General features: G+C 37.7%; 3 protein-coding genes and 2 pseudogenes across 5 annotated transcripts; all 5 read left to right on the top strand.

Annotated features, from left to right (window-relative positions):
- The first annotated feature begins 15,474 nt into the window (after nt 1-15,474).
- Nucleotides 15,475-31,273, top strand: LOC111909392 (protein ROH1). Of its 3 annotated transcripts, none has more exons than XM_042902537.1 (11): nt 15,475-15,618; nt 15,780-16,268; nt 17,349-18,450; nt 18,549-18,617; nt 18,756-18,980; nt 19,095-19,838; nt 19,945-20,533; nt 20,624-20,721; nt 21,127-21,258; nt 28,952-29,041; nt 30,061-31,273. In XM_042902537.1, the coding sequence occupies exons 2-11, from the start codon at nt 15,820-15,822 to the stop codon at nt 31,114-31,116; spliced, it is 4,554 nt and encodes a 1,517-aa protein (XP_042758471.1). In that variant the 5' UTR covers nt 15,475-15,618; nt 15,780-15,819; the 3' UTR covers nt 31,117-31,273. The 3 variants fall into 3 exon arrangements, with proteins under 3 accessions (XP_042758471.1, XP_023760973.1, XP_042758472.1); XM_023905205.2 differs by having other exon boundaries at nt 30,013-31,273; XM_042902538.2 differs by lacking the exons at nt 15,475-15,618; nt 15,780-16,268; nt 17,349-18,450; ... (4 more) ...; nt 20,624-20,721; nt 21,127-21,258 and adding an exon at nt 27,132-27,261 and having other exon boundaries at nt 30,013-31,273.
- A 30,279-nt stretch (nt 31,274-61,552) lies between these two features.
- LOC128128706 (DNA-directed RNA polymerase subunit beta-like) lies at nt 61,553-64,194 on the top strand (annotated as a pseudogene).
- A 5-nt stretch (nt 64,195-64,199) lies between these two features.
- On the top strand, nt 64,200-94,085 carry LOC128127859 (DNA-directed RNA polymerase subunit beta'-like; annotated as a pseudogene).
- An 8,370-nt stretch (nt 94,086-102,455) lies between these two features.
- LOC111909382 (uncharacterized) lies at nt 102,456-117,410 on the top strand. The gene is made up of 10 exons (XM_042902533.2): nt 102,456-103,028; nt 104,172-105,272; nt 106,770-106,844; nt 107,047-107,271; nt 107,381-108,124; nt 108,231-108,819; nt 108,911-109,008; nt 109,283-109,414; nt 115,985-116,884; nt 117,028-117,410. The coding sequence occupies exons 2-10, from the start codon at nt 105,117-105,119 to the stop codon at nt 117,055-117,057; spliced, it is 2,949 nt and encodes a 982-aa protein (XP_042758467.1). The 5' UTR covers nt 102,456-103,028; nt 104,172-105,116; the 3' UTR covers nt 117,058-117,410.
- LOC122194473 (disease resistance protein RUN1) lies at nt 102,579-105,061 on the top strand. Its single transcript, XM_042897216.1, has 4 exons — nt 102,579-103,028; nt 103,146-103,222; nt 104,172-104,958; nt 105,044-105,061. Exons 1-4 carry the CDS (start codon nt 102,579-102,581, stop codon nt 105,059-105,061), a joined length of 1,332 nt encoding a protein of 443 aa, XP_042753150.1.
- Nucleotides 117,411-144,179: the final 26,769 nt, after the last annotated feature.

The following is a 144,179-nucleotide window of genomic DNA, read 5'->3' as shown; positions in this document are numbered from 1 at the left end:
AGAGAGAAAATTTTAAATTTTCAGTGTAAATCTGATCAGAGTGTAGGGTGGATGTGATGGTTCATCTTGGGAGATGTTCGAGGATATCATCAGTGTATCGGGTCTTTCCACCGGCGGGTGTTGGGACTAGTTCAGTATGTGTATGTGATGGCAAGAGGGAACTTGTAAGAGTTGATCTGAGAGAGAGAACGGACCTCTCAGTCGGTCCGGAATGGGCAAAGTGGGCTTTGGATCGGGGATCCGGTGGTTCAGGGTTTCCTAACCCTTATGGGTGGCGTGATCGAGAGTTGGAGCAGAGTGCATCTTGGGTAATTTCCGATTTCAGAAAGTGATGAGCAGTTCAGAGTTCGTACTTTAGTTGGCAAAGCAGACTCAGCAGGTTAAAGAGAGTTAGTGATTGTCTAGAGTTAACAGGAAAGTTATGCAGGCAGACGCCGTTGCGAGTATGTGATTCAGGTCAGCGGCTTCGTATTTCGGTCGGGTGTTTCGATTTAGGATGAGGGGTAAATGGGGGGCCCCGGTATATTGGGACTTTTCGTGAAGGTGCGAAGGTAGGAAGGGTGGCCTACCGTTTGGAGCTGTCAACGGGATTGGATCGGATCCATGACACTTGTATGTGTCGCAATTGAAGGGGTGTGTAGCGGATGAGTCAGCAGTGGTTTTACTAGAGAACGGTGAGGTGAATGCGAGCCTGTGTTATGTTGAGAGGCCAGTGGCCGTCGGAGATCGGAAGATCAAGGTTCTGAGGAACAAGGAGGTACCTCTGGTATTGGGTTCAGTAGCGGCCTCGGAAGAGATCGGAAGTGCCTAGGGAAGCCGAAACGTGTGATGCGGGAGCAGCATCCAGAATTATTTTCAGAGCGAGACTTCGAGGGCGAAGTCTAATTCTAGTGGGGGAGAATTGTAACAGCCCAAAATCTTAAGTATTGCTAAATTGCATTTTAGGGTGTTTTAAAAGGGGGGGACTCGGCGAGTTGGAGCCGGACTCGCCGAGTAGGGTCGCAGATTTGATCGAGGGTTCGCGACTGGACTCGACGAGTCCAGGTATGGACTCGGCGAGTCGACGCTGTTCAGTGGAAAACCCTAGCCGTTCGGTTTGGGAAGTATTTAAGGGATCTTATGCCTCCATTGTTCGCCTTTTGGCCGACTGAGAAGGGTCCTAAATCGGTTGTGGGCATCCAGAACAAGGATTGAAGATCATTGGTGATTTGAGGAAGTTATTGTCCATGAAGGAGAAGGTTTGGCTAATGGGACAGCAAGGGAATCACGTTTTGAGGCTTGGGGACACTGAGGGTGCATGATTCAGGTAATCTTTCGGATTATTTCCTGTTATGTGAATGTGTGCATGGAATTAGGGTTTATGAAACCCATTTGGGGATTTGGTGGATTATTATGTTGTTATACATAAGTTTATACCCAAGTAATAGGATGATTAAAGGTCCAGGAAGTCCCATATGTATATATATATATTTCGGAATCATGCGAATTACAGGAGGCAGTGATTGACTGCATGGCGAGGACTCGCCGAGTCCAATGATCAGACTCGGCGAGTAGCTTGAAGATTCACTAAGACTCGCCGAGTTGTTCTTCAGACTCGGCGAGTAGCTTGAAGACTTACTGGAACTCGTCGAGTCGTTCTTCAGACTCGGCGAGTGGTGTCAGGATGCCTATACTCGTCGAGTTACCCTTTGTACTCGACGAGTCCGGTCAGGATTGACCGTTGACCTATATATATATCTTAGAGGGGTCAGTTGTCTTGTTGATAAGATCATTAACTAGGGCTGTGGTATTATAGGGAGCCTGCGGACTAGTGGATTGTGTGCGAGTAGCTCGAAGAGGTTATAGCCTGCATACTACGAGGTGAGTCTTCTCACTATACCTCACCCGGAAGGGTTTGATTGTGTGACCGGAAGGTCAAGTATGTTGTGTGTTATGGTCATATGCTATGCATGGAAAGTTAGTTGCTACGCGTGATGTACATGCTTATATATGGGCCGGAAGGCAATGTATTATGTGACAGAAAGGGCAGGTATGATATATGATATATGTGCTTTATGTGTTAGAGTATTTGTATTATGTGCTATGTATGTGTACGGGCCGGAAGGCATTTATCTTATGGGCCGGAAGGCGATATATATTGTGGACCGAAAGGTCCGGGCCGGAAGGCAAAGTTATGTGGATCGAAAGATCCGGGCCGGAAGGCAATGTTATGTGGATCGAAAGATCCGGGCCGGAAGGCAAAGTTATGTGGATCGAAAGATCCGGGCCGGAAGGCAATGTTATGTGGACCGAAAGGTCCGGGCCGGATGGCGTATGTGCGTAAGGTATATTGGGGAACTCACTAAGCTTCGTGCTTACGTTGTTTATGTTACGTTGTTTCAGGTTCTTACAGTAACGCGGGATGGCAACGGTTCGATTGTACACACCGAAGAAAGAGTTGAGTTTTGGAGGATCCTGGTCTTCTTTTATAACGAAAATGAAACTACGTTTTGTAATTTGAATGTGAATAAGATTTTAAACAAGTGTTTTTAATATTAAATTGATTAATTAAATGAAAATTTTATTTTTTTGAAATCTGGGTGTTACACTACAACTCGGGAGAGGGATGCCGTAACCCTAATTGAAGAATATTTGAAGGTAAGTGAATGACGATTCAATAATTTCCACCACGAAAAATGAAAAAGAAATTTAAGTTTTAAATCTATGAAAACTCCTAGATCCTTTGAGATTCATTGAACTTTCAATGGCATGTTTAAATCTCGATATGCCCCTCTTGTTTGTGACTGGGATGCCGAGGATCACAAAGCGGGTGTGCAAACTTACAAGGTTTCCTCACATGTTACAGTCACCAATTCGATGTGCCGGTAAACCACACACGCTCCACCGAACTATGACAAACATTGAGTCACCCTTTGCTACCTTTGCTCAAACCCATTTAGTGTGCCGGTTAACCACACACGCTCCACTAACGTCTTCGCAAGGGCACAAAGTGTAATTTCATGGAATTGCATCAATTCACTTTTGGCTAAGTAACTAAGATTGGGAATTTTATGAAAACATTTAGTTACTTTAATAATTCATTATACTTATAATGGAAGGTTTCATCCTATCCTACCCATTCGGCTAACGACCCTCCACTAGTCAAGAGTGCGGTGGGTAAGAGTGGATACCCATTCAATCGCCATTTTATAGGCAATTTCCTTAAACACCCCTTATAGACCAGCTTCGTGAATGAGGCCTACTAACGGTAAGACTGAATTTTAGTTATACATATATATAATGTTAGACTTTTAATGTTATATATATAGTATAGGGTGTATTTTACACTTTTAAAATATTAGGTGGTTCAATTTAACAATTATACTTTTAATTCATTTAAATTGTAAACCTAAACTTTTATGGATTTATTAAACCTCTTTAATTAAACACCTTAATTAGTTAATAAAACCATAATGGTGTGATTTGAACTTTTACAAAACTATACTAGAGTTTTAGAATTTAACATTCCTAATTAAACTTTTAATCAACTTTTAAATTCCAAAACTTGAGGGCAAGTTTTGAAACCTTTTTCAAAACATTAGGGTTTCAACTATTTAAATTTCAAAACAACAAAACTTTTGGGGTTCAAATTTAAACTATAAAACCTAAAGGGCCAAATATGAAGCTTTTCATAACAACAAGGATCAAATAACAAATAATTCAAATTAACATTTAATCACATAATTATCCATATTTGATGATTTCTTGCAAAATAATTTATCAATTTACTTAAAATAATTAATCAATTATCTTATAAGGAAACAATTATCTTATTAATTGATAAATATCTTCAATTAGATTAAAAATATAGTCAAATATATCATATAATCGGATTAATATTAATCTAACATGATAAAGTAATTATCCCAAAGCAAAAACAGCAAGAAATCCCGAGATAAGCACTATCTGACGAGTTGACTCGTCGAGTCAAGCCTGGACTCGTCGAGTCACCTTGGACTCGGCGAGTTCAGCTATGGACTCGGCGAGTCCAGCCCCCAAAACACCAAAAAATGAATTTTCAAACATGTTAAGCATCAATACAATAGAAACCAGTCTAGGCTCTGATACCACTGATGGGTTTTGGTCATAAGACATCCTATGTGCTCATACAAACCCTAATGCTTGGATCTAGGTTTCTCTATTGTACAACTTTGAATCCAAGACTATAAACCCTAATTCTAGCATATGGAAATCAGAATTCACATGTAAATAGGTTTAATAACATATCTTGATTGTTATATAGCAATAACAATCTAATTCCTCCTTGAATTGACCTTGGAAAGCTGAGAGTCACAAGTGTCACTCCTCTAATGGCTTACAAACACCATAAGCAAGTGGAGAAGGTATAAAGAGAGAGGAGGGAGGTTAGAATTCGTCTCTAAGACTTCTTGGGAAGGTATCCACGAATTCATGACCCTAGGGGTGTTTATATAGGTGTAGAGATAGGGTTTCAGTCATTATCCTTATCTAGTTGCTTATCCACCAAGCAACCAATAAGATAATCCTTGAATCCTTATCATACTCGAATTCTAAGGGATTTACTCCTCAAATTCGTTCACCATATATATAAGATAATCCTTAGCTTATTTTGTAACTATCACATAATTACAATTCAGCCCCTCTAGTTTAATTAATTACACTTGATCACAAAATTAATTCTTAATTAATTATTGACCAATATTAATTAAACAAATATGATTTCTCCTTTAATATATTATTCTTATAACATATTAATAAATCATAATAACCTCTCTCTCTTTATTTATTTCTCCATTCAAGTTGCTTTGGTGAAGGCAACCCAAAAGGACCATGCACCATCGGGTCAAGTACATACAAAAATAGTTATGGACTTAGACACTAATCCAACACTAACTTCCCCTCCATCAACTCTAGTATACCCTCCTTGATCGAACCAAAGATCACGGGAGTCTGCTCAAGAATGATACAGGTCACCTCTGAGGTGAAGAACTCCATAGTCTGCTCACCTACATGCTCGGCCCCCGAGCCTGATCCTGATCCCTCGCTAGCTCCTGAATTGCCACCTGCTGGTCTAGGGCGTAAAACCATCATTCTAAAAACACATTACGATAAACGTCAGAACCACTGATATACCTTGAGGGATCACTACTACTACAGGCTTTCCGGTCTTGTCTCAGCCTTCCTCGATTCAAGTATGGATCCTATGTTTCCAGTAGTATGGGCCCCTACTACCTTCCATATCTATCCGTACCTTCCTCAAGGACCGCCTCGACTCCACCAAGCCACTATCACTGCTGCTGATCTCTGCTACTCTCATCCTAGGCTTGCCCTAGGGAAATCTTTGACTCTACCAAAACCAGTCCTCAGCTGCTAAAGGCCTCCTTGTAATGCCAATTAATCATCATCTAAATACCATCACATGTGACGAGGCTCGGATAATCCTTCGAGTAAAAGAATCGTCCCTACAACAGTTAGACTCAAACAAGAGCTGGGCAGTAGGGCCAAATCCAACACTCTGAGATTATTCAACCCTGATCACATGTGATGTGACGTATTCACCTAATGGGTAACTCCCATTACTCGGAGTCCCACAAAGCACAAAGCAAGCAACATTCGGACACAGGAACTACTCAAGAAATTCTATCCTCATAACGAGAAACTGTACTAGCATACAATGCTAAGCTCATATTATCAGGCATAACTTAACAGGCTATCCTACTGCTGTCTACTCAATACTAGCATGCAATTCTCAAAATGCTGGAACACATATAGCAGGCACATAAGGCATCTTCCTAGATCCTTAGTCCTATTATAGCATGCTGTTCTACTGAAACTAAAACACATAATCATAACATAAACTTGTATGGGTAATTTGGGAGTAGTTACTTGAGCTCGGCTGATCGCATGCACCACACTCTTTTCTCGTTTTCAAAACTTTTTTCTTTTTAAGTCTTTTCCTCAAAAATTCTTTTGAAAACATTTTTCTTTCGAAAATCTTTTTACTTTTTCCTTAGTTTTAGTTCAGTCACACCTGTAAGTGTGCCCGAATCCCTCAAACTAAGGCTTTGATACCAACTTGAAACGACCCAATAGACGACCCAAAAATTTTTGTTTTATTATTACCAAAAATTCGCAACATTAAACGTCATATATAATAAAACCATGGCACGAGTAACTCAAAGTCATAATAACAGTATTCAACACAAGACTGTATCAATCATATCAAAATATCAGAGTAAATTCCTAGGCTAAAGCTGTGGTGTATGCCATGCCATCATCCCGAGCTCTTCCCCTTACTAGCAGAAATACCTGAAACCAAAACTGAAACTGTAAGCACAAAGCTTAGTGAGCTCCCCCAAACTACCACATACCGTACAATAACATATAAAGCACATACTAGGCCTTGCCCACTGCATCAGACCAAAGTCCGGGAACTGCGTCGGACCGAAGTTTGGAAACTGACCTTGCCCTCTGCATCGGACCGGAGTCCGAAAACTGCATCAGACTGAAGTCCGGAACTAATTGGGACCTCGTCCTCTGCATCGGACAAAAGTCCGGAACTAGCTGCATCGGACCAAAGTCCGGAATTGACTGTATCGGACCGAAGTCCGGAACTAAGTGCATCGGATCGAAGTCCGGAACTAACTGCATCGGACCGAAGTCCGGAACTGAGTGAACATAACATAGCATAACATAACAACTAACATAAACACCTATACTATACACTGCATCGGACCGAAGCCCGGAACACATAACACATAGACATGCTTGAATCACAAAGACACCAAGCACCCTGAACTACTGCATCGGACCAAAGTCCGGAACTAACTGCAAACTAAACGGGCCGACATTGTGACCGTAGACCCGTTCCTACTGGAAGGAAACTCACCTCGTAAGTTGGATGCTGAAAAGCTACTCGGGAACTGTCTGCTGCTGCTCCGGTATCTCCCCGGCTACAATTCCCATAAATATACTCTATCAAATACTGATAACTAAACTGAGGGGGAAATGACTATTTAACTCCCGGTCGAAGTCAACTTCCAGTTGACCGGACTCGCCGAGTTGGGCTACCAACTCACCGAGTCCCTTTCATCCGTTCTAGTCCTCTACTCGCTTCTACTCGTCGAGTTTGGCGAAGACTCAACGAGTTCTTCTTCGATACATAAATCGAGTCTAACTTCATCCGACTCACCGAGTTGTATGAACAACTCGTCGAGTCTGAAGAACAACTCGCCGAGTTCCAAGCATGCTATTACTATACATTTGATTCTAATTGATTTCAGTGCTTCCAAAAACATAGATCTAGGCTCTTAGGGTTGGTTTTACACATAAAGTTTCCAACTTTACGTGCATGCATGAAGAAATGAGGCTAGAACATTAAAATAAGCTAAGAATGGGGTCTTAGGGTTTGGAACTCGACCTTGGGTGCATAAAGGCAGCAACTTTGTGCTCCTACAGCTTACATATACTCAGATCTATGCTCCATTTCCTTATAGGAGTCTCAATCTCGAGTTTGGATCCAAAAAGTCCCAAAAAGGAGCACATCTAAGCATACAAGACTACCAAATGGAAATAACAAGCAAGGTATAAGCTTTAGTACCAAAATGTGAGGCTGATGATCAAGAGAATCTGGATCTTCTTCTTCTCCTTTGGTTCCTTCCTTCTTTCTTTCTCTTCCAAAACCTCCAAACTAGCACAAACACACTTAAGCTCAACAATGGGGGCTAGGGTTTACAGGGGAGATGCTCTAAATGTACTGGAGGCTGGGGTGGGAGGCTATAATGACGTTTATATAGGGTATAACCCTTGAAATTAGGGCTTCCTCCAGTCAGGCAGACTCACCGAGTCCCTTCATATGGACTCGCCGAGTAGCCAACTTAAAATGCGTGAACATCCCGTCCCTACTCGACGAGTTGGGCTATTGACTTGTCGCGTATCCCTTAAGAAAATGAAAATTAGTTGATTTAAATCACATACCAAAAGTGGGGCGTTACAACCTTGTTTTGTGAGCCTCATTCATTATCACGTCCCAAAACCCACCGAACCTTGGTGTTCAGATTCGATCCATAAGATAATAAGCTCCGCCTTCTTTGGCCTTCATATTCTTTTCCATTCCGCGTAATGACTCATTAGTGACATTTTCTGGCTTCAAGGCTTCCTGATGGGCCTCTTTGATTTGTGAAGATAAATATGAATGGACGGTCATTGTCAGTGTCTTTACTCGGCGACTCGAGTACTCTTTTCGACTTAAGGCATCAGCTACTACATTCACTTTGTCTGGGTGGTACTTGATTTTGCACTCGTAGTCATTTAGCAATTTGACCCATCTTCGTTGTCTCATGTTCAATTCCTTTTGATTTAGGATATGCTGGAGGCTCTTGTGATTTGTGAAAATGGTGCACTTTGTACCATATAGGTAGTGCCTCTAAATCTTTAAAGCGAAGACCACAACTCCCAGGTCGAGGTCGTGGGTGGTGTAGTTTACTTCATGGGTGTTTAGTTGTCTTGAGGCATAAGCTATCACCTTTCCTCGTTGCATAAGCACACAACCTAACCCTTGATTAGAAGCATTGTAGTATACTATGAAGTCCTCCGTTCCTTCGGGCAAGGATAGTACTGGAGGGCTTGTTTTAGGGCTTGGAAGGCAACTTCTTGTTTGTCATTCGAATGGAAAGGCGCACCCTTCTGAGTGAGAGCGGTGAGAGGCTTGGCGATTTTGGAGAAATTTTGGATGAACCTTCGGTAATAACCGGCGAGGCCTAAAAATTGACGGATTTCGGTTGGGGTTCTTGGGGTTGCCCAGATCTCAATAGCTTTGATCTTTGTAGGTTACACATGTATTCCCTCTTCACTGACTACGTGACCCAAAAATTCCACTCTACAAATCCAAAACTCTCATTTTAAGAATTTTGCGTAAAGCTTTTCTGCTCTCAATGTTCCTAAAATATGTCATAGATGTTGGTCGTGCTCTTCCTTGTTCTTAGAGTAAACGAGTATATCATCGATGAAAACAATCATGAAGTTATCAAGAAATGGCCGACAAACTCTGTTCATTAGATCTATAAAGGCTTCTGGCGTGTTCGTGAGACCGAAAGGCATGACTACGAACTCGAAGTGTCCGTAACGGGTTCGAAAAGCAGTCTTTGGGATATCCTCCTCTCGGACTCTTAGTTGATGGTATTCGGACCTTAGATCTGTCTTGGAAAAGTAATTGCCTCCTTGGAGTTGATTGAATAGATCATCGATTTGGGGAAGTAGGTATCAATTCTTGACGGTGAGCTTATTCAATTCATGATAATTTAAGCACATTCTGAAAGACCCGTCTTTCTTCTTGAGAAACAGAACCGGAGCTCCCCAAGGTGAGAAACTCAGCCTAATGAATCCTTTGTCGAGAAGCTCACTTAGCTGACTAGACAACTCTGGAATCTCGGCAGGAGCTAATCTGTAAGGTGATTTGGTGATTGGGGTGGCTCCGGGTACAAGATCGATTCGGAACTCGACCTGGCGCTCGGGAGGTATTCCAGGAAAATCCTCAGGAAATACGTCAAGAAAGTCACGTACTTCAGGAATGTCGTTGATGCTTTTCTCCTCCTTCGTTTTATCCACGACATGAGCAAGAAAGGCGTGATTCTGTTTATATAGCCACTTTTGTGCTTGGATGCAAGAAATGAGTCGGAGGTTTGAGCCAGGTTTATCGCCATAAACTATTTGGGTTTCATTATTGGGTAGGTGAAGGTGAATGACCTTCTCATGACACATAATCTCAGCATGATGTTGGCTTAACCAATCCATGCCAACAATCATATCAAAGCTCCAAATATTAACAGACATCAAACTGATTGGGAAGGAGAGATTATTTAACGTTAGTGTGCACCCTACGTAGACATCATTGGTTGATTCTGTTTTACCGTTGGCTATCTCGACCATATAAGTTTTATTCAATTTGTGAGGATTTTGATTGAGTAAGTGTTTGAATTTGTTGCTTATGAAGCTTTGTTTAGCGCCACTATCAAATAAAACGGAAGCATAAGAGTTGTTGAGGGGAAACATACCAGTCACCACTGTTAGATCTTGCACTGCTTCTCCTTGCCCCATGGTTAAGACCCTTCCTGCGTTCTGATTGTTGTTCTTGGGAGAATTGCGTTTAAAATGGTCGGTTTCCCTGCATCAGTAGCATGCGCGGATGGCTCCATCGTTGTTGTCATTGGGCTACTTGTTTTGTTGTGGGGGCATCTTGCAATACCGGACAGTGTGTCCCTTTCGATTGTAGTTGGTGCATTGGAAGTCCTTGCATGCCCCGTAGTGGTGATAGTTACACTTGTTACACTTGGGATTGGATCCCGCGTATGATTTTGTTGGCGCTGTTGTGGTTGAGGCTGGGGCGGCTGGGGCTGGAGCGGTAGCAGAATGGACTGCTACTGTCTGCTATTTCTTGGATGGACCTGCATTCCGACATCCTTTTTGCTTGTTCCCCCAGTTCTTCTTGCTTCCTCCTTCCTGTTTGCTCTCTCCCTCAGTTGTGTTGGTACTTTTCTTATCACTGTAATCATAAACTTTCTTGGCCAGTCGTTTTGCACTGTCGTAGGTCTCGGGTTTTGAGGCAATTATGTTACCCTGAATGGGAGACGTCAACCCCCAGATGAATCGCTCAACCTTATTTCCTTCGGATGTAATCATACCAGGACATAGGAGGGATAACTCGTTAAACCTTGAAATGTACGCGTCAATGTTCGAATTCTGCACCGTAAGGTTCCACAATTCTTGCTCGAGCTTTTGTACCTCCCCTTGGGGACAGTACTCTGCGATTAACATTTCTTTGAGTTCTTCCCAGGACATGGCGTTTGCAATGGTGAATGTCATGGCCTCAATGTGACCATTCCACCATGACAATGCTTGATCAATGAAGGTGCATGCAGCGAATTTGACCTTACTCCCTTTCGGACATTCGCATATTTCGAACACTGATTCAATCTCCTCGATCCATCGTTTCAAGGCTATAACTCCTCCAGTCCCATTGAAAGTATGGGGTCTTGCATTGGAAGAGTCTTTGTAGGTACAAGCCCTCATAGGCCCTTGATTTATGCCTTGGTGGGAGCTTCCTGTCCCTTGACCATTACCACCATTCTTTCTATTTTGGATGTGGGCTAACGCTGCTGTTACTACTGCCGAAACTGCCGCTTGAAAAGCTGCAGAGTTCATTTCCGGTGGGGGCGGCGGTGGTGGTGATGTGTTGTTGTTCTTTTGGATTGGTCTCCTCGGCATCTTTCTGTCATGGATCAGAAGGACAATGAGTATCCAATGCATTTCGTTTCACGATTTCTTGATTATAGAATAGTATCAGTGAAATCTTAAGAATAATGTGGAGAATTATTATTCAAATAAGATAAAATACTTACAAAAAGAAATCTAGAAATTTTCTTTGAAGGAGATGAGACTTGAAGCTTTAATAAGTGGAGAGCACCCTTAGGAGTCTTCTGGAAGTGAAAATGAGAAGTGGAACTTGGGGAGGAAGGTTCATGTATCTAAATGGGGAGGATAAGGGGTGACTTGTCATTTGCATGGAGGGCTGGTGGATAAACATTATTTTCTATGGGTAATGTGTGTTTTACTAGATTTGCATAGGAAATGAGGGATTTACATCACATCATAAAGTTAAACCCCTTTATCTTCTTAGAATCTCTTTAAAAATCTTGGGCATTATTTTATATAAATATGTTTAAAATAATGAATTTTTGGCATAAAAGAGGGGTATAAGGGGTTTAGGATATGAAAAATACGAGATTGGAGGAATTCCTGATGTCAAATGCCTTAAAATGAATAAAAAGTTCGAAATAATCAAAAATCCGGAGTGGAGTCCGGAGCCTGCGAGGGTCCGAAGTCAGATTCCTCTTTCTGGAGCCAGTCTCAAAGATTTCGTAGTCAGTTACCTATTTCTGGAGTGCTCTTCTCGGATTCCGAAGTCCATGCGAAGTCCAGAGTGCAACCATCAGTCTGGACCGGAGGCGCGAGGTCCGCTTACCAATTCCGAAGCGGGGCAAGGCGAGGTCTTCTGGAGCGAGGTTCCGAATCAATTGAAGGCTCCGAAATGGGTAGCCCGGATGAGAGGCTTATTCCGGAGCGAGATTGTCCGGTGCAAGGGGGTTCTGAGATTTTCGAGCCCTCTTGGTTCCTTAGAAGGCATTCCAGACTAAGAGGATACCGGACCAGGAGGGTTCCGGCCAAGAGGTTCAGGACCAAGAGGAGTCCGGAACAAGAGGATTCCGGACCAAAAGGGTCGTTTTGGGTTTTCGCTTTCGATTTTGGGCTGTTTTCGACTGAGGAAGGTACATAGAGAGATTTGGGAGAGATTTCACATACTTGGAGAGATTTGGTAGAGATTTAATATTCTTAAAGATGATGGGTTTTGGTCATAAGACATCCTATGTGCTCATACAAACCCTAATGCTTGGATCTAGGTTTCTCTATTGTACATGCAAGTTATCCAAGACTATAAACCCTAATTCTAGCATTCAAATAATCATATTAACATGAGAATGGGTTTATAATGTTACCTTGATTGTTATGTAGCAATAACAATCCCAATTCCTCCTTGAATTGACTTTGGAAGGCTTAGAGTCACAAGTGTCACTCCTCTAATGGTTCACAAACACCATAAGCAAGAGGATGAAGAGGAGAGAGGATGGAGGCTACTAAAACTCGTGTGAAACCCTAGCAAGAAGCTTGTCCACGTTTTTGGTCCTTAAGGGATCTATATATAGTGAGACAATTAGGGTTATCTAACAAGGAAACCCTAATTTGGATGCTTAAGCCCTAAGCAACCCATGAAGCCCTTTCCTTAAAGCCTTGGACGATTTCATATGGGCTTCCCCATATAATTCGTCCACCTTATAATAAAAGGCAATCCGTGGCCCAAATTGCAATTATCTTATAATTACAATTCTAGTCCCTTAAGTTTAATTAATCTCTTTTAGTCACAAAACTAATTACCAATTAATTATTGACTAATATTAATTAAACAATATGATTTCTCCTTTAATATATTATTCTCATAATATATTAATAAATCATATTTAATCCTTTCTCTCCATAATTCATCCTATCAAGTTGCTTTGGTGAAGGTAACCCAAAAGGACCATGCACCATCGGGTCAAGTACATACCAAAATAGTTATGGACTTAGACACTAATCCAACAAAAGAGATTTAGGAGAGATTTCACATACTTAGAGAGATTTGGGAGATATTTGATATTCTTGGAGAGATTTCGGAGAGACTTGGGAGAGAGAGAGATACAGTGGGAGAGATTGAGAGAAACTTTGCCATGTTCCTTTATTAATGTTTTTCTTCGTAGTTCAAAGACCGTAGACTTAGTTACATCCCATTTTGAGTGCTATACACCCCCGGAGGGCACTTAATAGTATTTTATAGAGCTGATACTTCCCTCAATCAGATTAGAGTTTTAAATTTTGAACATTTGAAACTTTCAAGTGTTACTTTGCATTAGCATTTATAGTTGTACATTAGTAAACATAAAGTAATCCCTAACATATAAAAACTAGTTGAGTTGACCATATTGACTTGTTGACATTGACTTGACTTTGACTTGACCAGAAGCTTGCTGGTTGTCACAAATATCAAGAACTTATAATCTTAAAATTTTAAAGTACTTGAAGAGCTTGGTAAACATAATAATGATGGTGACCGTAAAGCTAAAGAAATTCACATCTTAAAGTCATTAATGTCGATTGATTTTTTGTTTAAATAACTCTAAGAAAGGAATTCAAGAAATTAGGGATGTAGGACGGGAACCAATTTTAGGGAATGTTACTTTGTTTTGTGATAAATGCGATGCTCAAATCGTGGATACGGAAGATGAATATTATAATGAAATCAGTTGTCAAAGAGGTTTGCAGGTTAGTACCATGTGATATTATCAACTTGATATTTTTATTTCATTTTATCATCAATATAGTAAAGATTCTTTCTTATTTTCAGGTTAACAACTAACATCACTATGACGTTGATGTATTTAAGGAGATGATTGATATGCAGCTTCAAGAGCTTAATAGTAATGACCCAAAATCCTCCATCAATGAGCTTAGTTTCCATTACACAAATATTTGCTTTTTTAAAATTATTTTGATTCTAAGTTATAAAAGGAAACAAATTAAACAAAAGGGTGTTAATTGATATTTAAAAGAATTAGTTGATAATTAAGAGCTATATAATTCAATTATTTAGTTTTCGAGAATAGTTATGACAAATAAAAACCATTAATGGTAAAAAAAAAGGTCCATGGCTTGAGTCTCCATTCTTGAAAGTATTAGAGAAGTGGTACTTTTGTATTTAGGTTTTAAAGTGTCAATTTGGCAAGTTTGAGAGACCAAACTAGAAAACCTGTGATTCCATGCATTTGATAGATTTGGTCGATTCCTCCATCTTTGTCATCGGTTATGTCCTATGCATTCTAAACCTAATTAAAATTGTCATTGGTCTTTGTTTTTTTTGGGTTACTATTGAGAGAGAGAGAGAGAGAGAGAGAGAGAGAGAGAGAGAGAGAGAGAGAGAGAGAGAGAGAGAGAGAGAGAGAGAGAGAGAGAGAGAGAGCAACAATATTGCTACGGAACAATAATTTTTTACCAAAACATTTTGCTACAAGAAATATAGCTACATAATTTCATTAGCAAATTCCATAACAACTTCCATAGTTACTTAGGTTTTGCTACAAAATTTCAACTTTTTGCCACGAATATTTTTTTGTGGCCAAATCGAAATTTTATTGTAGTAAAATTAAGTTCTTTATCATTTATTTTTATCTATTGTATTTAAATATTTTCTCAGATTCATTTAAATCTATGTTTTGCTAAAAATATACTATTTGGACATGTCAAAACGAATATACCACGGGACTATTTATGTAGTTTTCTTTTTATTTTATGTCATTATTAACCTTTTTATGCAGACTCTAACTTAGTTTGTTTGGTTTTGAGGGACTAAGAGGGTGTTTGGATAGGGAAAAAAATGACAGCTTATTGCTTATTGCTTATTTTCACCACAATAAGCTAATTTAAGTGTTTGGATAGAATGCTTAAAAAATTAGCTTATTGCGGTGGGAATAAGCTAAATAAGCTGATTTTAATAAGCAAGGGGGGTAATGCTTATTGCTTATTGCTTATTGCTTATTAGTCATTTTACTCATATAAACTGTTTTGTTTGCCAAACACTTCAAATGCTTATTGTTTATTGTTTATTCCCACCGCAATAAACTAATCCAAACACATTTTAAAAAAATGCTTATTCCCACCACAATAAGCAATAAGCAATAAGCTAATTAAGCTAAAAATGCATTTATCCAAACACCCTCTAAAATCAAAGGGACGTTTTGATCTAAAAGAAAATGTGGAATGCTATAAAGTATACAGAATATTGGCGACAAATGGAACTCATGAAGCTCTTTAGAGAAGGTTTGTAGAAGAGGAAGGGGCAAAGTGAAAGTTCTGCCTTTAGATAACATGCGACAGTATAGGATTTCTTTTTACTCTAGAGCCAGTCGTTTATACTCTCTCGGTCTCCTCTTCCCTTTCAAAACTCTCGAGTTCTATGTGAGTATATGTTGATTTAGATTTTATTCTGTAATCGTTACTTCCTTTTGTGATTGATGAGGGTCACTAAAGAAAAGACCTATGTTTTTTAAACGTTACTTCATTCTGTATTCTTTCGAAAATTTTCCATTGACTTCGTTTTCCAATTTCCATCCTTGCAGATTGAGTTCAATCGGTTCTAATACTTCTTCTAGTAGTATTATGGCTTCTCATGGTTCTAATAATGTTTTTCTAAGCTTTAGCGGCGAAGATACTCGTCATTCTTTTACAGATCATCTTTATTACGCACTAAGGAGAGCAGGAATTAGTACTTTTAGGGACGAAGAAGAAATCGAAAGAGGCGAAAAACTGATGCCGGAGATCAAGAGAATAATCAAAGAATCTAGGGCTTCGGTAGTTGTATTCTCAGAGAACTATGCAACTTCAACATGGTGTCTAGACGAGCTTGTCCTGATCCTAGAACAAAGAACGGAGTGCAATCACTTTGTTCTACCTGTTTTTTATCACGTCGATCCTTCGGATCTGAGGAAGCATACTAAAACATTCGCTATCGAAGTCAAAGCTTCTTCAAGGTGGACAGATCACAACGTGAACCTGTGGAAGAAAGCTCTCAAAGAGACTGCTGATTTGGCCGGCATGGTTTTGTCTGGGTATGCCTTTTTGTCCCTTCCTAATTCTAGATTTATTATATTTTAGCCGTCTAATACTTGGTGTATTATTTGCTAATAGACGTATCAATACTCTAACCTATGAATTGGTAAGAGATAGTAGTTGGAAAAGTAGGTGAATTAGTAATTAATTTGATAAAAAAAGGAATGAAAATGATGTATCATATATAGGTTTAAGACAATCTGATCTAGATCTCATCGTGTTCTTCTTTATTTATTTATTTCTTGTAAAAATTCCCCCAAAGTCCAGAACTATGATCCATGCTAATTTCTGATTTAGGTAGTTAAGATAAGACCATCTCCAACACTTCATTTTTTATACTTTAAAATAGAGTAAAATAAAGGGAGTAAATAATACTAGTATTTCATTTCTAATCTTATTCCATTTTTAATTGCAAAAAACATATTTTTAGTATATATATATATATATTTTTTTTTAAATTATAAAGATTGTCACAAAAGACCTTCAACTTATTAATTTTTCAAACACTTATTAAATTTTATATGAAGATGATAAATAAATGTTAGCTTTATATGTATGATTGATTAATGTCTTTTAAATTAAAGTTACCTCATTAAAACAAAGTAGAAATTGATGAACCTAAAATATGAGGTACTAGAACTGACAAGTGAAAGCTCAACTCCATTTTAAAGAAATAAATAATATAACTCCATATTTGGAGTACTACTATTCCTTTACTCCAAAATCAAAATGTTTCAAAATGGAGTGGGATTGAAGATGGTTTAACTCCAAAATAGAGGAAAAAGTGGAGTTTGGAGTAGGGTTGAAGATACTCTAAGGGAACAATTGTATTATCCCTTCACATAGAACAATGGGCCTCCAATATTTTTTTTATATTGATTAAATTGGTATTTAGTAATGTATTTTCTATTAAATTAAAAAATAAATTCTATAGCATTACAAATACTGTGACGCTTTATTAATTGAAATTTTTATCATTTTTGGGAAATTAACCTAAGTGGAAGTCAAATTTAGCTATACTAAAGTATCTCTAAATACCACTCCATTAATTTGACCCTTTTTTTTCCATGTTATTCCAGGTCTGAAGCAGAGTTTCTGAAGGAGATTGTTGACGTCATTTACAATAAACTGGATCGCAGAGAAGTTATTCTCCCACCCAATATAACAGGGATGGCCACTCGATATGACAAGATTAGTATGTGGTTAAATCAACCCAATGTTGAATTTTTAGCAATTTGTGGCATGGGTGGAAGTGGCAAGACAACACTGGCCAAATATATTTACGATTCAAATTGGAAAACATATGAAAACATGAGTTTTGTTGAAGGCATTGGCCACAAATGTGAAGTGCCCGATGGTTTGCGTATGTTACAAGAACAACTTCTCAAAGGTATTTTAGGAGGCAAGAAAAGGAAAATACCTAGTGTGTTTGAAGGTACATGGGAGATTAAGGAGGCCTTACAAACCAAAAGGTCGCTTATTGTTCTTGATGACATTACTGAAGAAAGTCAGTTAATTGCATTACTTGGAACTGGGATGATTAATGCACAAAGCAAGATTATCATAACAACAACGAGGGAAAACACAAATAATTGGTTTAAGTCCAAAAATTGGAGGTGTCGAGATTATAAAATGGAACTATTGAATGATGATGAATCGTTAGAGCTTTTAAGCCGTCATGCTTTTGGTTCCAAAGTCCCCATGGAAGGTTTCGAGGAGCTTGCAGTTCGAGCAATAAGATATTGTGAAGGAAATCCTTTGGCTCTTGAAGTATTGGCTTCTTCTCTATCCAATAACAATACCATTTTACATTGGAAAAGCCAATTGAATTTGCTGGAAAAAGAAATGGATTCTAGAATTCAAAATGTACTTATCATGAGCTATAAGTCATTGTCGTTTGACTTAGAAAAAGAGTTATTTTTGCATATTGCTTGTTTTTTTGTTGGCGTAGACATGGATTATGTTGTAAAGATATTGGAGCACGATTACAATGCATTGTCGGGGATCAAAAGCCTATCCAACAGATGCCTTCTTTCTGTTTCACCAAACAAGAAACTGATGATGCATCGATTGGTTCAAGAGATGGGGAAAAACATAGTTCGTCAAGAATCAAGATTCCCTATAGAACGTAGTAGAGTTTGGCTTAGTGGAGAATCTCATAAAATATTGACTAAGGGAGAGGTAAGATGCTTCTTATATGTATATAAGTTAATCCTACTTTTCTTTTCTTCACGCTCTTCTCATTTCAATTTTGCAACTTATTCATTTTTTCCTTTTAGGGTTCAAAATCAATGGAAGGTTTAGCACTTGACATGCAAATGCTAGATAAACAGATGTTTACTTTCAAGGTAATACAGAATCACTAGGAACTGAAGTACGTGCGTGCATACATTTTGTATATTTAAACACACACACACACACACAGATATTTAATCTACATCTGATAGTATGTTTACTATACATCTGTGTTCATAATGAATCTGCAGCCATCAAACCTCAAGACAGATGCACTTCAAAAGATGGATAGACTAAAATTGCTCAAACTAAACTTTGTGAAGCTCACGGGGACCTATGGGAACTTTTCAGAAGACTTAAGATGGCTCTGCTGGCTTGGATCCAATTTAAGAACCATACCCTCTGACTTATTCATGGGAAATTTGGTGGCTATAGATATGAGCTATAGCAAATTGGAAGTATTTGAACCACCTATGGTAGGGAACTCAGCATCCTTTTTTAGTGCATTATCGGTTTAGCTTCTCAGTCCTTAATTGTCTTTCTTTATGCAGACATTGATTGCTACATTAATCTTATTACTTTTGCAACAGGTTCTTCAGTCACTGCAGATTCTGAATCTTACACACTCACATGATCTATCTGAAATCCGCAACATGTCCATGATCCCTCATCTACAGACTTTGATTCTTTGGAATTGTCGCAGTCTGACTCGTGTAAGCAAAACCATTGGAGACCTGAAGAATCTTACACTACTGAATATGACAGGATGCAAAAATCTTTGCAAGAGTGTGAAAACAGATCTAGATCTAAAAGCTTCTACCTCTGGTGGAAAAGTTACAAAACAACCTACTTTTTCCTTCCCAAGTTCATTACACCGCTTATTCCTTAATGACTGCAATCTTTACTGTACTGATTCTTTTCCTCTGAGTTTCAGTGCTCAACAATGTATGGAGTACTTGAATTTAGGCTATAGTCTATTTGAGTTTCTGCCTTGTTATGACCATCTTAAAAATCTTCGGGTCCTAGATTTGACTTCATGCTCAATGCTTAAAAGGCTTCCATGTCTCCCAAGCACACTTGCAGAATTGTATATATACTATTGTAAATCACTGGAGGAAATAAATTTCCAATCACATCGATTCACATTGCAAGAATTTGGCTATGAAGGCTGTATTAGTTTATTAGAAATTGAAGGCTTTATCAAATTGGTGCCTATAACCAAACTTGAAGGAAATGATTTGGGACATATGAAGTGGCTAAAAGAATATCAAAATCATGAGGTGTGCTTGGTTGGTGATGACGAGCTCACCAAAGGCAGAAGTTCGTGTGTCCAGGTATGTTGATTCCGTCTCAAATACTTTCATGAAATTGAGCACACCAAACAAACCACCTATAAACTGATTATATGTGACTGAATTATTGTTCTTTTGCATGGGATAGATGTTGTATGAATTTGATATAATGAGCACATCTCTGCCAGACATGGAGGATCCAAACATGAAGTCTACATATGTATCGGAGTCATCATCTTTATCCTTTGACATGCCTCCTCCTCCCAAGAATAAAAGGCTCAAAGGAGTTGATGTAACTTTCAAATATACAATTTCAAGTGATGATGATTGGGTATGGTTCTGTAAAATCAATACAACCAATGGTGTTGATTTGATGTACAACCCCAAAGTCTTTGGCAAACCTGAATTGGGTGAAGTTGGTATATGGTTAAGCTATTGGCCAATTGGAAACACGTTGGACATTGGAGATAAAGTCAATGTTTCTATCGCTGTGATAAATGGATTGGAGGTTCATGAATGTGGTGTGAGCCTTGTTTATACTGATGATAAAGTAGCCGAGGAAAACTTGGAAAATAACATTGAATGGATAGAAGTTCTTGGAGGAGATTTGTCTGGATTTCAATTAAGCACACGAGCATACTATCTTTGTCGCCGTGATTTGTTTGAGTTAATGGAAGTTGGTAGACTGACTGCTGGTTGGTTTAGTATTTTAGTTGGTGATACCATTGAATGTACAGGTATGTCCCTCTTGTCAAGCTAATTATGGGCATTTGTATGAGATTTATGCTGCAAATAAAGAAAGTTTATCTTGTGACACAATGTTACAGAGGTTCGAGGATGGAGAAAGACAGGTCGACCTATGCAGTTGAATCCATCATTTACTGAGTTAAATTTTGTTAGATGCATCATGCATGGTCCTGAATCGGTAAATTTCGTCTATACTGTTTTATAATGTTTTTTTTATTTGGCAGAAACTCCTTGCTTGAATAATATGAATGAGCCTACTCTTGCATCCTACCTTTGTTAGTCGTTTTATCATAATAGTTGATTTTTACAATCCTCTACTGTTACAATAATATACCTATAGTTCAAACACAATTGATATACATCTCGAATCCCCATTCACATTGCTTTAATGATACTTTCAAATTTAATATCAATGGTTTTTCCTAGTCTTCGCCAAATATCACATGAGTTCACATAAGTGAAAAGATTAACCAAACCATTATAATCCGGATTAACCTTATGGCACGCAAGGCTAATTTGGTTATATGTAGTGTAATGATTGGGTTTTGCTAATTTCGCTCTCGTATTTCTGAATAACAAATAGGAGGAAATTTACAAGATTGCAGAGATGTCAAAATCATCAATCGTAGATAAAACTTCGGAGTTCACATCAAGCCTGCTTGGTGAGACCATGAAATCTTCCACGTCGTCTAAATTTGGAGAAACAACAATAAAGGTAATTGAGTATTACATGTAGCATTTAATATAAAAGAGTTCTAATTTTCCTTGTGTTGGAAATTAACTCACTCCGGTCAAATCAGGGTCGTTCGTAACCTAATTTAGGTCTAGGGAGGGAGAAAAAAAACAAAAAGCCCTTTGAAGATTAAACTTAATAAAAATTCACTAATTTTTTATATATATTTTTATATTTTATGATACAAAATTATTAATAATATATCATGATCAACACTAAGAAACAAATAAGACAAAACAACAACAGACTCAAGTAATTTTGTACCAAATGTCAACTAAAGTAAGTTCACAATTCCAAACAAGAAATTTGTTTTACATCATTTTAGATGGTTCCCTTTCACTAAATGTCTTCATCATATTTTGTTGATTGATATACACATTTAATAGGTCTTACAAAAAATGCATTCATATGCTACCTGTCAACCTCTACTACGAACATACTAAACATATAACTAAAAGTGTTTATGGAATAATCCTTGAATATTACTGAACTGGAAATCTCTTTCATAGGGATGGTACAACGGTAGAGATAATTTATAGCAATCATTATCTAAAATACATATTCAAATACATGGAAAAGATATATCTTCTCATAGTTTGTTGCAGTTGGAGCGGGAAAGGAGCAAACGCTAAAAATGGAATGAAACCTTTCAAAGAGTACTCACAAAAGACCCTTGGTTAAAATATATGCATATTGATACGTTGCTGGCAAGTGAAGAACACACATATGACCCACATGAACTTTTTCACAGACAAAATGAATATCAATTTTAACATGTTTGGTCCGTTGGTACTAAATAAGGTTTTCTGCCAATTAAAAACTAAGACACTGTCACGATACACTACCGTTACTTTGGTCATGGGTACATGAAGCTATAGTAGTAAACTTAAAGTAACAAGTCTCGGCTACAAAATTGGTCACGTCCTTTGTCCTCGGCGCTCGAGCGGAAAAAAGTATCTTTTTCGTTTCGATAACCATGACACAGATTGTCATCGAGATAGACACAATAATCGAAAGTGGATTGGCGCAAGTAGGAACCCCCCCCCCCCCCCCCCCCCCCCCCCCCCCCCGGGAATTCGCATCATAAAAGTAAGGTAGTGACATGCACTGATGAGACTGTGGTAGAGGGTATTGTCAAAAGGAGGGGACTGGTGCCACCATTAAGTTTGGATGAATGAGTGTGGAGCAGGCATTACACAAGGTCATGTTTTGCGCGTGGAAGAATGTCACGTGTGTATTGAACCTGGAAGAGGCTATAACCTATTTTAGAAAATCGAAGTCGTAGGTGGTGAGGATAATGTCATCGAGATTGAGGAGTAAATATGTTGTGCGTTTTTCATGACAGTAAACAAGAGCAATGTGTGGCAAACACTGGTGAGGTGAATCAATGGAACTATGCTTGGAGGCTTACTTTAGGCCATATAGGGACTTTCATGGACGAGAAACATGATGAGGAGCATTATGATCAACAAACCTAGTGTATTGGACATAATCTAGAGATGACTAAGCTTAGGACGGACCGAATGGTCTGGTTTGACGAAATGGCTAAAGGTGTCATAAAAATCAAATGGCTAGTCGCACTTTATAGCATTGGAGGCTTCCTTCACCTTGGAACTTGTAGTAGTAGTAGAACCACATACGCCGAATAATAGGGTGGTCCTTGGGTTGAGGAACAAGCTCCTATGTGTTATTTTCTTTTAATGCACTATATTTGTTTTTCATTGCAAGAGACCAATTGGAGTCTGATAATTCATCGATGTAGTTTTAGGGACAAGGAATTAGTTGGGGTGGTTGAATTGTGGAGATTATATGTCCATTATTTATCCCATTATGCAAGAGACCAAGTGGTTATGCCGGTGCGGGCACGAGTAGTCATGTGGTGACATAGGTGGTAATAGGATCCATTGGAGGTAGGTTGGTGTTAGTGGATACCTATTTATTTATGTATTATTCTTGTCGTATTATAGGTTCATTACTTAGCCCAATGTATTTTGTCTTTGGCCTAAAAGGGTTTGTATTGTATTTATATATTTGCTAAATAGAATCTTCTTCATGGGAAAATAACACTTAACATGGTATTAGGCTTCCCTAAACCCTAAAATAGTCAATCCTGCAACTCATTCTATTCTCCCTTATTTGTTCTTTCTATTCCGGTATTTTTTATCTACTCCCTTTCAATAATGACAGGATGTTCCTCATCAACATCACTTCATAAAGCTTATGGCATAACAAACATCAAAATTTATGTACCTCTTATTCTTGACCTTAATACACGCAAGTATGGTCCTTGGAGCGATTTATTCAAAGCCCACTGCATTGCTTACGATGTTCTTGATCACACCAATAACACTTAAGACTATCCCAACAAGACTCGTACCAATCCTAAAAGGGAGAAGCTTGACAACATGGTGAAGCTTTGGTTATTAGGGTCCATCTCACAAAACCTCGTCACTCCTCACTCCACTAATGCTAATGCTCGAAAATTTTGGCTTAATCTTCACGCCATTTTCTACCAAGATCAAGAATCCATAGCCACACAACTTGAAAAAGAACTCAAGAACATCTAAATGGGGGATCTATCGGTTCAAGCCTACTACGACAACATCAGACACCTAGCTGATCTTCTTGAACGCCTTGGAGAGAAAGTCAAAGACAGAAACCACATCAATTACTCCGCCAACAGTCTCTCAAGTAAATTTGAAAATGTGGGAAATATCTTACAACATACCAAGCCCTTACCTTCGTTTTTTGTGATGCGCTCCACCTTATCTGTGGAAGAAACTCAATTGGCTGCTCATACGGTTCCACATCTCTCTCACGACCATCACTCTTCTTCTCCATCTATACTTCACGCCGGAACTAACCCTCCCCACCGTGGAAAAAAATCAGAATCATGGGGGAGGAAGCAATCACTGCAAAAGGGGTAATCACCCTAATTATTGCCTTATCGGCACCAAGCACCTTGTACTTCTCCTCAACAACCTCTTCACTATGGCTGGTTCTTTTATCCCCCACCTGCTGCATAATTTTATCAACATTGAGTACCATACCTGCGATTCCCTCCCATTTGTAGATTCCTTCTTAGTGGATTCAGCCACCTACTTCACACATTTAACTAGGGAATAAGCCCATGGGCGTTGTTTGTGTTTTTCATGTCCCCTCATCCGCTCAGTATGCCGACATCTTTACAAAAGGCCTCCCAACACAACTTTTCAACAAATTTAAGACCAGTTTGAACATAGGAACATTTAGGTCCATTACTTAACCCATTGTATTGTGTATTTTGGCCAAAAGGGTTTGTATTGTATATATATCTTTGCTGAATGAAATGTTCTTCTTGGGAAAATAACACTTAACAGTTGGAACGTAGCGGGTTAGGCGAAGGTGGATGTGGTGTCTTATGCGGAGATGGGGAGCAGATGTTGGTTCGATTGAAGGGTGGGGTGGTTGTGATGGTTCGAGATTATGGAGAATGGAGACAAGGACAATATCGTCATCAAGGAAAGTGTAAAAGGTGGGGAGGGGTCAACATAAGGTAGGGATAGCTCGTCAGCGACGTCATAGCGAGATAGAATCACCTTGCCAATGGAAGGTTCATAGCAACGATAACGCTGAAAATTGGTAGGGTAGCCAAGGATGACATAACAAGTGAATCGAGCATGTAATTTATTGGTTGGGTAGTTGAAGTGTTGGTGTATCAAGAACAACCAAATACCTTGAAGTGGTCATAGGTGGGATGGTGAAAGTAAAGGTTAAAAGTAGTAGTACGAGAGTTAAGGTGTTTTATAGGGAGGATGTTGTATAGTTAGCAGGAAGTGTGAAGAGCCTCGACAAGTGGGAGCTATGGAGATTTGCATGATCTAGAAGAGAACATATGATATCATTAAGATGGTGTATCATGCGTTTGACTTTCCATTTTGTGGAGAAGTTTAAGGACATGAGAACCAGAATGTAAGGTCTTAGGTGGAAGAAGAAGTCTTGAAACTGGAGTTATCACTGCAGAAGTTACATTGGAAAGCTTTTATTTTATCTTTGAATTGGGTATTAATAAGTTGATGAAATTTGTAGAAATTGATGAATGTTTAAGATTTGAATTTGAATTAGTATACCCAAACATATTAGATATAATTATCGATAAGAACAATATAGTTCTTGTAACATGCTTTGCTTGTAATGGGAGATGCCCAAAGGTTACAATTAATGATGTCAAATGGTGCCAAACGTAAGGGAACTAGACTCATAAAATGGTAAACATTTATTATTTGCAAGTTGACAAGAATGACAAACAAAAAAATGTTTGTGTTCATTACATAAAATGAAAAGATGACTACGTAAAAAATCTAAAATTGAAGGTCCGATATGGTCAGCATGGTTGTGCCACATGTCATACGATGAAACAACTTAATTTACAGAAGGTTGAGAAGTGGGTGTTATAAACGGATAAAGATCACCTTCGCCATGATGTTGTGAAAGATCTTCATGTTCCTTCACAAACAAGCCATCTGGGTTCAAATCTAGAGAAACATTGTTGTCTATAGTGAAATTTTGAGCAGATAAAATATTTTGAAAAATGTTTGGGCTATAAAGGATGTTATTTAGAGAAAAGATTTGGGTGGGGGTTTTGTATAGGGCATTACTGAATCCTTTAATTGGTATAGACTTTCCATAGCCAACAATAATAAATTGTATATTAGTAAAGGACAATGGAGTATGGAGTGGACCAATAATTGTCTCTGAGTTCATAGTAGGATACAGATAGGGAGGTGGTGCCCACCAGGCCCATAGTGGATACGCAAGTGGTACTCCAACGACATTGATGTCACGTCCTCATCCTTAGTTGGTAGTGCGGCCTCCGCGAGAGGATCAACCTGGGAATTGCGTCTCCGACCATATCCATGTTGCCCCCATCGTGGTAAGATGGAGATCAGTCATCACGGTAAAGCGGTAGAGATCTACTGATGGTTGTGACAGTGAGGATGGAAGATGTTGCTCTAGTTGAACCATGCTTCTTGAATTGTCCTAATTCAGTGACTTTCGTTGAAAAATGAAACGACGATGTCATTCGGTGGGAAACATGCGGACTATTTGAAGAAGTCTCTGACTGACCGGATATCTGTAAATTGATTGGTGAGATTTTTGAGCTTTGATAGTATTCATCCAGGTATGTTTGAAAGCAATGACATATGATCCTTTATTGTTGAGGAAGATGACACGGATACATTTCCATGTGTTATAGGTAGTGGCAGGGGCAAGTTTAGAATGTAAAACCATGTGGTTCACTATTTAAGTGTAACCGATAAAAAATGAAAAAAAAATACTAGTTGTGGGTTTCGGTTGGTGGTGGTGGAGGTCGGCGCCGCCGTTGGCGATGGAAGAGGGTCGGGGCCCAACGTACGACATTGGGCGATTTCTTATTTGTGTTGATCAATGATTTATATTGGACTATTTTTTGTTGGATTATACCTTAAATGATTTGGGTATTTTGCCTTATAAAATGTGGGCTTTTGTAATCTTGATTTTTTTTGCAAAAAATATTATGGCAGTTCACTCCAAATTTTTAAGATAGGTCACCATTTATGTTTACCTAGTATCTCTTATAAAACTAAAATAAAAAGTTAGTTCAAGTGACCTACCTTCACTATGAATAGTCTCGCCCCTGGGTAATGGTGTCAGTGTCAAGGACCCGAACTAGAAGTTCATCCGACAATGTTCCTTAGATCCATTGAAGGACAACAGCGTCAATTTCTTCCTATGATCTGAAGGTAAGTTCGGTTTTGGCAGGTGTCGAGGTGCCATGTATATGAAGAAGAAGTGTGTACGCTTGTGCATGGATTTTGAAGAGTTTCACCAAAGATGAACTCGTTACCTTGTGCATCAAGAATACAAACTTTATTTTGCATGTTTGTAACCGGATGAAGATTCAACTGCTTCGTAGCAGCAGAGCAGGGGTGTCGTCACCAGGCATGGTGATAATGGTGGCTGGAGGTAGATCTATTATGGTAGAGGATGACAAAACTTAGGGTTTTTAGTGAAAGGGGTCTTACACCATAAAAGTGTTTACGGAATAATCCTTGAATATTATTGATACATGAAATCCCTTTATATAAGGATGATACAATGGTAAAGATAATCTACAACAATGATTATCTAAAATCCTCCCTAATAAATGAAGATCTTATTGCCACATGTCATCTTCTCATTTAATCTGCCACATGTAATTTTCTCATAATTTTTGATTTATTTGTTTTCCATATGTAATTTGCTTATTGGTTCCATTTTATTTTTAGTGAAAATCATTAATTTAATTAAATTCAATTCATTCTTAAAATAAATTATAATAAATTCCATCAAATTTATCAACATATTTGTTTTCCTTTTTTATTTTCATTATTTACATAACAATAACTTTTTTCAATTTGAATTTATTTTTACATAAATTTGTATTACTTTGTATTCATTTATATACTTATTCATCAAAGCTTTTTATATATATAAAATTATTACTTTTTAAATTGCCTAGGGTTTATAAGTTTATATTTTTTTTTAATAAACACGTGTAATACACGGGTCTCACACCTAGTACATATTCAAATGCATGGAAAGTATATCTAATCTAATAATAACTACCATAATACATAAATTTTATACTTGTTAACTCATGGACTAGCCAACTTTAAGCAAAATTTGTTGATTTTAGAAGAAACTCAAAACTAATCATCACTTGAAACTTGCATGCTTACCACATATTTCTACCTTCTTTTTTGCTTTTTAGATTTATTAGATTTTTGATAATTTCCTTTTTCATTCACAATGTAGCTGCACACGTACATGACAAATTTTGGGCTTCAGAAATAAGAAAATATGTTCTTTTTTCTTTTTTTTTTTTTTAATAAATTGGTTGCTACTACATAATGCCGGAAATTTTGGGATGCCTTGGAAGGATGGGCCCTACCTACCCACCGTCTGGATGCATGAATTTACACCAAAAACATGGCTAAAGCAAGCGGTGTCTGTTGATGACGAACTTGGTAGATAAAGTGATGAGTTCAATATTTCATCACATATATGTTCGGAGTTTTTCCTGGGTCCCAAACACGACCTAGGAAAGCTTCAACCCTTTTATTTTCCTTTTGAATATATGCCCAGAAAACCATGGAACATCACTTTGAATCTGATTTTCGTGTTAAACTTGTAAGTGGTCTATGCAAGACATTAATGGAGTTTTGACTATCCTTCTATGTTTCTGTTAATTATTCCATCCAATGCGTTTAATGTTGTGTCCATTTGTTTTACGAGCTGTTATAATTTAAACAAAGCTAATGTCCTTATGAGATGATGGATGACGATTGAACAAATAATTAATAATGCAATCATAATATTTTCTTTCACAGAATCCCACCAAACTTCACATCGCAATATTTTCCTGTCATTTGGGAAATGAATGTGACTTGCTAGATTTTTTTTGAATGGCATTTAACTTAAACCAGATCATTATGTTTTTCTCATTTTCTTACTTCTCCCTTCATTTTTGCATACATGCATGCCGGTACATTTGGTTATTTAATAAAAATGACAGAAAGTCAACAAACTTTCACTCTTCACCTTGTTTTCCCTTAACTTGATTGTTATCAATGCCGCATCTTGATTTTTCTACTGTTCTTGTGATTTTGTTAAGGAATTAAATGAGATGAAGAAGTCAACTTCAAGCACACATGGTGAGAAGTTGAGATCACTGGTTGCACATGGTGGTACCAGCGAGACTGAGGTAAGTTGATATTAAGCTTATTAGATGCACAAATAAAGGAGCATAAGCCAATTTCTCGGATTGAAGTTGGAATATAAAGTATCGCTCTTTCTAATCTAACACGAAAATCTTGGTAATTCGGGAGCTAATTTCTCGGATCGAAGTTGGAAACTGTATCTCTTCCAATGCTTTGTAAAAAACTAAGTACTTCAATGTTTGATGGGATACTAAAATTAAATCAATATAAGAGTAACGTTCCCTATATTCTACACTTGTCGTTAGAATTCAATGAATTAGCTGTCAAATTGAAATGCATTCTAAAAAACCGTATTTCCTAAGTGAATGAAGGCTTAAATGTAGGAATCTTTTCTTATTTATAACAATATTAGGTGTAAAACTCGTGTGTTTGATTAAAAAATAAATTAAATATTAAAGTGTAAACAATAAATATTTTTTAAAATAAAATTTTTCAACAAAAAATAAAGAAATGTATTAATTACAATTTAATATTATATTTATGACATTTAATACTTTACATATATAAATATATAAATATGATGTGGCTTTTTAGTTTTAAAATTTGAAAACCTAAGAATTGACATATGATATTATTTATTTCCAAAATATTACAAAATGACAAGTGTCAAAAACTAATAAGAGATTGACATGTGGCAAAATAGATCCTCATTTATTATAGTTGATTAAGTAGGTGGCATTTGTATAAATAATTGAAAAACACATATTAATGACAAGTGGAAAATAAATAAATGAAAAAACCGAGAAAAACCCATGTGTCAAAATAAAAGAGAAAATGAAATGTGGTAAAAAGATTCTTATTTATTTGGATAAGATTGTAGGTTGTGTATTTCAATTGTTTTTTTCTAAAATTGGATACACCAGTGGGCATCATTAGTCATCACTCATCCCAACCCATTCTTTCTTCATATTCACACTGATTATTCACTTTTTCACTCTTGAATTCTTCTTTCAAGATAATGGCGTCAACTGATTATCAAGGTTCATCGTCTCCACGTTTTCAGCCTTTAAGACTGAGTATGAAACGAGCTCCAGCGATTCATGAGGCCACCAGTCAGGAACAAGAAGAGGTTGAAGTGTTTCAAAGACATGTAACCCAAAGGTTTATCGATTTGTCTCAAATCGATTCTCATGAATTCCTTTCTCTTTCCTGGGTTTATAATCTCCTAGATGTTTTCCTATGTTGTGAAGAAGAATTCAAAGCCATATCATTCAACAACCAATCTTACATGACGTATAAGTTAGTTTTGGATTATTTCGAGAGGAGCGTCAAAGGATTAGATATTTGTAATGCAATTAGAGATGGAATTGAACAGATCCGACAATGGCATAAACAACTGGAGATCATTTCACATGCTTTGGGAAATCAACGATATCTTGGAGAAGGTCACTTCCGGCGAGCCAAAAAGGCGATAATCGAGTTAACAATTGGGATGCTTGACAATCAACAATCCAACTCCGCTCATAGAAACAGATCCTTTGGTAAAGATCCTCAAAATTATCAAAAATCCTTGAAGAAATTCAAATCATTCTCATGGAGTGTTTCAAGATCTTGGTCGGCTTCAAATCAACTTCAAGCAATTGGGAACAACATTGTTCCTCCCAAGGCTACCGACGTCATTCGTGTACCTGTAGCTGTAGCTGTTTACACAATGAGCAATGTATTGTTATTCGTGATGTGGGCTTTGGTAGCTGCAATCCCTTGTCAAGATCGTGGACTAGAATCCCATTTCAACATACCCAAGAATTTCAATTGGGGTTCTCCGATTACTGGTCTGCACGAGAGAATTTTGGAGGAATCGAAGAAGACAGGGAGGAGAAATGCTTGTGGATTGTTGAAGGAGATTGAAAGCATTGAGATTTCTACTCGTTTTATAAACGAATTGTGTGATTCGTTGCAGTTTCCATTGACGGAAGAACTGGAATTGGAGGTGAGAAAGAGGGTGGAGGAAGTGGATATGGTGTCTGAAGCTATTAAGAATGGTCTGGATCCATTGGAGAAGCAAGTGAGAGACGTTTTTCATCGAATTGTGAGCACTAGAACACAAGCACTCAATTGACGAATCTGTTAATTAAATTAAATCAGATATGTATAGACAATATAATTAGGATATGAATTGTATTTGGAGATCTTTGTACATGTTCATGTGTTTATCTTGTGTAGTTGCATCTAATTAACTATTTCTTCTTACGTTTAATGGTATGTTTTTAGTTTAATATGCCTTTAAGGAGGTTTGATTTTGATAAACAAACGGTTCTCATCTGACATTACGGTTTTATTTGTGTGTTATTTTGATACATATTAGGATTTGATTTTAATAATGATAAGGTTTCTGATTTGTTAACTTGTTGGTATTTGTATGCCTGGACTGAATGTTCTAGGAATAATCAATGAACCTACCTCTGTCACTTGGTGTAGATTTGTATGATGGCTCTGTATGTTTTGATAGAAAAAAAAAAAAAAAAAAAAATCTCCAATACCCAACAACCATGAAAAAATTTATTTTACTGTTAAGGATAGCCAAAGTAGTATATCTTTCAATGTCTATCGGGGTGAGAGAAGTAGGGGTAAAGACAATAATTGGTTGAGGAAATTTCAAGTTCCAGTCCCACTTGTGCCAAAGGGTAAGTCAAAGGTAAATATGTGGTCTTCGACATTGATGTTAATGGTATTGAAAATTACTCTGGTGAGGAATTAACCACTGGCCATAAAAAAGAAGACTTAGGATCAGAAATGAAAAGCGGAGGCTTTCAAACCAAGAGATCGAAAAATGTTGAAAGACGTTGAAGATTACAAACTTCATGACGAGGAGTACCAGAAGAAGATTCATGCACATAAGGTGTTGGAGAACTACATTTACTATGTTAAAGCCAAAATCAAAATCCACAAGGAAGACATGAAAAAAATTTGGAAAATGCGCTAAACAACACAAGCAAATATCTTGATGTAAGCAAGCTTGCTGATGTTGATACGTAAGAGAAAAGACTACGTGAGCTGGAAAGGGTATGTCTCAAATCATCGCCCAACTTGTGAAGTAGCATATTATGATTGAGGAATACGTTGCTGTGCCATGGCTTAGCCTGGATCTTGAATTCATGCTAGTATTAAGCTATGGGTTTTTTCTATTTTATGCGTGCATGTATAAGATGCATTTCTCCCTTTTTAAGTCTTTCCGAGTTTGTCCGGAATGAATTAACTAGCACAACAATTATGAGATGAGATTGAATGCTTAATTAGTTTTCATACATCCACAGTATCCACTGTATCGATTGAACTGAAAACCGACATGCCTACGGTCTGTTTGTTTTTTGAAAAATTGTTCAGTTTTTTTAAAAACAAATTCCGAAATAGAGTGTAATTTTTATTTTTAGTTTTCAATAAAAAAATTTAAAATTCCGTATATACCCCTTATTAAACATCAAAATATTATATTTGTACGACCTAATCTCTAAAGGGTTGTTGACGTAGAGGCACATCAAAGTTTCATGTTTTGTTTGAAATGACCATTTAACTTTTTTTGGACCTTTTGGACGATTAAACTCAAAAATTACCGGTTTAAAATACTATTTTTCTCAAATATAACAGGTTTCCTCGGTTACATTACTTATGTGTAGATAATTGACATCTCCACAAGGACTTTGACATTAACATAGTCAAATATATTGACTATATGCTCATCGGCGTATCAATTCACCAAAATCCCCCTCTCCATCAATATCTTCCCCACCAAGGCTTCCCGTTCAACCTTCAAGCCTCACCATCCTCTCGTCATAAACTATTGTAGTGTAATCATTCCCGGATCAAATCGTCGTAACTCCACCACTTCACTCAATCTCCACCATCGATCACCGTTCTCCCAAAAGTACAACAAATCTCCCAAAGAACTCATGTCATTGTTAGAACGTGGAAATTCGCCTTCAAAAGAGGATATCTGGAATTCAAGACACCGTGATCGAGTCGCAATTCAAATAATCAAAGAGCATGAGGCTGATTTCGATAATGGTAAGTTTAAGTGAAGAAGACTTTTGAAGAATCGAAAGTGGATTCAGAAGCTGACGGTAGAGGAATAGTTACACATGATGAGGCTTCAGAAATGGATGACAAAAGTGATGTACAGAATCTTACGAGGCTTCCCAAAATCATGATGGGAATTACAATCAACTTACAGATTCACCACCGTCTGATATGGAGGAGAAGGGTGTGGTTGTGGTGACGGTGAAGAACGTCGGTGGCAGTTGTGGCTCTATTCAAAGATGGATGGCATGTGTATTTGTAATGCTATTTTCCCTTGGAATTTTTGCATTCAATTGCCGGGGTTAAGATTAACGAATTCTAGTTCAAATATGATTTAAAAACGGCAAAAGAAAACGAAAAGGGGCCTTTAGATTTGAAAGCTACGAATGAGGTGTGGGTTAACATGAGACAGAGCTGTCAATTGGAGCATCCCAATGAGGTTCTTCCGGTCATCATATTCGTTGATGTCCTGCCCGTGGTAATAACAAGAAAGGAGGCAGTACTGTAATGAGTTTTCAAGATCCATTAGGTCTGAAATGATCCACGGGTAAAGAGAAGCACGAGGAAGAAGTTATGTCAATGTGGGGACGGGTCTAAAACCCATTGTTACTAGATGGAGAGGGAGAAGCACCATGAGTGACATTTCCGACAAGATTTGTGGAAACACAGTTTAGTGCTTTACAATTTCTTTCCTGGTGTTTATCGTATGAGAAGAGGAGTGTTTATCGTGTGGTAGAGGAGTGTGAACTAGTAGGTGAAGATTTCCATGAGAAACTAGTGGGAGATAATGGGTTTTCACTTTTATTTTGTAATAGTAGTTTAAAACCCGTGGAAACCACGGTTATAAAGTTAATTAAACTTTAATAGTGAGAGCTCAAAATTATTAATAAATTATTTTAAATAAATTATTAATTAAGATATATTTTTTAGTTATATAAACTTATAATCGTTAATTTAAATAAATATGTGAAATTATATCACCTTATAATTTGTATTAATTTTATTATAATGTTATTAATTTAATGTAATTAGAGTAAAAAATTTAAAATTTAAAATTTGAAATTGAGAATTAATAGGTTGACAAGTGACATGCATTAATTAGGAGACCTAATAGGGTGACACATGACAAAAAAAGAATAAAATATGCATTAATTAAGAGACCTAATAGGATGACACATGTCAAAAGAAGATTAAAACTATTCTTTTATTAGAATAGGGATTTTAATAGAAAATAGTTTAGAGCACATGGCCTAGGAAACCTAGAAAATTTGAGAAAAATGTTATTTTAAACAAGTAATTTATGAGTTTAATGGTCTAAAAGGTCAAAAAAAAAAAAAAGTTAAATGGTAATTTAAAATGAAACTTGAAACTTTGATGTGCCTTTATGTCAATAACCAATCTTTAAATATCATATATACCATTTATAAACTTTCAAAATATCATATTTACCCAAAAACAAAAGAAATAAGTACTTTCATAATCATTTTAAAAAAATTAAAATCATTATAAATATAAGAAAAATGTGAAATGATCGAAATAACCAAAGTTCTATTTTGTAGGAATACTTTCAATTGGACTTCACACATCATACACAGCCAGACCTCGGGAAGAACAACTCAGCCATTGTTGCCGTCCATGGTCGTTGCCGGATGTCCGGATGATAATCATCAGCAGCGATTTCTATGATAATTACATAGCAACGATTATTATAGGTTGCCTATTGCTTACCGACATTACGTTTTCTTCTTGGTAGCTTCAAATACTTAAAAGATTAAAGTGCACGGATTGAATGTTCAATTAATAAGAAAGAACATTATCATGCTTTAATACTGAATTGTATAATAAGAAACAAAGATACAGTTCTTCAACATGAAAAATAATAATATCATCCAACCATTTTGTCCAAAATCGATGGAAAAGGTTAGTACACTTCGTCGTGAAATTGAGTAGCTTTGAAATTTTCATGGTAAACCCATAAGAAGTCAGAAATGAGATACTTAACTAAAAGGTATTCATCATTACGTTCTCTTGTTAAGATTGAACAAAACAATATATAATGACCGACATTATATTAAAATTTATAATGGAAAGTAGATCACAGAATGTTATTTGTTTAGTTAATCAAGCTCTTTTGTTTTCTGTTGAGCCTTGTCGAATATGATTATGATCGTAAGACATTTTATAAAAAGCTATAATAGTAAAAGCTATATATATATATATATATATATATATATATATATATATATATATATATATATATATATATATATATATATATATATATATATATATATATATATATATATATATATGGGAAAAGTACAAAAAATACTAAGGACTCCACATTAAGTTTCGACTAAACATGTGCCTTAGTAAATACATAGGAAATTACAATAGAGACACTTCGACTCTTTACAAGATTTCGACCCTAACAATCTCCCCCTTTGTAAACGAGTCGAACTACTCAATTCGTGAGAATCTGAGCAGCGAAGTGCATCATTCTTCGAATCTCTGAGTACCAAGTTAACACCTTCTTTAACTCAGTCTTGTCTCCTTCATTATTCTTCGTATAATTGTTCATACGAACAATGAAGTTCGTATACTGAGTTGTCGTATACCTTTCCACTTCACGCACTTGAAACAAAAACCTTTTAGCTTTGCCATTTTTATCTTTTCCTGCAAAGACTAATCCAAAAGGTTTTAAGCAGATTTCTCCATCAGCATATTTCTTTAACTCAGCTTGAGTTTTCGACAACTCCATTGCAACCTTCACTTCTCTTCCCATTCCAGAAGCTAGCTCTTCATTAGTTAACGCTAGACAATCATAATAATTGTCTATGAAAATCTTGATGTCTGCTTGAACACATCTTTATCAGTTCCTTTGAGTTGAGAAGCTTCCATATCTTTAAGGATCAAAGCAACTTCAATCAAATCGTTCAGGTTCATCAAAGGAAAATCAGCAATGGAAAAATCACATCTTTGATTATTTGCATGAATGACATGATATCTGAAATTTTGAAGCATGCCTTCGAACAAAACAGCCTTCATTATGCTCACCACTTTCTTGATCTTAATCAATGACCAAAACTTATCTGGCTCCTTCCCAAGAAATGCCTGAAATCTGATCTTCAAGTAAATGAAGTCATCTTCGTTATCAAACTTTTCAACAATCTTGTACTGAGCCATGATGTAACATACACATTTTGAAATCGTGTTTTAAGTAAATAATATTATGAAATATTATGTGAATTTGAATGTTGAGTTTTAACAGATAGTTTTTACTAGAATTGAAGTAAAACTATGCTTAGAATCATTCAGAAAATATTGGAAGTCTTATGAGATTCCAATCAAATGTCAAATAGTGAAATTTAACAAAAATATAAAATTTGGAATAAGTAAAATTTTATTATTGAAAGTTGTAGATAATCTCGTTAGAAACATATAGGCAAAAACCTCGTCGAAATCTGAGTTATCACGAAGAAGTTATGACCAATAGAAGATCCGCGATAAAACCGGCACGGTGCCGAATGACATAAAAAGTGAGTTTTTGATAAACTACTTTTTAGCCTTAGTGATCTAAATGAAAGTCGTAGTATTCATTAAACCAAGAATTTTGATAAAAAGAACGCCAAAATCTGACTTCGTATGAGGAAGTTATGATTTTTCTAAGTTTCAGTTTAGTAGTAGACAGCCAAAAACTCGAATTTTTGATCGAGTGATTTTTAGTCGACACAACCTAAACGAGAGTCGAAGGTCTCGTCATTACTAGTACAACGGTAAAAAGGTCTGATGAAAACGGACGTCAGATGAAGAAGTTATGAATTTTAACAGATTTACTAGTCCCGGTCTGTTAAAAATAATAATATAAAAATAAAGTCAAAAATTTTACGATGAAATCTAAACAAAAGTTGTAGAGCATAATTTTCTTTATGCGTGCATATAAAGAACGTCAAAAACGGAGAATGAATGTGAGAGTTATGGATTTTACAAGATTGGACACAGTTTTCGAGAAATTTCGCATGAGTCATCCTTGGACACGTCACCCTCGCATGCGAGGCTTCCACGTGTCGGGCATGTGTTCGATGCTGATTGGACCATAGCTTTGCGTGTCATCTGCTGATTGGTCCGAAGTGCTGGCCGTTTCCCTTCCGAGCCTGACAATGACTGACCGTTTAGATTCTATAAATCATGCTACTAGGGTGAGTATCAACATAGATAGTTATATTAACCGGGATATAGTTGTTTTGAATCTGATATTTTGAAAACATACAACTATCGTAAACTTGTTAGCTTAATATTATACTAATGTAGACCCTGAATTATACTTGGGAGTTCTATATATATGTTATGTGCGATATAGTTCCAGAGTTATACTCAGAAGTTCTATATGTTTATTGATAAGTATGTTGTTATTGTTGGTTTTATGTTAAGATTAAACCTGGTATGTTATATGTTGCTATTGTTAGTTTTATGTCAAGATAAAACTTGTTATGCTATATATTGTTATTGTTGGTTTTATGTTAAGATAAATCCTGGTATGTTATATGTTGTTATTGTTAGTTTTATGTCAAGATAAAACTTGTTATGCTATATATTGTTATTTTTGGTTTTATGTTAAGATAAAACCAGGTTTTACCTCAAGTTATAGTTGTTGTACTGCCTAAAGTATTATGAACTTAGGAGTAATGTTTAAAAGCATGGTCTAGTAACTTAGGGTTTTAGACACGAATATGCTTTGTTTTTAGAGTTATAGGGAGCCGACATAGTCTACATGAGCTACGTCATTCATCAACTAAGATTGGGAATCTTAGTGGAAATCCTCTGACCTGTAACCGTTAATCCCGTGTGAGCGAGGAAGTTGTGTATGGATCTATGTGGGTTAACACCCCATCCGTGGTTGTTGGCTACAACCCAATCGGTTTTACGGTGGACTATAGATCTTTGCGGGTTGATGACCCCACCCGTGGTTGCTAGCTACAACCCAACGGTCTGCGGGTGACGAACTGTCCTATTGATTGATATGGACCCGACGTCGATGAAGTGTACAGGGGAAGTATTTACCTTGGTGGAATCCTTTATGGCACTAATGGCGGTTTTATTGTGGCACCAATGGAGGAACCATTGGTAGGATATCTTTTAATCAGAGGTTTGTATGTCTAGTAGCGGTTACAAACTCATGGTAGCACAACTTTAGAAGAATTATACTTTGTCGATATACAAGTATGAATGTTAAGTATAAGTTTCCCAAAGACTTATACTCTAAGTACAAGGAACTTGTAGGTATACTACTTGCTCATTAAGTAGACAATTATACCTAACACATTTACTCGTATAGAATTGAAATAGATTTATACGTAGCGGTTTTACTCGTATAGAATTGTAATAACATTTATACGTAGCAACCTTAGTTTGTATGTGATTACAATCATTTATTCATAATATGTGAAACTTATAGGTATATCATTTATTTAATAAGTAAACTATTATACCTAATATATATATATATATATATATATATATATATATATATATATATATATATATATATATATATATATATATATATATACTAAATGTTGGAGAGTAAAAACGATACTTTCAAAACTATACTTTTGAACTTGAGAAAAAGTGTTATTTTATACGGAGTCAAAACCTGTGAACTCACCAACTTTATGTTGACGTATTTTAAAATGCATGTGTCTTCAGGAAGTTGATAACTATGATACAAGAAATGACGTTACACTGCCCGGTGTTTCCGCCGTCGGCCGGGGTGTGACAGTTTTAGCTTCAAACCCCACTACCATCGACAGTGCCAAGCGATTGGCACAACGGTTCATCAATCACGGAGTCCGCACACCGACAACAACAACCCTTACTGTCCCAGAACCATCCAAAATCTCCGACAACAAACGGAAGTTTTGGGACAAGAAGAAAAACAATGCCATGAAGAACTTTGCCAAGAAGTAGCAGGCCGTGGCTGTTCATGCCGCGATAGCACCTACTGCCACTGCGCCGGTGAAGCAGTATGCAGGAAGCTTGCCAAAGTGCAACAAGTGCAGCTTCCACCACAATGGACCCTGCCAGGAAATTCAGTGTACCAACTGCAATAGGAAAGGGTACACGACCCGTTTTCTGTAAAGCTCTGGGAAGACCAATCACCCAGGTCTCTGGTGCTGGAGCAGGCCAGGCCTGCTACGGGTGTGGTGATGTGGGACACTTCAAAAGGAACTGCCGGAAGGCAGGGAATGTCGGCGGAGCGGGAAGGATTTTGGTGATAGTCCATGAAGAAGCGGTAGCTGACCCTATAGTGGTCACTGATACATTTCTCCTCGACAACTCTTATGCATGCATCCTATTTAATAGTGGAGCAGAGAGAAGTTTCGTGAACCAAAAATTTGCACACTTACTTAAACAAAAACCACGAGCACTTAAATAACCGTTCACCATAGAAATGGCTAACGGAAAGACTGAGAGCACTAGCTATATATACATAGGATATACCCTAACTTTAGATAGCCATTGATTTCCAATCGACCTCATGCATGTCTCAATTAAAAGTTTCGACGTCATTATCGGCATGGATTGGTTGAGTCTTCATCGTGCCGACATCATGTGTTATAAGAAGGCCGTTCATTTTAATCTACCGTCTAACGAAACCGTAGTTATCTATGGCGACAAACCAGGCACGAACCTTCGAATCATTTCATGTATACAAGCCCAGAAGTACTTACGAAAGGAATGCCATGCATTCCTCGCTCATGTAGGTGATATGAGCCAAGAGGCGAAAGAAATAAAGAACATCCCATAAGTATGCGACTTTCCCGACATTTTTCCCGAAGAACTACCAGGATTACCACCACAACGCCAAGTCGAGATCAGAATCGGCTTAGTTCCAGGAGCTACCCCAGTAGCCAAGTCACATTATCGACTAGCACCAGATGAGATGCAGGAACTATCCGGTCAACTGAATGAACTGCTCAACAAGGGCTTTATTAAACCAAGCTTCTCGCCCTAGGGAGCACTAGTCTTATTCATAAAGAAGAAAGAGGGATCGTTTCGTATGTGCATCGACTACCGAGAACTGAACGAACTGACCGTTAAGAACTGATACCCTCTACCGCGCATAGACGACTTGTTCGACCAACTGCAAGCGGCAAACAACTTTTCCAAGATTGACCTGAGATCCAGGTATCAACAGTTACGAGTTCTAGAGGAAGATGTTCCCAAAACAGGCTTCCGAACTCGTTATGGTCACTACGAGTTTGTAGTGATGCCTTTTGGTTTAACCAATGCGCCTGCAGTGTTCATGGACTTAATGAGCCGGGTGTGCCATCCTTACCTAGATCAGTTCATTATTCTATTCATCGATGACATACTTATCTACTCTCATAGTAAAGAGGAACATAATCAACACTTACGTCTGATCTTAGAAACCCTACGAGCAGAGAAGCTTTATGTGAAGTTCTCTAAGTGCGAATTTTGGATTCGAAGAGTCAAATTCTTGGGTCACGTGGTTAGTGAAGAGGGAATTCACGTGGATCCTTCCAAAATAAAGGCCATTGAGAACTGGTCAGCTCCAAAGACGCCTACAGAAATTCGTCAATTTCTTGGCCTCGCTGGCTATTATCGCAGGTTTATTCAGAACTTCTCTAGGATCGCAAAACTGCTTACTACATTGACCCAGAAAGGTGTGGCCTTTGACTAGGAAGAGAAACAGGAGAAGGTGTTCCAAACGCTGAAGCGAGCCTTATGCAGTGCACCGATATTATCCCTCCCAGAAGGGATAGAAGATTTCGTGGTATACTGCGATGGATCCAACCAAAGGCTTGGTTGTGTTCTTATGCAACGAGGAAAGGTCATCACCTATGCCTCAAGACAGCATAAGACGCACAAAGTCAACTACACCGCACATGATCTTTAGTTAGGCACAGTGGTATTTGCTCTGAACATCTGGAGACACTGCCTGTATGGTACAGAAAGCATTATCTTTACACACCACAAAAGCCTTCAACATATATTCGACCAGAAGGAGCTCAACATGAGAGAACGATGGTGGGTCGAGCTACTCAATGAATAAGAATGTGAAATTTTTTATCATCCCGGTAAAGCCAACGTAGTTGTTGACGCCCTAAGTCGGAAAGAATACTCTGGTCGTAGAGTCAAATCATTGACTATGACTATCCATTCACGTATGTCCACACAAATTAAGGATGCTTAGCTAGAAGCCTTGAAGCCCGAAAATATGACGGGTGAATCCCTTAGAGGGATGGATAAGAACATAGAAGTCAAGGGTGATAGAGCTTTGTACCTCATGAATCGAATCTGGACACCAAAGCTAGGTGGTTTCAGAGACGTGGTCATGACCGAAGCGCACAATACTCGATATTCTGTCCACCCAGGTTCAGATAAGTTGTATTTAGATCTCAAAAAGTTATACTGGTGGCCTAACATGAAAGCATAGATTTCTACCTTCGTAAGTAAGTGTCTTACTTGCGCCAAGGTTAAGGTCGAATACCAGAAACCCTCAGGGTTACTACAACAACCAGAAATACCTGAATGGAAGTGGCAGTGGATCACAATGGACTTCATTACCAAGTCGCCCAAAACAACGGGTTGTCTCGATATCATTTGGGTGATCGTAGACAAGTTAACCAAGTCCGCACACTTCCTGCCTATTAAAGAAACCGACAAGATGGAGAAACTAACAAGAACCTACATAAGGGAGATTATATGACTACATGGTGTTCCCATATCTATTATTTCTGATAGAGATAGTAGATCCACTTTAAGATTTTGGTAGTCGCTATAAAGTTCCTTGGGAACTAGGCTGGATATGAGCATAGCCTACCATCCGCAAACCTACGGGCAAAGTGAGAGGACTATTCAAACTCTGGAAGATATGTTGCGAGCCTGTGTGATAGACTTTGGAAAGGCATGGGATACTCATTTACCCGTTTTTGAGTTCTCCTACAATAACAGTTATGTAGGGTTTCAAAGCACTCCATGGATGATGGCAATGGGCCCCTTTGATGAATTCTAGGTTAAAATCCCAAGACTTGTCTTTTCCCTATAAATGGTCATGTATTATTCATAATTAGGGTTAAGAGTGTAGCAAAATGTAGCCGCCACGTGAGGTTTCTTATGTAGTGTTAGATTCTTTAGTCTATGCTGAAAATGTAATTTATTCCTCATATTGAATAAATCGAGTGATCATTCGACATAATCTTCATTATTTGTGTTTGTTCTTATTTTCCGCATCTTGTTCATCAAATCTCAATTAGGGTTTCATTCCCAACAAGTGGTATCAGAGCGGGTCTTTGAAGATCTATTGATTTTTGAAGTATCGGTTCTTGATTTGATGATTTTTTGCACAAGTTATTGAATATTTTTAGTGTTTTGGCGGTATGGAATCAAGATTTTTGTTCTATCTACTGTTCATGGAGGCTTATGTATTTATTTAATGTTCATCTACTATTCATTGGGGTAGTTCTCTTTTAATCCGATTCATTTTTCTATTCCTATTTATGATTGGATCTGTTTGTCAATTCAGTCCAATATCAATATCGATTCTATTGTCATGATCTAGCCCAAATATTTGGTCTTTCACTGTTCATAATCAATTTTTTTGTCCAACAAGTATCATGGTTTCCAGTTGCGTCTCTTTTGCCAGGTTTAGTTTATCATGTTCGATTCTTCCTTGGTTGTCAAAACTAACAATCGATGATTGTCTGCTGCTATTGTTTGTCGATGGTTGTATTACAATCCATTTTTGTTGGTTTTAAACCCCAGATCGTATTTATCCTCGTTTTTCATACAATTGATTTGAAGTCATTTTTTTAAACTCGATAATTCATGATGATTCCTGTATGAAATCGATCTTTGGAAAATAGATTGAGTGATTCTTGAATACAATCATTGAAGTTTCATGATGAACAGATGTCATTCGGTTGAACTGGATTGTATTTTTATTTGGAGAGTCAAACCAGAAAAATTCAAAATTGGGATTACGATCTTAATCGGATTCATGATCGGAAGTGTAATGCGATCGAATGAAATCGAAATTGGAACTTATCGGAATGATTTGAGCATATAACTCACTTTTACTGGTCAACCTTGGAAGTCAAAATCAATATGAATGAACTTACCTACGAATGGTCTAGGAATCAAGACTGGTATTTTGGGTTGCAGTTATCTCCTAACGAAAGTCAAAATTAAGACCGGTTTCTGACTCGACTGTGTGTTGTTGGTATATTCGATGCTTGTAATGCTCGCTTTCAGGGTCACACTGATTTGCATCGACATTGATTTGGGGCTTGACAACCTGCGAACAATTGGAATCTGGGCTCACTCTCGTTTTCTCCCACGAATTTTCGGAGTTTGGAATATTTAGGTTTGTGGTTGATATTGATTCGCATTGGAACTGTGGTCGATTGATTAGGAGCGAAAGGATTTGGAATTGATTTATGGCCTCGATCTAGCTTGGGTTCGTGTGATTATGCTTGGAACGAAAGAGGGAAGGACCGAAAGCGAACCTGTGCTCAAACCGAACATGGTTTTGGTTCAATGAACCTAGACTGAACTTGGTTTCGGTTGCTTGTACTTAGAACGAATGGTCGATTCGCATCTCACATCTCTCAAACGATCCTAGTACTTGGAATGAAAGTATGATTCGCGAGTATTAATTTGGGGGTCTTGCATTTGTTCTAGTCGCTGCATCCCTTTTATCAGGCGTCTAAATTGGGGAAGAAGATAAACATATTACACTTATGGTCCCTAAAACTTCGGTGATTTGACTCCTTTGGTCCCTATGCGTTTCATGCCTAGGCAGTTTTGGACCAATTCCAGATTTTGTTGCAAATAAAGGGGTTTATTGGTGCATGATTAGAATTTCATCCCCTGAGTTTCTGGAAAGTGATAATTTCAGCCCATTTTCGAAAAAGTTTACAATTTTAAGGGCTGGTGAACAGTTTTGAATTCTTTAATGCATATATTTTTTCGTGAACAGAAAATTATGGATTCCATCAAGTCTTGGCGGTTCGGAAAGTCGTTTTTTGCAATAACGTCAAATTTTCACGACTTTTTCGGATTTTATACTTCATTTTGTCGCGGGGGAGCTTAGTAAATTTTTATCCATTCAAGATCATTCTCATCACCATTTGAAGGCTTTATAATCATGTTTTTGATTATAAATCGGGGGAGAATTTGGTATGGCAATTTGAAATTGGATTTGTGACTTTTCAAAGTTGAAGATTTTTGATAAAGCTTGTGGTAGAATTATGAAGGTAGCTTTTACAGTGGAAGTTCTTCATCGAGCTCTGCTAAAGCTTTTACAGAGAAGTATCCTTTACAGTAGAAGTTCTTTATCGAGCTTTGCTAAGGACTTGTTATATCTCCGACTTCTAGTATTTTCTCGATCAAGTGGCATTACGAATCTTAAAGTTTGGGTTGTTACATGATATTGTTTGATGGCTTATATCATTAGCTTATTTGAAGATCGTTGTGACTTGGAGGGGGAGCTCTTCAAAGACAAGAAGTGATTCGGTTTCTTTGTTCTGAAATGGGTTTTTATGGCGGGTTTGGTTTTCATGAATATTTTTTGGGATTACATTCAAAAATGAAGTTTAAAGACATTACTTCAGTGCTTGATTTATATATCCCAGAGCCCGTGTTTGAAGACTATTGAAGAATCAAGATTCATGGATTGCTTCATCTATTCCTCGTTGCAAGATCTTTTTTTTTTGCTAGATGCTTGTTTTGGAAGTTAAAGCATTATCATCCATTCCATACTTTGAGGGGGAGATTGTAGGGTTTCAAAGCACTCCATGGATGATGACAATGGGCCCCTTTGATGAATTCTAGGTTAAAAGCCCAAGACTTGTCTTTTCCCTATAAATGGTCATGTATTATTCACAATTAGGGTTAAGAGTGAGGCAAAATGTAGCTGCTGTTGGGATTAAAACCCTAATTGTGATTTGATGAACAAGATGCGGAAAATAAGAACAAACACAATAATGAAGATTATGTCGAATGATCACTCGATTTATTGAAATGTGAGGAACAAATTACACTTAAGAAATAGTAATCTAACTCTACAAGAAACCTCACAATGTGGCGGCTACATTTTGCCTCTCTCTTAACCCTAATAATGAATAATACATGACTATTTATAGGGAAAAGACAAGTCTTGGGCTTTTAACCTAGAATTCATCAAAGGGGCCCATTGCCATCATCCATGGAGTGCTTTGAAACCTTACAATCTCCCCCTCAAAGTATGGAATGGATGACAATGCTTTAACTTCCAAAACAAGCATCTAGCAAATAAAAAGATCTGCAACGAGGAATATATGAAGCAATCCACGAATCTTGATTCTTCAATGGTCTTCAAACACGGGCTCTAGGATATATAAATCAAGCACTGAAGTAATGTCTTTAAACTTCATTTTCGAATGTAATCCCAAAGAATCTTCATGAAAACCAAACCCGCCATAAAACCCATCTCAGAACAAAGAAACTGAATCACTTCTTGTCTTTGAAGAGCTCCCCCTCCAAGTCACAACGATCTTCAAATAAGCTAATGATATAAGCCATCAAAAAATATCATGTAACAACCCAAACTTTAAGATTCGTAACGCCACTTGATCGAGAAAATACAAGAAGTCGGAGATATAACAAGTCCTTAGCAGAGCTCAATGAAGAACTCTTGCTGTAAAGGATACTTCTCTGTAAAAACCTTAGTAGAGCTCGATGAAGAACTTCTGTAAAAAAGCTACCTTCATAATTCTCCCACAAGCTTTATCAAAAATCTTCGACTTTGAAAAGTCACAAATCCAATTTCGAATGGCCATACCAAATTCTCCCCCGATTTATAATCAAAAACATGATTATAAAGCCTTCAAAAGGTCATGAGAATGATCTTGAATGGATAAAAATTTACTATGCTCCCCCGCGACAAAAAGATAAAAAAAAAATCCGGAAAAATCGTGAAAACTTGACGTTAAAAAAAATGACTTTCCGAACCGCCAAGACTTGATGGAATCTTTATTTTTCTGTTCACAAAAAAAAATATGAGCGTTAAAGAATCCAAAACTGTTCACCGGCCCTCAATGTAGTAACTTTTCTGAAAATTGGGCCGAAACTGTCACTTTCTGAAAGACAGGGGATGGAATGGTAATTCAGCATCAACAAACCCTTTTATATGTAACAAAATCTGCAAATGGTCCAGAACTGCCAAGGCATGAAAAGTATAGGGACCAGATCGTTAAATTCTTGAAGTGGCAGGGACCAAGTATGAAACATTAAGTCATCTTCCCCATTTATACAAACACAACGACTGGAACATGATTTCAAGCGAACGCGAGTCTGAGCCACTTTCGTTTCAAGCACAACCAACCGAACCAAGGTTCGTTTCAAGATCGCCATTGATTCACGCGAACATAACCGAACATTCGGTTCGTTTCTTATTCCAAATCAAGCTTCATCAGGCGAAACTCCTTTCGCTTTCGGTTCATCCTTCGTTCGCTCCAACCATTAACAACCGAACCCAGTTTCAAAAGCAAAACCGAGCATCCCGATTAGAATAAGGAGCGAAACCTTAGCCAAACCGAATCACAGGTTCGCTTTCGGTTCATCTCCTATTTCAGTCCCAGCATAAACACGCGAACCCAAGATCGAGGTTCGTTCCATGAGCTGCTAACGCGAATCTCCCCCCTTTCGTTCCAAGTGCTACCAACCGAACTCAAGTTCATTCCAGGTACATACCAAGTCCCATGATACAAAAGCGAACTCAAGATCCAATAGTTTAATTTTGACTTTCATTTGACTTAAGTTCTTCCCGATTGAGTCCCGATTTCATTCATAGGTTGTTGAAACGAATTTGAACACAAGTTCGCTGTGAGTCGCGAACAACAAACATTCGTAGGAAAGCTCACAATTTTAACCATGAATCCGATTCCAATGACAGATGAAAGATGCGCTTCCGATACCTGTACTTCAAATGCGATTACACCCTTCACAGATCAATAATTCCAATTTTGACCTTTTCAATTTTGACCATCAAGAACAACCAATTAAGATACCAGCGCTCCGACAGCCTATGTTCCGACTATCTTCATAGCATCGCACCAACTAACCTCGACCATTTAACTCAATTTTGACTTTTCTGTTTGACAATTCAAATTGAGATTCAACGCAGTGTATCATATGACTACAAAAATTGCATTCAACCAACACCAAGTCAATACACCACAGATCGATTTCATCTATGAATCATTAGTAATTTGAAGAAACAAATGAAATCGAGTCAATCAGTAAGAACCAAAAAAAAAGACGATGAATAAAGAATAAAGGAATAACGAATTCAAGATGCGTCTTTTCCAGATGGGTCGATTAAGCCAATCGATATTCAAACGCTTACAAACGATAGCATCGGTCAATCATCGATTTGTTAATTTTGACAGGCAAGGGAGAATCAAATTGAACACTGAATGAAGATGCAATTGGAGACTCGGATGCAATATTAAAGCCAAAGAAACTTGGATCGACACTAAGCGAATGGATCATGAACAGTGAATCGGCCAAGGGATTGGGCCAGATCAAGATAAAACACGAATGGATCCAAATGGGTCAAAACAAATGATTGAAATCAACTGATTTTTGGATTAAGCAATCACCAGATCTAAGATGAACAGAAGAACAAATAAAAAAAAATCAGATGAACAGTGATGAACAACATGAATTTCCATGAACAGTAGCTTGAACAAAATATTGATTCCATACCGCCAAAACACCAATAATCTTCAATATATGTAGAAAATTACCAAATCAAGAACCGATACTTCAAAAATCAATAGATTTTCAAAGACCCGCTCTGATACCACTTGTTGGGATTAAAACCCTAATTGTGATTTGATGAACAAGATGCGGAAAATAAGAACAAACACAATAATGAAGATTATGTCGAATGATCACTCGATTTATTAAAATGTGAGGAACAAATTACACTTAAGAAATAATAATCTAACTCTACAAGAAACCTCACAACGTGGCGGCTACAGTTTGCCTCTCTCTTAACCCTAATAATGAATAATACATGACTATTTATAGGGAAAAGACAAGTCTTGGGCTTTTAACCTAGAATTCATCAAAGGGGCCCATTGCCATCATCCATGGAGTGCTTTGAAACCCTACAGCTGCCACGTGAGGTTTCTTATGTAGTGTTAGATTCTTTAGTCTATGCTGAAAGTGTAATTTATTCCTCATATTGAATAAATCGAGTGATCATTCGACATAATCTTCATTATTTGTGTTTGTTCTTATTTTCCGCATCTTGTTCATTAGATCTCAATTAGGGTTTCATGCACTCCATGGATGATGGCAATGGGCCCCTTTGATGAATTCTAGGTTAAAAGCCCAAGACTTGTCTTTTCCATATAAATGGTGATGTATTATTCACAATTAGGGTTAAGAGTGAGGCAAAATGTAGCCGCCACGTGAGGTTTCTTATGTAGTGTTAGATTCTTTAGTCTATGCTGAAAGTGTAATTTAATCCTCATATTGAATAAATTGAGTGATCATTCGACATAATCTTCATTATTTGTGTTTGTTCTTATTTTCCGCATCTTGTTCATCAAATCTCAATTAGGGTTTCATTCCCAACAAGTTATCACACAAGCATAAAGACATCTCCATTTGAAGCCTTCTATGGCCGAAAGTGCAGATCCCCTCTGTGTTGGGCTGAGGTGGGTGATACGTAGTTACCTAAAGGATGAGTTCCTGACAGCACTTTCACAGGTCCGAAAAATCATTCGGGAAACAATAGAGAATATTGTTCAGATTCGTGAATGATTGAAAGCCTCTAGAGACCGACAAAAAATCTACGCTGACAAGAGAAGGAAACCTTTGGAACTTTAGGTTGGTGACCGTGTTCTATTGAAGGTCTCTCCCTGGAAGGGCTTGATACACTTTGGAAAGCATGGGAAGCTAAATCCAAGGTACATATGGCCTTTTGAGATTATCGCTAGAATCGGCCCTGTAGTTTACAAACTCAAACTACCTCAAGAACTTAGTAACGTACACCATACTTTCCACGTTTCGAACCTGCAAAAATGTCTATCTGATGAGACTCGTGTTATTCCAGTCGATGAAATCGAGGTAAATGAGATCCTCAACTTCGTGGAAAAACCAGTATAGATCATGGACTGTGAGGTCAAGCAAACGAAGAAAAGTTGTATCCCGATAGTGACGGTTCGTTGAAATGCAAAGTGGGGACCTGAATTCACTTGGGAGTTTGATGATCAAATGAAACCGAAATATCCTTATCTTTTCCCTTAGTTTATTTGTGTTTTCTTGAACTCTAATTTCGGGACGAAATTCCCTTTAACGGGGGGATGATGTGACAACCCGAAATTTCTATCTTGTAAAGTCAATCAATTCCATCAAAAGTCAGACTTGTTTCTGTTATCTATTAGCCTTGTTAAGGGTCTGTTTGAGAGTTCTAAGCCTAGTACACTCAAGTATTGTGTGTTAGGAAGTGTTAGCTTGAGTTCATTGAATTGCAATCGAGCCGGAAACATCATTCAAAAGGAGTTCACGGCCACATCTAGGTTCATGGCCGTGAACAACCCCCCATATATATAAGAAATTGGCTCATTTTCTTCACTTCTTCAACTCTAGCCGTGAACACACCCATTCTCTCTCAACTTTCTTCAACCGTGAACACTCTAAAGGCATCCAATAAGTAAATATCACATCCATCTTCTTGTTTTCCATTAGAAACACTTGATTCCCCATGAAACAAACTCTTATTTGCATGAATCTTCAAGAGTTCACGGCCGTGAACCCTTCATAGGGCAATGAACCCTTCTTAGATGCAAGTTTGGCCGTGAACCCTCCATCCATGGCTGTAAACCCTTCATGAGATCAAGGTTGGGCCGTGAACACATCATGTGTTCTATGGCCCGTGAACCATTCTAAGGTCGTGAACACTCCTTGTGTGGTTGTGAACACCCTTCAATCAATCATATGTGATTCTAACACTCCATTGAGAGTGTTTCCTAGTTCCTAAGGTTGTTTCCCTTACATGATTAGTTGTTATATAAACTAATTGTATACATATATGTGTCATTATATGCTTAATAGGATCTGTTTGTGCTCAAGACTTCACTTGGCAAACTTAGCATCCTATATCGATCTTTCATTCGAATCACTCACTACAGGTGAGTTCATACCCCTACAATTACACTTTTAAATGCTTTTAAAATGCTTTTAAGGGGGAATACAAGTAGAACACAATGAAATGTTGTTAACCATTTACATGTGAAAACAACATCCAAAAGCATTTCTTATACTCAAAAACTTGTTGAAAACTCTTTTAAGGCTTTTATAAACTTCTTTTATGTCAAATCATATTTGTCTATCTATTTATGTATAATTATGCTTTAACAGACTTAGGACTATTGCTAGATACCTTGACTCATGTTCCTTGTTTGGTTGTGGGCTTAGGGTAGGATCATTAGTCTGAATGTCGGTTAAATCATAGTTATACTTATTAAATACATATATGAATATTAAACCCATTTTTAAGGATTTTACTTAACTTAGTTGCTTGGTGAGTAATTGAGTCTTTTCTATACATCAGTAACAGTCAAACAATCATACTAGTAAACTATAATAGGTATAGTTTAGAGGATTACTACTTACTACTTTTAGAAGAGTGAAACTTACATGAGTCAGTTCGTACATGAGTCAGTTCAAATATACTATAACTAGAACGAGAAGGAACATACTATAACTAGAACAGGAAGGAACATACTATAACTGGAACACGAAGGAAGATACTATAACTAGAACAGAAGGAACATACATACTATAACAAGAACAAGATAACATTAATGTGAGGCACTACTTCATGGCATAGCAATATACTGCTGTGTCACGTTTTGTAACCAGAGTCTCTTGGAGGGAGAGCGTGAGTTTGTGTATAGATCTATACATGATTGACCATCCTACACCTTGCTGCTAGCTATAGGGGGGCCTGCAGGTCTACGGATGACAAATGTCATACCATTTCGACGTCTTTTGAGCGTCGTGTTTTATACTAGTCAATCATGCATGGTTGTAACCTCATCACCTTTTACCATAATTTAACTTATTGGTTTTAAGGTAGTTAGTACATCTGTAGTTACTTTATACAATACTACTGTACACTTTCATTTTCCCATTACATTCTGTAACACCGTAAAAATTTAAAACAATTTTTCGCAATTTCAAACACATTTTCCAAACACATTCATTAATAAAATGTCATAGTATCATATCTTTGTTTCACAAAACATCCGGAAATACATAAAATCCCATGTGTGTGTACGAATCAAGCCGGCGCCTTCCCGTGGTCATCAATGGTACCTGAAACACATAACACGTAACACGGTAAGCATAAGCTTAGTGAGTTCCCGAAAACACCACATACAACACATATTACCCACTCGAGGCTATAACTCTGTATGACCATCTGGTCAAAGTGTCTCAGTGGGACCCTCCAGTCCCATAACTCTATGGACCGTCTGGCCCTATCTCTGTGGACCTTCCGGTCCTAACTCTGTAAACTCTGAATCACATATAGCACAGAATCACATAGATAACACATAGCATACAATATACTCTGCCACATAACTCTAATTACCACTTTAGGTAAAGTATAGTGAGAAGACTCACCGCAGGCGTCTCAGTAAATCTCTGACTCAATAGAAATATTGCCTAGCCTCCGCCTATTCACATAAAGTAAATACTCTCATAAATATAACTCTCGAGACTAGACTCAACCTTCCATTGGCACCCTCAGAAGGGTAAAAGACTATTTTACCCCCCCTCTTGACACAAGGACTCCATTCTTGACCAAACCCTAAAAGTCAACAAAAGTCAACGGTCACACTTTGACCCTACTCCCCGAGTGCACTCTGGTGACTTGGCGAGTTTAGACATGTCCACTAACTCTTTGTCCTGCTTGGCACGCCGAGTCCCTCCCTATGCTCGACGAGTCATAGCAGGCATGAATCGCGGGGCCACCCCGACTCAACTCGCCGAGTCTCAAGAACAACTTGGCGAGTACCGCCTTGAACTTTAGTCCTCTAACCCCCTTTTGACTCACTGAGTCATCCCCTAACTTGGCAAGTCTACTCACTGAGTAATTTACGTGAAACCCTCACTCTACTCGCCGAGTCTTAAGAACAACTCGGCGAGTTCATGCCATGCACAAACTCTACTGACCTCTTGAGGTCAGATCTGTGTCCCTAAACCACAGATCTGGCCTCCCCAAGCATGAAAGTCACGTAAAGTCCAAATCTTGATGCTTATATATCAACAAGGCATCAAAAGGAGATTTAGTCCTAAAAATGGCAACCTAAGTCCAATAACCCCGAACTGATCCATAAAGCTCCAAGGGTTAAGGTCTCTGGACCTCTTTGAGTCCAGATCCAAGGCACAAACTCGAAGAGGGACCATTTGCTCCACATAATCACTCTCCAAAGGGGGTTAGAAAACCTTATCTCTAATGATCAGCACCAAAACTGAAGGAGGTTCGAATTATTACCTCAAAGTGAAGTCTCTGAACTCCGGAACTACTAGAATCGCACCTCCTCTTTGCTCTTGGTCACCTTCTTCTTGCTAAACCAAAGGTACAAGGATCAAAAGTGACTTCTTCTTCCTCTCAACGATTTGGCTCACTTAGGGTTCTCTCAAGGGACTGGTAGCCGCAATGGGAGGCTATAAGTGCCCTTAAATAGGCTTCAAACCCGGGGGATTAGGGTTTCATTAAACAGCATGGATTCGCCAAGTCCATGAATGGACTCGCCGAGTCCAGACGTGAACCCAGATGAACATCCGCGACCATACTCGGCGAGTCTTGGCTCCAACTCGCCGAGTTCCTCCACAAACTTCAAAATAATTAAATAAAATAATATACCCGGAAATATGAATGTTACAATTCTCCCCCACTAGAATCAGACTTCGCCCTCGAAGTCTCACTCTGGAAACAACTCCGGATGCTGCTCCCGCATCTCACGCTCCGGCTCCCAAGTAAGCTCTGACCCTTTCCGGTGCTGCCACTGGACCTGCACCAGAGGCACTTCCTTGTTCCTTAGAACCTTGATCTTTCGATCCCGAATCGCCACCGGTCTCTCAACGTAGTTCAGGCCCACATCCACCAGAATATCCTCTAACCGCACTACTGCCGACTCATCGGCTATACACTTTCGCAACTGCGACACGTGGAACGTGTCATGAATCTGATCCAGCTCTGCAGGTAGCTCCAACCGGTAGGCTACTCTGCCTACCCTCGCGATCACCCGAAAAGGAGCAATATATCAAGGCCCCAACTTGCCCCTCTTCCTGAATCGGATCACTCCTTTCCAAGGAGAGACCTTCAGGAGTACAAAGTCGTCGACCTGGAACTCGAGCTCGGACCGGCACCTGTCTGCATAAATCTTCTGACGACTCTGAGCGGTCAATAACCTCTGCCTGACCTTTTGTATCTGCTCAGTCGTCTGAAGCACGATCTCTATACTACCCATCACACGCTGCCCGACTTCTCGCCAGCAAATGGGGGTCCAACACCTTCTCCCATACAACAGCTCAAAGGGTGGCATACCAATGCTCGAATGATGGCTGTTGTTGTAGGAAAACTTTGCCAAGGGCAAATATGTGTCCCAACTCCCGCCGAAATCCAACACACATGCTCGGAGCATATCCTCGAGCGTCTGAATCGTCCGCTCACTCTGTCCGTCAGTCTGGGGGTGGTATGCGGTATTAAAATGCAGCCTAGTACCCAATTCCTCATGAAATTTCTTCCATAATCTGGAAGTGAAACGCACATCTCGATTTGAGACAATCGAGATCGGCACTCCATGCCGCGATACCACTTCCCTCACGTACATCTCTGCCAAATTCTCTGCGGAAGAGCCCTCACTGATAGAAAGGAAGTGGGCGCTCTTTGTCAACCTGTCCACAATCACCCAAATTACATCGACTTCCCTAGCAGTCCTTGGCAATTCGGTGATAAAATCCATGGTAATCTGTTCCCACTTCCACTCGGGAACCTCCAATGGCTCCAACTTACCATGCGGTCTCTGGTGCTCGGCCTTAACCCTACGACAGGTTAAGCACCTCTCAACAAACCACGCGACATCCCTCTTCATACAGGGCCACCAATACTCCTTCTTCAGGTCTAAATACATCTTAGTGGCCCCAGGATGGATCGAGAACTTCGACCGATGAGCCTATTCCATCAAAATGGTACGTGTCCTGCCCACAAATGGTACCCAGATTCGCCCCTGGAATATCATAACCCCCCGGCTATCATTAATGAACTCCGATACCAACCCGACAACTCGCTCTCTCTTCTGGTTTTCTGATCTCACAGCCTCAGCCTGGGCCCCACGAATGGTGTCCAACACCGGAGCCATCACGGTCAATCTCAAACAAACATCTCGCATCAGGGCGCTCTCCGCCCTTCGGCTCAGTGCATCGGCTACAACATTAGCCTTACCCGGGTGGTACAGGATCTCGCAGTCGTAATCTTTTACCACATCCAACCATCTCCTCTGGCGCATATTCAGGTTGGGCTGATCCATCAAGTACTTCAAGCTCTTGTGGTCCGTATATATGGTACACCGAACCCCATACAGATAGTGACGCCAGATCTTGAGGGCGAACACCACTGCCCCCAACTCTAGATCGTGGGTGGGATACCTCGACTCATGAGGCTTCAGCTGCCTCGATGCGTATGCTATCACATGCCCTCTCTGCATCAGCACTACTTCCAACCCCGAGTTCGACGCGTCACAATACACCACAAAGTCCTCCATTCCTTCCGGAAGGGCTAACACCGGGGCTTCACATAGTCTCTGGCGAAGTGTCTCGAAGGAGGCCTGCTGCTCTGGGCCCCTTGAAAAAGCAACACCCTTCCGGGTCAACCTGGTGAGTGGCACGATGATCTTGGAGAAATCCCTGATAAATCTCCGGTGATAGCCTGCCAGCCCTAAGAAACTCCTGATCTCGGTGGGTGACCTCGGCACCTCCCAACTCATCACTGCCTCAACCTTGGCCGGGTCGACCAATACCCCTTTCTGGTTAACGAGGTGCCCTAGGAACTGGGCCTCTCGCAACCAGAAATCACACTTGGAGAATTTGACAAAAAGCCTCTCCGTTCTCAGAACTCCGAGGATCTCCCTCAAATGCTTCTCATGCTGCTCTCTAGATCTCGAATACACCAAAATGACATCGATGAATACGATCACCGAACGATCCAACATCGGCTTGCACACTCTGTTCATGAGATCCAAGAACACTGTCGGTGCATTGGTGAGTCCGAAGGGCATCAGCACAAACTCGTAATGTCCATAACGAGTCCTGAACGTTGTCTTCTAGATGACCTCATCTCGCACCCTTACCTGATGATACCCAGACCTCAAATCGATCTTGGAGAACCAAGATGCTCCCTGCAACTGATCGAACAAATCGTCGATCCTCGGCAACGGGTAATGGTTCTTGACCGTCAGCTTGTTCAACTCCCGGTAATAAATGCACATCCGGTGTGAACCATCCTTTTTCTTGACAAAAAGGATAGGCGCTCCCCACGGCGAGCTGCTCGGCCGAATAAACCCCTTCCCCAACAAATCCTGAAGCTGCGAGGATAACTCCTGCATCTCTAGAGGTGCAAGGCGATAGGGCACTTTGGCGATAGGCGCGGCCCCCAGAACCAAATCGATACTGAACTCCACCTGCCTCACCGGAGGCACGCCCGGTAACTCCTCCGGAAATACGTCCGGGAACTCACGCACTATCGTAACCTCATCAACGGACCACAGTCTCTCTGAATCAACCCTCGTATCCATCACATACGCTATAAAGCCCCTACAGGCATGCTGTAGACACTGTCTCACCCTAGCGGCCGAACAAAATGCTGACCCAGAACGTGTACCCTCGTCGTACACCATAAGAACTCCCCCACTAGGGTCTCGTATGGTCACCAGCTGTCGCTCGCAGTCGATAACCGCTCCGAATCTGCTCAACCAGTCCATGCCCACGATGACACAGACATCCCCCATCGCAATAGGAACTAAATGAATCTGTAACTCAACACCGAAAATATCGAGTACACACCCTCGGATCACCTCTGTGGCATATACCGCCCTCTCGTCAGCTATGGAAACTCTCAGAGGTCGACTCAACGCCTCATGACTAACACTGATGTGCTGACTAAAAGCCAAAGATACAAAAGACCGACTCGCACCCGAGTCAAATAACACCAAGGCAGGTACAAAACTCACACGAAAAGTACCTACGCATAACATAATATAAGCACAATATCTCAACATCAAAATAAATACACGAAAGAATACATACCAGCCACGACATCGGGCGCTGCGCAGACCTCCTCCGCGGTCAACTGAAAGGCTCTCCCTCGTGCCTTCGGTGCCTCGGCCTTCACTGGCCAACTCTCAGTAGCTCTGATAGTAGCAAGGGCAGATCCCTGAGATGCTCCCTGTGCTGATCCCCACAGCTGCGGACACTCTACCTTCTGGTGTTCGGTCTGGTTGTAGTGAAAACATACTGCAAACCCCTTGGGGAAATCCTTGGCCATATGCCCCTCCTTGCCACATTTGTAGCAAGACCCTGCTCTGCACACCCCATCATGGCTTTTGCCGCACTTGCCACAAGTACGACCCTTCTGGCTCCCTAATCTCGAATTAGCGGGATTGGCCCGCTTGGCTACCGGTTGAGACTGAACCGGTCGTCGATCCCTCCCCTGAGACTCAGCCTCTTCCCTAGCCTGGGTCTCCAGCTCTATCTCCCTCTTCCGGGCATTTGCCTGAAGCTTGAAAAATGTCCAGTACGTCGAGTTCGCCACGAACTCTCGTATATCCCACCTCAAAATGCTCAGATATCGGCTCATACGTGCCTGCTCAGAGGACACGTGCTCTAGGCAGAACATCGCCTGCTCATGAAACATCCTCGTAATCACTATAACAGACTCAGTACCCTGCTTGAGGGTCAGAAACTCCTGGGCCAAAAGCTCCCTCTCCACCTGGGGAATGTACTCATCTCGGAACATAGCAGTGAACCTCTCCCAGGTCACTGCAGCAAGCTCAGCAGGTGTATAGTGTGCCGTCACAAACTTCCACCAATCCTTCGCTCACAAGCGAAGCTGGTTCAACGCGAATGCAATCTGTCGCTTTCGTCCACTCAGCCATCTCTCCCAATTTAAAAAGATAATTACTATGTTACATTACACATCAAGTAAGGATTAACGAAAGTATTTCTTTCACATTCTTTATCGTTATTATATAATTAGCAATTCCACTTAGATGCTCAAAAGATCCAAATAGAAAGATAAATAAAGAAGACCTTCTTGCTTTTATTTTGTTCGAAGTGCCTTTTGGGCCTGGCCCGGTCAATACCCAGTCGGGCCTTTTTTTGTTCCAACGAATTCCACATATTTATAGGTATAGGAAACATACTCTAAAAAAGATACCCAATTTGGTATCTGTGTAAGAATTTCCATTGTGGGGTTTACATATACTTATCGTTTTTGTTATAATGGAAATTGAAAGGATTAAGAATCAATTAAGTATGTTTTGTAGTTTCTTATGTCATTAGGCAACCCCAATTTTAGATTCAAATCCAAGAATCATTCAGGAATTCTCAGTCAACGAATAGTTAATGGTTCCCATTTGTCATAAATTTTGTGACATAAATTTTGGCTTTTTTGAATGAAAATATACATTTGATTTTTCAATAGAAAAGTGAGGGGAAGTTTTTCGACATTTTATGTTTTGAGATACTATACAATCAATCGAAGGGGTGGTCAAACAAAAGGGGAAAAGGTTTTCTTTTAGAATTTTTATAAATTTAGAAAAAAAGGATGAAATTAAAAAAGGGATGCAAGTACAATAAACTAAAGTTTAGTAATCCAACCCATAAAATTTTATCTTATTATGTATCGTTTTGGCGGCATGGCCGAGTGGTAAGGCAGGGGACTGCAAATCCTTTTTCCCCAGTTCAAATCCGGGTGCCGCCTCATCAACAAACGAATCAAAATTTATTATCTGCTGATATAAATCACCCAAAATTTACCCAACAGATAAGGCGATTGTTGATACTTGGTTGATTATAAACATCTGTTTTGGGGATTTTGTAAAAGATTGGAAATCTTTCAATCTAAAATTCAAATAAAGATTATATTATAATGGTCGAAGCAAGACTTCCCGATTCCCTTCTACTGCTAATGTCTACTGATTGGGTCTTGAATTTCATTGGCATAGCCGCCGGCGGCTAACTAGTTGTGGAAAGTCCTTTATGTAATTTACATATATAGACTCACGAGAATCTCTGAGTGTTCAGGCATTCAATCACTATTAGATTGAGATTGGATGGATAATTTACTTTTTTAAAGTGAAAAAAAAATTATTTTTTTTAACCCCTCGTCAAGAGTATAATATACTATCTCCCAACTGCTTCAGAGAGACAATCGGGAAAGGAAAGGGTACAGATTAGATCAAATAGGAAATAAAAGTATGTAATAGATAGCAATTGATCTATTTGTACTTTAAAGGGCAACAAAGAATGGGCCCTATTTTTTTTATTACTATATGTTCCATTAGTAACATTCCTTTGTAGCGTCATTGTATATTTTAGTTGTGTTTAGTCTTTCCTGGTTAGAAATCATATAGGAATTATTTAGAAATGGATTTATTTGATTGGTTCATCAATAGTGTTCGGCCAGAATCCCTTTTTGACTTTGGACCATGGATTCTACTATTATTAGTGAGCAATACAATAATGGAATATTTCTAGCATAAAGAAAAGGGACATAATTGACATGGATATAGTAAGTCTCGCTTGGGCTGCTTTAATGGTAGTCTTTACATTTTTCCTTTCACTCGTAGTATGGGGAAGAAGTGGACTTTAGAAGGACTACTAATTTAGTTTAGGAATGAAATGGTATCAATTGTTTTATAGATCGTTCTGCAACACATTTTTTATTTTTTATTTGAATTGAAATAATTTTCAAATCAAAATTTATTCATTTCGAAATTCCATTGGATTCTAGTGGAGAAATGTATTATATAACAGTAAAACAATTATTTCAGAAAGAGAGAGAATTGGGTCCTACGTTAATTCCATATATGGATTAATCACTACATATATCGAAGATAGAAGCTAATATAGTATACCTACTTTATTAGAAAGTAAAGTACAACTTTATACACTACTATAACACTAATAAAGAGTATGGTAATAAATTTCTTACCATACTCTCGGATCTCATAGAATATCGCTCATTATAGCCTGTTGATTTCATTTAAAACGCAAAAAAATAATTCTTTTGATTTGATTTCTTCAACTATTGATAAGAACTCAGAAGTCAAGTTTCATTTCAAGTAATTAATTATTTTGACTGACTGTTTTTACGTAAATGATAAGTAGAAAAGCAGTAGGAACTAAAATGAACAGTGCAGTAGCAATAAATGCAAGAATATTTACTTCCATAATCTCAATCTCATCGTTTTTTTTTATTTCACAATAACTCGGGATTTAATCCGATAGAGATGATAAATCTTTCACCTGTCAATTCAACGAATGCATTACCTATCGATGATCTTGAATCGGATCAATATCGTGAATAACAATATCTGAGCTATTAAATTAATTCGTCGTTGAGAATTGAATAGTATAACATACGAAGATCTTTTATCCATACCGAATCCAAGATTGGATTCCCGGACCAATAAAAAATTCCTTTATTTATCCTTCTTTTGTGTTCTTTCTTTTCTATAACCTACCTTAGGTCTTCCGTATAGAACCATCAAATGAAGTATCCTCGTCCGTTTCCATTTCCATTAACTACAAGACGCCAAAAAAAAATACAAGCGAAGTGGAAAAAGAGAGGAATTATGTTGTAAATTTGAATGACCCAATTTTATTTGGAAGACAAAGAAGTATGAGAAAGAGGAGTCGCGGGAGAAAAGATGGAATATTCTATCAACTTCACTATTTTAGTTATTTTCATTTTATTTTAGTTTAGTGTTTGTTCTTTCTTCGACATAATCCTGAAAAAAAGAGGGGAAACCCCTTCGGAATTAAATTATGATCTCTGTCCCTTCTTTCATTTCACATAAAATGGAGAGGTGAATTGATGTACTTATTGGATCCGTCGGGACTGACGGGGCTCGAACCCGCAACGTCTGCCTTGACAGGGCGGTGCTCTTGCCTATTGAACTACAATCCCAGGGAAATAAGAAGAGATCTAACAGAAAATTTGGCTTCTTTTTTATTCTCTCTTATCAGGTATTTCTTAAGAACAAGAGGGTTCTACCATTTGATAGTATATTGGCGAATTTTTGGGCCGAGCTAGATTTGGACCAGCGTAGACATATTGTCAATGAGTTATAGTCCGTCCCCATTAACCACTCGGGCATCGACCCAACGCCTAATTAGACATTCCATAATCAACTTCCTTTCGTCTACCAGGCGGACTTGACAAATACATTTCACTTTTGATAAAATCCTACTCCTATGGTCTTGGTATACCCCTAGAGGGACTTGAACCCTCGTTTTCTCCGTGAAAGAGAGAGGTTGTAACCACTGGACCATAGGGGCCTATGGCCACCTTTAGGAAATCAAAAAGCACTACACAATACAAATACAATAGGGAATAAGGCCTAAGGCCACCGTAACTTAAAAATAAATCATCCGAGGGACACCTTTAGAAGATGAATAGGATATGAATCAAACCGAAAAACTCGTTAACTTTTATGGGAGTTAATGGGAATCAAACTTTACCATTAAACTATACAATCTTTCAACTTTATTTCATTGTTTTTTCTTGTCTTTATCTCTCTCATTCAGAAAGAGTTTTGCATTGGATCCAAGATACGGTACCTCTAAATCAGCAGAGCAGGAGATGCAAAAAAAATGATTTACCAAAGTCTGATTCGGGAATTTTATTGAGCCCTAAATCATATCAAAGTCATATCAAATTATACATACATATATATATATATATATATATATATATATATATATATATATATATATAATATTGTCAACTGTCAATTGACGACAGGAGGGCAATAAAAAATAAAATAAGAGAAAAGACATTAGGTATATCCGCCGGGTTCATCAATACAACATTCCTTTAGTTTTCTGGTATTAAATATTCAAGTAGATTAGAATATCAATACCGTTTTACATTATAATATAAGAAACTGACTCAGTTTTTATATTATAAAAAAATCCCAAAGCATAGTAAGACTAAGCAGGAGAATTCTGTTTCTAGGACTGTTTTCTCAATTCCGTTCCATTATAATAGCATTTTCTTTTGACCCTATTTGTTTTTTATCATTCAGAAAAGACAAAAATAGTTCAGGATAGCAAACATTCTCTAGAATTTCTCTTATATTCAACCCCATAGGGTCAAAATAGCTATGGGGTTGAATATAAGAGAAATTCTAGAGAATGTTTGCTATCCTGAACTATTTTTGTCTTTTCTGAATGATAAAAAACAAATAGGGTCAAAAGAAAATGCTATTTTGGAGTTTTATCAACAATTTGCTTGTGTAGAGGGAGATCCGGTATTTTCTGAATCCTTATCTAAGGATTTACAAAAAAAATTCTTTCAACAAAGATGTGAATTGGGAGGGATTGGTCGACGAAATATGAATCGGAGACTGAACATTGATATACCCCAGAACAATACATTTTTGTTACCGCGAGATATATTGGCAGCCGCGGATCGTTTGATTCGAATCAAATTTGGAATGGGTACACTTGACGATATGAATCATTTGCAAAATAAACGTATTCGTTCTGTAGCAGATCTTTTACAAGAGCAATTTGGATTGGCCTTGGTTCATTTAGAAAATATGGCTCGAGGAAACATATATGTAGCACTTAAGCATAACTGGACACCAACTCCTCAGAACTTGGTAAATTCAACCCCATTAACAGATACTTATAAAGTTTTTTTCCGTTTACACCCATTATCTCAAGTTTTGGATCGAACTAATCCATTGACACAAGTAGTTCATGGGAGAAAATTGAGTTATTTGGGCCCGGGGGGATTGACTGCGCGAACTGCTACTTTTCCAATACGAGATATTCATCCTAGTCACTATGGGCATCTTTGCCCAATTGACACATCTGAAGGAATAAATGTTGGACTTATTGGATCCTTAGCAATTCATGCCAGGATTGGTCGTTGGGGGTCTCTAGAAAGTCTGTTTTATAAAATTCTGAGAGATCAAAAGGGGCACGGATACTTTATTTATCATCGGGCGGAGATGAATACTATATGGTAGCGGCAGGAAATTCTTTGGCCTTGAATCAGGGTATTCAGGAAGAACAAGTTGTTCCAGCTCGATATCGTCAAGAATTCCTGACTATTGCATGGGAACAGGTTCATCTTCGAAGTATTTTTTCCTTCCAATATTTTTCTATTGGAGCTTCCCTCATTCCGTTTATCGAGCATAATGATGTGAATCGGGCTTTAATGAGTTTTAACATGCAATGCCAAGCAGTCCCTCTTTATCAGTCCGAGAAGTGCATTGTTGGAATTGGATTGGAAGGCCATGCGGCTCTAGATTCAGGGGCTCTTGCTATAGCCGAACACGAGGGAGAGATTATTTATATCGATACTGACAAGATCCTTTTATCAGGTAATGAGGATACTCTAAGGATTCCATTAGTTATGTATCAATGTTCCAACAAAAATACTTGTATGCATCAAAAACCCCAGGTTTAGTGGGGTAAATGCATTAAGAAGGGACAAATTTTAGCGTATGGTGCTGCTACAGTTGGTGGCGAACGCATTTTGGGGAAAAACGTATTAGTAGCTTATATGCCATGGGAAGGTTACAATTTGGAAGATGCAGTACTCATTAGTGAGCGCTTGGTATATGAAGATATTTATACTTCTTTTCACATACGTAAATATGAAATTCAGATTAACCAAGGCTCCAAAAGGGTCACTAATGAAATACCGCATTTAGAAGTCCATTTACTCCGAAATTTAGACAAAAATGGAATTGTGATGCTGGGATCTTGGGTGGAAACAGGTGATATTTTAGTAGGTAAATTAACGCCCCAAATGGTGAAAGAATCATCGTATGCCCCCGAAGATAGATTGTTACGAACCATACTTGGCATGCAGGTATATACTTCAAAAGAAACTTGTCTAAAATTACCTATAGGAGGTAGGGGTCAGGTGATTGATGTGAGATGGGTCCAGAGTTCTAAAACAGATGAGATAGAGAAAACAGAAAGTATTCGTGTATATATTTTACAGAAACGTGAAATAAAAGTAGGCGATAAAGTAGCTGGAAGACATGGAAATAAGGGTATCATTTCAAAAATTTTGCCTAGACAAGATATGCCTTATTTGCAAGATGGAAGACCTATTGATATGGTCTTCAACCCATTAGGAGTACCTTCCCGAATGAATATAGGACAAATATTTGAATCTTCACTCGGGTTAGCTGGGGGTTTGCTAGACAGACATTATTGAATAGCGCCTTTTGATGAGAGATATGAACAAGAAGCTTCGAGAAAACTGTTGTTTTCTGAATTATATGAAGCCAGTAAGCAAACAGTGAATCCATGGATATTTGAACCCGAGTCTCCAGGAAAAAGCAGAATATTTGATGGAAGAACAGGGGATCCTTTTGAACAACCTGTTATAATAGGAAAGCCTTATATCTTGAAATTAATTCATCAAGTTGATGATAAAATCCATGGGCATTCCAGTGGGCGTTATTCACGTTTTACACAACAACCCCTTAAAGGAAGGGCCAAGAAAGGGGGACAACGGGTAGGAGAAATGGAGGTTTGGGCTTTAGAGGGGTTTGGCATTGCTTATATTTTACAAGAGATGCTTACTTATAAATCTGATCATATTAGAGCGCGCCAGGAAGTACTTGGTACTATAATCTTTGGAGGAAGAATACCGACTCCTAAAGATGCTCCAGAATCTTTTCGGTTGTTCGGTCGAGAACTACAATCTTTAGCTCTGGAACTGAATCATTTTATTGTATCTGAGAAGACTTTCCAGCTTAATAGGAAGGAAGCTTAATCGAAATCAAGCAGAAGTTTTCTTCTATGATCGATCGATATACACATCAACAACTCCGAATTGGATTAGTTTCTCCTCAACAAATAAGTACTTGGTCCAAAAAAATCATCCCTAATGGCGAAATAGTTGGAGAGGTGACAAAACCTTATACCTTTCATTACAAAACCAATAAACCAGAAGAAGATGGATTATTTTGTGAAAGAATTTTTGGGCCTATCAAAAGTGGAATTTGTGCTTGTGGAAATTATCGAGTAATCAGAGATGAAAAGGAAGACCCGCAATTTTGTGAACAATGCAGAGTCGAGTTTGTTGATTCTCGAATACGAAGATATCAAATGGGCTACATCCAACTCGCATACCTGGTAATGCATGTGTGGTATTTGAAACGTCTTCCTAGTTATATTGTCACTCTTTTAGATAAACCTCTTAACGAATTAGAAGATCTAGTATACTGCGGTGTGTGATTTGATCGAAATTCTGATTTTACAGATTCTATTGTGTATATTTGTGTTGCATCTTGGGCTGAGTATTTTGTATCCGGATTGGGCCTGTCCATCCGTGTCTATCTAGATTAGTTACGTAGTTATCTAGATTGATTGTTAGGGTTATAGTATATATATGCATGCATGTATGCATATATTAACAAGTTTTTTCATTACGTTGATTCTTGTAACCCTAAACGCCTCTACAGATTGAAGTTCTTTATCGAGCTCTTCTGAGGTGTTATTGCATTAATCATTCGACATATTCAGCGCAATACCTGTGTTCTTATTACGTTCTTATTTTGTATCTTGCTTAGAATCATACGATCCTAAAAGAACTTAGTTCTAACAATTGGTATCAGAGCAGGAGACTTTGTGATCAATACACATTCCTTCTGTATATGTAATTCTTTAGGGTTTCCGCTTTTATCCTATAAATAGAAGTCGTCGTCTTCATATCCACGATAACTCTATTTTTGATAAAACCCTAATCTCAAGTTTACTGGTTTGATTCTGAGCAGCTCACCATGTCTCAAGAAGATTCACATACAAACCCAATTAACATCTCAAACAGCATCGGATCAACAACCAGAGTACCCATACTCTATACTCAAGACTAAGAAGTATGGGCTCATCACTTTGAAGATTACGTGGTTGGATCGGAAGAAAATGGCTATCTCATCTGGGAAGCTGTCACTCTTGGACCGTTTGTACATTCGGAGACAAACACAACTGTTAAGACGCAAAAAGATTACAACAAGTTGGTGACGAATGTTCAAAAGATGCCACAGGATGAGAAGGACAAGATCTTGTGTAACGTAAAAGCCATGCGGATGATAAGATTCGCCCTGCAATCTGACACCTTTCGGCTTGTAGGTTCATGCACAACTGCTAAAGAGATCTGGGATAGGCTGAAGGAACTTTACTCAACTGATGAAGATCTGGAACATTCCATTCAAACTCTGTTACTATCAGAATTTGGAGTTTTCGAACAGAAACCTAAAGAGAAGCTTGTATAGACCTTTGATCTGTTCAATCATCTCTTAAGTAAGATGATCAAGCATGGGATAGAGAGGAAGCTGATCGAGCAGAAAGTAACGTTCATGAATGGGCTGAGACTAGAATGGATGGCTGTGGTTTCCACTATGAAGGCGCATGAACAGTTCAAATCATACTCGCTGGCGAAACTAGTAGGGATACTGAAGTCCCATGAAAGTGTTGTAACTAAGGAAGCGAAAGTGGTCTCTGGTATGGGATCGTTGGCTCTTGTTTCTAAAGGAAAAAGTACTGCTGAAAAAGAAGAAGAAGAGTCAGAGATGTCAGAGTGCGAGCTTACAAGTGAGGAATATGCCTTGATGATCACAAATCCAAAGAAATTTGCAAGGAGAAAATTTCCTGCCAACAAGAACCGAAACTGGCAGGGAAGTTACAGTTCTGAGAAGATGAAGGATGAACCAAAAGTCTCCTCTCAAAAGGATGAAGAGAAAAAGGAGAAGAAGCTTGCAGGAGACTCCGGATATGACTGCAACTATTGTCACGGCAAAAATCATTTTCACAAAGAAAGATGGCTGAGAAGAGAGAGGGTGAAGATGACGAAGCATATTATATGCGCAAATTAGAAGAAGTCAAAAAGAAAAAGGCGTCCAACAGCTCAATGAATGCCTTAATTGTATAGGAGAATGCTGAGGAAGATGAGTTCGGTGGCGTAGAAGTATGGTCAACCGACTCTGAAGACGAAGAGGTTAGAAGACCCACTCATGGAAAGGCGTATGTGGCAAAGAATGAAGGTTCGGGTGGAAAATGTTTTATCGTCTTTGCTGGTCCATCAACCGAAAGTGCAGATTCGGAGTCGAACCTGATAGAAAATAAGTGTTTTGCAGCCAAGCCAGTGAGTGAGAAGATCAACGACTGCGATCGATTGATCAAAAAGGTACATTCTATTCTTGAGTCTCTTAAAATTTCAAAAATTGATTATCAAGAAGAATTGAATGAATTAAACTCTAAATTCTCTAACCTAAGTAGTAGCCTCATGCAAACCCGCTTAGCAAATTCTAACCTAACTGACCAACTCGGCAGGGTGTCTTCAAAAAGTGAGGAGAGGAGAATCTGGATTGAGCTGAAGGAAGCAGAGTTAGTTAGGGCTAGGGATGAAAGTATTTATTTGAAAAGAGACAATTTAAAGTTATTAAAACAAAGAAATGTTTTTTGTTTGATTGCTAAGCGTCTTTATACTAATATTACTCAATTACATTTAAATTGTGAAATTGGTAAGAAAATTCATAAGATGATTTTGCCCTTTCTTGAATTTAAAGAAGATGAAGTTATAGCAGAATGTGAATCAGAAGTGTCCTCTGAAGAAACGTCAATGTCGTATAGGCTAGGTTAGGATAAGATAGAAACTTTCATCGATTCTAAGGAACCTAAAAGTATGTTAAAAGATATCTTAGATGAAAATGATAGGCTAAAGATTAAAACTGAAACTATACAAACATTCGACTTGTCAAATGCTAAAATTGTTAAGGATAATAAAATAAACTTAGATAATTCGTCTGAATTTGATGCGGAAAGCGAGATGAGTGAAATCTCAGTAGAAGATGAGGTTGATTGTTCTAAGTTTATGAAAAATGAAACCAAGAGTGAAAAACCTCTAATATCAGAAAATTCGGTTGAGTTTGCTCGTCTGTCAAAACAACAGAAACCAAAACTCAAGGAAAAAGCCATGGTTTATCAAAAGGTCAAGACCGTGCCAAATCAGTTTTATGCTATGACTGGAGTCACTCAAAGGCAGACGGCAGAATTAAGAACAATAGTTGACGAAGATAACGTATTAGGTTGCGAATACTATTTCTGGTCTGCTCCTATTGATAACGTAGACGAAACTGTGGGACTATCTGAGAAAACCACATGGAGAGTCAAGGGTAGATACATACCAGAACCCCTCAACAAACCCTCCAGTTTCGATATTCCAAGCACAAGTGGAACCAAAGATGTTCCTAAAGAACCGGTGGTTGAACCTGATGTTCCTATCAAGAGGGAAGAACCGAAAGTTCTGCTCAAGAGAGAGGAAGCACCGAAAGTAGTTCAAACTAAGTCACCTGCAACCCACCAGAAAGAGAAACCAAAGGCAAGCTTTAATGTTCACAAATCTTAGAAGGAGCTAGTTGAACAGAAACGCCTGAGAAATCAAAGATACGCCACGAATCTAAATGAACGTAAAAGGAATTGGAATTCTCAAAATCCCAACTATGAGATTCCCAGGAAAGAATCCATGGACAAGGGAAAGGAAAAGATGAAGGAAAACTTTAGTCCAAATTCCTATTATTCCAAATCCAAGAACCGAAAGTCTAGTCTCGGTCCTGAACCCACTTTCGGTCCTCGACCCAAATTCGGTCCTAAAACCAGATTCGATTCCAATCCTAGTTATGGATCCTCCAAGTCCCAAGATAAAACAAATTCTTTAAAGGACATCAAAGGAAAAGGAAAGCTAGTATCAGATTATGAGAAGGAAGATAAGAAATCCTCTACTAAACCTAGGAATCAAACGAAAAACACAAAACCATCAAAAGCAACACCAAATGATACACTAAAATTTAAAGAAGATAAATCAAAAATCAAGGTGTATACCATTAAAAGAAAATATCAAACAACTCTAATTAAACGAACTTATTTGGTTGATGCTTCTATTGTAATTCCTTTCTCTGTGAAAAACTCACCAGGATCCAAGATACTTTGGGTTCCTAAATCTGCTTGAATTTGCAGGTAATCAGTGACGAGTAGTTTGACGAAGAATGGTATATAGACACTGGCTGCTCGCGTCACATGACAGGAAGGAAGGAGGAGCTAAGGGAGTTTCGGTCCCTGAAAGATGGTAGGTCTGTGAAGTTTGGAAACAATTCCGTTGGAACAATCAAAGGATACGGCATGATAACTAATGGAGATTTCTCAATCAGAAAGGTAGCTTATGTAGAGGGATTTCAGCACAATCTCTTCAGTGTATCGCAATTAGTTGTGGGCACAGGTTTGAAGGTATCATTCGATGATGAGGGGTCTGAGATAATTGAAAAACAATCCAAGAAGGTTCTGTTGAAATCTGCGCGGAAGGGTGAGATGTACCCTTTAAATATTAATCCAATACGAGGGACACCAGCTATTTTTCTTCTGTCAAAGGCTAACACTGATGAAAGCTGGTTATGGCATCGACGTCTATCACACCTAAATTTCAAAGATATCAACAAATTGGTGATTGGGGATCATGTTCGAGGCCTTCCTCTTCTCAAGTTCGATAAGGAACATTTATGCACAGCATGTGAGATGGGTAAGCAAAGCCAAAAAAGCCACCCAACACGCATCAATACTAAGATAGTGGGAGCACTTGAACTGTTACACATTGATTTGTGTGGACCTTCTGCTATAGAGAGTATCGGTGGAAGTAAGTACATTCTTGTTATTGTAGATGACTTTTCCCGTTTCACTTGGGTTTTCTTTCTTAAACAGAAATCAGATGCAACTCCCAAGCTGAAGGTGTTCATCAAGCAAGTGGAAGTGCAATTAAGGAAGATAGTCAGAAACATCAGAAGTGACAATGGACTAGAATTCAAGAACAAGGACTTTGAAGACTTTCTGGCTGATAAGGGGATAACTCACAATTTTTCGGCCCCCTATACACCACAGCAGAATGGGATTGTTGAAAGACGAAACCGTTCTCTATTTGAAGCAGCCAGAACCATGCTCAGTTACGCTTCTCTACCTTTATACTTCTGGGCTAATGCCATTGCTGCTGCTTGTTATACTCAGAATCGGTCTTTGCTCAACAAGAGATTCTCCATAACTCCTTATGAGATCTTAAATAATAGGAAACCGAACGTCAAATTTTTCCATATTTTCGGTTCACGATGTTTTATTTTTAACTCTAAAGAGAACCGAAATAAGTTTGATGTTAAAGCTGATGAAGGCATATTTCTAGGTTACTCTCTGTCATCAAAAGCATATAGGGTGTTGAATAAGAGTTCCAGAAAAATTGAAGAAACTTATTTGGTCACATTTGATGACAATTATATGAAGAAGGTTCAAAGGACTGGCAATGCTTCAGGAGACATATTCCCAGAATCTGGACAGGTCTCGGTTCCAATATCCAACCTGTTTGAGGAATACATTCAGTTGTTCGATGAACCAGAAAAAGCAATTCATTCGGAGGCAACAACAGCAGACAACAAAGTAGATAATCTGAAGAAGGTCATAGACGAAGCCACTAAAGAGATGGAAAGTGAACCACTAAGTCCTAAGTCATCCAACGGCTCACCAAGTAAAGCTTCAACGTTCCAGGGGGAGAGCTCAACCACTCCAAAGACAACTGAAGTTTCTGTCGAGGGGGAGAATCCAAGTTCATCCCCAACATCTAAAAGTACAAAAAATAATGATACAACTAATCCAAAAATCACAAGTGAAAATCCAATCGAGGGGGAGACACCCACTTCAACAAGCAATAAAAACTCTGATGCTGACAGGGACTTCACTTCGCCAGTCGAGGGGGAGAAGGAAAGAGTAAGTGATAGTTCTACTGACAAAGGTGAAGGTGATCCGTCAGATGTTGAAATAGAAGTAGAAGCTGAATTGAATCCAGAATATGATCCAAGCTATCCTCCATTAGTAAAATGGACAAAGGACCATCCCAAAGAGCAAATTATTGGTGAAACTTCCGAAAGTGTTCTTACTCGGTCTCAACTGAAGGCGAAACAAACTGCATTATTCTCTAAAATGGAATTTTGTATGTTTAATTCGTTTATCTCCAAGATAGAGCCAAAAACTGTAAATGCTGCACTTGATCATTCTGATTGGGTTCAAGCAATGCAGGATGAGCTCAATGAGTGCGAACGCAACAAAGTTTGGAGGTTGATTCGCACACCGAAAGATGCCTATGTTGTCGGCCTGAAATGGGTGTTTAGAAATAAGCTAGACACGGAGGGGAATGTCATTCGTAACAAGGCTCGGTTGGTAGTAAAAGGTTATTATCAAGAAGAGGGGATAGATTATGAAGAAACCTTTGCTCCAGTAGCAAGGTTGGAATCTGTTAGGATCTTTCTTGCATATGCAGCCCACAAGAACTTCGAAGTTTTCCAAATGGATGTCAAATGCGCTTTCTTGAATGGAGAATTAGAAGAAACCGTCTATGTTGAACAACCGCCTGGTTTTGTTGAACAACCGCTATGTGTTGGATAAAGCTGTCTATGGGCTAAAACAAGCACCGAGAGCCTGGTATGAAACACTAACTCGCTTCTTAAAAATGTCAAAATTTAAACAAGGTTCGGTTGACCCAACCTTCTTTCGTAAGAAGGAAGGCAAACATTTGATGATTGTTCAGATTTATGTTGATGATATCATCTTCGGCTCCACGAATCCTAGCTTAACAACTGAATTCGAGAAGTTGATGGAGACTAAATTTGAAATGAGCGCAATGGGTCCAATTAACTTTTTCCTTGGTTTGAACATTAGACAGGGACCAGAAGGTATTTTTATAAACCAGGAGGCATACACCAATAACTTACTAACGAAATTTGGAATGAAGGGTTATTCAAAAGTGAAGGTTCCTATGGCATTCGGCACTAAGCAAACCCATCTCTGGAGAAACCTGCTGTGGACATAACACTTTATCGTCAAATGATAGGGTCTCTTATGTATCTAACAGCTAGTAGACCAGATATTATGTTTTCTGTTTGTTACTATGCCAGGTTTCAATCCAATCCAAGAGAACCTCACATGCTTGCTGTGAAGAATATTTTTCGATATCTAAAGAAAACTTCATCTCTCGGTCTCTGGTATCCTGCTAAATCAGGATTCTTCATTCAAGCCTTTTCTGATGCTGATCTAGGAGGATGTGGACTGGACAGAAAAAGTACTACATGTGGATGCCAATTTCTTGACGGAAAACTTGTGAGTTGGCAATCCAAGAAACAAACCTGTGTTTCATTATCCACAGCCGAAGCTGAATACATCGCTGCTGCATCTTGTACCTCTCAAGTGGTTTGGATTCAAAGTCAATTAAGAGAGTATGGGTTAAGTATGAAAAAGATTCCTCTCTACTGCGACTCTGAAAGTGCAATAAGGATTTGTCATAATCCAGTGCAACACTCAAAAACTAAGCACATTGCACTTAGGTATCATTTCATCAAGGATCATGTAGAAGACGGGAACGTGGAAGTTCACTTTGTTCGATCTGCTGATCAACTGGCTGACATCTTTACTAAAGCCTTACCCGAAGCAACCTTTAACAAAATCTTACAAGGCTTGGGCATGATGGAAGGAGAGTCGGTACCGAATCTTCAAATCTCTCATTAAAAAATTAGACAACCGAAATGGACAGATCGCTCGGTCTATTTCGGCTCTCGAATTTTAGGGAACAGAAATGGACAGACCGCTCTGTCTATCTCTGCTCCGTAATTTTCTGGAACAAAAATGAACCGAATGTTCGATCTATTTCGCTTCTCTCATTGAAAGATAAGGTTTCAGTTGTATATTTTGTGCATATCTTTTGTTTGCTTTGAACTTTAAATATTTTATCTTTCTGTTTTTATTCTTTTTCAGAAAATTTCAAAAATCCAAAAATATTTTATCTTTCTAGTTTTATTCTTTTTCAGAAAATTTCGAAAGTCCAAAAACATTTTATATTTTTTGTTTTTAGTATTATCTTATCTATCTCGATTGTTTGTTTGGTGTTTTTCTTTATTTTTCTTAGACAATATGGGTAACAAGAACAACCGACTGTGGATCTAAGGCAGGTATGATTTAATTTCAACATGAACTAGTTAAGGGTCCCTAGAAGTATACTGCTGCATGTCGACTTAAGCCTCTACGATCTTGAGAAGGCCTTAATGATTCGATCTATACCTATCGTTTCTTCCAAATCAGGCTAATTTATGCTACTCGGTCTAGAGATACCTTACTTTTCTCATATGAGTTAAGATTTTCTCTGCTCTGTCAGGATTATCTAGCAGAAGGTAAATTTGGTCCTTAAGCCACCTCTTTACATTCTCCAACTACTTGCGGTTCACCAACGTAACCCTTGAGACTCTCGGTCTTTACCACTGAGGTTTATGGTTACACAACATCTGTGTTTATGATCTTAGACACGTATACCATGTGCTGAGTGAAACCCAAAATCCAACACCAAAAATGAATTGACAGTGAATTATACATTCAAGATTTTACTGGTTACCTAAGGAAATCTCTTTATATTTTTGTGAGATCTTTATGAAATTGTCTATAGCTAAGGCATTTCTTCCCAAAAAGATCCAGTTTATTTTTTTTTTTTTGAGATTTCTGATTCCAAAATAGTCACTAAAATAAGATATCCTACCTACCTGTTCAATAGACCACATCGGTCTCACAGGTACTTCTTCCAACGATCGGTTTTATGTTAAAACTTGAAGTTCGGTTGAACTCAAACTACCCTAAACCTATGATTAAAAGAAGCCTTTCAATGTTTATTAACAAACAGTTGATCGTATTTTTCAGGAAACCACACAAGCACTTCAAGTCTATCTTGAATTTGAAGGAAGTGATTCTTGCCCGGAATCCTCTGCTTTATGTCTAACTGACATCACTCACATCCTATACACATTTGATTTATTTCTTTCTCTTTGTCACACTTATGCACGAAAATTTTATTTTCCAACATTCTAGGTACTGTTTGGTATGAGTTTTGGTTATCCATCATAACCAAACAAGGAGTTATATGGAATTTCAAACGCCAATTAAAGATAAGATTTAGGCGCGTGAATTTGATCCGTTTCTAAACTCATGCGTGCTGACGTAGTCCTGGGAGTAACCATACTGTCACACATCGCGCTTTTTCAGGCGACGTTTTAGCAACCTCATCATCACGATTTTTTCTCTCCAGGAAACGGTATATAAAGGGGTGAACGTTTTATTTATCATTTACCAGTCTTAATTCTCTCAACGTAAACAACAAGTAAACACTGTTCATCTTCTTCTTCATTCATCAATGGCGACTTCTTCATCAGCACATGATCAGACCGCATCATCTTCTTTGCTCACCATAAAACCCAACCAAAACATGATCATTGAACTTAGTCCGTTCTTATATGATCCATATATGTTACAGGTGGTGGAATGCTTGAAATATTCCCCCTGGTTTTAGCCCTAACCCAGGTTGAAGTCGTTCCAATGTCGCTATTATCTCAAGTTTATTCTTCGGCGACATATGAAATGAACAAGGATCACATCTACTTCACCATCCACAACAAGAAATCTTCAATTTCAAAAGTGAAGTTTTGTTCAATTTTGGGCCTTGCAGTCGATTCCTCCATTATCTCACCAGATTTCATCACGACATGACAACTGTTCTCCATGATGTAAGAAATGGGGTACACGGATGTGCTTACAACGATTACAAAGGTGAAGAAATCATGTTTACCATCCCAATGGAATGGATTATTAACCCTGTTGATTAAGGGTTTGGTCGAACGTAGTGGTGGTTTCGATACTACCAGCAAGGGTTTTCTTACTCTTCTTTATGGCCTCTATAATGGGATCAATCTCGATTACGGCTCCATCATTTGGTCTCAAGTGGTGCAGAGTCTAAACACTATGACACGCCATTCAGAAATCTCTTGTGGCCGTTTTTGGACTTTGATTACCAAGAAGGCTATCGATTCTTTGGAGATTCCAATCATGAAGGATGCTCTTCTTGCTACTAGCGCTACCTTCCATACGAAGAAAATTATTCTTTCAGATCCACGTAGGTTTCTTCACTATGGAATGATTCCTGAAACAATGTATAGATGTGTTTCGGAACAGAGCAATGTCCTGGCAGATTATAGGAAACTACCTCCTATTGGACCGAGGGTTCTAACTCCTGAGCAGCAAACTGCATTAGACGCATTGGAGAAGCCGGTGAACCGAGGAAAGAAACCTACAAAGAAAGAGGATCCTGAGGAACCAAAGGCCAAGTCCTCTAAACGAAAATCTGATGAAGGGGACTCTTCTAAACCGAAAAAGATAAAGATAAAGAAGATGGCTCGTAGGCCAAGAGAACACACTTCTCCAAGAACAGAGCCTGATGCTGAACAACCTGAGGAAGAGGAAGTACATCATGACTCGACCCGGGAGCCCAATCCTCCACGCTCCCCTACTCCACCAGAATCTCCACAACAAACCACAATTCCAACTCCACCTCCATAACCAAAACAGACAGTTGAACTTTCTGCTCCTACTATTACTCCACCAGTTATTACTCAAACAACCACTATGCCACCTTCATCACCGATTGCTTCTATTCCTATTTCCACTATACCATTATCAACTCCACTTGTAACCGAATCTACCACAACTACCATTCCCAAACCCACAGTAGAAGTCAATGTATCTGATACAGGGGCTACTACTGTGACTGAACTGTTGGGATTTGAGCATTCTAACACTCCTAAGTGTACATGCAACCCTAAATACCTTGGATCTATGTTTTCTCTATTATACATGCAAATAAGAACTTCCAAGGTATTATCCTAATCTAGCATACAAAACAATAACTATAGCAAGATAGAATACATACCTCTTTGATGTAGAAAGTCTTCATGAAGCTTGAGTGCCTAGTGCCCCAAGTGTGACACCTCAAATGGAATCACAATCATCAAAACACTTGGAATGACTTGAGAGAATTCTACACTTATCAAAATCAGCTAGCCCTCTCTAGAATAATACTAGTGGCCAATTTTGTCAAGAATAAGATCTTTATATAGTGTTACAATTAGGGTAAACCCTAATTGTCATGACTTTCCATTTCCTTGGATCCATGGGTACAAATACACCATGGAGCATCCATGGACCATCCTATGGGTTTTAGCCCAACTTGATTATCCATGGAGCATTAGCCCACTATACAAGTATGGGTGATTTACACAATCAACCCATATATTTAATTAGTCTTCTTTTGATCACTTAATTAATCCTAGATTAATTCTTGATCAATACTAATTAAATAATCTTATTATTCTTATTATTAATATACTAGAACTTATAATATATTAATAACCATAAGTGTCTTATTTCTCTCATCCAAGTGCATGATGGTATGCAACCCAAATGGACCATGCCGGGTCGGGTCAAGTCTTACCAAATATAGTTATGGACTTAGACATTAATCCAACAGTCTCCCACTTGGATAAGTCTAAAACTATTATTGCGTATGACTTCAGGAACCAACTGGCAATCGTAGCTCTCAAAAGCTTCCGTCGAACTCTGACCTTGTCGATGAACTCTGACCTTTGTCAGTGACTTGTCCATTAGATAAGGGATCATATATTCCTCCATTCTAGATATCATATGGACTGAGACATGGATTATAATCATTCTCTCTGTCCATTTGTTGTTTCCCGATTTCCGATTTATGACGACTGACTAATTGAACAAATCAAATCAGTCCTGGCTCGGCCGAGCACTTCCATTTGTCATCATCAAATCATCGAGGGGCCCACAGATATCGCTTTTATCCCGAAGGTAAAAGGAATGGATAAACTTCGACTCATATGGCTTGTTCTACTACTTGTTGAATCATACACAAAGGCACGTTTTATAGCACAGAGTTACCAAATGCGGTTTCGTGCAATCAATGTACTATCAACTCATAGTAACAACTCATATCTCTAGGTTTGAAGAATATAAGATATTATCGTCTCATGATCACTCGTGATAAAATCCATGAAGTGATTCCAATGAGCGCGGGTTGAATCCAATACTCAGAACTTATGAGCACTCATGAGTGTTGTAGCCTTGTCCAACACCTTAGACCTCTACAAGCCAACCCATGACAGTCTTAATTCATATCTACTTCCAACATATGACCGACTGTGGATGGTTTGAATAACTTAGTCATTCCGAAAGAATAACCTAGTTTATTCGGGAAGTCAAAACATGCAAAATGAAACACAATAATAATTGAATCCAATATGGTCTTAGAACTTATGAATATAAATAAAACACCTTTTATTTATCACCATATGATTACACATTATTCATTGTATACTGTTTCAGCTATCAACTTTATTCTTGAATTTAAAACAATAGTGATCCCATGCTCCAAGCATGTACACTATGTTTTCTAAACACTAGTCATGCCATACACCAAGTATGCATACTATGTTTGTCTATGATCTTTACTTTGTGAACTAGATCCATTGAACATAACTTCAATAATTCTCTTTTCACACTCCCAAATCCTTACTGCAAATACAAGAATTCCAAATTCATGTCATTTACTGAAATCTGTTAGATTCTAAACTTATATGCATTGATCCTCTTGTAATGATTATGCACAAAGTCACAAAGACTTGGCAACAATCTTACAGAGTATTCCAAAGGAGATCAACTCCTTGGAAATATCCTTCTTGCATTAAGTTTCCTTAATTCTAACTTTGAAACATTTCCAGATTCCATTTTGACTATCACTTCTGAACAAGAGTTGCCTCCTTACAGATTATGTCAATATGGTCCTTCCAGAATTATCACTATACTTCCAACTGTCCTTGAGCAACCAATCTTTGGTAAACCTTAGATTGTCCTCGACAATTGTTTAATCCTTTTAGTCATATCCAGTTCTAAACCTTTTCCCTTCTTAATGCCCTAGGCATTTGGAAAATTTTAGAAAGGATGAATATAGCACATGTAATCGATCCTATATCTGAAGCATATGGGACACGATTCATGATGTCTCACATAAAGACTAAACCAGTCTTTTGCTATAATATGTCCATTTCAATTTGCCAAGTTCTCATAATTCAGATTATGAAAAGGGATGCCGTAATCATAATCGAATTTTAGAACGCAAATAATGGACCCATATACAGAATTTCCTTATGTTGAGCCATTCCAACATGAAATTCATATATATATCCTTGACTAAATGATTAAAACCTCACGATCTAAGCTTATAGATTTGAGATGAAGTATAATTTCCTCTCCCTTAATTATAGCAAAACAACTTTTTCCCAATTGAAACTTTTGTTTTCTATAATTAACATTGCTAGCTTGCAATACTTAACATAATTATCATGCTCCCACTAACATGATGATTATTAGCATAACACTTATGCTCCCACTAGCTTTGACATGTACCCAGAAATCAGCTCACTTTCTTACCAAAGTTCAGATTTCTGATACTAGATTGTTTTGATAAGACTTTATCAAAATCATACACCTTCCTTTAGATGGCACACTTGTGAGTCTAAACAATTATGAAGAGGTATGCCGTAATCATAATGGTTAGACCTTTTTGCCACTTCTCACGAGTCCATATTAGTGTGTCGGTTAACCACACGCGCTCCACTAACGACTTTGAGAATGCAAATATCACAATTGCTATCTAGATAAAATCTACTTAGTGAAAGTGTTTCCTCACCATCATTTTCATGAATCGGAGAGAAACCTTATGACACTTAGATTTACCGGTGTATGTGTTCTTATCCATGTGAATTGTCAAAATCATAGTCACAAGACAAGGATAATGACAAATCCAAACTCATATGGACTGAACTCAATCTTAATTTCTTGCCACCTGGCAGCTCAAGGGCCTACCATTGCTTCCAAGTTGTTATGCAACACATTGAGAACTCTAAGAACTCATATGCAAAGTCAACTTTAACTGGAATGGGCACAGAATATGTCAACACGATAGGTTATAAACCTCAAGTCGTGTGCTAGTGAAGAACTTCAGGTTTTATTCTTGATTAGTTCTTGAGACTTTCAAGACCTTTAAGACTCCCACTGTCCTCTTGACCTATAAGACTCCCTTGTCAAATATCCAAGAGATAGTGTGGATTCTAATCAAGACAAACACTTCACACAATTGGCCTTAGTTGGTCTTTGTTTTATCCAAAACATCACAACTTACCAATTTCAAATGTACAAGAGTAGAAAACTTTTACTCTTACATTTGACAAGTGTTTTAAACCTTCTTTTGAGACATGTTACTCAAGTTACAATCTTGGAGTATGACTCTAAGACTTGTATTGGAACGAAGTATGACTCATCTTCTTGATTTAACCATTTCAACAATTCAAGATCCTCTTCTTAATCATAAGAATGCACTAAGATTTCCTTAGAGAACTAATTTTGATATGGTTTCTTAATCATTAAGATGATCACAAAAGCTGATACTAAAGTACTCTCCCATCTTTTCAGATTGGAGAAACTTTTATCCTTCTGCCTAAATTAATTATTCTTATTCGCTTTGCCATACATTGGAACCTTTTTCCAATGTCTCAGAGTTACACTTAAGCTTGTAAGTATAATCATATTTACTGAACTTAAGTAAATCATGACGAATAGTTTTATCAAACTTTTGTGGTGGACTTAATCAGTGCACAAGAATGTGTACTCGATCCCTTAGTCCTTTACTTGACTCACACATCCATGTGAATAAGTAATTAGTCTTAATTTTTCCAAAACTTGAAAGTTCTCATTCATCATGCTATACAACTAGCATGATTCCAAGTTCCGGTCCAATTGAGACTTGGGTGATGAGAATCTTTCCTTATTTGGTAAATCTAGACATTACCACAAATGAAAGAATCAATTTCATATTTCCACTCTTGCTCTTAATGGAATCATATAAGCAACAATTTTTCCTCAAATGCCATTGTAAGGATATTTTAAAATAAATAAAATCAAAAAATTTTCTTTTATTTTAAAACTTTGCGGAAAAACTATCCTTACAATCCATATGAAAACTTGTTGTTAACTATTCCTAAGCAATATCTCATAACTCCTAAGAAGTAGCTCAAGAATCCGATCTTTAAACTATGCGATAGAAATCCATCTACGCCATCAGATTCAGCATATTCTTTCTTTAAGTTTCTTCACTTTTCTTTGATTCTTAAAACATCACCATGTGACCCAGTCACATCATGTATCAAGAATCTCATAATAGAAACTTAACAGAGTTAGATAGTGGACTTTACCTGAAGTAAAGTCAAACTTATTGACTTTAACATCCTTAGGTAAATTTGGCAGCTTTGCAACCAATGCCCCTTTCTTTGGCAATATAAACATATGGACCCTTTGATAAAGATACACAGGACTATCACAGACTTAGCTTTTCTCTTTACCATTTGGTCAACCGAGTTGACTATGGCCGATCCCTTTCCATTGGGAAGAGAATGCTTTACTAGATATCCAATGTCATCATTGTCAATGTCCATAAAGTTTTAGGAAGTTGATCTTAGCAAATAGATAAGATCATTAAGGGTCTTGTCATAGTCTGTTTCATAGGTGTCCTAAAGGAACTCACTATGTGACTTAGAAAGTGATTGAACCACCAACTTTCTCAAGACTTTGACACCCAACTCTCCCGGCTTGTCAATATGTGACTACATCTCCAAGATGTGACCACACCTTGACCTTGCCTTGCCAATAGGGCTTGAGTGACCTTAAATTTTTCAAGAACTTATGGGTTAGGGAGAATAATTGGAGGAGGAGAAAGAAGTATGATATCCCTGGGACATCATCTTCATTAGGAAACCTTGTTTCAAGAGATTTGGGAAGATCATAAATGTCTAAACCAGACATCTTTTGGGAGATATTCAAGATAGTTGATCTTAAGTCCTTAATATGACACCCAATATGAAATATTAAGGCTAGGACCCAACAAACTATTTTATAACTTAGAAGAGGTATGCCGTAATCCAAGCTATAAAATATTTGAAGGTAGGTGAATGACGATTCACCAATTTCCACCAAGATAAACGAAATGTATCATTAGGTTTTAATTGGTTTTGAAACTCCTAGATCTTTGAGATTCATTGAACTGTTCAAAGGCATGTTTCAATCTCGAGTGTGCCCTCCAAGTTTTGTGACTGGGATGCCGAGGATCACAAAATGAGGTGTGAAGTAACCATGCAAATCACTTGGTACCCTTAATAAATTACCCCTCAATCGATGTGCCGGTTAACCACACACGCTCCATCGATACTATGATAAATATTAAGTCACCCTTTACCTACCTTGTTAAGTCCAAGTTAGTGTGTCGGTTAACCACACACGCTCCACTAACGACTTAGACAAAGTGTAAAGTGTAATTTCATGGATTAACACCTTATTCACATTTTTCCTAAGTAACTAAGATTGGGTATTATTAAGAGTTTAGTTACTTAGTATTTTCATTAATACTTTTAATGAAGGGAAAATTCTAGTCCTGTCAAACCCGTTCGGCTAACGACCCTCCACCAGTCAAGCAAGCGGTGGGTGAGAGTGGACACCCATTAAGTTGCCATTTTATAGGCAACAACCTTATACCCACCTTATAGACCGGATTCGTGAATGAGGCGTACTAGCGGTAAGACTGACTTTACTCTTATACATATATATATTATTAACTTATAATATTATAAAGTATAAGGGTTGAATTTTAACTTTTAAAATTCTAAGGGCTAACTTGGAATTAAAGTATTCATACTTGAAAACTTTTCAAATTCCAAAACTTGAGGGCAAGTTTTGAAACTACTCAAAACTAATTAATTCCATAACTTATGTGTTTAAAGTAGTTTTAATCCAAAAACTCTTCAAGTTCCATAACTTGAGGACAAGTTATGGAAGACTTTAAACTAATAAAAGAACTAACTTTTTCTTTATTTTATAACTTATGGATTTAATTATGGTTACATATTTTTCTTTAATGAAGTGACTCTTGAACTTCCATAACTTGAGGACAAGTTATGGAGTCATAAAAAGTTATTCAATGACACAAGACTCTTCATTTTGTAACCATTGCCAACTTTTATGAATTTTATGAGTCTTTAATGTGACTCTTCATGTAACTTGAGGACAAGTTACTCAAACACATTTTATACTCAACTCTTAGATTAAAATGGATTGAAAACAACTATTTCACTCAACATTTCTATTAATCTAAGCAACTCATAAGAACAAGATAATTCAAATCAAACTTTTTCATGTAATTAGTCTAAACCTTAAACTAATACAAAACATGAATCTATTGACAATTATCTTTGAAAATGGATTAGCATGAACATTACCACATCAAAAACAAGTTTATAAGATCAAAAACAACTTAGGGTAATGTTCCTAGTCCATTTCTAGCCAAAAAACTCGAAAATATGCTGTCTGGGGGTCCAACTCGTCGAGTGCATGAACCAACTCGGCGAGTTGGATCGAATTCATCACTTTTTAGGTATGGACTCGCCGAGTCCTCTGATGGACTCGCCGAGTCTGATGATCAGACAGCACCAGATTCGTTTTTTCAGCTTCTATTGCAGGTATAACAAGAAAACAAGCCTAGGCTCTGATACCACTGTTGGGATTTGAGCATTCTAACACTCCTAAGTGTACATGCAACCCTAAATACCTTGGATCTATGTTTTCTCTATTATACATGCAAATAAGAACTTCCAAGGTATTATCCTAATCTAGCATACAAAACAATAACTATAGCAAGATAGAATACATACCTCTTTGATGTAGAAAGTCTTCATGAAGCTTGAGTGCCTAGTGCCCCAAGTGTGACACCTCAAATGGAATCACAATCATCAAAACACTTGGAATGACTTGAGAGAATTCTACACTTATCAAAATCGGCTAGCCCTCTCTAGAATAATACTAGTGGCCAATTTTGTCAAGAATAAGATCTTTATATAGTGTTACAATTAGGGTAAACCCTAATTGTCATGACTTTCCATTTCCTTGGATCCATGGGTACAAATACACCATGGAGCATCCATGGACCATCCTATGGGTTTTAGCCCAACTTGATTATCCATGGAGCATTAGCCCACTATACAAGTATGGATGATTTACACAATCAACCCATATATTTAATTAGTCTTCTTTTGATCACTTAATTAATCCTAGATTAATTCTTGATCAATACTAATTAAATAATCTTATTATTCTTATTATTAATATACTAGAACTTATAATATATTAATAACCATAAGTGTCTTATTTCTCTCATCCAAGTGCATGATGGTATGCAACCCAAATGGACCATGCCGGGTCGGGTCAAGTCTTACCAAATATAGTTATGGACTTAGACATTAATCCAACATGAACCTCCAGTTATCAACTTACCACCTTCACCAACCCAATCCTCCGATTCTGCTATCACTCTTGGGGAGATGATGAGGATTTTGATTCTATTTACTACAGCCCTTATCGAATTCCATCAGAAGATACAACTACTACTTGTGTCACAAGTCAGCAGATCCAAGACATTCATGAAAAGCTAGATAAACTGCTTGCCGATAGTAAAGCCTATGGTGGTGTGGTTATTAAAGCATTTTTGGAGATGGCTCTTCAACAGTACACTGATGCCATTGATAAATCTATAGAGGCTGTGAATGAGTCTGCTTCTTGTAACACCCAAAGTTTTGAAGACCAAGAAAGGAAAGAAAACCCTAAGTTTAGGGGTCGACTCGGCGAGTCCAAGGAGGGACTCGGCGAGTCCTAGCGGGTTCCGGGTCGGGGACTAAGTGACCGACTCGACGAGTCGGCCAAGGAGACTCGGCGAGTCTGGTCTATGTGAGGAAAACCCTAATTCTGGGAGTTGTATCCTATTTAAAGGGAGTTATGTCCCTCCCTCAGCCTCCATATCATCCTAGAGAACCTGTAAACCCTAGATTTCGTAGGAGCCTCCATCATTTGAGAGAAATAGCTTTGGAGGAAGGAAATCTTGGAAGGAAATTGAAGATCAAGAAGGTTGCTTCAAAGGAGAGGTGCAGATCCGAGATCTACTTCAGTTTGTGTTCTTCTTGGAGCTCAGAGAGCTGAAGGAGCAGCGGCTCGGGGATTGTCGATCAGCAACCAGAGAATTATCGGCAGAGCTCAGTAGTTCAGGTGAGTTTCCTTCCAATAGGAACGGGTCTAAGGCCACAATGTCGGCCCGTTCAGTTACGGTAGTTTCCGGACTTCGGTCCGATGCAGTAGTTAGTATGTTTGATGCCTTTGTGGCTCAGACAGGATTTATGTGTTATGTGTTATGTGTTATGTGTTCCGGGCAACGACCCGATGCAGTATGCAGTATATGTGTTTATGCTAGTTGATATGTTATGCTACGCTATGTTCAGTCAGTTTCCGGACTTCGGTCGGATGCAGGGGGCAAGGCCCCAGTTAGTCCGGACTTCATTCCGATGCAGGGGACAAGGTCCCAGTCAGTTAGTCCGGACTTCGGTCCGATGCAGGGGACAAGGTCCCAGTCAGTTAGTCCGGACTTCGGTCCGATGCAGGGGACAAGGTCCCAGTCAGTTAGTCCGGACTTCGGTCCGATGCAGGGGACAAGGTCCCAGTCAGTTTCCGGACATTGGTCCGATGCAGGGGGCAAGGCCCCAGTTAGTCCGGACTTCGGTCCGATGCAGGGGACAAGGTCCCAGTTAGTCCGGACTTCGGTCCGATGCAGGGGACAAGGTCCCAGTTAGTCCGGACCTCGGTCCGATGCAGTGGGCAAGGCCCAGTATGTGCTTTATATGTTATTGTATGGTATGTGGTAGATTGGGGGAGCTCACTAAGCTTTGTGCTTACGGTTTTCAGTTTTGGTTTTAGGTACTCATTTTCAAAAGAGGAGCTCGGGAAGATTGCAGTGCACACACCATAGTCAGTTAGCCTGGGAATGTTTGACTCTGATAATGATATTATGTTTTGAATTAAGACTCGAGAAATTATGTTATGACTTATGATACAGTTTTTATAAATATGATTTTAGCAATGTTTTTAAAGAAATTTTTAGTTGTGATTTTTGGGTCGTTACAAGTTGGTATCAGAGCCTTGGTTTGAGGGATTCGGACATACCCTCGGGTGTGTCTGAACTGAAACTAAGGGATTGGTATAAAGGTTTTCAAAAGGAAAAGACAGTTTTGTAAAAAGAATTTTGAGAAAGAAAATAGTTTTAGTAAAGCAAAAGAATTCAGAAAGAAAGGAGTTTTGGTAAAAGAAAACGGTGTGGTGCATGCAGTCAGCCGAGCTCAAGTAAGTACTCCCAAATTACCCATACAAGTTACGTTATGATTATCAGTATCAGTATCAGTTTCAGTTTCAGTTTCAGTTTCAGTTTCAGTTTCAGCTTCAGTTCCAGTAGAACAGCATGCTAGAATAGGACTAAGGATCTAGGATGATGCCTTATGTGCCTGCTTTATGTTTTTCAGCTTGATAAGAATTTCATGCTAGTAATGAGTAAACAGTAGTAGGATAGCATGTGTAGGTTATGCCTGATAGTATGAGCTTAGCATTGTATGTTAGTATAGTTTCTTGTTATGAGAATAATTTTGCCTGAGTATGTTTCCTTTATCCGAATGCTGCTTGCTTTGTGCTTTGTGGGACTCTGAGTGATGGGAGTTAGCCATTAGGTGAATACGTCACATCACATGTGATCAGGGTTGAATAATCTCAGAGTGCTGGATTTGGCCCTATTGCGCAGCTCTTGTCTGAGTCCAACCGTTGTAGGGACGAGACTTTTACTCGAAGGATTATTCGAGCCTCATTGCATGTGATGGTATTCAGGTGGTGGCTAATTGGCATTACAAGGAGGCCTTCAGCAGCTGAGGACTGTTTGGGTAGAGTCAGAGGTTCCCTAGGGCAAGCCTAGGATGAGAGTAGCAGAGATCAGTAGTAGAGAAAAGGGGACTTGGTGGAGTTGAGGTAACTCTTGAGGAAAGTACGGATAGATGTGGAAGGTAGTATGGGCCCGTACTACTGAAAGCAGAGGATCCGTGCTCGATTCAAGAGGGGCCAAGGCAAAACCAGGGAACTAGTAGAGTGTGTGAGAGATCCCTCAGCAGTAGTGTGTAAATTGATCCGAAATTGTTATATTTTCAGCATGGTGACGTTGCGCGAGATATCAGTTGGCAGTTCAGGTGCCGGGGAGTGATCTGGCTCAGGCTCTAGAGCCGGGCAGCTTGATGATCAGATGAGGAACTTTATTTCTGCAGAGATCACGCGCAACATTGTTGATCAGACTCCAGTGATTTTCGGTTCAGTTAGAGAGGCCATTGTGGAGCTCATGGACAGTCATCTTGAGGCCTTTAAGGCCAGGATAGTTTCAGGACAGATTGGGGCTCGTCTAGACCCCGATTCTTATGGAGTTCAAGGATCCATCGGGAAAGGAGATCCCATTTCTAGTTTTGACCATCAGGGGACAGGAGTGAGTGGGGCACCCTGTCTCCAAGAGAGACCTTTGCATGATTGGATAGTAGAGGAGGTTACGCGATCCATTCGCAAGGATCTGCCCGACATGGTCGTGAGGATCACTGATAGGTTGATTGTGAAGCTCCAGGATCAGACAGCTGTTGTTCAGTCGACGGGCGGTGTCAACAGGGTAATGCAGGAGCGAGAGACGGGTAGGGAGTCGGAAGGGAAGAGGAAAACGGATGAGACTTAGGTAGCCACAGGTTCGGGTAAGAGGCCCAAGGGGTCGGATTTGAGAACGAGGGACTATTAGAGTCGCAGTCGATGCGGGAAGTGCGGTAGGACACACCTGGGTGCATGCAGGTGTAGAAGTGGTGGCGATGCCGGATGTTTCAAGTGCGGCCAGATTGGCCATTTTAGCAGGGATTGTATTATTACCATCACCTAGGTACTTGATCCGATATGTTTCCATTGTAGTCAGAGGGGCCACAAGAAGGCCCACTGTCCGAGTTTGTATACAGCAGGGCAGGTGCCAGCTCCTGCCCTTGGGACTTCAAGTACCGCCAGTGGTTGCCGAGGCCGGGCAAGGGCGCCCACGGCTCGGAGCCGAGTTTTCCGGTTGATTTCAGCAAGGTTTCGAGCAGCGCTGAGTGATGGAGGTATGTATCTTTTACCTCCCTGTCAATTATTATTCATGATATTATTGTTATGTTGCTGCATTGATGTCAATAAGCATATGGGTTGGGTATTATATTACCTGCTTGTGACGGAGTTTTATGCCATCTGCATACCATGGGATTAGAATGGTGAATTGGAGGTCGTTCCCTCTAGATCAGGTTACTTCAGATGCGGTGACTGTAACATGTATGTGTAAGATTCAGTAGTGCCTTACTACTTGCCGAAGGCGTTAGTCGGGTAATGACTAGTTATATTCTCAGTAGTGATAATCCAGAGTTTTCAGTGGAGTAGCTAACGGTCAGTAAGGAAGTGGGTTGGGAATGTGCACCCCCAAACGTAGGTTCTCAGAATGCAGTCCCTTAAGCAATTATGGTTAAGGATTGAAGGTTGCTCAGTTAGATAGCAAGAAGGGTGCGGATCTGGTCAGAGTTAGTAGGAGCACTGGCAAGGGTAAACGTCGACGGACAGCATATCGCCCTTTTAATGGAAGGAAGGTTGGAAATCCTTTCGGCCAGTGAGCAGTAAGGAACTAGCCGAATCTAAGTGGGGGAGAACCCTCCGAGTATACAAGGATAAGAGCCTCGTAGACCCAGAATGAGTGCCCGGCCTCTGAGAAGAAATGATAGTAGCACAGTGATTGATGGATTGAGAAGTTTAGAATTGGGAGTTCGAGGACCTTCCCAGCAGTTAGTTCATGTAATCGAGATGGTTAGAAGCTGGTTGGGAATCCAGGATTGGAGGACCACCTGTAGGGCTCAAGTGAGTCGGAATGAGGATCCTAAGAACGGTTAGCAAGAGATGTTTTTGTATTAGTAGCCAGTGACAGAGTCAGCATGCAGGATTGTGTAGATTCAGGAGTTGGGAGTTTGGAAACTTCCCAACAATAGCTTCTTGTATCTGGATTAGTAGACGGTTGGTTTGGGAACCAAGCCGAAGAGTTCCTCGACGAAGCGCTAAGTATATCAAGGATATAAGATGTCGAGGATGATGCAGTATTCAAAGACTGAGGGCTGGTTTTGAGAAATCAGGATGAGGAATCACTAGCAGTTAGATAGTAGTAGAATGTTGTAAGTCTGCGGGGGTAGGCGTAGCATTCACTAGCAATCAGATAGTAGTAGTGGTGTTGTAAGTCTGCGGGGGTAGCTGTAGCATTCACTAGCAGTTAGATAGTAGTAGAGTGTTGTAAGTCTGCGGGGGTAGCCGTAGCATTCACTAGCAGTAAGATAGTAGTAGTGGTGTTGTAAGTCTGCGGGGGTAGCCGTAGCATTCACTAGCAGCCAGATAGTACTAGAGATTTGTAAGTCTGCGAGCGTAGCCGTAGCCTTTATCAGATTAGTAGGCAGCATGAGCGCGTTGTTGGACGCGGGAAAGCAGTAGTACCTACCAGTTCGGGTGCAGTAGTGAGGATATGGGAATCCACGGGTTAGATTCTGGATTTCCCAAATGGTTCAGTTATGGTTAAGTCGGCGATTTGCCAGTAGATCGTCACCGCAGTTATGAGATCAGAGTAGCAGTGGACCGTTGGGGTTCGGGTATGTTAAGGGCTACCGTCAGTCTGGGAGCCATCATATTGTTAGTCGTGGAATTGATGATGTCAGGATGTGACGTAAGGACCTGATCGGTGGATCGGGAGGTTGTTAGAGCCACAGTGACAGGATAACTAGTGGAAACTAGTTCCAGAGAAAGATTTCGTTTAGAAGTCGTGGGAGCGACTAAGTAAGGAGTCCTTTGACTCCACAATTGAGTTGGAACTCAGTGTTTCAAACAGTTCAGTGTATCAGGCAGTTTAGTGTTTCAGGCAGTTCAGTGTATCAGGTAGCTCGGTGCTTCAGTCAGTTCACTGTTTCGGGCAGCTCAGTGTTTCAGGAAGTTTAGAGTTTCAAGCATGTTCAGTATTGCAGGCAATTCAGTGTTTGGATAGTTTCAGAGTTTTGGACAATATTAGTATTTATGTTGGAATGCAAGTGCTGACGGTATAGTTGGTTGGTTTGGAAACGACAAATCCCTCTCAGCAGGAACAGTTGAGCCCTTCTGCCAAGTATAAGTGATATGTAAGGATAGCTAGGCAGGTAGCTTTTCTTCAGGATGAAAGGCTCGAGTTAGTAGGAGTTGAGTAATCAGGAGTGAGATAAGCAGACTGGTTCCAGCATCATCGATTCAGTATGGATGGCAGGATGGATAGAACAGTTATAGATAGTCGAAGTATCTTCCGAAGTCGCTGGGAGCGACTAGGAGCTTGCGATGGAGTGTAGTGACCGGTGGGAGTCCGGTAACTCAGATTTTGGCAGAATAGTTGGACCAGGGTGGTCTCAGTGCATCCGGTAGGCGGATGAAGGGTAATAGAATTTCCATTCAGAGGAAGTAACGTTAAGAAAATTATGGAGAAGAGAAGGATTCAGTATGTACCAACAGTAGTGACCAGCACTGTAAGTGGCTGGAGTGATGGACAAGAGGGTGTTAGTTTTCCCAGATAGAGAGTTGGAGGCAGTTCGCAGGGCAGTTGGCCATAGCAAACTTCGAGGATGAAGTTTAATTTAAGTGGGGGAGAGTTGTAACACCCAAAGTTTTAAAGACCAAGAAAGGAAAGAAAACCCTAAGTTTAGGGGTCGACTCGGCGAGTCCTAGCGGGTTCCGGGTCGGGGAGTAAGTGACCGACTCGGCGAGTCGGCCAAGGAGACTCGGCGAGTCCGGTCTGTGCGAGGAAAACCCTAATTCTGGGAGTTGTATCCTATTTAAAGGGAGTTATGTCCCTCCCTCAGCCTCCATATCATCCTAGAGAACCTATAAACCCTAGATTCCGTGGGAGCCTCCATCATTTGAGAGAAATAGCTTTGGAGGAAGGAAATCTTGGAAGGAAATTGAAGATCAAGAAGGTTGCTTCAAAGGAGAGGTGTAGATCCGAGATCTACTTCAGTTTGTGTTCTTCTTGGAGCTCGGAGAGCTGAAGGAGCAGCGGCTCGGGGGATTGTCGATCAGCAGCCAAAGAATTATCGGCAGAGCTCAGCAGTTCAGGTGAGTTTCCTTCCAGTAGGAACGGGTCTAAGGCCACAATGCCGACCCATTCAGTTAGCAGTAGTTTCCGGACTTCGGTCCGATGCAGTAGTTAGTATGTTTCATGCCTTCGTGGCTCAGACAGGATTTATGTGTTATGTGTTATGTGTTATGTGTTATGTGTTCCGGGCAACGACCCGATGCAGTATGCAGTATATGTGTTTATGCTAGTTGATATGTTATGCTACGCTATGTTCAGTCAGTTTCCGGACTTCGGTCGGATGCAAGGGGCAAGGCCCCAGTTAGTCCGGACTTCGGTCCGATGCAGGGGACAAGGTCCCAGTCAGTTAGTCCGGACTTCGGTCCGATGCAGGGGACAAGGTCCCAGTCAGTTAGTCCGGACTTCGGTCCGATGCAGGGGACAAGGTCCCAGTCAGTTTTCGGACTTCGGTCCGATGCAGGGGGCAAGGCCCCAGTTAGTCCGGACTTCGGTCCGATGCAGGGGACAAGGTCCCAGTTAGTCCGGACTTCGGTCCGATGCAGGGGACAAGGTCCCAGTTAGTCCGGACCTCGGTCCGATGCAGTGGGCAAGGCCCAGTATGTGCTTTATATGTTATTGTATGGTATGTGGTAGATTGGGGGAGCTCACTAAGCTTCGTGCTTACGGTTTTCAGTTTTGGTTTTAGGTACTCATTTTCAAAAGAGGAGCTCGGGAAGATTGCAGTGCACACACTAAAGTCAGTTAGCCTGGGAATGTTTGACTCTGATAATGATATTATGTTTTGAATTAATACTCGAGAAATTATGTTATGACTTATGATACAGTTTTTATAAATATGATTTTAGCAATGTTTTTAAAGAAATTTTTAGTTGTGATTTTTGGGTCGTTACACTTCTACGTGTAAGAAGGCCACCAAGGAAGTTTCTGAGGTTGTTCATACAACTCAGATTTTCCTTGACTCTTTGAAATCTCATGCTGACACCAATACAGCAAAATACCAAGCATCTGTGGATTCCTTCTCAAAGTCTCTTCACGAAGAAACTGACAAATTTGAAGCTATTTGTATTGAACTTAAAACAGAAACCACCTCCTTTTTAAAATCTATGGATTCTCGGTTTGATGCTCTAACTGCAAATCTGGCAACAGAGAGTGCTTTGAAGGAGGAACTAGTCAAACAAAAGGCTACTATTGATATACAAAAGGTGCAACTAGCCCAGGCAGAGAAGGAAATCTCTTTGTTAAAAACTCATAGGTCGGTGTACAAAAGTTGTGCAGGAGATGTTAAGGATATGATGACTAACTTGATGGAAGCTCATGATCCAATCCTAACCTTGACAATTCGCAAACATCTTCAATCCAAACTCCTCCTTGCCATTGCAATACTTAGTGAGATGAAGGGTGTTTCGGAGGGGTTCATACCTCCAAAACAAGGGGGAGAGGGTAGTGCACAACAGGTAAAAACAGAACCGAAGGTTAATTTAGCTTCGGTTTCTGAGTTGAAGCTGAAACAGAAAGAGATTCATATTGCAACTGATAGTGATACAGAAGAAGAGACGATTGCTGATGCTCTCAAGAGGAAAAGAGAGACAGAGAGTTGGATGAAACTATGCAAGTGGCCAGAGAGGCTGAAGAAAGGGAGAAGAAGAATAAGGAAGTTGAAGAGGCCTTGTAGTGCAAGAAGGCTCTTTTTCCGGAGTGGAACAGAGATACACTTATCAATCAAGCGATTGAGTTACCATCTGTCTATTGGGTGGAACCAGTTGCTTCGTTTGACTGTGAAAACTCTAGAGACTCGCAGTTTGACATGTCCATAACCAGAAAAGCATTCACGTTCCACTGCTTTGAGGCAACTGCTGAGGTTCCATATCCACATCCTAAGGTTAACAGGGAGCTGATAGATTTTTATTTGAAGAATGGTCAACCGCAGTACTTGACATGGAGCGCACAGAAAATTACTAAAGTCAAGGTACTGAAACCTTTATCTACAGGGAGATTCGTTAATGTCAATTTCAAGATCAACCGTGGTTCAGAAAACACAGAGTATTTTATCTCTCTGGCAGATCTTCCCAACCTTAATCTACACAACTGGATTCTGCTATACAACATTCTGCTCTCTAATTCTAGGGAGTATGAGCCGATTCTTGAACATATTAAAAGAATGTTGGCCTCCTATATTCAAGAGCTAGCAACCTTGGATCAGGAGATAGCTAAGGTTATGAACAGAAAGCCGACTGTGAAGCCGACATCTAAGCCTAGTGACGTGAACAAAATGAAATTGGGGCAAATTGATTCAACAAATCTGACAGTTATGTTCACTAAAGGTGATAGACACAAGTTTCTGTTTGCTTTGGTCGATAAGCATCTGTTTTCACAGACATGCTTCGGTGGTATATTACGTTTCGACATCATATTCTGGCCATTATACTGAAGGTGTTTAAAATAGTGAAGAAGCCTTCTGTTGTTAAGAAGGAATGAAGTTTCTGCTCCAAGGACGCAAAGGGGGAGATTGTTGAGTATATTTGTGTTGCGTTTTGGGCTGAGTATTTTGTATCCGGATTGGGCCTGTCCATCCGTGTCTATCTAGATTAGTTACATAGTTATCTGGATTGATTGTTAGGGTTATAGTATATATATATATATATATATATATATATATATATATATATATATATATATGCATGCATGTATGCGTATATTAACAAGTTTTTTCATTACGTTGATTCTTGTAACCCTAAACGCCTCTACATATTGAAGTTCTTTATCGAGCTCTTCTGAGGTGTTATTGCATTAATCATTCGACATATTCAGCGCAATACTTGTGTTCTTATTACGTTCTTATTTTGTATCTTGCTTAGAATCATACGATCCTAAAAGAACTTAGTTCTAACAGATTCGAAATAAGAAACTGTCATCCCATTTAATCCAATCGGAATGCCCTGTACCTGACATGTTTCTTGGTAGGAGTAACATGAAGCTCAGAATTAGGGATGTATTCAAGACGCTCCCCAAAAAGGGAATTGATCTATGGTCGATTTCATAAGAATTTATAGTTAGACCTCGTAAAAAAAAGACTTTTCTTTTGTGGAATTAAGCAGTTCCTTTTTTAGAAAGAAATTATGTTTAAGTAAGCAAATAGAAAAGATGTCATGGTTACAAGAGTCTATCTATCGCATATAGACTTTAAGGGCATCGTGGCCTAACCGTCGAGGTGAAGTCGGGACCTAAAACATCAAATGGAACAGTACAATAGACAAGTAAATTCCTTCTAAATTCTAAGGTACTCTCTTTCATTAAGAATTACGGGATTCATCATTCGAGGGGAAGTAGACTACTCAAGAATTTCACATTTCATTTATGTCATAATTGAATAAAGAATTCATAAAATCTAAATAAAAATAATTAAGGAAGACGGCATCCATGAAGTTTTGCTTGGTCTTCACTGGAAACTTGAGTAAGGAGTAGATCTTTTTGGAGTTTTCTAGAATTTGAAAGCGAGAACTCCTTTCTTTTTCTTTTTTTGGTATACCTACTTGAACCGGATGAAAGGAAACTTTCACGTCCGATTTTGAGGGGGGGGGGGGGGAGATCCTATCCCAATTTTTATTTTGCTAGGCCCATAGATAAAAAACCTACTCTTTTACGATTATGGGGTTTATTAGAATATGAAATTCAACCCTGGAAATACAGGATCCCCATTTATTTTACTACCCGGAGCTTTGATACATTTCAAAATCGAGAGATGTCTACCGGGGGAGGTTCTATCAGACAACAATTAGCCAATCTAGATTTAGGAATTATTATAGACTATTCATTGGTATAATGGAAAGAATTGGAGGAAGAGGAACCCACAGGGAACGAATGGGAAGATCGAAAAGTTGGAAGAAGAAAAGATTTTTTGCTTAGACGCATGGAATTGGCTAAGCATTTTATTCGAACAAATATAGAACCAAAATGGATGGTTTTGCGTCTATTACCAATTCTTCCTCCTGAGTTGAGACCAATCTATCATATAGATGAGGATAAACTAGTGACCTCGGATATTAATGAAATATATAGAAGAATTATCTATCGGAATAATACTCTTACAGATCTATTAACAACAAGTATAGCTACGCCAGAAGAATTAATAATATCTCACGAAAAATTGCTACAAGAAGCCGTGGATGCACTTCTTGATAATGGAATTTGCGGACAACCAATGAGGGATGATCATAATAGAGTTTACAAGTCGCTTTCAGATGTAATTGAAGGCAAAGAAGGAAGAGTTCACGAGACTCTGCTTGGTAAACAGGTCGATTATTCAGGGAGGTCCGTGATTGTCGTGGGCCCTTCACTTTCATTACATCGATGTGGATTGCCTCGCGAAATAGCAATAGAACTTTTCCAGGCATTTGTAATTCGTGACCTAATTAGAAAACATCTTGCTTCGAACATAGGAGTTGCTAAGAGTCAAATTCGGAAAAAAAACCGATTGTATGGGAAATACTTCAGGAAATTCTGGATGACCATCCTGTATTGCTGAATAGAGCCCCTACTCTGCATAGATTAGGCATACAGGCATTCCTCCCCGTTTTAGTGGAAGGGCGCGCTATTTGTTTACATCCATTAGTTTGTAAGGGCTTCAATGTAGACTTTGACGAGGATCAAATGGTTGTTCATGTGCCTTTATCTTTGGAGGCTCAAGCAGAGGCGCGTTTACTTATGTTTTTTCATATGAATCTTTTGTCTCCAACTATTGGGGATCCGATTTCGGCACCAACTCATGATATTCTTAGTGGACTCTATGTCTTAACGAGTGGAAATCATCGGGGTATTTGTGTAAATAGGTATAATCCATGTAATCGTAGAAACTATCAAAATGAAGATAATAACTATAAGTATACAAAAAAAGAACCCTTTTTTGTAATCCCTATGATGCAATTGGAGCTTATCGGCAAAAACAAATCAATTTAGGTAGTCCTTTGTGGCTGCGGTGGCGACTAGATCAACGTGTTATTGCTGCAAGAGAAGTTCCCATCGAAATTCACTATGAATCTGTGGGGACCTATTATGAGATTTATGGACACTATCTAATAGTACGAAGTATAAAAAAAGAAATTCTTTATATATATATTTGAACCACTCTTGGTCATATTTCCCTTTATCAAGAAATAGAAGAAGCCATACAGGGGTTTTGGCAGGGCTGTTGTAATTCTATGCTACCAACGGGAATTCGAGCCTCTTCGGGTTAACTAGGACCATAAGTGCAGAATTTCTACGTCAATCAAGATCTAGAAAAGGAAGTTTTCCAATCACTGACTCAAGCCCATTGTAAAATTCTACTCAGCGCAATATGGAGGTACTGATGGCAGAACGGCCCACTCAGGTCTTTCACAATAAAGTGATAGACGGAACTACCATGAAACGGCTTATTAGTCGATTTATTGATCACTATGGAATAGGATATACATCACATATCCTGGATCAAGTAAAGACTCTGGGTTTCCGACAAGCTACCGCCGCATCCATTTCATTAGGAATTGATGATCTTTTAACAATACCTTCTAAAAGATGACTAGTTCAAGACGCTGAACAACAAAGATTTATTTTGGAAAAACACCATCATTATGGGAATGTACACGCGGTAGAAAAATTACGTCAATCGATCGAAATATGGTATGCCACAAGTGAATAGTTGCGACAAGAAATGAATCCTAATTTTCGGATAACCGATCCTTTTAATCCAGTCCATATAATGTCTTTTTCGGGAGCCAGAGGAAATGCATCTCAGGTACATCAATTAGTAGGTATGAGAGGATTAATGTCGGATCCTCAAGGGCAAATGATTGATTTACCCATTCAAAGCAATTTACGCGAAGGACTGTCTTTAACAGAATACATTATTTCTTGTTACGGAGCCCGTAAAAGGGTTGTGGATACCGCTATCCAAACATCAGATGCAGGATATCTCACGCGCAGACTTGTTGAAGTTGTTCAACACATTGTTGTACGTCGAATAGATTGTGGCACCGTTCGAGGTATTTCTGTAAGTCCTCGAAATGGAATGATGACGGACAGGATTTTTATCCAAACATTAATTGGCCGTGTATTAGCAGATGATATATATATATATATATATATATATATATATATATATATATATATATATATATATATATATATATATATATATATAGGTTCGCGATGTATTGCTACTAGAAATCAAGATATTGGGGTTGGACTTGTCAGTAGATTCATAACTTTTAGAGCACAACCAATCTCTATTCGAACCCCCTTTACTTGTAGGAGTACATCTTGGATTTGTCAATTATGTTATGGCCAGAGTCCAGCTCATGACGACCTGGTCGAATTGGGAGAAGCCGTAGGTATTATTGCAGGTCAATCTATTGGAGAACCGGGCACTCAATTAACATTAAGAACTTTTCATACCGGCAGAGTATTTAAAGGGGTACTACAAAACATGTGCGAGCCCCTTCTAATGGAGAAATAAATTCAACGAGGATTTGGTTCATCCGACACGTACACGTCATGGACATCCTGCTTTTCTATGTTCTTGTATGTAACTATTGAGAGTGAAGATATTATACACAATGTGTGTATTCCGCCCAAAAGTTTTCTTTTAGTTCAAAACGATCAATATGTAGAATCAGAACAAGTGATTGCTGAGATTCGCGCGAGAACCTCCACTTTGAGTTTGAAAGAGAAGGTTCGAAAACATATTTATTCTGACTCAGAAGGCGAAATGCACAGGAATACTGATGTGTACCATGCACCTGAATTTACATATGGTAATATTCATCTCTTACAAAAAACAAGTCATTTATGGATATTATTAGGGGAGCCCTAGAGATACAGTCTAGGCCCTTGTTCGATCCACAAGGATCAAGATCAAATGAACGCTTATTCTCTTTCTGTCAAGCCAAGATATATTGCTAACCCCTCAGTAACTAATAATCAAGTGAGACACAAATTTTTTAGTTCGTATTTTTCTGGTAAAAATCAAAAAGGAGATAGGATTCCTGATTATTTAGAACTGAATCGAATGACATGTACGGATCATTCTAATTTCAGATATCCGGCCATTCTCCACGGTAATTCTGATTTATTGGCAAAGAGGCGAAGAAATAGATTCATCATCCCACTCGAATCGATTCAAGAAGGCGAGAACCAACTAATACCTTCTTCAGGTATCTCAATGGAAATACCCAGAAATGGTATTCTCTGTAGAAATAGTATTCTTGCTTATTTCGATGATCCTCGGTATATAAGAAAGAGCTCGGGACTTACTAAATATGAGAATCGAGAACTATATTCAATCGTCGACGAAGATAATTTGATTGAGTATCGAGGAGTCAAGGTATTTTGGCCAAAATACCAAAAGGAAGTAAATCCATTTTTTTTATTCCCGTGGAAGTCCACATTTTGTCCGAATCTTCTTCCATAATGGTACGGCACAATAGTATTATTGGGGCAGATACACAAATCACTTTCAATAGAAGAAGTCGGGTAGGCGGATTGGTCCGAGTGAAGAAAAAAGCAGAAAAAATGAAACTGATAATCTTTTCTGGAGATATCCATTTTCCTGGAAAGACAAATAAGGCATTCCGATTGATACCGCCAGGAGGGGGAAAACCAAATTCCAAAGAATACAAAAAATTGAAAAATTGGCTCTATATCCAACGAATGAAACTTTCCAGGTATGAAAAAAAGTATTTTGTTTTGGTTCAACCTGTAGTCCCATATAAAAAACGGATGGTATAAATTTAGGAAGACTTTTCCCGCCGGATCTCTTGCAGGAAAGTGATAATCTACAACTTCGAGTTGTCAATTATATCCTTTATTATGACCCAATTTTTGAAATTTGGGACATAAGTATTCAATTAGTTCGGACTTCTTTAGTGTTGAATTGGGACCAAGACAAAAAAATCAAAAAGGCCTGTGCTTCCTTTGTTGAAATAAGGACAAATGGTTTGCTTAGATATTTTCTAAGAATCGACTTAGCTAAGTCACCTATTTCTTATACCGGAAAAAGGAACGATCTGTTGGGTTCAGGATTGATCTCTGAGAATGGATCAGATCGCGCTAATGTTAATCCATTTTCTTCCATTTATTCCTATTCCAAGTCAAGTATTAAAGAATCCCTTAATCCAAATCAAGGAACTATCCATACGTTGTTGAATCGAAATAACGAATCTCAATCTTTGATAATTTTGTCATCATCCAATTGTTTTCGAATAGGCCCATTCAACGATGTAAAATCTCCTAATGTGATAAAAGAATCAATAAAAAAGAACCCCCTAATTCCAATTAGGAATTCGTTGGGCCCGTTAGGAACAGGTTTTCCAATTTATAATTTTGATTTATTTTCCCGTTTAATAACCCATAATCAGATCTAGGTAACTAACTATTTGCAACTTGACAATTTCAAACAGATTTTTCAAATACTTAAATATTATTTACTGGATGAAAATGGTCAAATTTATAATCCCTATTCATGCAGTAATATCATTTTGAATCCATTCCATTTGAATTGGTATTTTCTCCATTACAATTATTGTGAAGAGACATCTCCAATCGTTAGTCTTGGGCAATTTCTTTGTGAAAATGTATGTATAGCAAAAAAAGGACTGCATTTAAAATCGGGTCAAGTTCTAATTGTTCAAGTTGATTATGTGGTAATACGATCAACTAAGCCTTATTTGGCTACTCCAGGAGCAACTGTTCATGGACATTATGGGGAAATCCTTTACGAAGGCGATACATTAGTTACATTTATATATGAAAAATCAAGATCTAGTGATATAACGCAAGGTCTTCCAAAAGTGGAACAGGTGTTAGAAGTGCGTTCGATTGATCCAATATCGATGAATCTCGAAAAGAGGATTGAGGGTTGGAACAAATCTATAACAAGAATTCTTGGAATTCCTTGGGCACTCTTGATTGGTGCTGAACTAACTATAGTGCAAAGTCGTATCTCTTTGGTTAATAAGGTCCAAAAGGTTTATCGCTCCCAGGGGGTGCAGATACATAATAGGCATATAGAAATTATTGTACGTCAAATAAAATCAAAAGTTTTGGTTTCAGAAGATGAAATGTCTAATGTTTTTTCGCCCGGAGAACTAATTGGATTGTTGCGAGCGGAACGATGGGACGTGCTTTGGAAGAAGCGATCTGTTACCAAGCCGTCTTATTGGGAATAACAAGAGCATCTATGAATACTCAAAGTTTCATATCCGAAGCTAGTTTTCAAGAAACTGCTAGAGTTTTAGCAAAAGCAGCTCTCCTGGGCCGTATCGATTGGTTGCAAGGCCTGAAAGAAAACGTTGTTCTGGGGGGGATGATACCTGTTGTTGGGTCAAAAATATGGTTTATACTTTACTTTTCTGGGCATTGTATTTTTGTGTAATAATTGTGGAGTTTTCGGTCTAGTTTACGGCTGAGTTTACGGCCGTAAACACCTTACGGCCGTAAACTCATTTACGGCCCATATGTTTCCGGCCCATATCCAATATGTATAAATAGAGGTGTTAGGGTGAGGAGTAGATTGATGATTGTTGAACAGAAGTAGTTTACGGCAGAGAGACAGGAGCTTTTATTTGTGTTTGAATCTTGTGTAAGGAATTTCATTCATATCATTAATACAATCAAGATTCATCATATTCTTCTTCTTCTTCTCTTCTATTTTATTTTGCATCATCCGTTTGATTGGGATTCCGCACCATCAAATGGATTTGACTGATACACGGGCATTTTAGGGACTTACAATTGGTATCAGAGCAAGGTTGTATCAGTCTAAAGGTTCATTATTTCATCCAAAAATCGAATATTCTGTGTTTACGGTCCAAGCTTACGGCCGTAAACACCAAGTTCTTGGGCCGTAAACTCCATTTGGGGCATTATTTGATCTTATTTTCTAGATATTTTTACGTTTTTGGATAGATCTCGCAAAAATAAGGGGGGTTTGTTCTTTGTGTTTTTCATAAAAATAGGTTTTTGATCGAGTTTTGGAGCTTCAAAGTCGAATTTTCACGTAACCGGAAACTATTTACGGCCGGCGGCGGCTTTCCTGTTTGCGGCTAGGGTTTCCGGAGATCTCGGCTCAGCAGCGGCTTGCGACTCGGACGTGGTGGCTCAGATTGGAAGTATACGGCTCGGCTAGGGAAGCCGGCTAAACAGCAACAAGCTAGCTGCCAGCGCCTCAATAAAAAGGGAAGAGCTTTGAAGGCAGCAAGGATCGAACCTGGATCCTTCCTGTTTATAGATTATGTTAGTCTTTGATTTCTTGACAAAGATGATTTACTAGAAAGAAGAAAGAGACCATGAAGATAAAGAATTTCATTAGATTAACTTAAAATTATTATCAAAAAAATGATAGAATATAATAATATTTTTTTTGTGAGTTTTGCACATGTTTTTTTAAAAGTAATCTGGAAAATATGGGTGTTTCCGTCGTAATATATGTGTTGTATTATAAGGAGCTTCATCTTGGTTAATTATGGAACTAGAAATGCAAAATGATTGCAAATAGTGAAAAAAAAAAGAAATATAAATAAAATGACATTACATATGCTGTCAGAGATGCAAAGAAAAATCAACGAATGCTTTTATTTTGTTTATTGTCAAGAAAAGTTGCAAAGAAAATTGAACGAACATTTTAATTTTTTTTCATTGTCAAGAAAAGATATGAATAAGATGGAGAAGATGATAGATCAACGTTTTAATAAAATCTGTAAGGTAGTTACAAATTCAAAACAAAAATAGGTGATACAATGTAGTTACAAGTTCAAAGCAAACAACAAAATACATTAATTGTTTCATAAATTTAAAACAAACAACAAATACTCAAAAGAGATTAATTTCGTTTATCACGTATTTAAATCTATCCATAAAATTTAAAGAGCTCGATCCCTATCTTTTGTACGCATTAAAATTATATTCTGAAAACACTTTTTACTATGATTTAAATTTAAAATAAGTTCATAATAAAAATAAACATTTGTCACCGAAGGCTTACTAATAATATTACACATATTCTATATTATTGTTTGTTTTAATTTTTAATATATTAAATATAAGAATATAACAATTATATATACTTTAGTGTTCATAGTTATTATGTAATTTACTCATCGATGACGAATATAAATAAATTTATGAATATATACATTAAATATGTTTTATATTTAATTACTATTTTCTTTATTTTAAACAAAAATAAAGATAGGATAGTTCACCAAAATTTCCAAAAAGTTGTGAGTTGTCACTACTTGCATATAAAGTATAAATTCGGAGTAAAAATAAAACTTTGTAGGTTATAAAATATTTCGTTATATATGTATAAATGATTTTGATAATAAAATAACACTTATAAACTTTAAAATTTTTAAATGTCAAAAATAAAAAGAATAGAATAAAGTGCAATGATAAATAATTAAATATGAGTATATTACCTATAGGCTTTTGAAAGCATGATTAATAGGAGCTATGATTTTAGATTCTCAAGAAAAAATGACAATAGTTTTGTATTTTTATCGGAAGTTGAAAAGTAAAAAGGCTTTCAATCATGGTTTTTATATTAAAAATATATTTTCAGTTAAAATCATTTTAAATTCAGTTTATCGACTTGAAATTCAAATTTTATAAAAAATACTGTATTTTTATGATATTTTTATCACATGTTTGAACAAAAAAAATCGAATAGGCTAGGATAATTGGAGATGTAAATAATTTTTTTTGTTTAAAAAGTTGTTTTTAAATTTTGTTTTTTATTATAAAGCATAAGTGAATATGTATAGACTCGAAGTTTATTCTAAGCGCCATGTGTTTTTAAAAAAATGAACAGTTAAAATTGAACTATATACTGATAAAGAAATAATTTTGGAATGAAAGTAATCCTCAAAAAAACTCTCTTCATAACCTGACGCCGGTCAACTTACAAATATTTTCATAAAAAGAAATATATATATATATATATATATATATATATATATATATATATATATATATATATATATATATATATATATATATATTACTAAATGAGTCGATATAAAAACACAACATTCATTTGTACATAGCTTTCCAATAAGAAACCACTCTCCAAAATAAAACTATTTAGCGAAAATAATATTATTCACCGCTACCACGTTTGTTGTCCAAACGAACATATTGGTCATGTGCCTATCAAAAGAAAAATAAAACTATTCAGCGAAAATAATATTATTCACCGCTACCACGTTTGTTGTCCAAACGAACATATTGGTCATGTGCCTATCAAAAGGAAAATAATCTCTAATGAAACTAATTGTCGTCCGCTGCCAGATAAACAGTAATAGATGGAAATTACTATTTTCAACCCGCCTAGAGACAGTTGATCGCCGAAAGGAACAAATTGTCGAAATGAAACAAATCGAAAGGAAACGTTTTGACGACCATCGAATAACTTTCGTTCGGAAACTAATCGCCGAAATGAAACAAATCGTCGTCGCCGTAACGCACGGGTACGCTATATATATATATATATATATATATATATATATATATATATATATATATATATATATATATATATATATATATATATATATATATCTTCGAAATTTCTAGAAAAAAACCAATATCCGATGAACAATTGTAAAAATTTAAAAATTAATTTGGGTGTTTACTAAAATCGAACAAAAAGTTAAATAAACATATGAAATGGTAAGTATAAATAAAGGCTTAAAATCATAATATATTATTGAAAAAAATGATATATTAAACCTATCGAAATGGATATTTTAAAAATAAAATGAGAGAGTTTTTGATGCAAAAATAATTTAGAATTTCATGAACAAATCTTGAACGAGTCATTCCTTAAAAAAAATTATTTTGTAAAACCAAAAAAAAAAAACATTGTTATTATTTTGTTAATCTTGAATGAGATGTACTAAAAAAACAACTTAATTATTTCTCCAGCGGTGCATGTGAGAATGAGCCTTTGTGACTAATTGGGTTTGTGGGTATCAATTTGCATAATTGAAGATTTTCCATTGACTTCGTTTTCCATCTTTGCAGATCCAATTTCAATCGCTTCTATTACTTCTTCTAGTATTATGGCTTTTGATGGTGCTAATAACGTTTTTCTAAGCTTTAGCGGCGAAGATACTCGTCATTCTTTTACGGATCATCTTTATTACGCACTAAAGAGAGCAGGAATTAGTACTTATAGAGATAACGAAGAAATCAAAAGAGGCGAAAAACTGATGCCGGAGATCAAGAGAATAATCAAAGAATCTAGGGCTTCGGTAGTTGTATTCTCAGAGAACTATGCAACTTCAACTTGGTGTCTCGACGAGCTTCTCCTGATCCTGGAACAAAGAACGGAGTGCAATCACTTTGTTCTACCAGTTTTCTATCACGTCGATCCTTCTGATGTGAGGAAGCATAGAAAAACATTCGCTATCAAAGTCAAAGCTTCTTCAAGGTGGACAGAGCATAACGTGAACCTGTGGAAGAATGCTCTCAAAGAGGTTGCTGATTTGGCAGGCATGGTTTTTGTCTGGGTATGCCTCTTTGTCTCTTCCTAATTCTAGATTTATATTTTAGGCAAATATTGGTCTCTAACTTGTGAAATTTTTGCTGATAAATGTATCAATACTTGAATGGGTAAGAGTTATTAGATCGGAAAACTAGGTGAATTAGTAATTACTTTGATCGAAAATTTAATGAAAATGATGCAACTTAAAAGCGAATCAGTGTTGGTTGACTTTTTTTTTTTTTTTTTGTATGTATGTGTATTAATTTTAATGGAAAATTAAAAGTATAAAATGCTGTGATAATATCCTCTTTTTACGTCGAGAAGTAGCTTAATGCTTCATTGCTTCTTGATACATCATATATATGTTTAAATCTTAGCAAGATCTAAGCGAATCTTGTCTAGATCTAACTAAGTTCTTGTTTATTAATTTATTTCTTGAAAAAAATTGCTGCAAACTATCTATGCTAATTTCTGATTTAGGTAATTAAGAGGGTATTTGGCTATTTATCTAAAAATGACTTCTTAAATTATTGCTTTTTTAAAAAGTCATTAAGTTCAAAAAAATGTTTGAGTATAGAGAAAGACATTTTAAAACAACTTTTTGTTTAGTTTTTGAAAAAAAGATTTTAAGAAGTCACAATTTCTAACTTCATGAAACAATTAATGACTTATTAGGTTTACAAAATAGATAAAAGACAAAACTAAGCCAAACACCTATTAACCTATCAACTAAGAACTTTTACAACTATAAAAAGATAATCCAAACACTTTTCCAAACTCCGTTTTCCATCTTCATAAATCAAGAAGTCATTTTTGGTAAAAGTCCTTTTTTAACTTCAAAATGATCATATCCCAAACATCCTATAAGATAAAAACAAATGTATGGTCCCTTCAAACATAACGGTGGGCCTCCAATATTTGTTTTACAATGGTCAATGAATATTGATTAAATTGGTATTTAGGAATGCATTTGCAATTAAATTAAAAAAAAAAAAAAAAAAAAAAAAAAAAAAAACTTCTATATCATTGTAAACACTGTGATACTTTATTGATTCAACTTTTTATCATCGGTGGGAAATTAACTTTAATGGTAATCAAATTTAGTTATATCAAAGACTCTCTAAATACCATCCCATGAATTTGATCTTTTTTTTCAATGTTATTCCAGGTCTGAAGCAGAGTTTCTGAAGGAAATTGTTGACGTCATTTACAATAAACTGGATCGCAAAGAAGTTAATCTTCCAACCAATGTAACAGGGATGGCTAGTCGATATGCGAAGATTAGTATGTGGTTAAATCAACCCAATGTTGAATTTTTAGCAATTTGCGGCATGGGTGGAAGTGGCAAGACAACGCTGGCCAAGTATATTTACAATTTAAATTGGAGAACTTATGAAAACATGAGCTTTGTTGAAGGCATTGGCCACAAATGTGAAGGGCCTGATGGTTTGCGTATGCTACAAGAACAACTTCTCACAAGTATTTTAGGAGGTAAGAAAAGGAAAATACCTAGTGTGTTTGAAGGTACATGGGAGATTAAGGAGGCCTTACAAACAAAAAGGTCGCTTATTGTTCTTGATGACATTGCTGAAGAAAGTCAGTTAATTGCTTTACTTGGAAATGGGATGATTAATGCACAAACCAAGATTATAATAACAACCACCAGGGAAAATACGGATAATTGGTTTAAGTCCACAAACTGGAGATGTCAAGATTATAAAATGGAACTATTGAATGATGAAGAATCATTAGAGCTTTTAAGCCATCATGCTTTCGGTTCCAAAGTCCCCATGGATGGTTTCGAGGAGCTTGCATTTCAAGCAGTACAATATTGTGAAGGAAATCCTTTGGCTCTTGAAGTATTGGCTTCTTCTCTATCTGATAACAATACCATCTTACATTGGAAAAGCCAATTGAATTTGCTGGAAAAAGAAATTGATTCTAGAATTCAAAATGTACTTATCATGAGCTATAAGTCATTGTCATTTGACTTAGAAAAAGAGTTGTTTTTGCACATTGCTTGTTTCTTTGTTGGCATAGACATGGATTATGTTGTAAAGATATTGCAGCATGATTACCCTGCATTATTTGGGATCAAAAGCCTATCTAACAAATGCCTTCTTTCTGTTTCACCGAACAAGAAACTGATGATGCATCGATTGCTTCAAGAGATGGGGAAAACATAGTTCGTCAAGAATCAAAATTCCCTACAGAACGTAGTAGAGTGTGGCTTAGTGAAGAATCTCATAAAATATTGAACAAAGGAGAGGTAAGATGCTTCTTATGTGTATATATAATTGGACTAATATTATAAAAACCCTAAATTTTTAACACCTAATTGGAAAAAGCCCTAATATTTTTTTTATTATTGCTATGACCACAACTTTCTCGCAGAATTATCACTCTAGCTCACTTAATGAGTTTCATGGTTAACTTGGTTAAATGTTTTGCAAAATCAATCCTAAAAAGTTCAAATTTGGTCCCTGAGGTTTGCAAAAAGTTACACCACATGGTTTTTTAACTTTATTTTTCGTTTTTTGTATACTTTATTTATTTTCGGTTTTTTTATAAATATATATACATTTTTTACTTTCTTTTTTACATACTTTTTTATTTTCTTTTTTTAACTTTATTTTTCATCAATTTGATTTTTTTTGTTTAACTTTTTACCTTTTGTTTTCTATTTTTTTTTCTATTTTAGTTATTTATGGTTTTTCTAATGTTTTTTTTATTTATTTTGATTCAAATAAACGAACCCGAATTCAATATAAATTACTATAATAAATTTTTTTTATAGAGACCGATTATTATTATTTTTTTTGTTCTTTCGTTTAGTCTATTATCAAACTGAAAAATCTTATCTTGAATTTGAACTATTGATATCACATATAAAAATATTTAATTTGCAAGTTATATAAAACATTAAAACACTAATTCTCAATAAACAAGCTATTTTTTTTAATTTTTATTTTTTCGTAACATAAATATAATAACACTAAAGAAAAAAATAAAAAATAAAAATAAGTTGGACAGAAATTAGAAATATAAACATAACTATTTTATTTATTTGAGTAAAAATAAAAAAGTTACAAAAAGTATAAATTATAAAAATTGTAATATACTTTAATATATTAACATTTTACATTTTTTTGAAAAACATCAATAAAAAGTTAAAAATACAAAAAAATAAAAATAAATAATTGGAATACAAATATAAAAAATAAAAAGAGGAAAAAAATAAATTATAATACGAAAAGATATATGAAAAAAAAACCTCTAGTATACTCTATATATACACTAAAAAAATAGAAAACAAAAGGTAAAAAGGTAAAAAAAAATCAAATTTGTGAAAAATAAAGTTAAAAATGAAAATAAATAAAATATATACAAAAAAAAATGTATATATATTTACAAAAAACCAAAAATAAATAAAATACACAAAAAAACGAAAAATAAAGTTCAAAAATCATGTGGTGTAATTTTTTGAAAACCTTAGGGACCAAATTTGAACTTTTTGTAGGACTGATTTTGTAAAAAGGTTAACAAAGTTAATCATAAAACTCGTTAAGTGGCTAGAGTGATAATTTTGCGAGAAAGTTGTGGTCATAACAATAATAAAAAAAAATATTAGAGCTTTTTCCAATTACGCGTTAAAAATTTAAGAATTTTATAATATTAGTCCTATTTAATTTAATTTAGCCTACTTTTGCTTTCACACTCTTCTATTTCATCTTAATTCTACAATTTATCCATTTTTTCCTTTTAGGGTTCAAAAACAATGGAAGGTTTAGCACTTGACATGGAAATGGAAATGCTAGATAAACAGAAGTTTGCTTTCAAGGTAATGCATAATCACTAAGAACTGAAGTACATGCGTGTGTGTATATTCATTTTGTATATTTAAATTTACACACACACACACATATATATATATATATATATATATATATATATATATATATATATATATATATATATATATATATATATATATATATATATTTCTGGATCTGATAGTAAACTTACTATCTATCTCAATGCAGTCATCAAACCTCAAGACAGATGCGCTTCAAAAGATGGATAGACTAAAATTGCTCCAACTAAACTTCGTGCAGCTCACTGGGACCTACGGGAACTTTTCAGAAGACTTAAGATGGCTCTGCTGGCTTGGATCCAATTTAAGAACCATACCCTCTGACTTATTCATGGGAAATTTGGTGGCTATAGATATGAGCTATAGCAAATTGGAAGTATTTGAACTACCCATGGTAGGGAATCCTGCATCCTTTTTTAGTCTGTTATGGTTTAGCTTCTTGGTTCTTAGTGGTCTTTATCCAGACATGGAGTGCTACATTAATTTTCTTACTTTTGCACCAGGTTCTTCAGTCACTGCAGATTTTGAATCTTACACACTCTCATGATCTATGCGAAATCCGCAACATGTCCATGATCCCTCAACTAGAGACTTTGATTCTTTGGAACTGTCACAGTCTTGCTCGTGTATGTGAAACCATAGGAGAGCTGACGAATCTTGCACTACTGAACATGACAGGATGTAAAAGTCTGTGCAAAAGTGAGCAAAGAGATCAAGATCTAGAAGCTTCTACCTCTGGTGGAGAAGTTACAGAACAGCCTACCTTTTCCTTCTCATGTTCATTGCACCGATTATTCCTCAAGGACTGCAATCTTGAATGTACTGATTCCTTTCCTCTGAGTTTCAGTACTCAACCATGTTTGGAGTACTTGAATTTAGGCTATAGTCTATTTCAGTTTCTACCTTGTTATGACCATCTTAAAAGTCTTCGGGTCCTAGACGTAAGTTCATGCTCAATGCTTAAAAGGCTTCCATGTCTCCCAAGTACACTTGCAGAATTGTATATATACTACTGTAAATCGCTGGAGGAAATAAATTTCCAATCACATCGGTTCACATTGCAAGAGTTTGGCTATGAAGGCTGTATTAGTTTATTAGAAATTGAAGGCTTTATCAAATTGGTGCCTATAACCAAACTTGAAGGAAATGATTTGGGACATATGAAGTGGCTAAAAGAATATCAAAATCATGAGGTGTGTTTGGTTGGTGATGACGAGCTCACCAAAGGCAGAAGTTTTTGTCTCCAGGTACATTGATTCTCTCTCAAATACTTTCATGAGATTGAACACACCAAGCATACCACCTATAAACTGATTATATGTGACCAAATTATTGTTCTCTTGCATGGGATAGATGTTGTATGAATTCCATATAATGAGCACATCTCTGCCAGACATGGAGGATCCAAACATGAAGTCTACATATGTCTCGGAGTCATCATCTTTGTCCTTTGACGTGCCTCCGCCTCCAAAGAATAAAAGGCTCAAAGGAATTGATGTAACTTTCAAATATACAATATCAGGTGATGATGATTGGGTATGGTTCTGTAAGATCAATACAACCAATGGAGTTGATTTGATGTACAACCCCAAAGTCTTTGGCAAACCTGAATCCGATGAAGTTGGTATATGGTTAAGCTATTGGCCAATTGGAAATACATTGGACATAGGAGATAAAGTCAACGTCTCTATAGCTGTGATAAATGGATTGGAGGTTCACGAGTGTGGTGTGAGCCTTGTTTATACTGATGAAAAAGTAGCGGAGGACACCTTGGAAGATAACATGGAATGGATAGAAGTTCTTGGAGGAGATTTGTCTGGTTTTCAACTAAGCACACAAGCTTACTATCTTTGTCGTCGTGATTTGTTTGAGTTAATGGAGATTGGTAGACTCACTCCTGGTTGGTTTAGTATTCTAGTTGGTGATACCATTGAATGTACAGGTTTGCCCATCTTGTCAAGCCAATTCTGGGTATTTGTTGTTAGATTTATGCTGAAAATAAGGGAACTTTATCATATGACACATTTTTACAGAGGTACGTGGATGGAGAAAGACAGGTCGCCCTATGCAGTTGAATCCATCATTTACTGAGTTAAAGTTTGTTAGGTGCATTATGCATGGTCCTGAATCGGTAAATTTCCTCAATATATTATTTTTAATTTGGCATAAACTCATTACATGAATAATATGAATGGGCCTAGATATCTTGCACCGTATCTTTGTAGTTGGTATAAGATGAATAGGACCTTTGTGACGTCGTTTTGTCGTAACAGTTTATTTTTACGACACTCTAGTGTTACAATAATATATCTATAATTAAAACACAATTAATATACATCTCAAATCCCCTTTCTCATTGATTGGGTTTTGCTAATTTGGCTATGGTATTTTTGAAAAACATATAGGAGGAAATTTACAAGATTGCAGAGATGTCAAAATCATCAATTGTAGATAGTACTTTGGAGTTCACATCAAGCCTGCTTGGGGAGACCATGAAATCTTCCACTTTGCCTAAATCTAGAGAAACAAAAATCAAGGTAACTGAGTATTACATTTTGCATTTAAAAGAAAAGAATTTTACTTTTCCTTTTGTTAGAGATTAACTCATTCCGGTCAACACACAAATTTACAACAAATACATTTGTAAAGAATGTTGTGTTTTCGACAATGAACTTGGTAGACAAATTAAGGAGTTTGATATTTCATCACACATGTCTGTCCTTTTCCCCGACTCCAAACAGGGCCTAAGAAAGCTTCCACCCTTTTAGTTTCCTCTTGAAACAAATGCCCAAAAAACCATGCAACTTCACTTTGAATTTGGCTTTCGTTGTAAAGTTGTAAATGGTCTACGAAAATCATTAATGGAGTTGGACTCTCCTCTTATGATTCTGTTAGTTGTTATTATGCAATATATTTTACGAGAATGAATTCTCTTTAGGTATGCCAAATATATATAAATGAAGGAATACAAGAAAATATAAAATCCAAAGGCCTTGGGCCAACTATGGGATAAATACATAATTACGTTATACATATACATAAATATACATACTAACATCCACGTAGCCGTAACGGGAGGCACACGAAGAACATTTAGATTGGTCTGAAGTAAAGAAAAAGTGTTGAATGATGGCCATTGATAAAAATTTGGACATACTGAGATGAAGTCGGACATGTAAAACTCGAATGTCACTAATAGAAACTTTGTAATGAAAAAAACATACATCAATTTCGATGTGATTGGTGCGATCTGGATTTATAGACATGTAGAGAATGTTTCCATTGTCACAGTAGACAATTGTAGTTTTCGTCAGAGAGAAGCGAAGTTCGTGAAAAAGGTTATGTAGCCATGATTATTTAGCAATCGTGTTTGCTACCACTCTATATTGTGCTTCTGCACTATTATGGGAAATACTAGCTTGGCGTTTAGAAGACTAGGATATAATGTTATTGCCTAGAAATACACAATAACCTAATGTAGCCCCCCCCCCCCCCCCCCCCCTTAAAATCCGCATCAAAATATGCAATAGGATCTCACGAAGAGGAGGCATGAAGTTGGATGTCATAATCAATAGTCCCCCGAAGATATTGAAGCATGCGTTTCAACACACATAGATGAGGCTCGCAAGGGTCGTGCATGTAAATACATATTTTTTAAACCACAAAGCCAATATCAATGCCTGAGCGAGTGAATGTAAGAAACTAAACAACTCCGACAAACTTAGGTAGAAAGTAGGGTTAGTAGTGCCCGAAGAATCCGGCTTCGCTTATGCGTTGTGTGTCAGTTGGCGTACAACATAAATTTCACGATCAAGAATATCCAAAGCATACTTACTCCGACTAAGGAACACACTGAACTGAATGTCCAGAAAATAATTTGGGTTGCCAAGGTCAGTCATAGCAAATTCTTTGTTGAGAGAAACTATGAGTTGTTGTAGAAGAGTCTGAGAGGATCCGGTAAGAAAATATCAACATATAGCAGCATGCATGTAATAGAGTGGCCGTATATATACATATATATATATATATATATATATATATATATATATATATATATATATATATATATATATACATGAAAATGACACATACGTCCTATGAAGTTTCTATTAACCCTTTTAGTCACTTAAGTTTTTTCGTGGCTTTATGAGGAAATCAAGTTGTAGGCTACCTGTCTTTTTAGTCCTTTTTACTTGTTTTAGCCAGTTTAGGGGAAACATAGATAAAAATTGGACCCACCCATCTCTCTCTCAATTGAATAACTGTTACCCAGAAACCAATCACCACCCGCATTTTCCTTTGTTCACAAATAATTTGTTTAGGTATCAGATTGAATAATCGTCTTCATTAGATCGCTAATATATACAAAATGGGGGGCCTTCGTCTTCATTAGATCTAGAAGGGAAATTGATGCGGACGAAAACAGGAAACGATGGGGTGATTGTTTGTGGCTGATCAGCGAGCACCGGTCGAGGAAGGAAGATGGAAGTAGTATGCGGTTGCAGTCCCTCTCCATCTTCAACGATGGGGTAAGGAATGTACAGTTGAAGTCGCAAGGAAACTCTGATGTTGGTTGGAAATCGAGAGAAAGGGAGGGCGTTAATCTTCGGCGATGGCTGGGAGGTCATGAGGAGGGGTGCCGACACTCCAGGGCTACTCCGGCAACTTTCTTCTTCTTCTGGTCCGACCGACTGCAACACAAGAAGGGAAGGAAGGTTCATTGGAAATTGAACAACAACAAATGAGGGGTGGTTATGAGGAGTTTGATCAATCAAGGAGGAAGAAAATCAAAGGAAGAAGGGTGGATTTCGGTCTAGTGGCGGCAAATCCATTGAAGGGGACGAAGCTCATTTTTTCGGTGGTACCCTTGGCATTCTTGATTTTGTCGCCAGCGACCACAGATCAAGGGGAAGGAGCTGAAGGCGGTGACAGGCTCGACGATGGTTAAAGCATCGAAGGTGATGAGGACATGGATGCTTCGGTAATCCTCTCAACTGTTTTCCCTTCTTGTTGTCAATTATGGAGGCGAGTAGCTCACGAAGTGATCAGAGGGTGTTTGGGTGGAGGTTTAATCGTTATTCTCTGGGGGAGGGCTGCCATCGTCGATGAGTGTAAGAGAGAGAGAGAGAGAGAGAGAGAGAGAGAGAGTGATTTAGATGTCGTGGGACCTCTTAATTTTTAACATTTTTTTACTTTATTAAAATAGAAAAATAAGTGAGTTGGTATAGGGGTAACCGGGTTACCCCTTCATTTTCTCAAAAAGGACGTATAAGACCCGACAAAACCAAATTTGTTCCCTTAAAAAGCCACTTAAAAAGTAAGTGAGTAAAAGAGTAAACCCTAAAAACATCATAGGGCGTATGTGACATTTTCCTATATATATATATATATATATATATATATATATATATATATATATATATATATATATATATATATATATATATATATATATATATATATATATACAGAGGAGGGTTCAATTGAGAAAAAAAAAGGTTGAGAATGGGGGAATCATTCTCAGCCACTCATTTATTTTTGCCGCAAAAGCCTTCGTCGTACCAGCAGAAATGGGAAAGGAATAGACATGTGTTTTTGAACAAAACATGTTTCCTTAAACTATGCTAATCATTACCTTAATCTATACAAAAACATAGTTTTTTTCGATTTTTTTTAATTTTTAAGAAGCTATTTTTATCGAAAAATGATTTTAAATATACCAAAATTCATGATTTTTTATTCTCTACAAATAGACATCCATATTGATATAGTTTTAAGATAAAATAAAAACTTTATTTTTTTTTATATTTTCAGCTATCGTTATTCATAAGTGAATAAAAATGAATCAGATTTTTACTATAGTACATTCGTTATTCAGTTATGAATAAAAACTATGATTATTTATTTTTTTTTTTTTATAGTTTAAGTATCATTCATATATGAATATAACATATAATAAACATAGTATATTCATATTTAAATATTAGACGATGCATTCACTTATGAATATTACATAGTATATTCACTTGTGAATATTAGATGGTATATTCACTTATGAATATTAGATAATATTTTCATATCTGAATATTACATAGTATTACATGGTATATCACATGTGAATATTACATAGTATTTTCATTTGTGAATATTAGATGATATATTCACTTATGAATATTACACAGTATATTCACATATAAATATTACAAAGTATATTCACAAATATATATAATTTTTATATGTTATTCACATATGAATAACATACAGACTTGCATATTTGGTTTTTTGTTTTAACAATCATATACTGAGAAAACATATTCATATATGAATATAACGTGCTAATTTAGTTAATGCATTTCATCAAACAGTTGGAGTGCATACAATTTAACTTTTTTTAAAAATGTTAGAAACATGATATTTTGACTATTTAAATCTACAAAAGAGTAGATTGATAGAAAATTATATGAAATTTTTCAAAAAAAAAAAAAACGATTTGATATTTTTCTAACCTCAATTTTCAAGTTTTATTTGATAATCGATGTTGAATGAATGATATGAAGTGGATTTTTGTTGATTATCGATGATGTTGATCTAATAACGCTGGGAGTATAATTAATCATAGATGTTGAAGATCTGATCGTATTCAAGCACAATTGAAAGTTGAATTAAAAGAACCAAAAATGAATTTTTGTTGTTAACTGTTGAACCGTGTTGATTATTAATGAAGATCAATAATTGATTAGCACTGGATGATGTTGATGATGGTTTAATTGAAGAAATCTGGATGATTATTGAAAGTTGGAGAAGAAATTTGGATGATGAACGATGAATGAGTTTGAACTACAGATACGTATTTGAGATTGGAGGTTGTTATCATATTTACAAGTTTGCCACTGTGTCTTTTTATGCTTGAATAAAATGAGTGGCTGAGAATGATTCCCCCATTCTCAACCTTTTTTATTTTCTCAATTGAACCCACCTATATATATATATATATATATATATATATATATATATATATATAGGTTCAGGTTCATTTGAGACCATTTTAATTTTGTGAGACCGTGAGATCAAATCTAAAAATAATTTTAAAATGAAAAATAAATGGAAAAATCCAAAAATTCTTTTTTTAAATATTATTTTCGGAACTTGAATTAACTAAAAAAATAAAAAAATTAAAAAAAAATTCCGTTTTTTTTTAAAAATACGTGAAATATTCTAATAGAATATTACACTGACAAATTCTAAAAAATAATTTTAAAATGCAAAATAAATGAAAAATCTAAAAATTCTTTTTTTAAATATTATTTTTGGAACTTAAATTAACTAAAAAAATAAATAAAAAATAAATAAAAAAAATCCCATTTTTTTGAAAAATACGTGAAATATTCTAATAGAATATTACACTGTACATATTCTAAAAAATAATTTTAAAATGCAAAATAAATGGAAATCTAAAAATTCTTTTTTTAAATATTATTTTCGGAACTTGAATTAACTAAAAAAATAAAAAAATAATAAAAAAAATCCCATTTTTTTTTAAAAAATACGTGAAATATTCTAATAGAATATTACACTGTACATATTCTAAAAAATAGTTTTAAAATGCAAAATAAATAGAAAAATCCAAAAAATTCTTTTATAAATATTATTTTTGGAACTTGAATTAACTAAAAAAATTAAAAAAAAGAAAAATAATAAAAAAAATAAGAAAATGTGTTTCACGGTCTCATAAAATATAGGTGGTCTCAAATATATATATATATATATATATATATATATATATATATATATATATATATATATATATATATATATATATATATATATATAGGGAATGATTATTTGGAAAACAAAAAAACCTTAAAAAAAACCCTAAAAATACATAAAAAAAATACCAAGACCAATGTTTCGAAAAAACAGTTTCAAACAAAACACCACCATAGGCACCTAATCAACCGTCTTGCTGAATCACAACTCGAAATTTGCAAAAAAAATGCAATTTGTTTTTGGTTTTATAAATGTCCATATACTTGTATTTGAATGTGTATATATGTAAATTAAAAAATGTGTATAAATGCACATTTTTCGAAATTTTGGAATCGTGAAAGGTGCTTTTGGTGGTGTTTTGAGTGAAACATTTTGACCGCAAAATTGGTTATCAAGTTCTCATGTAAATAATGGTTATTAAAATAACTTAACCTTGTACGTGTGTATGTATGTATCAAAAAAGCAACATTAAACATAAATATTACTTGTATCTATGAGATTCCCCTGAAAAAAAACAAAAAAAAAATAGATTTATTTTTTAATTTTAAATTGATCATTTATAAAATAGAATTTTTACGATGTTAAGGAAAATGTACAACATTAACCTTTTTAGTATATCAAAATATTGTTTTTTATAACTATATACCTAGATCTTATGCATATAATTAGGGTCATTCCAAATATATCTTGGGCCCATGACGAAAAAAAAAAAAAAAAACTCTTAAAATACACAAATTTCATCAACTTTTTTTTATAATAACTCAATTACTGAAAAAAAAAATATTAATACTAGCTTCTAAACATAAAATTTTCGATTACAAAAATCCATATATTTAATGAAAAATACTTGTTATAGCTTTTTAAAATGCAAAATTATTAATGATATCTTCGAGATCGATATTGTTTAACATATAATTAATCAAACCATAAAAAATTTGGCCCCTTTAAAAGATGGCCTGATACATAAGGCCTACATATAATATTACTATGATTACAAAAATCATGTTTGCAAATCATGTGGAGTTATGCATGAAAAATGTTGTATTTTTATCAATTTTTTATTTCAATGATTCTTCTAAATGCACTTATTGTAAATTTGGTGTGGGAAGTGTGGACAACTTAGGTTGCTAAGGTTGTTACTTGTTAGAAGAATAACTTTTTAGCAAAAGTTGCATAACCATGGTGTTTTAGATTGGTTCAAATGTTCAATATTAACTTTTTTTTGAAACGGCAAACTAACTAATCTACTTCTAAATAACCACCTATGTCTTCACCGAGACTTGAACCCCTGACCTCTCATATGAAATGTTCAATATTAATTAATCTACATATTGTTCCAGATGAAGCAACCAAACCACGTCATGATCCCTTTCCAAGCCATAGAAGATTGTACCCAAGGCTTCAATAAAAAAAATTTCATCGGGAAGGGTAGATATGTAAGTGTTTACAAGGGAATCCTCACGTGGGCTGATTATGTGAACAAGCTAGTTGCTGTAAAACGGCTAGATGACACTGGCTTTCAAGGTAACAAGGATTTCAACGCAGAGGTCTCATTGCATTCACAATATAAACACAAGAACATTGTAAACCTTATAGGGTTTTGTGACGATAAAAATGAGATGATTCTTGTGTATGAATACACAAGCCATGGAAGCCTTGAAGAATATTTACTTCACACTAGTGTGTCGGGTGGACTGTCATGGCCACAACTTCTCAATATTTGCATTGATGTTGCTTCTGCTGTTGACTACCTTCATAATCATGTGGCAGAAAATTATAGAATAATACACGGTGATATAAAAAGTGCCAAGGTTTTGTTGGATGAGAATTGGAATGCAAAACTTTCGGATTTTGGGTTGTGTAGGATAGTTCTAAAATCTCAGAATAACTTTGCTGGTACACAAGGTTATTGTGACCCACAATACGAAAGAACAGGTTTTCTGACAAAAGAATCTGACGTATTTTCGTTTGGCGTGGTGTTGTTTGAGGTTTTGTGTGGACGGTTGGCATGTGTTTCCAGTTACCATGATGAGAGGCGATTCCTCCATCATTTTGCCCGGACCTGCTACCAAAATGGAGCTATGGACAAGATTATCGATAATAGAATAAAGAAAGATATCAAACAAAGAATGCTGAGCAAGTTTTCTGCTATTGCGTATCAATGCTTGCAAGAAAATCGGGAAGAACGACCTACAATTGCTGAGGTTGTATTCCAACTTAAGGAAGCTAGGAAAATTCAAGTAAGTTTGAATATTGTTTTATTATCTCCCTCAATATGGACATGCTTTGAGGGAAAAATAAGATTATGTCTACTTAAGAGTACATGACTTACTAACATGTTTTTTTTTTTTTTTTTTTTTTTTTTTTTTTTATTCATCGTTAGTTGGAATCAGAAGATGAGGATGATGAATAATTCTCTAGTGGTGGATAAACAGAGGGAAGCTTTGCTCAGTATTTATCAAACTAGGGAGACATGGATGGTTTGAATCCAAGGCAGAGTTTTTATCCTTACTTAAAGAAACACTAAGATAAGACAACACCACCGAGTTGTTTCTCTATGTAGAGAAAAAACGTTGTAAGATTAAGAAGTAATTGTTTCTCTAGCTACATGTTAAATATGTCCCATCATAATTGACCTGGGAACAAGAAGGTGAGAATTTTTTACAAGTTTTAATTTCAAGTGTGGATATCATCTTCAATTTCTTACTGTGATTAAATTTTGTCATCATAGCTGGGGACATCCAGGGCTCGTGCATACCCTTTTATATATTTAATATATGAATTACTAGATGTCATTTTTTTTATTTGTTTGTTTTAACAGTTGTAATCTTAGCACACCTCCTTTCGATCCTTTTTGCATCACATTTGTACCTTTGCAGGATGTAGTTTTCAAGGAACATGTTGCCTTGAAAAAATTTCGGACAAAAAATATTCAAGCTAAGAATGAGTGAGGCCAGGTGCCCCAAATGACTTCAAAAGTTATGTGTGAAGTGTATTAAAAATCTGATCAAAATTTAATTTGTTTACGTGTGCCCTCAATCCACTACTACAAAATTGGGTAGTACCGACAGATTTAGCGACGGAAAAAATCTGTTGGAAACGACAAAATACCGACAGATTTCCAGCATACCAATAATTTGGATATTAGTGAAAGAATTGTGATGATTTAGTGAAGAAAATCAATAAATTTTCAATTTCGTCGGTAATCTTAGTAAAATTAAGGGCAATTTGGTAAATAACCTCACCCCCCGTTCTCTCTGAACAACGGCCTTTTACACCCTGTTCCTGAGTTCAACTTAACGAGAGAAAAGAAAGGAAGTGGGTGGAAATAAGAAGAAAATAAAAGAAATTGGTGTTCCCGAGTTTCATTAAATGAGGGAAGTGGAAGGAAGCGGAGGGAAATAAGATGATCACTTTCCCTCCTAACTTTTCTTCCGAATTGGGAGGATTTGGAAAAAAGAATAAAATTGTTCATTTTCCTTCCACTTCTCTCCAATTCGGGAACACAAAAGAAAATTTTGTTTTCTTTTCCTTTCTCTTCTTTTCTCCCGTGACTTTCATTTCTCTTCTCTTCTCTTCTTTTCTTTTGTTAAACTCGGAAACGGGGTGTTAGTATCGACGAACTTGCAAACGTAAACCACTATCCTTTTCTTGAAGAATGATAGAACCCTAGCCATTGTCTCCTCTATTCGTGTTTCACCTTTGTTCGAACCAAGAGCCCTCACATCGTCTCTCACTGACGTCGATTGCACCACCAATACCCCACCATCACTCGACTGGGTGATTGCCTACTATCCACCTCCTATTTCCTATTCAACGTTCCGCTACACCAAAGTTACCGTCGGAAGTCGGAAATTGCTTCCGTTTCACGGACATTCACCTCCAACAACAATCAATCTTACACTCACATCTAACATCTAGGGTTCATACTGGTATTGTACTCTTCATTGCTCTCTTTTCTAATATTCTACCTTTCACTTTCACTCTCTAATTTCATGTGTAAATTTCGACCACCATAGTTAATATCACTGGCGACTACAAGCTTCAGTTTATTTCCTATTTGGCGGAGTTACACCACCGCCATTCTACAATTACCACCGGAATTAAACCACAACATGTGCTCACCTCCAACGAACCACCTGTCACCATCAAATTTCACCACTTCCTGCCAATATCCTTCCTACAAATTATACTTCTCATTAACTTTTTTTTGTTGAATGATGTAGTTGTTGGTATCCTTAGCTTTCTCGTTAGCTTTTTGCATAAAAATATGGTTGCTCAACACCAATGTTTTATTTCCGCAATGATTTTTCCTTGTGGGTGGATTTTTTCGGTACGTTTTGTGTTTTACATAAATGGAGGCATAGATTCCCTGTAGAGGGTGGAAACATTAGTAACTTGAAACTCAACTATTTCTCACTTAGGATTCATTTTGACACATGTTATCACGCGCATCGATCTCAACTTTTTCAAGGATAGATATTCCATACTTTTCATTGACCAATGCATTTGAATGTGTTTTAGATTTGTCATAAGGAATACATATATTTAGGGTCATTCCTATGTCCAACATTTGTCAAAACTTTTAGTACAATCTTCTCTACTGACATTTGGCTTTAACTTTGGTTGCAACTCCCTTAACTCCAATATCATCCAGTTTATTGTTTGAAACCATTTATGACTTTTAATATCGTCACTACCTCTCACTCTAATGCCCAACCTGCTTAGTGGGTCCTTCTGCAAGAGTTGAATAAAAGAAATAACAATGTACTTTCATTTCATTTACTTGTTTATTATATTAGCATCCTACTTTCGCTTCTTTCTAATGGAATTGTAATTTGTAATTAATAAAAGAGATGTACAATGTTCAATATATATATATATATATATATATATATATATATATATATATATATATATATATATATATGGGCGTAGCTAATATATGGCCAGAGTGGGCCTTGGCCCACCCACACAAAATTAAGGTTATATATGGTATGTATAATATATATATTTTTTTGTTAAATAAAAAGAATTAGGGTTGTGATATGACTTATTCCATTCAAAACATGAAATTAGTAGAATGGGATAAATTGTTGTCTATGTCGATTAGAGTTCATTTTAGATTATTTTAATAATGTAAAACAATATTATGTGCTGCTTAAATAAACAATTTAGTTAAGAACGCATATATAGTTACATTTTGTTATTGTTTGAAGAATTTTGCAACTTGTTCATATTTTGTATATTATTTGGCATACCCTAAAACAAAATCTTAGCTACGCCACTGTAATATATGGACTATTTACATTTAGACACCCTCTATTCTAACTATATTATAAATATGTCTAATAAGTCGCCCATAAGCTAAGGGTGGGGAACGACCTATAGCTTGGATCTTAGAAAGAGGAATCTAGGAGTCGACAACGGTTTTGTGAAAATGTATGCGATCTGATCAAGCGTAGATATGAACTGGACTTGAAGTTCTCCTTTGGAAAAAATTTCCCTTAAAAAGTGGAACTCAACTACTATGTGTTTTGTTCTTGTATGAAACACAAGATTGGTTGAAAGATATGTTGCTCCAAGATTATCACACCACAGAACATGAGCAAATGATGTTTTGACACCTAGCTCTCCATAAAGCGCTTGAAGCTCTTGAAAGATCTAGTATACTCAAGAGTCATTTAAAGTGAGATTTGTAATTAACATATGATTTTCAGGGTCACACTAACAACAATTTGATACAAATTCTTATTTATTAGAAATCGATTTTAATAAATATTCAATAAACTCTTATAATTAAATTGGAAATTATTTATTTCATGGAAATATTAATTTTGAATGACAAGTAAAATTATATTTCATATGGTATGAATTAATAAGTCATGTACAACATTTTGGACTAGAAATGTTTTTTGTCTTTTACCTAAATGTTAAGGTTTATATTTTATAAACTTGGGTTTTATAAAATATACAAACTACTTTCTCTTTTTGTTCATAAAAGCTGAAAATGGAGTATAGGATGAGTATTAAGGGATTTCACTTTGTTTATTCAAAAGTAATAGGTATGGGAGAAAGCATGGGGTCAAGCATGTCTAAAGGGCATAATGGTTAAGGACCTTTAGATTAAATCTTCACTTTAACTAGCTTAGAGGCTTTCATTTTGTGTGTCTTTTTCTACATGCAAAATTCAAAACTCGTTAGCTCTCTCCCATTCTCTCTTGTTTTGTTAAAACACTTAAAGATTGCTTGTATTTATACTCTCTTGAAATTCATAATTTGGTTATGAACTTCAAGCTTAAGAGTTTTAAGAGTTTCACAAGACTAGCAGCCTAAATCAAGTTGGTTACTTGTTGGTGTCTCAAAGGTTCCATATTCTGCATCATCTTCTAAACCCCCCTTAGAGGATTCAAAGTCTACAAAGGTTGTTAAACTCTCCTTCTTCTTTGTCGCTTGTTTTTTTTTTTCAAACTTTGAAAGAAGATCCATGGTTGGTTATAACTAGTTTATAATCTTCAAAAATACACAAGTCTTCCATTGCTAAAATCTTATTTTTGAAACTAATTTTGGAATAAAAAACCAACAATTAGGATCAGAGTCATCCTTGCAAGTTTGGTTAGATTTTATGATTTTTGGAAATCTTAGATTTTGGAAAATATGGAAAACTTGTATTTTGTAAGAAAATGAGTTCATACATATTTTCTATGACAACTTTATAATTGTAATTTTATGTGACAAAAGTTTCATGCATATTTTGTCATTTAAAGTTTTTTTTAGAAAACAAAAGATTGTTTTATGTGTATGTTGATATGTATGATGTGCATAAACTTGTTGGATTAGGTGTCTAGGCCAATACCTATATTGATATATACTTGAATTAAAAACAGAGTCCTTTTGGGTTGACATCAAACTTAGTAATTGACAGAATGGCTTTTTGGAGATACAGGTTGATTTTTGGTTTATTATAAAACTAATAAATAATAATAAATAATTTATTGACATATATATATATATATATATATGTGTGTGTGTGTGTATATATATATATAATATATATATATATATATATATTATCAGAAAAATAAATTAATTAGAAACAGTGTTATTTAATTAATAATTAATTAAAATTAATTTGAATTAATTTTGTAACATCCCAAAAATCGAGGGTAAAATTTTCAATTTTTGTTATAGTCAAAACACTGATGAAACTCATTCAAACATTGAAAAGCATTTTAAATAAAACAATTATCAGAGTTCATTCCCAAAGATTACATATTGCGAAAAACACGGGTGTATGCGTTGCGATCGTCCCAAACTCTTCATTTGAAATCTAGAGTACCTGAAACAAAACTAAAAACCATAAGCACAAAGCTTAGCGAGTTTCTCAAGATACCATATAGCACACAACCCCACAATATCATGTAACATACATAGAGTTTTCATGGGCTCCCCCCATGGTCTTAACCTGGAATGCCATGGGCTCTACCACATGGTCTGATAACCAAGTGTCATGGACTCCCCCATAGTCTTTACCTGGAATGCTATGGGCTCCCCCACATAGTCTGATATCCAAGTGCCACGTGCCCCCACCAGGGTCTTCCATGCAAGTATCACATAGACAACTAGCATACCACATATCACAGAGACAACTAACATACCACATATCACAGAGACAACTAGCATACCACATAACACATAATGGGTCGACATTGGTGCCTTCGACCCATGGCTATAGTGAGAAGACTCACCTCGAATGCTGAAGCTCACTTCAAGAAACCCTAGCTGCTACCCTGACGACTTCTCAAGCTAACAACACCAAAACAACATCCATTAAGAAACTGAATTCCAACCCATGATCAATAATCCAAACTTGGGGTAAAATGATTATTTTACCCCTGGCCCAACAAGACTTAAAACCAATAAGGCCCAATACTATACGATACATAAAAGCCCATTAATGGCCCAATTTTCCAAATTGGGCCCAACCCTATATGGGCCTTACCCAAAAGCCCAACAATTCATGGTCCAACAATAATTCTCCATTGGCCCAAAGGTCCAAACCCATTCGGCACGCTAAAGCCTAAAACCATTGGGCCCACCAAGGCCCAAAATCATCGGGCCTACAAAGGCCCAATACCAAAACCTAGGCACATCTAGTCATGACCAAACAAGACTCCAATACTCTAAGATTCCCCTGGTCAAAAACCCCAATACAAAAAACTCAAACCCAAGCCCAAGGCCCAAACATGAAACAAACCCACAAGCTCACTGATGCGCATATACGGGGCGTACCCCCTTAGGTACGCTCAGCGTACTCGATGATAAAGATCATGAGCCTCAGGTTAGTACGCGGGGCGTACCCAGAGATCCTCCAAACTCCATTTTGACTTAACCAACTAAGCACTTTGCATCCAAACTTCAGGAAACCTCAAAATAAGCTCCTAATGCATAAAGTTGGCACCTTTATACATTTTCATGACTCAAAGGGACCCAATGACCAACTTAACCCAATAATACCCATATTGATCCTTCTAGAACAAGCATGGACCATATCTGAGCATCAAACAAGCATTTTTATAAACTTATAGCCTCTAATCTGCTAAGAGTGGCAACTCAAAGCTCCTAGAGTGGTGTCCAACCACTAGATCTCACCCATGAGGTCAAAATGGGACCAAAAACCCATATGATCATAGATCTCAACTTCTAATGATCAAGCTAAGAACTTTTTACCTTCAATAAGCTGAAAATGCAGCAAGGAGTCCAGATCCACAAGCCTTTCTTTGAACCACCACCTTGCACCAAGCTACCACTTCTTGAAATACACTAAAATCTACCAAAAATGCACATATAAGGCTCACAACACTCTTGGATGAAGCTACAACTCGAAATTATTGTTTAAGGCAATGGAGGATGAAAATGAGGCTCACACTTGGAACTTAAGGTGCTTAAATTGTGAGCCAACCCTAAAAATTAGGGTATTGGAACTCAGCACAATACGATGGGCGTAACTTTTGTATGTTGGGCGTACATCTCTAAGTCCCGTGTCCATCATCCACACGTACGATGGGCGTACCTAGCCAAACACGTGCATGCATCCCTTGCATACATGGGACTGATTTGCCAAGTACTTCCATTAGGGACCAAAATTGCCAATATGTTCAAAATACCATAACTCCCTCATTCTGGGTTCGTTTCCAACGATCCTTATATCCATGAAAAAGTGGCGAGAAGCCCTGAGATCCTAATAACACACCCAATCCTTAAAGCCTTCTGAAGAAAACCCAAAATTTATAAAAGACCGAGATATCTAATTACAATTATACCCTTGGCTTCCGAAGACACAATCAAATATTGGGATCACTCATACCATGACACCCACATCTGAAATGGACCAAATACTTCCTTTACCAAATCCCTAAGCCTCATGACAACTAGTGATTGGGCCACAACCCCAAGCAAAGAAGCAAATCTGAAACTGAGTGTTAGAACTCTCCTCCACTTAAATTAGTTTCCATCCTCGAAATCGCTCCTTAGTCCTTACTAACACCTATATCAAAACGAACAACCTAAGGAACACAACCGTAAATTTTGAGCATAAGAAAACCTTCCCATGACAAACGAAACCCAAAACGAAACTTCCATCCCAAAGAAAAGAAACCCTTAGCTCCCACAAAACCACTTCTACCTTTCGAGATCCAAAATCTATAATGATTTGTCTCACTGACAGACCGCCTACGATGAAATATTACCCCGCCAAAACCTTATCGAATAACTGACTAACCAAAATACTCCAACCCTGATTATCTTGATGAAACCTACGAAAGCAAAACCACTAACCATAACCGTCTGCAGATCACTTATACTTGACAAAAGGCTCAAATAATCCTTCAAGTAGAAGATTCATCCCTGCAACAGTTAGATTCAAACAAGAGTTGCGTAATAGGTTCAAATCAATCACTCTGAGATTATTTTATCCATCTACAAGTGGCTTAGTACTTTCGACCAACAAGCTACTCGACACACACGAATCCTCAATCAATACTTTTGCCTGAAATGTCATGTTGCTTCTTATCTACTTTCCAAATGAATCGAGACCTCCTCGGTCCCAACTTATCTACCAACTATCTATAATATTGGATTCCCGCCCGGTTGCTGAGCCAACAAACACCCTCATAGATGCCCCACGAAACTTCCGAAATGAAACTTCAACAGACAATAGCTACCCGAACCATCTTAACACCCAACCCGGTGCTAAGCTGAATGCTATAGGACCAACCGTGGTCTTACCTCATATTCGGTATCCCACGACCTACCAATCCTTGATTTTAATTATGTTATGGCCCTCCCACAGCCTTGCGAGCAGGTCCGCCTTGGCATAATCCATCTGAAGAAATTTGTGAGCAAGTCACAGATCTACTGCAATCTCATCGCTGAACAGGTACCGGTGAATGCTACAGGCCATCCCCACAATCTTACAACACTGTCACACTAGCTGACTACTACCACTGCCCAATGCCTTACCGCTAATCTATCAATACAAATGCCATCCGGATTCAACACACACCTAACCAAGCTCCCCAACCGAAATCGAACCATGACTGGAACCCCACCCTGGGTTCCCCAGCCCAAAGCCTGCTAGCTGACACCAAGAAGATGCGAACCTAATGTTGGGAAGTTTCCCGAACTCCCAACTCACGTAATCCTTAATCCAAACAACCACTTAGGCCGCCCTCCTCCCTGATGGGGATGCGAAACTCACCCTAGTTTCACACCTCCTTCTGATCCTGAATACCTGAGCGATTCTCCCCCACTTAGATTCGACCAAGTCTTCACAACACATGAGAATAGAAGGATTCCAAATCCTTTTCACCCTCTAATAACCAAAATGCTGACAACCTGCGCTTACCCATGCTAGTGCTCCATCATTAGCCAAACCCCAAAAGACTGCACAACTTCTAATGACCAGATGAACACTTCCCGAACATAGCGAAATTGATAACTCTCGATGCCTTGAAATGATACCGCACTCAAATCTTGAAGTCCAATTAACTGATGCTCCGACCAAAACCTCAGCAATAGACTACTTCCTTTGGCACTTCCAAAAGCCAACCCATGCACAACAGCTGAATTCACCGAATCCTAACGATGCTAGACAACCAACCCACTGAGCCCTGACCGTATACCTTCCATATAATTCCCCTGAACCGATCTCGACCGTAACCCAAGATAACACTGAAAACTCCAAACCTGTTAAAAAGGAGACAACCTTTCACTAATCCCTAATAATTCATGGCATGCAAATGGCACATAACATCTCATGAAAATATAATTAAAACACAAGCAAAGAAATAAACGCAAAGATACATGTACCCAACCGATGCAAAATAACAACAGAATATAGATAGAACCGAAAGAAGCAAATCATACACACCCGCAACATAGCCTGCTGGAGTCCTAATCTCCTCTGTCTGTCAGTCAAAGGCCCGTCTTCTCTCCCTAGGGCTCATGCCCTGCCCTCTTGTCCATCGATGATCCTTAAAGTAGCCAGAGCAGGCGCACTCACTGCTCCTCCCGCCAACATCGGACAGTCGGCCTTCTTATGGCCCACCTGATCGCAGTGAAAACATTACGGGCTTTCCACCTGAGGACAATCCCTACTAATGTGTCCAACCCTGCCACACTTGTAGCAGCCCAAACCTATGAAGCGACAAACTCCATCATGCAGTTTCCCACATGTGTTGCACTGACCCCTCTTTCCGGTGTGCTTCAAATCAATCTCCAGCTCACTGGCTCTAGAAATTATATCATTTAAGGTCTCGCACCCTGAAATACTCACGAATTCCCTGATATCATCCCACAACATGTTATGATACCTCACTTTCTCCATTTACTCATCTGATGCGTACTGTGGTACCAACAAAACCCTCTCCCGAAATTTGGAAGTGATCTCTACCCAAATCTTAGTAGTTTAGTGGAGATAAAAAAAACTATCGCACCAACTGCTACACCTCAATCGCCGAAGTAAACTCTGCTCAGAAACTGGTCTAGAAATCATCCCATGACATTGCATTGACAACATCGTCACCCAACTCACTACCAACCTCTTCCCACCAATCCCGTGCCCGGTCCTTCAACAGTCAGGGAATATATATGACCTTTGCCTCCTCGAGGCAGAAACTCATCCTAAACGCATTAGCCACATCCGCTAACCACCTCCTACTGACAATGGGGTCCCTCTCCCCATGGAACACAGGATCCCCACAAGCACGGAACTCCCAAAAAGAAAGAGTGCGGGCTCCAATGATAACCATAACCTCCGCACGGAACACACCCAAATGCTCATCCAAAATCTCCAAAATACAACGAGAAATATCTGATGAGATGAACTCTCATAATTGCTTGCTAATCAGCTCAGCACCTGCACTTGATCTGGAAAACGAACCAGAACCAGAACCACCTCCTTGAGCGCTCACCCCCAAATTGTAATAGGACTTGCCAAAGATCAAAACAAAATAAAGAATCCTCCTCCCATAATCTTCTTAGATTCTCCAAGACTCTTACCAATTCGAGTATGGATCTTGTGCTTTCAATAGTGCGAACCCAATACTACCTTCCACACCTATCCATACTTTCCTCAGCAATCATCCCGAATCCTGTAAGTCACTTTTTAAACAAAAAGCACCAAAACTCACTAAACCATACCACCAGACTTACTGAAGCAAATCCTAGGCTCTCCTAGGTTCCCGACCTCACTCTGCCATCAGTTGCTGAAGAAATTCTCATAATTCCAGTCATCCACCTCATGAATAATGACATATTCACTTAGTAGCTGACTCCCATCATCCAAGAGTTCCACAAAGCACAAAGCAGGAATCATTTGTGTAGTAACTCTCCAACCCATAAAACTATCATAGAACATTCAACCTACACAACTCATGCTATCCCTTTCCATCCTCACTGCCAGCTACCTTATGCATGCAGATTATACACAAAATAGGATCAAATAGACTATCGAATAATAGACTCTAGCCTAGGACCACAACCAGACAAGGAATAGTAAATAAGGCCAAATCAATTATTCTAGGGCTATAAGATCCTAACTGTATACAATTTTTAAAGCATACACTTAGCAGTTACTAATACCATTAGATATTTCCATTATTGCATACCATCCAATACTCCCAAGACCACTAAGCATCACACATATCAAGCCAATATATTGTTGGATAAGGTGTCTAAGTCCATAACTACTTCTGGTATGTACTTGACCCAACCCGGCATGGTTCATTTGGGTTGCATGGCACCATGCAATTGGAAAGACTAAATGAGAGAAATAACACTTGTGGTTTATTAATATACTATAAGTTCTAATATATTAATAATATTATTTAATTAGTTTGATCAAGAATTAATTTAGAGTTAATTAAGTGATCAAAAGATAACTAATTAAATATATGGGTTGATTATGTAAATCATCCATAACTTGTATAGTGGGCTAAGAGGCACCATGGATTATCAAGTTGGGTTCCACCCATAGGATGCTCCATGGATGCTCCATGGGAGTTACAAACCCATGGGTCATGGAAATGAAGTGTCATGACACATTAGGGTTTACATGGTGTAACCCTAGATGTGTCAACATTATATAAGAAACCCATTCTCCACCAAAATCGGCTACACATAAGAAACAAGAGGGCTAGGCCGATTTTAGAAGTGTGTATTCTCACTAAAGTCATTCCAAAAGCATTTGGTGTTGTGTGAAGCATTTGAGGCATCACACTTGGGGTACTAGGCTCACAAGGTTTCAAGGATCATAAGCAACAACAAGGTATGTTATTCTATCTTTCATTCAAGTTAAAAATTGTTCCCCATGTATGCTAGATAGGAATATAACCTTGGAATTCAACTTTGCATGATAATTAGAAAAACATAGATCCAAGGTTATTAGGGTTGCATGTACACTTAGGAAGTGTTAGAATGCTCAAAACCCACCAGTGGTATCAGAGCCTAGGCTTGTTTGTTTGTTATTTGTGCAAAATTGTTGAAAAAAGTTGATATTGTGTAATCTGCCAGTTGAACTCGCCTAGTCCATGGGGAGACTCGCCGAGTTCATGTGTAAATTCATCCTACTCGCTGAGTAGGTTCGTGCGCTCGACGAGTAGGAGCCTCAGAATGCAGATTTTCGACTTTTGTTGCGCTAAATGGACTAGAAACATTACCCTGAACTGTTTTGTACTTGAAAACTTGTTTTAGATGGTGTAATGTTTATGCTAATCCATTTGCAATGGCAATTATCAAAATTACAAAGTTTTAAGTGTAATTTTTGATTCTTGAAAGTGTTCATATTCATGTTCTTGAACTTATGAAGATTAGATGATCATAGCAATTTCTTGTAACCTTCATGGTAGTTTAATTCGTGATCATAATGTGTTTTAATGGAGTCCATAACTTGTCCTCAAGTTATGGAAAATCAAAAGTCACACTTTTATTAAAACCATTAAAAGAACACATGAGTTATAAAAATAAAGAGTCTTCATTTTAATACTTAATTAAATTCATAAGTTATAAGAAATGAAAAGTTTTGAAAGTTTACAAAACTTTCCCTCAAGTTTTGGAATAAGTAAAGTCTTGATTAAAACTTTCGTTCCAACCCTTAGAATTTTAAAAGTTAAAATTCAACCCTTATACTTTATAATATTATAAGTTAATATATATATATATATATATATATATATATATATGTATGTATATATATATATATATATATATATATATATATATATATATATATATATATATATATATATATGTATGTATGTATAAGATCAAGTCGTCTTACCGCCAGTACGCCTCATTCACGAAGCCAGTCTATAAGGGAGGTATAAGGTTGTTGCCTATAAAATGACAATTTAATGGGTGTCCACTCTCACCCACCGCTTCCTTGATTGGTGGAGGGTCGTTAGCTGAACGGGTAGGACAAGGACTTATAAATTCTCATTAAAAGTATGATGAATATTATAAAGTAACTAAATGTTTTATTAAATTCCCAATCTTAGTTACTTTAGGAAAAATGTGAATAAGGTGCTAATCCATGAAATTACACTTTACACTTTGTTTAAGTCGTTGGTGGAGCGTGTGTGGTTAATCGGCACACTAACTTGGACTTAAGAAGGTAGGTAAAGGGTGACTTAAGGTTTATCATAGTATCGGTGGAGCGTTTGTGGTTTACCAGTACATCGATTGAGTGATAAACTTTAAGGGTACCAAGTGATTTGCATGGTTACTTCACAAACACTCAATCTCGAGTGTGAACTTGGAGGGCACACTCGAGATTGAAACATGCCTTTGAAAAGTTCATTGAATCTCAAAAGAATCTAGGAATATATAAGAACCAATCAAAAACCTAATATTTAATTTTTCGTTTTTCATGGTGGAAATTGGTGAATCGTCATTCACCTACCTTTCAAATATGTTATAGCTTGGATTACGGTATACCTCTTCTACGTTATAATATATTGTGATTGGATCCTAGCTTTAATATTACATTTGGGTGTTTTATTAAGGACTCTCTTAATATCTAAACTAATCTTGTCCTTTTCTTTCAGATGTCTTCCAACAATGCTGCTTCTGGATCTAATCCTAATGGCTCCTTTACCCTTATGAATTTATTTGGGAAAGTCACTTTTGATGGATCCAACTTCAATGAATGGATCCGAAACATCAGGATGATTACCCACTACGAGGACAAAGAATATTTCCTTGATAAAGAGCTTAAGGAGATTGATGAGACTGCTGCAACTCCCCAGGAGATCGCTGACTTCTAGGCACATGAAAGGGATGCTACCAAAGTGGCATGCATCATGTTGGCCACGATGACAGCAGAACTCCAAAAGTCCTATGAGGACTTCTACCCTTTTCAAATGCACCAAGATCTGATGGAAAGATACCATCAAAGTGCACAACAAGAGAGGTATGAAATCATCTGCTCCATGATAACACCTATGATGAAGGACGGAGAGTCTGTCACGAGCCAGATGCAGAAAATGCAAAGGTATGTGGATCGGTTGCTGAAGCTTAATGTGAACTTCCCTGAGGATCTTGCAATAGATATCATTTTGCACTCCTTACCATCGTGCTATGATCAATTCCGCATGACATATCACATGAATAAGGAAGATATTACACTCAGCAAACTTCAGGGACTTCTCAAGACCGCAGAAACAGGTCTTAAGGGGAAGTCGGTTGTTAACACTGCTACTCCAAACTCCGCCCCGGTTTTGGCAATCGTGAAAAGTCGAGGGAAGAAGAGGAAGATCTCTTCGAAGGGTACCAAGGCTAGGACCCTTTATTTCTTTTCTTCAAGTGGAACCAAGAAAGGTTTCGTCACTCCTTCTTCTGACCTAAAAGAGGCTGAATGCTTCTATTGCCATGAAATGTCACATTGGAAGCGGAACTGCCCAAAGTACCAGCAAGATGTGAAGGATGGGAAAGTTAAACCCAACCATGCAGGTATTTACACTATCTTATCTAATAACTCACCCCATTCTAACTCTTGGGTCCTTGATACCGGTTGTGTAACATCCAAAAATACGACCCAAATTTTTTTTGTTTTAATAATAATAAAAATCATATACTGAAGGTCATATCATAAAACCATGCGTCAAATATCTCAACTCATAATAAAATGTCGTGAAAAAATTATATCAAATCAAACTATGAATCAAAACAAACTCCCAGGACAAAAACTAAAGTTGTGGTGTGTGCGATGCCATCATCCCGAGCTCTTCCCTTTACTTGCGGAAGTACCTGAAACCAAAACTGAAACCGTAAGCACGAAGCTTAGTGAGCTCCCCCCCCAAACTACCACATACGATACAATAACATATGAACACATACTGGGCCTTGCCCACTGCATCAGACCGAAGTCCGGAAACTGCATCGGACCAAAGTCCGGAACTAACCAGGGCCTTTCCCTCTGCATCAGACCGGAGTCCGGAAACTGCATCGGACCGAAGTCCGGAACTGACTGGGACCTTGTCCCTTGCATCGGACCGAATTCCGGAACTAACTGCATCAGACTAAAATCCGAAACTGACTGGGATCTTGTCCCCTGCATCGGACCGAAGTCCGGAACTAACTGCATCAGACCGAAATCTGGAACTGATTGAGTATAATATAGCATAGCATAAACATATCAACTAGCATGAACACATAAACTGCATACTGCATCGGGCCGTAGCCCGGAACACATAACACATGAATTCTGTCTGAGCCACGAAGGCATCAAACATACTAACTACTGCGTCGGACCAAAGTCCAGAAACTACTGCTCGCTAAACGGTCTGGCATTGTGGCCTTAGACCCGTTCCTACTAGAAGGAAACTCATATCGTGATGCTGACTGTTGAACTCCTGAATGAGAAATCCCCGACTGCTGCTCCGGCTGCTTCCTAGCTATCATGGGAAATAAAATACTAAATCAGAATAGGGATTCTCCTATGGGTAAAATGACCATTTTACCCCTGTTATGGCATGGGTCACAACATGGCCCAAAACCCTCAATTCCTTCTAAGTCCATCCATGGCCCCACTAAAGGCCCACTAATGGCCCAATTTGCTCCATTGGGCCCAAAGCGCCTTATTGGGCCTTACTCAAGCCCAATACTAACCTTTGGCCCATATTACAAAATGCTGAAGGCCACTAAGGCCCAAAGACCCTATGTCCCAAAACTCAGCCCACACCGAGGCCCAAACACTCGAAGCCCAAACTGGCAGCGTACGCGGGGCGTACACCGAGGTACGCTGAGCGTATCAGCTGCTGGCTTGTACACGACGCGTACTTCCTTGTACGCACATCGTACAACTCTGTTAAGCCCACATCTCATTAAGTGCTTAATAATCCGATCTAGAAGCTACAAATCCAAATCCTAAGCTTATTCCATGACTTAAGCCATAACGTTGCTTACTTGATGGCTTACAAGTCTCATAAAGGCTCAAACTTCCACAAATAACATTCTACTTCCATAAAACTAACTAGATCTCATGCACGGTTCCATATAAGCCACAAAGATCGAAAATTTACTGTTATGGGCACTCTTGAGCTTCAAGGATAGCAATCTCATGCTCCAAAAACGAAGTTGCAATATAAAGGTCCTTCCTTTGGACCTTAAAGGTCCAAACTTCCAAAAACTCCTAGATTTAAACTTACAAGAGGAAAGTTGGAAGCTTTATACCTCTTTTGAATGCCAAATGAAGGAATGATCCCAGATCTATGAGCTCAAGGTGCTTAAGTTCTGTTTCTTCCACTTATCTTCTTCTCTTTTTTCACAAAAATAAGCTCAAAGATCAAACACACACAAACAAGGAGCAAAGGGGACGAACTACGGTTTTCTTTGGAGTGAATGATAAGCGAGGAGGCCAAATGGGAGGCTATAATGGGGTTTAAATATGCCTCAACCCCTAAAATTAGGGTTTGCCACCTGGTCGCGTACGCTGGGCGTACCATAAGGTACGCTGCGCGTACGCTCAGCCTCCCCGCTCTTCATTTAATCAGTACGCCCAGCTTACAAGGGGGGTCACGCCCTGCGTACGGCTTATGGGCTACTTACACTTCGGCCCAAAAAGAGGTCTACTCACAATAACAATTCAATTATAGCCCAATAAATAAACATAAGAATTAAATAAATTTATACCTCGGAAACAATTGTTACAGGTTGTGGTATTCATATCTGTTCTGATTTGTAGGGACTAAGAAGAAGTGAGAATGTGGAGCAAGGAAGAATAAACTTAATCATGGGGAATAGGGAAGCTCTACCTGTCACCAAGATTGGAGTTTATACTTTATCGCTAAGTAGTGGGTTTAGTTTAGATTTGAATAAATGTTGTTATTCGCCAGGAATGGCAAGAAACATTATTTCCTTTCATGCATTGTATAAACAAGGTTTTACCTTTTCATTTGATAATGAAGTTGGTTCGATTAATGCTTTCTTTAATAATGTTCTTTATTTTAAAGCATTACCTTGTGATGGTGTGTATGAAACTGTATCTATGGTTGATAACTTAGGAAATAATGTATTGTGTATTGATTATGTTAATAATAATAACTTGGATAAAGCATCATTATGGGATTGTCGTCTTGGACATATAAGCAAGAAACGCATAGGCCAACTCCAAAAGGATGGAGTCTTGGAGTCATTTGACCTAAAGTCAGATGATAGTTGTGAATCATGCTTACTTGGAAAAATGACAAAGTCACCCTTCACAGGTTCTTGTGAGAGGGGTAAAGGTTTGTTGGATCTTGTACACACGGATGTGTGTGGGCCCTTCAAACATGCTACAAGGGATGCTAATCGTTATTATTTGACTTTTACTGATGATTACAGTAGATATGGATATGTCTACTTAATCAAGCATAAGTCAGAGACTTTCGAAAGGTTTAAAGATTTTAAACAGGAAGTCGAGAATCAATTGGGCAGGAACATTAAGATGCTTCGATCTGATCGAGGTGGTGAGTATCTTAGTTCAGACTTCCTCGACTATCTTACGGAATGTAGGATTGTCTCACAATTGACACCTCCCAAGACACCGCAGTTGAATGGTGTGGCTGAGAGGCGTAATCGAACCTTGATGGATATGGTTCGTTCCATGATGAGTCGAGCTTCGCTACCAATCTCATTTTGGGGTATGCCTTAGAGACTGCCACCCATATCCTTAATCTAGTCTCTACAAAGAAAGTTGCCAAAACTCCTCATGAGATGTGGACTGGTAAAGTACCCAAACTAGACCACATCAAGATTTGGGGTTGCGAGGCTTTCGTGAGATGCGAGACTCATGATAAGCTCGAACCTCGAAGCGAGAGGTGTATTTTCATCGGCTACCCACAAAAATCCTTTGGTTACCTCTTCTACATACCTAGTGAAAATATGGTCTTTGTAGCTAGGAGGGCTTTCTTTAGAGAGAGAGAGAGAGAGAGAGAGAGTTCATAAGCCAAGGAAACAGTGGGAGGCAAGTTGACCTTGAAGAAATTCAAGAGTCAAGTGGTGAAGGAACTTCAAACCCTAGCAATCAACTTGAGGAGGAAACTCCTATTGAGCCAATGACAAGTTTGTACCTCCGAGGCATTCCAAAAGGGTTAGGAATGCACCTGAGCATTACTATGGATTCCATATTACTGCGGAAGGTGATACACTTATCAGTGATGAGACACTGATAGGTCTGGATGAGCCTAACAGTTACACGGAAACCATGGCAGGCCCTGAGTTAGCCAAGTGGAAAGAGGCAGTGGACATCGAGATACAGTCCATGTATGACAATCAAGTTTTCAACTTCGTTGAAAATGTACCAGGTCGTAAGACTGTAGGGTGCAAATGGATCTTCAAGAAGAAGACCGGCATGGATGGTAAGGTACACACTTATAAGGCACGACTGGTTGCAAAGGGTTTCTCACAAACTCCGGGAGTTGATTATAATGATACCTTTTCTCCAGTGGCCAAGATTAAGTCTATTAGGGTTCTGTTAGCCATAGCCACATTTCATGACTATGAAATATGGCAAATGAATGTCAAAACCGCTTTCCTTAATAGAAAGTTGGCTGAGGATGTTTACATGAGTCAGCCAGAGGGTTTTGTCAACACAGAGTACCCTAATAGAGTCTGTAAGCTTGAGAAATTCATTTATGGATTAAAGCAAGAACGTCGCAGATGGAATCTTATCTTTGATGAGAAAGTCAAAGAATTTGGCTTTTCTAGGAGTGAAGATGAATCTTGTGTATATGTCAAGGCTAGTGGGAGTATAGTTAGCTTTTTGGTATTGTATGTGGATGAGATACTACTCATAGGAAATAACATCTCAACTCTGCAGGAAGTTAAGTCCTGGCCTTGGAAGTGTTTCTGTATGAAAGACCTAGGAAAAGCTTCCTATATTCTAAGGATAAGGATCTTGAGAGATCGGAGTAAAAGACTAATTGGACTTAGGCAGAGTACCTACTTAGATAAGGTGCTGAAGAGGTTCAGCATGCAGGACTCCAAGAAAGGAGAGTTGCCCATCTAGACTAACACCAGATTGAGTAAGACACAAAGCCCTAGTACTGAGGATGAGATAGCAGAAATGAGTCGAATACTTTATGCTTCGGCTGTAGGATCGATCATGTATGCTATGACGTGTACTCGACCTGATGTAGCCTTTGCCTTGAGCATGGTTAGCAGGTATCAGAGGAACCCTGGCAAGGCACACTGGACTGCGGTAAAGAATATCCTCAAGTACCTACGAAGGACTAAGGACTGGGTTCTTACCCTCGGTAGGAGTGATGACTTTAGAGTTGTAGGGTATAGTGATGCTAGCTTTCAGACTGATAGGAATAATTTCCGCTCTCAGTCAGGCTGGGTCTTTACCCTAAACGGAGGAGCAATTTCTTGGAAGAGTTCCAGGAAAGAGATTGTGGCTGATTCAACTTGCGAATCAGAGTATATAGCAGCTAGCGAGGCAGCAAAGGAGGCGATATGGCTGAAGAACTTCATTGGAGAGCTTGGAGTTGTACAAGCTATTAAAGAGCCAATGGAAATTTTCTGTGATAGTGAAAGTGTTGTTGCCTTAGCCAAGGAACCAAGGGATCACGGCAGATCTAGACACATCGACAGAAAATACCATTTCATCAGACATCGAATAGACGAAGGACTCCTCGTGGCGAAGAGGGTATCATCGGATGAGAATCCAGCAGATCCCCTCACGAAGGGACTGACTCGGGTTAAGCATCTCCAGCATGCTCGGAGCATAGGGCTGAAGGATGATATTAGATTTAGTAGTTAGATAACCTTGACATTTGTAAAGTGTAATTGACATTAGATGATGAATAAAAGGTGTTTTATTTATGAGTAAAGTGTTGCTATCTATTGTTGATCGTTTACTATATTTCTTTTGCATGTTTTGACTTCCAGAATAATTATGTTTTGTATATCATATTATTCAAACCTCCACAGTCGGTTATATGTAGGGAGTAGGTATGAATCAAGACTGTCATGATTGGTTGCAGAGGTCTAAGGTGTTGGACATGGCTACAACAATCATGAGTGCTTATATGTTCTAAGCATTGGACTCAAACAACACTCACTGGAATCACTTCATGGAATTTATCTCGAGTGATCGTGAGACGGTAATATCATATAAGTCGTCGAGCCTAGAGATATGATTTGTTACTTATGAGTTGGTTATGCATTGATTGTACAAAAACGCATTGGTAACTCGATGTTATAAAACGTGCTCTTGTGTATAATTCAATGAGTGGTAGAACAAACATATGAGTCGAAGTTTATATGTTCCTTCTTGGATTAGAAGCTGATATCTAGGCCCCTCGATGATTTTTTCATGACCTATGTACCGGGTCTGGTCAGAACTAAGTTGATGTGTTTAATTAAGTTCTTTGTCAAACAAATCGGAAATCGGGAAACAAACTGCTGGACAATAGGTAAGACATTGTTCCATATATTTGTCAGGCTAATATCTCGAACAGAGGATTATATGACCACTTATCTTAAATGGCGTATCATCATCTTCTCAGTTCTGAGAGACCTTGAAAGAGCTGTGATTGCCGATCGGTTCCTGAAGTACTGTAGTTATTAGACTTATCCATGTAGGAGACTGTTGGATAAGGTGTCTAAGTCCATAACTACTTTTGGTATGTACTTGACTTGACCTGACATGGTCCATTTGGGTTGTATGGCACCATGCAATTGGATAGACTAAATGAGAGAAATAACACTTGTGGTTTATTAGTATATTATAAGTTCTAATATATTAATAATATTATTTAATTAGTTTGATCAAGATTTAATTTAGAATTAATTAAGTGATCAAAAGATAACTAATTAAATATATGGGTTGATTATGTAATCATCCAAAACTTATATAGTGGGCTAAGAGGCTCCATGGATTATCAAGTTGGGTTCCACCCATAGGATGCTCCATGGATGCTCCATGGGAGTTACAAACCCATGGGTCATGGAAATGAAGAGTCATGACACATTAGGGTTTACATGGTGTAACCCTAGATGTGTCAACACTATATAAGAAACCCATTCTCCACCAAAATCGGCTATACATAAGAAACAAGAGGGCTAGGCTGATTTTAGAAGTGTGTATTCTCTCTAAGGTCATTCCAAAAGCATTTGGTGTTGTGTGAAGCATTTGACGCATCACACTTGGGGTGCTAGGCTCACAAGGTTTCAAGGATCATAAGCAACAACAAGGTATGTTATTCTATCTTTCACTCAAGTTAAAAATTGTTCCCCATGTATGCTAGATAGGAATATAACCTTGGAATTCAACTTTGCATGATAATTAGAGAAACATAGATCCAAGGTTATTAGGGTTTCATGTACACTTAGGAAGTGTTAGAATGCTCAAAACCCATCATCTATTACTAACTAATCAACTCTAGCATGCAAGTCTACTAGCTTATATAATAAACATACAAAGGCATCTCTCCTAGCATTATATCAAGCAAAAACTGAGTAGATCCTTAGTCCTAACTAGCATGCAATTCTCATAATCATATCATATCATAATAAAAAATTATTGGTATTTGGTAACCACTTACTTGAGCTCGGCTGATTGCACGCATCACACCCCTTTCTTTGATTAGAAATTCCTTTTTAGTTGAATATTTATTATAAAAATCTTCATCGACAGTTCATGCACACCCGAGAGTATGCCCAAATCCCTTAAACCAAGGCTCTAATACCAACTTGTAACATCCCAAAAATCTAGCGTAAAAATTTCATTTTTGTTATAGTTAAAACACTAATGAAACTCATCTAAACATTGAAAATCACTTTAACTAAAACAATTATCAGAGTTCATTCCCAAAGATCACATATTGCGGAAAACACGGGTGTATGCACTGGGATCATCCTAAACTCTTCATTTGAGAACTAGAGTACCTGAAACAAATCTGAAAACCGTAAGCATAAAGCTTAGTGAGTTCCCGAAGATAGCATATAACACACAACCACACAATATCACGCAACGTACATAGAGTTTCCATGGGCTCCCACCATGGTCTTGACCTGGAATGCCATGGGCTCCCCCACATGGTCTGATAACCAAGTGTCATGGGCTCCCCCCCCAGCCATCGTATTTAACTGGAACGCCATGGGCTCCCCCACATGGTCTGATATGCAAGTGCTACAGGCTCCCCTAGGGTCTCCCATGCAAGTATCACAGAGACAACAAGCATACCACATGTCAAAGAGAGAACTAATATACCACATATCATAGAGACAACTAGTATACCACATAACACATAATGGGATGGGATTGGTAACTTCGACCCATAGCTATAATGAGAAGACTCACCTCAAATGCTGAAGCTCACTGCAAGAAACCCTAGTTGCTGCCCCAACGACTTCTCAAGCTAGCAACACCAAAACAACATCAACTAAGAAACCGAATTCCAACCCTTGATCAATAATCCTAACTTGGGGTAAAATGATCATTTTACCTGTGGCCTAACTAGACTCACAACCAAGGTCCAAGCCCAAAACCAACAAGGCCCAATACTACAAGATCCATAAAAGCCCACTAATGGCGCAATTTTCCAAATTAGGCCCAACCCCATATGGGCCTTACCCAAAAGCCCAACAATTTCTTGTCCAAAAATAATTCTTCGTTGGCCCAAAGGTCCAAACCCATTGGGCCCGCTAAAGCCCAAAACCATTGGGCACACCAAGGCCCAAAAACATTGGGCTCACAAAGGCTCATTGCCAAAACATAGGCCCAACTAGTCATGACCAAACAAGAGTCCAAGACTCTAAGATTCCACTAGTCAAAAACCCAACAAAGAAAACTCAAACCCAAGCCCGAGGCCCAAACATGAAACAACCCCATAAGCCCACAGATACGCGTATGCGGGGTGTACCCCCTTAGAGATCGGGAGCCTCAGGTCAGTATGCACGACATACAAAGACTTACGCGGGATGTACCCACAGATCCTCCAAACTCCATTTGTGACTTAACCAATTAAGCACTTTGCATCCAAACTTCAGGAAACCTCAAAATAAAGCTCCTAATGTATAAAGTCAGCACCTTTAACTTGGATTAGTGTTTAAGCCCGTAACTATAATTGGTATGTACTTGACCCGGTTGTGCATGGTCCTTTTGGGTTGCCTTCACCAAAGAAACTAGACAGGATGATTCATGAAGAGAGAGAGGATATTATGGTTTATTAATATATTATATGAATAATATATTAAAGGAGAAATCATATTAGTTAGTTAATATTAATCAAGAATTAATTAGGAAATTAATTATTTGATTAAAAGAGATTAATTGAACTAAGAGGACTAGTATTACAATTATGAGATCACTGGTTTTGGGCAGGGAATCCCTATGGACATAAGGGGGACGAAATTAAGGTGGAAGCCCACCTTGAATTCATCCAAGCCTTATTCCAGAAGGTTCCTTGGACTGTTTAAGGCCTAAGCTATCCAATTAGGGTTTTGGCTGAAACACTAGCAGCTCAAGTATATAAGGAACCCCAGGGATTCAAATTTTGGCAACCAGAAGAATCCCTAGAGTTCCTTAGAGACGAAAATTGTGCCTCTTTCTCCTCTCTTCTATATCGTCTTCTTGCTCTTGGTGTTTGTAAGCCACTAGAGGTGTTACACTTGTAACACTAAGATTTTGAAGATCAAATATTCTTGCAACTATTGAAAGGTATCATTTAAACTTGTTTTAGCCTAGATTTCATTTTTAATAGTATGCCAGATTAGGGTTTCAAGCTTTGGATAAATTTGACCTAGATCCAAAGCTTTAGGGTTTTGCATGTGCACATAGGATGTTCTTTTGCTCAAAACCCATCAGTGGTATCAAAGCCTTGCTTGGTTTCTATTGTATTTGATGCATGGTGTATTTGTTCATTGCTAAAAATCAATTTTTGTGACATCTTCTTGGCAGACTCGTCGATTCCTATGAGGTACTAGACGAGTAGGATGAACTCGTCGAGTCCTGTAAGGGGCTCGGCGAGTCGGGCTGTAAGACAGAGGGATATTCGGGATTTTTGCTACTTTTGACTTAGGATAATTGCCATAAATGTTTCTAATTGATAAAATATGAATTTTATTCATTCATTATGATTATCCTTGTCAAAATAAAAGATTTTTGTTATTTAATTAGATAATTATTACCTTATTTGATATATATTAATTATTTGAATTATTTGATCATTATCTTGCATGAAAATGGATTAGGTCAAAATTAGATAATCACCCAAATTAATTGTTCAATTTTTTATTTGAATTTTGATCTAGATAGTTTTGAAATGTTTCAAAACTTGCCCTCAAGTTTTGGAATTTAAATTTTTTGATTAAAAGTTTAATTTTGAAATAATTAAATTCCAAACCCTAGAATTTTACAAGTTTAAAATTCAACCTATACTATTATAGTATTATAAGAATAATTATTATATATGTATAAGAAATGTGCTAGTCTTACCGTTAGTAAGGCTCATTCACGAAGCTAATCTATAAGGGGGTATAAGTTTATCGCCTATAAAATGGTCGTTTAATGGGTATCCACTCTCATCCCCCGCTTCCTTGATTGGTGGAGGGTCGTTTGCCGAACGGGTAGGATAGGACAACCAATTCCTCCTTAAAAGTATAATGAATAATAAAGTAACTAAATGTTTTTTTTATAAAATTCCCATCTTAGTTACTTTAGGAAAAATGTGAATTTGATGCTATTCCATGAAATTACACTTTTTGACCTTGCTAAGACGTTAGTGGAGTGTGTGTGATTAATTGGCACACTAATTTGGGTCTAAGCAAAGGTGGCAAAGGGTGACTCGATGTTTGTCATAGATCAATGGAGCATGTGTGGCTAACCAGCACATGATTAGGTGTCTGTAACATAGAGGGCACCATGTACATTTGCATGGTATTCACACCCTATTTGTGATCCCCAGTATCCCAGTCACAAACTTGAGGGGCATATCGAGATATAAACATGCCATTTAAAAGTTCCATGAAACTCAAAGAATCTTGGAGTTTCAATACATTTAAAACTTAATTGCTTTTGTTTTTCATGGTGGAAATTAGTGAATTGTCATTCACTTACCTTCAAATTATTTGTTGTTTAGATTACGGCATCCCTCTTCTAAATTGCAAATAAAGTTGTTGGGTCCTAGCCCTAATTTCTCATTTAGGTGTTTAATTCGGGATTCTTATCTAATCAACTTTGTCTCTTTTCTTTTCAGATGTCTAACCCAAACAACAATGCTTCCAACTCAAAATCTTCAGGCTCATTCTCACTCAAGAACTTGGGTGGTAGGGTTATCTTCGACGGAAACAATTTAAAGGATTGGATCCGCAACATAAGGATGGCCACCCGCTACGAGGATTAGGAGCATGTCCTCGACAAGGATTTGAAAGAAGTGGATTGAAACACTGCTACTCCTGAGGAGATAACTGCCTTTGAGGCCCATGAGCGTGATGCCACGAAAGTCTATTACATCATGCTAGCGACCATGACTGTTGAACTCCAAAAGTCCTATGAGGACTTCTATTTCTGCGAAATGCATCAAGATTTACTTGATAGGTACCACCAGAGTGACAGGAAGGAGAGGTATTAGATCATCACTTCAATGATCACGACCAAGATGAGAGACGAAGAGTTTGTCACTGCTCATCTACAGAAGATGCAAATATATGTCGACCGCCTGCAAAAGTTAAATGTTAACTTCGATGAAGAGCTGGCGATTGATATCATTCTTCACTCCTTGCCTCCTTGCTACAACCAGTTCCGCATGATCTACCACATGAATAAAGAGGAGGTCACGTTGAGCAATCTTCAAGGGTTGTTGAGGACTGTTGAGAGCAACCTCAAGGACAAATTCGTTGCACAAACTCCTACTCCTACTGTTGCCCCAGTCTTGGCTATTAGGCAAGGAATGGGTAAGAAGAGGAAGGCTCCCTAGAAGAGCCACCATAAGGGAAAGTCCCATGATGGCACCTCTTCTAGTGGAACCAAGGTTGGTCCCGCTGCACCCACCTCCAATCCAAAGGATGCAGAGTGCTATCACTGCCACGACAAAGGGCATCGGAAACGAAGTTGCCCAAAATATTTGCAAGATATTAAGGATCAAAAGATCAAGCCGTCCTACGTAGGTATTTATACTATTTAATCTAATGATTCATCGCATGCTATTTCTTGGGTTCTCAATACAGGGTGTGGGTTTCACATTTGTTCTAATTTGCAGGGCCTAAGAATAAATAAGGATGTGGAGCATAGGTAGATAAACTTGATCATGGGGAATAGAAGAGCGTCGCCTGTCACCAAGATTAGAGTTTACTCTTTAGTGCTTAGTAATGGATTAGGACTAGATTTGAATAACTGTTGATATTCACCAGAAATGGCAAGAAACATCATTTATTTTCATGGTTTGCATAGACAAGGATTTAGATATTCATTTGATAATGAAAAGGGTTCTATTAATGCTTATCTGAATGGTGTTTTCTATTTTCAATCATTGTCTTGTAATGGAATATATGAAACTATGATGGTTATAGACAATTTAGGAAATGATGTGGTGTGTATTGATTCTTCCAGTACTTTGGATAAATCATGCTTCTGGCATTGTCATCTTGGACATGTCAACAAGAAGCGCATATCCCAACTCCAAAAAGATGGAGTGTTGGAGTCATTCGACCTTAGGGACGATGACGTGTGTGAGTCTTGTATAGTTGGAAAGATGACCAAGTCACCCTTCACTGGTACTTGTGAAAGGGGTGAGGGTTTATTGGATCTCATACACACCGATGTGTGTGGGCCAATTAGATCCACCACAAGGGATTCAAACCACTTCTATGTGACTTTTACTGATGATTATAGCAGATATGGGTATATCTACTTAATCAAGCACAATTTGGAAACCTTTGAAAAGTTCAAAGAGTTTAAGCAGGTAGTGGAGAATCAGTTGGGAAGGAAAATCAAGATGCTTCAATCCGATCGAGGTGGAGAGTACTTTAATCTTGAATTCCACGACTACCTCAAGGAATGCGAAGTCATTTCATAGTTGACGCCACCTAGGACACCGGAGTTGAATGGTGTGGCTGAGAGGCGTAATCGAAACCTGTTGGATATGGTTCATTCCATGATGAGTCGTGCTTTGCTACCTATCTCATTTTGGGGCTATGCCTTAGATACTGCCGCCCATATCCTAAACTTAGTCCATACAAAGAAGGTTTCCAAAACACCTCACGAAATATGGACAGGGAAAGCTCCCTCGTTGGAACGTATCAATGTTTGGGGTTGCGAGGCTTTCGTAAGACGAGAGACTCACGACAAGCTTGAACCTCGTAGTGAGCGGTGTATTTTCATTGGCTACCTTCAACACTGGTGCTCAACCTGAGGAGGAAACTCCTGTTGAACTGATTGACGAGTCCTTACCTCTTAGACGTTCCAGTAGAGTTAGTGTTCAACCTGTGTTATATGGTTTTCATATAAAAAGTCAGGGTGATACGTTTATTAATGATAGTACACTAGTAAAT

This window comes from Lactuca sativa, chromosome 1 (assembly GCF_002870075.4).
Source record: "Lactuca sativa cultivar Salinas chromosome 1, Lsat_Salinas_v11, whole genome shotgun sequence".
NCBI classification, from domain to species: domain Eukaryota; kingdom Viridiplantae; phylum Streptophyta; class Magnoliopsida; order Asterales; family Asteraceae; genus Lactuca; species Lactuca sativa.
Note: the sequence above shows the minus strand (reverse complement) of the source record. Positions and strands in the feature narration are given on the sequence as shown.

Coding starts and splice junctions, on each gene's coding strand:
- LOC111909392 (XM_023905205.2), top strand. CDS start 15,820: ATGGCTTCTCATGGTTCTAATAATGTTTTTCTAAGCTTTAGCGGCGAA. Junction 16,269..17,348: donor GCCGGCATGGTTTTGTCTGG/GTATGCCTTTTT, acceptor ATGTTATTCCAG/GTCTGAAGCAGAGTTTCTGA. Junction 18,451..18,548: donor AAATATTGACTAAGGGAGAG/GTAAGATGCTTC, acceptor TTTTCCTTTTAG/GGTTCAAAATCAATGGAAGG.
- LOC122194473 (XM_042897216.1), top strand. CDS start 102,579: ATGGCTTTTGATGGTGCTAATAACGTTTTTCTAAGCTTTAGCGGCGAA. Junction 103,029..103,145: donor CAGGCATGGTTTTTGTCTGG/GTATGCCTCTTT, acceptor AAGAGTTATTAG/ATCGGAAAACTAGGTGAATT. Junction 103,223..104,171: donor CAACTTAAAAGCGAATCAGT/GTTGGTTGACTT, acceptor ATGTTATTCCAG/GTCTGAAGCAGAGTTTCTGA.
- LOC111909382 (XM_042902533.2), top strand. CDS start 105,117: ATGCCTTCTTTCTGTTTCACCGAACAAGAAACTGATGATGCATCGATT. Junction 105,273..106,769: donor AAATATTGAACAAAGGAGAG/GTAAGATGCTTC, acceptor TTTTCCTTTTAG/GGTTCAAAAACAATGGAAGG. Junction 109,009..109,282: donor TTATGCATGGTCCTGAATCG/GTAAATTTCCTC, acceptor AAAAACATATAG/GAGGAAATTTACAAGATTGC.